The sequence below is a fragment of the Sturnus vulgaris genome, chromosome 17, assembly GCF_052056855.1.
Source record: "Sturnus vulgaris isolate bStuVul1 chromosome 17, bStuVul1.hap1, whole genome shotgun sequence".
In the NCBI taxonomy this organism is placed as follows: domain Eukaryota; kingdom Metazoa; phylum Chordata; class Aves; order Passeriformes; family Sturnidae; genus Sturnus; species Sturnus vulgaris.
The window spans coordinates 6,913,584-7,043,470 of NC_142259.1; the positions used below are offsets into that span (position 1 = coordinate 6,913,584).

The 129,887-nt window shown below is 48.4% G+C and overlaps 6 protein-coding genes across 13 annotated transcripts; 2 read left to right on the forward strand and 4 right to left on the reverse strand.

Annotated features, from left to right (window-relative positions):
- The first annotated feature begins 18,159 nt into the window (after positions 1-18,159).
- Positions 18,160-71,339, forward strand: ZBTB46 (zinc finger and BTB domain containing 46). Its single transcript, XM_088174858.1, is given in 12 exon segments — positions 18,160-18,356; positions 18,488-18,668; positions 24,950-25,077; positions 26,773-26,911; positions 33,463-34,432; positions 49,304-49,585; positions 55,463-55,635; positions 56,793-56,844; positions 56,936-57,184; positions 57,187-57,219; positions 63,020-63,195; positions 66,467-71,339. Coding segments are annotated over 9 exon segments (2,376 nt in total). The 5' UTR covers positions 18,160-18,356; positions 18,488-18,668; positions 24,950-25,077; positions 26,773-26,857; the 3' UTR covers positions 66,854-71,339.
- A 388-nt stretch (positions 71,340-71,727) lies between these two features.
- SLC2A4RG (SLC2A4 regulator) lies at positions 71,728-76,017 on the reverse strand. The gene is made up of 7 exons (XM_088174850.1): positions 75,197-76,017; positions 74,376-74,485; positions 74,048-74,292; positions 73,565-73,665; positions 73,195-73,453; positions 72,970-73,049; positions 71,728-72,884 (listed from the first exon to the last, which is right to left on the reverse strand). The coding sequence occupies exons 1-7, from the start codon at positions 75,685-75,687 to the stop codon at positions 72,773-72,775; spliced, it is 1,398 nt and encodes a 465-aa protein (XP_088030976.1). The 5' UTR covers positions 75,688-76,017; the 3' UTR covers positions 71,728-72,772.
- Positions 76,018-80,515: 4,498 nt separating this feature from the next.
- On the reverse strand, positions 80,516-87,431 carry LIME1 (Lck interacting transmembrane adaptor 1). The gene is made up of 6 exons (XM_014873788.2): positions 87,163-87,431; positions 83,104-83,256; positions 82,558-82,606; positions 82,382-82,469; positions 81,801-82,213; positions 80,516-81,579 (listed from the first exon to the last, which is right to left on the reverse strand). Exons 2-6 carry the CDS (start codon positions 83,217-83,219, stop codon positions 81,193-81,195), a joined length of 1,053 nt encoding a protein of 350 aa, XP_014729274.1. The 5' UTR covers positions 83,220-83,256; positions 87,163-87,431; the 3' UTR covers positions 80,516-81,192.
- Positions 87,432-87,569: 138 nt separating this feature from the next.
- On the reverse strand, positions 87,570-95,076 carry ZGPAT (zinc finger CCCH-type and G-patch domain containing). The gene is made up of 6 exons (XM_014873923.2): positions 94,008-95,076; positions 93,224-93,357; positions 92,319-92,477; positions 91,177-91,308; positions 90,049-90,460; positions 87,570-89,708 (listed from the first exon to the last, which is right to left on the reverse strand). The coding sequence occupies exons 1-6, from the start codon at positions 94,649-94,651 to the stop codon at positions 89,570-89,572; spliced, it is 1,620 nt and encodes a 539-aa protein (XP_014729409.2). The 5' UTR covers positions 94,652-95,076; the 3' UTR covers positions 87,570-89,569.
- Positions 95,077-95,162: 86 nt separating this feature from the next.
- On the forward strand, positions 95,163-106,978 carry ARFRP1 (ARF related protein 1). The gene is made up of 8 exons (XM_014873895.2): positions 95,163-95,314; positions 96,352-96,451; positions 96,831-96,918; positions 97,380-97,462; positions 98,099-98,180; positions 98,343-98,413; positions 104,457-104,557; positions 106,039-106,978. The coding sequence occupies exons 2-8, from the start codon at positions 96,359-96,361 to the stop codon at positions 106,124-106,126; spliced, it is 606 nt and encodes a 201-aa protein (XP_014729381.1). The 5' UTR covers positions 95,163-95,314; positions 96,352-96,358; the 3' UTR covers positions 106,127-106,978.
- A 12,143-nt stretch (positions 106,979-119,121) lies between these two features.
- On the reverse strand, positions 119,122-126,048 carry TNFRSF6B (TNF receptor superfamily member 6b). 8 transcript variants are annotated; one of them, XM_088174851.1, is made up of 5 exons: positions 125,925-126,048; positions 125,413-125,489; positions 124,550-124,928; positions 122,239-122,433; positions 119,122-120,079 (listed from the first exon to the last, which is right to left on the reverse strand). In XM_088174851.1, exons 2-5 carry the CDS (start codon positions 125,452-125,454, stop codon positions 119,799-119,801), a joined length of 897 nt encoding a protein of 298 aa, XP_088030977.1. In that variant the 5' UTR covers positions 125,455-125,489; positions 125,925-126,048; the 3' UTR covers positions 119,122-119,798. The 8 variants fall into 8 exon arrangements, with proteins under 8 accessions (XP_088030977.1, XP_088030978.1, XP_014729290.1 ...); XM_088174852.1 differs by having other exon boundaries at positions 119,122-120,076; positions 125,925-126,044; XM_014873804.2 differs by lacking the exon at positions 125,925-126,048 and adding an exon at positions 125,656-125,842 and having other exon boundaries at positions 119,122-120,076.
- Positions 126,049-129,887: the final 3,839 nt, after the last annotated feature.

Consider the following 129,887-nt stretch of genomic DNA (forward strand, 5'->3'; position numbering starts at 1 on the left):
CCCTGCCCGTGATGCTGGTGCTGGTCGGGCTCTGAGCAGTCCCTGCGCTGCGGAAAATGGGAAGTGCTGGGAGAGGCAAGAGAAGAAAAGCAATAAGTGATGCTCGACGCTGCTGCCTCCTGGCCTTCCTTTGCCCTGGGAGCGAGGCGAGCTATGAGCCAGGAGCGCAGCATCGGGAGGCGAGAGAGGGGAGAGATCCCCCGGGATCGGGAGCTGTGGGGCAGCTGGCAGGAGAAGAAAAGGAGCGAGGGGCCGCGGAGGGGTGGGAGGAGGGTGGGGGGCGGTGAGCCCGAGGGTGAAAGAGCCGAACGCTGGAGCGAACAGACCCGGAGATCAGGAAGCCGGGGCCGGAGGAGCGGGGGGCTGGGGAGGTCTCCCCCGCTCTCCTCGCCGAGGAAGCGCAGGGAAGAGCTTCCCGGAGGATGCGGGGCATGGAGGGAGAGGAAGCGCCGGAGACAGCTGCACAACATCTGGCAGCGGCGCGGCCCCCCGGGACCCCGAGGCAGCCGAGCAGGGGGGGTCGGGCCAGCGCGAAGCTTCCTGCCACCCCTCCGCTGCCAGATGTGCACCCCGCTCCCCCCGGCCCTGCACCCCCACCCTTCCTCCCCGCCGGGACGTGCCCAACACCTGCTTCCAGTTCAGCCCCAGCTCGCCGGCGCTCCCAGGACCCCGCGGTCCCCGCAACGCCCAGGGGACACGCGGTCCCGTCACCTTTGGCATCCCCATCCTCTGATGGCCTTCCTGGCTCCCGCGGGCCGGGCTGGGGGGAACGATCACTGCGTTTCAGCAAATGAGGCGCGTTCCCTTCCGTGGCACTGTGGTGCCCCTCCCCAGATCAAACCCAAGCGTCCAGCAGCCCCGGCCCCAGCAAAGCAGGGCAGGGGGTGTAGGACCACCCCACCCCGGCCGGCACTTCCCACCCCATCCCTGCTGCCCCGAATCCCTCTGGGTGCAGACTGTCCGGGGCAGGGAGTTGCCCATTGCGCGGCCCCGGCAAATAGCTGGGTAAAGTTGAACTGCAAGACAGGATTAGCCGCGGGCAGGGAAAATAGCCTCTCCCTTCAAAAATAGCTTCCTGGGATTAAAAATAGCCAGAGGTCCCGGAGCTGTGGCTGCGGGGGGACACAGGCACCAGCTGGGTCGGGCCACCCGCTCCCGCGCCGGGGGACAATTAGGGGCATTATGGAGAGCTTAGGGCTGCTCGGAGCCATCTGGTCTCAGGCAGAGCCCCTCGGCACCATCCCTGCAGCCGGGTCAGGCCCCTCCAGGTGGTCCCATGAGCCCTATGGTGAGGATGCTCCCCAAATCCTGGTTATTCCCCTTTCCAGGCAAGCCATGTGGTGCAGCTGACACGCTGGAGGGAAAGGATAGTATCCGGAGGAACCTGGACAAGATGGAGAAGTGAGCTCGTGCTGTCCAGAGGAATCTATAGAGCTGGAGCACCTCTGCTCTGGAGACACCTTGAGAGGGCTGTGGTCATTAAGCCTGAAAAAGAGAAAGCCCTGGGGAGTCTTAGAGCCCCTTCCAGCACCTAAAGGGGCTCCAAGAGAGCTGGGGTCTTTGGACACGTGCCTGGAGTGACAGGACAAGGCGCAATGGCTTCAACCTGACAGAAGGCAGGGATAGATGGGATGTTGGGAAGAAATTTTTCCCTCTGAGGGTGGTGAGGCCCTGGCCTTCGTTGCCCAGAGAAGCTGTGGCTGCCCCATTCCTGGAAGTGCCCAAGACCAGGCTGGATGGGGCTCTGAGCAACCTGGGATAGTGGACGGTGTCCCTGCCTGTGGCAGGGGTTGGAACAAAATGAACTTTAATGTCCCTTCCAATCCAGCCCATTCTGTGAAGTCCTCAGGGATGTTTTAGGCTGCCCCAGGGCACAGAGCAGGGGTTTCTCTCTGGGCAGGGGCAGGTAAAGTCCAGCTTAGAGTTCTGTGGGTGTCCCACGATATGGGGACTGCCCCACATCCCTGACACTGGAAACCCCCAGTCTGGGGGGATGCTGGGACATGGCCAGGCATCCCAAATTCCTGCCAGCTCAGGCGGGTTTTCCCCTGTGCCACAGGAAAATGGCATCAAAGCTGGCCAGCAGTTCCTGGGCTAGGAACGTGGAGCTCAGGTTTTCCCTGAAAACCCCAGCACAGGCTGAGCCCTGGGCGTCACAGCACTGGCAGGGAGGTGGTTGCAGTATCACCACCCCGCTGGGGACCAGAGCCAAAGGTGGTCTCAGCGATTTCTTGAGGGACAAGAACCAAAAGCCACCAGCGAGCACTCTGTCCCCGCACAACTAGTCCTGGGAGGTTTGACATTTTCACCTCCACCTCCTGTTTTCTGCTCTCCTCCTACCCGGCGCTTGGAAACGGCTCCTCTTTCTCTCCCTGCTTTTCTTCCCGCATTTCCGCTGGCTGTGGGCTTTGCACAACATCTCCCGGTTGGAGAAGGAGAGCGGAGACCTCCTCCCACTCCGATGGGAGCGCTGGATGTGCTGGGGCTTGTGGGAGTCTCTCAGGTGGAGAGATTTTAGCAGGAGCCTTGTAAGGAATAAATCCTCAGTCCCCGGAGTCCCAGGAAAGGGCGAGTCCTTGGATCGTGTCGCTGCAGCCAGAAAGATGCGTGCGGAGTGACAGTGGGGACAGCTGGCAGGGAATGGCAGTGTCCCAGTCTGGAGCGGGGACAGCCACCCTCGGGGAGCAGCGGGGTGGGGTGGCCTGCCCTTGCCCCCCCCATTATCATCAGCTCCATCCGTTCCGCAGCCCCCCTCTGCCCCCGCCAGCATTATCCAGCTGATCCCGCTCGCAGCCTCCCTAAGGCACTTAGAGGGGTTAAAAACAGCAACTGGCCCAGCCCTGACCCCAGGGGACCCTCCGAGTCCCCAGCTCCCTTGGGGTGCTTGCACTGACCCGAAGTAGGGTGGGCACTGTGTTCCCCCCATTCCAGGACACCTCCTGGTCACCCCATTCCAGGGGTGGGAGCACACGTGGGGTGACCCTCCCATCACTCTCTTCCTGCCTGCACAGGCAGAGAGACGATGGGTGACATTAATGGGTACTGGGGGCGCTGTGGGGAGGGCTATTTGCTGCAAAGGGGGGCAAGAGGGTGCAACAGCACTCAGCTGGTGCCCCCTTCCCGGCGCCCTTCTCCCTGCCTTCCCCAAAATCCCGCCCGAAGGCAGGGAGATGAAAGCGGGGTCACGCTGCCCTGCCTACCCACATCCTTCCCGCACATTCCTCTCCCTCCTTCATCTCTCCGGGGGTGCCCGTCCGCGATCGGCTCCGCAGAGCCCAGGCTGGAGGAGACCTTGGCGTTTTCCCCTCTGTTAAAAATAGCCTGAGATTTATTTTCTGGCAGCATGGAAAGCCCCCGGGGCGGCCGAGAGGAAGCAGCCGGGCTGGGGCAGGCAGGGGCGGCGGGGGGAGAGCGCGGAGGGCAGGAAATAACCCCCGGCAGCGGCTGCCCTGGACGGGGAGAAGGCTCAGATGCGAACAGTGTGTGGTTCATGTGGAAACTCCCAGGACAGCGGCCACAGCTCCGGCCCTGAGCATCCTGCACTCCGGCCAAATGCCTCCGCCTGCTCCCCACGGCCAAGGTCGGGCAGGGCTGGGAACAGCCTGGCCTAGTGAAGGTGTCCCTGCCCATGGCAGGGGGTTGGAATAAGACGAGCTTCATGGTCCCTTCCAACCCAAACCATTCCATGATTATACAGCAGGGCTACAGCCCCTCTGGACTGTCCCCAGCACCTCAGTGCCCCTGCCCAAATCCCTGGGTTTCTCCTAACCCCAGCCCCATGTCCCCACACCTTTCCTCATACCATCCTTCCCATCTGGGACATACAGAAGGGAGGTGGGATGCTGTGGAAGTCCCCAGGATACCGCGGAAGCCCTGGGATGCTGGCAGCCAGCAGGCAGGGAGTGCAGGGGAGTGCCATGCTGAGGGAGCACTTTGCTTGCCACCACTGCCCCGTTCCCTTTGGGTCCATCCCAAACCACTCCTAGAGTGCTGGGCACTTGGTTTGGTCTCGATCCCCCTCCATGACCCTGCATGGCCATGCCTGGAATGGAGGTGGCAGCTGTCTGCACACAAACCACACAGAGCTCTGTGCTGCTCTCCTCCTCCCGGCATTTCACTCCAGGGGTTCCCACCCACCCTCCAAGGATGCTCAGAGTGCCTCTGCGGCCTCTGCCTCCCGCTGTCCCCCTGCCTAAAGCAGGATGGGGGACGGGGCTGCCCCCACTCCTGGCTGGCACTTCCCATGTTGCTGAAGCATTTTATCCATCCCTTGCCTGCTCTCCCACTCTCCGGGAGCGCGGGACCCCCTCCTGTGCCGTGACCTCCCTCTGCTTCCCAGAGGGACCAGTTCCCGTTTCCTGGGGACCTTTTGGTTCTTGTCCCCCCTCCCCAGTCCATGCGTTATCAGCCTCACTATCATTTCCTCCCTGTCCACCCACCTGCTTATTTTAGCTGCTTCTTCCTTCCTCTCAGCTGCTTTTGGAGCAGAGTCTGTCCCCTCTCCCCTCTGGCAGCCCCCAGCCAGGCCACACCACCCCCTGCACCCCCGGTGTCCCCTCTAGAGCCCGAGCGGGGCCGGGCGGGCGATGCCGGGTGCGGGCAGCGCGGGGTGCCAGGACGTGCTGCCCATGGGCACATTCCCTGCCCGCCGCCCGGGGATGGAGGCTCTAATTGAGGCAGGATTCTGCCGTCGCTCCTCGGCTAATTGCAGCCTGCGCTGCCCTGCCAGACTCCCTGGCTGGCCGGCCGCTCCCTCCCCGCGCTGCCTGGCCTCTGCCTGAACCCTGCCTGCGGGCTCTGCCCGCCCGGCCTGCCTCCCCCGGCCGGCAGTGCCTTCTGGAACGCTCCACCCTGCAAACCGATTTGCAAGGAAGCATCTTCCATCAGGGAAAAACCGATGGGTCATATCCCCGCTGCCCCGCCTGCGCCCTGCCTGCATTCCCGCATCCCTCCCTCATCCCCACACCCTGCTCGCATTCCTGCATCCTTCCTGCGCCGCCACATCCCCGCATCCATCACAGCGTGCCAGGAAGCACCAAGCTCTTCTCCTCCAGCCGACCCTCAGCGATTAAACCCCATTCCCAAAGCAAGGCTGTGATGCTCCATCACAGGAAGCTTTAAGAAGAGGCTTGGCAGAGCCATCAGCCAGTGCTGACCCCGCCAGGGACATCTCAGGGCCCCGCCAGCTCTTTTCCCTCGATCATTCCCACCCCCCGGGCCGAGCTCCCAGCAGCACTGTCCCCATTCCCGGAGTGTTCCGGAGTGCGGGGGCTGCCAGGGAGGGCTCCCAGCGTGGCGCTGCCAGCGGAGCCGGGAGATGTCGGCAGCTCGTTATTTATTTAAAGCTCCATCTTTGCGGGGAGTGCCTGTCCTGCAGGAGGGATCCGGCTGCCAGGGACGGATTCGGCTGCCAGGGAGGGATCCGGCTGCCGGGGAGGGATCCAGCTGCCAGGAGGAACGCCGGCCAACAGCCACCCTCGCAGGGGCTTTTCCCCCTGCCCAAGGCTGGGCGATGCCCCCCTGCCCCGGGGGAGAACACAGTCCCCTTTGCAGCCACCTCTCTCCTGCCTGGCAGCAGCCATCGAGCGGGATCGGGGGACACGCTTCCCAACACCCCTGCTGTCACCCTGAGCCGGCGAGTGGGGCTTGGCCTCGCCACCGCAGTGGCTCAGTCCCTCAGTGGTGACAGGGATGTGTGGCTCGGGCGCCGTTTCCAAGGTAACCCTGGATGAGCTCGGCCTCCGCATCCCTCTGTGCCCCTGCATCCCGCAATCCCCCGCACCGAGGAGCCTCCCACTCAGTGCGGTAGGGGCTTGGTCCCTCCAGGGATGGGGATGGGGAGGGTGCCGACCACAGGGAGGAGGGATAGGGAAATGGAGAGGTCCAGGACATCCCTCCCCTCCCTGTTCCCAGCACAGTCATCCCCTGGGCATGGGTGTGTATGACCTATTCCAAAGACAGGACCTCAAGGACCTCGGGGACCAGGTCAGGGTGTTCCCGTCCTCCCTCCTGGAGCACCTCCCAGGGAGAAAACCAGAAATAGAATCTGTGGTTCCCCACCCTGCCCTGGGCAAGAGGCCATGGCTGCGGGTGGGAGCATGCCCCGAGTCCCGTGGGATGCCCTGGATGAAGTCTTTCCCCAAGCATCGCCTGTCCGGGTGGGATGGGCCGAGGAGGCAGTGCAGTGGGTGCAGGGGTCCCTGGGGATCCCAACCCAGGGAGGTGGGGGATGGGGTGAGACACATGTGGTGCTGTCCCAGTTTCGACAGGCTGGGAGGAGATCTGTCCAGCTGGGAGCCTCCCTGGGCAGCCCAGTGCCTTAAAAAAAGCCAGTTTGGATGTATTCCAGGGGGTCCCCTGTCCCTCCAACCCCCACTGTGCCCCCAGCCGGTATGGCAGCACTGAGTCATTCACCACAGACGGGCACTGCAGCCCCCCACTCATCTCCCCACCTTTCCCCTGCCCACCCCATCCCTGCAGTCCAACCAGGATGAACATCCCCGATTTTCCATTAATCCTGCCTTGTGTTAAACAAGTCTTTCAGGGTAGGCAGAAGGCTGGAGCTGGAGGGGCTGGAGAAGACTGGGATGCTCCACTAGGAATGGCACAAAGGGGCTCAGCAGGGGTGGGATGTTCCCAAACGGAAGCAGAGATGCAGAGATGCTGCCGGACTCATTTCCCCTTGCACTGGGAAGCCCAGGGGGCTGTGGGGAGCACAGGAGCCCAGCCCCCTGATCCTGGCCCACCGGTTGCCGTGAGGAGGGGAAGCAGCTCCTCTGCCAGGATGCTGCCAGCCCGCCCTGGGCACTGTTTCCATTGCAGCCCTCCCTTCTCCATCTGCTCCTGTCGGCTCCTGAGGCCCTCCTGCACGGGGCCACCGACAGCAGCGATTTCTTATTACAAATATGTTCCGGTCCATTGCCCCCCAGATCTGCATCCCTGGGACCTGTGTGATGAGGAATTCGATTCCTTGCCGTTAATGAGTTTATGCCAGCAAAGGGCTTTGAAGGCGTAATGCTCTGTACAGGAGCTGAGCATCATTTTTATTATTGATTTCACTGCCAGCCCCTGAGATGCTGCTGGAGGACACGGACCTCTGGGCAAAGCCTCTCGAATCCTTGGGGAGGCAGTGGGAAAGTATATACAGAGAAGGAGAAATCCCTGCCCTGTGGACAGACATCTCTGCAATGCTTCCAGGTTTCTGCCCTTCCAAGAGCAAACTCCATACACACAGCAGGAGAGCAAACCTCTCGTTGGGATGGAGAAGGGGTTGTATGGCAAACCCTCACATCGAGGCCGGGGCAAGTGATCTAAGTCAGCCACGAACAAAATGTCATCCTGCCACCCTGCCCCAGCCTCAGCTCAGGGTCCTGGCGCCACAAGGGACCCTGAGCTGTGAAGGACCTGGAGCAGCAGAGGTCAGGGTCAGGGTGGGGCCGTGGGTTTGGAAACAGCAGGAAGAGTGTCCGGAGCCTTTTATCGGCCTTGGATGGTGGCAGCCACACAAAGGTCCTTGACGGGCTCTACACAGCCCTGTCCCCACACGCCCTCCCCAGGGACTGGCTGTGCTGGCTGCTGCCCTTCTTTCAGAGCAAACATGGGAGGGATGTGCAGCCTCCCCCGACTGCTGATCCCACTGGGGCAGGATGTAGCATAGGATTCCCTGCCTGTACCCACCATTGCTGCCCTGGGCTGAGCCTGGAGCTGCTGAGATGCTCCACGGACCCCTCGGGCTTTAAACACTGGGGAGGATTTCCTGCCGGCAAAGGGCACCGCTGTCCCTTGGCCTGGACTGTTCCTGGCCATAGGATTTTCGGGAAACGCCTCCCTAGTTCCCCACTCCTGGGGCCACCCATGGTCATTTCCCGTGGTGGGAACTGGAGTGGGTGTGGGGCTCACGTCTCCCTCCCAGCACCCAAATGGGGAAATGCCACGCTGGGAGAAATCACCGGGAACCGCAGAGCTGAGGGCTAATTATCGGCAAGGGAAGGAAGTGGGGAGGGAGATGCTGTGCTGGGGCCGAGGGTGGGGAGAGGAACCGGGCTGCTCCCAGCTCCGCCACTGACTCACCGGCAGCCCTGGGAAAGCCACCTCGCTCCATGGTTACCAAATACGGACATTAATAACGCCCCTCGGCAATCACACCCGAGCAATCTGATCCCGGGATCAGCATCCCTCCCTCCTGGGTACCACTTCAGGGATGCTCCGGTGGCCTCGGGGCTGCCAAATGGGACTGGCAGAGATGTCATCGTGTTGGTGATCGTGGTGAGGGCACAACTGTGATCTGGCATCAGGAAACAGCTAAAAAACTCAGGTTAAGAAAAAAATACAGAAACCAAGCAGAGCCCCACTTTTGCTTCCTGTTTTGGGGTCTTCATCTCTGCCACCAGTCACTGCCCCGGGGCTCCAGGTTGGTGCAAGAGGCTGATGTCACTTCGGTGCTGGGGACACGGCTCTGGGCATGCACTATTCTCGGAAGGGGGCTGCCCAGAGCTCACTTGGTGTTTGGGGGATTTTCGGTGGAGTTCCCGTGGGTCTTTTCTCACGGGTTGCTCCTGCTGTGGGCAGAGCCAGCACTGCAGGCAGCACAGGCAGCACAGGCATCTTGTCCATGGCAGGAGCACCCTTGGACACACCAAGACTGAGTTTTGGGGTCTGAGGAGGGAGCTCAACCATCCCCCCATGCAGCAAACACGCCCCCAGGCACGCAGGGAGGGCCGGGCACTGACCCATTTATCAAGGTCACGGCTGTGGGCAGCGCAAAGCAGAGGCGATGTGACTATTTCGGTGAGCTGAGGGAACTTCACTGGCCTGATTCCCATAAATAAAACATGCAGGGAACAGCCCCTGCTCTGTCCTATTAATTCTGGACCCCAGGGGCCTGGCTCTGTGTGCATTCAGCAGCTCAGCATCGCTTGCTCTGCTCCCCTCTCCAGAGCCTGGCTGCGCTTAGGAAGGCTTGAAACCCTGGTTTCCACAAAATGCCAAGTGTGAGTGCTCTGAGGGCACTTCATGGAAAATCCATTTGTTTTCTCAGGCATAGAGGCAGCTGGGAAGGATACTGGTGTGTGGGTGGGTCGGGGAGCAGAGGACAGCTCCAGCCTGCTGCAGCCCCTAGCCCAGCTCCCCGGTTTTAAGGTGCTGGAGCTGTTTCCACCCAGTCTGCTTCCCCATCTCCCAGCACTCCCCCAGCACACCTTTGCCTCCCAGTTCTCCAGCAGCAGCCATGGCTCTCCTATGGCTGATTCCTCCGGCCCCTTACAGAAGGCATTAACAGAACAAGGGAGTTTAATTATCTGGGTTTTCTTCCAGGAGGGCATGAACCTGTCTCTCCCTTGAATTTATCAATTGCTGCCAGATTTTATCTCTTGCTTTCAATTTGCTTGTGATGGTGTTTTCTGCACCGGGAGCACCATGTCAGTAGCTCCCTCCTCTCTCACCACAGTAAATGAGCTCGCTCTTCCCTCTGTGGCATCGAGTCCTGGGTAGTTTCTCCAACATCTATGGGTGCTCACCTTGGATTTACATCCATTACTGACCATGGCATTGCCCACCCAGCAGAGCCACAGAGCAAACCTGGAGCAACGCCAGCGCTGGGAGCGCATCTTGCCCTGGGGCTCTGCTGAGATCCACGGCCCCACCAGTCATACCTAGAGATGAAGGGCCCCCATTTTCAAGTGACTCAGACTCACCCTTCCTTCCTCAGGAAAACCTGTGATCAGATAAAGCCATCAAACTATCTGGTGAGAATAAACACTCTGCATCTGCACGGATGCAGGCTGTACCCCCGCTAACCCCGCAGAGCCCAGGCAGCCTCTGCTGCCACAACCCCGTCCTTTGGAGGGACACCTCAGCCCCAGGCAGCACAGCAGCGATTGCACACGTGTGACCTGCACTCACTGAAGGTTGGGAGAGTCAATTCCCAACTGGCACCAGGCACAGCATCTCCCCATCCTCCCTCATCCCACTGAGCTGTATCCATGCTGCACCAGCAAGAAACGCATGGAGACAGCAAAGGGTGAGGAGAGGAGGAGCAGAGGGTGGAGGAGGGAGAGGAAGGGAGGGAAAACATTTTAAAACACCCGCAATTGCCAGCAGATGGGCACTGCCCCCGCCAAGGTGCTGCACTGGCAGGCGGAGGGGCTGCCGAGGAAAAGAGCAAAGAAAGGTGTGAAGATCTCCCTGCAGATAAAACCAAACCCACACTGCTCTGGTGCTTACTGAGCCAAGCTTGGGCTAGGAAAAGAGTAGGGTTGGGGTTTGGGGTTCCAGTCTGACACAGACAGGACCCCTCCAGGTCCCCCAACTCCCCACAGCCCTCAGCCCTGTCTATGAGATGTCAGGGGTTTTCAGGAACACGCTGTTCCCACACTACCTGAGGGTTTGTGTGACACTGACGGGGCCAAGAACCCATCTCTGGGGGCAGCTCTGCTCTCCTCACCCCAAAATACCCCTGGAGGTTGGAAATGAAGGAGTGTGGTGCCGGGATGGGGCTACAGGTGCTAGGAGAGGTTACACTGGCAGCTCCAGCACTGCCTTCTCTGGGAAAAGCAAGGATGGGGTGGGATGTGAGAAGGCAGAGGGGAAGCAGGACAGGGCTGCTCAAACCAATGCTGGGTCCAGCAGGATGTGGAGCTCAGGGCTGGTGTGACAATGAGGGAGCAGATAATGTATTACAGGGAACAAACTCCTGGAGGGATAATAAAAATGAGTGGGCTGGGTTTAGAAAAGAGCTGAGAAGAGAGCACAGACATTTTTGGAGGGGGTTGGAACTACTAAATCCAGGGGGAAAGAATATAAACCATCTGTAATTTTTTTTCTTCTTTGCTCACATCCCTGTGCTACTTCAGAGAGATCAGGGGCTCTCCTGGGCTTTGGGGCCAGGGGTGCTTCTGCCTCTGCTTGGCAGCACCCCTGAGCTGGGTGTGGGTGCTGGCCCTGCAGGCACAGCTCCAGCTGGGATGGGCTCCAGGGCTCACCAGACGCTGGATGACAGGGGGCCCTGCCTGCCCTGGACCCCCACACCCCTCGGGCCGATCCCCGGCCATGGCCCCAGGCGATGCTGAGCTCTGCCCTGCCTGAGCAGAGAAGAGGAAACATCTTCCCGACGGTGGCTGGCTCCAGGAGGGATTTTCCGCTGCCTGTTGGCCACGTGCTGCTGGAGCCAGCTCAGGTGCTGGATCTCCCTGGCTGTAATTCCATCCCTGGGCTCCTGTGACAGCTCTGGCTGGGCGGCACGAGGGAAGTGACCGGGGCGCAGGTCCGAGCCCCGGCCCGGAGCTGCATCCGCCCAGCGTTTCCAGCCCAGCCTTATCTGGCGGCTCCCCCTGTGACTCCCCATTTTCCTCCTCTCCCCTCCTTTCCCCCACTCCACCCCGTGCTCCCGGCAGAGCTTCCTGCAGCAGGGCGAGGGCTGGGGGCTGCGGGGTGCTTGGCCAGACCCCTCCCTGCTGACCCCGGCTCTGCCCAGATAGGAAATCCTGCGGGAACTGAAGCCTGGGAACAGCGGCCGAGTTCTCCCCAGGGCTTGGCAGCGCTGGGATTTTGCCTACGGGGTCACATCAGCCGGCCAGGCTTCTCTGGGAAAAACTGGGATGAACCAGGAGAAAGGCATGGAGACAATCGTGAAGTGCCCATGATGGATACCCATCACTTAAATGTGCCATTTACAAAAGGGTTTTGGCACTTAAATGAGCCACTTTTCCATTGGGAACGGTGGGAGGAGATGGGATCACAGCAGGAAGATGCTGACCAGTGTGATGCATGGCCACTGGCATGACCCAGGTGTGCAGGAACCAGGTGGGTGTTCACAGAAGGATGCAAAATGCCATTAACAGCCTTTGAACAGCTCCAAATAGAAACCAATTATTGACAGCCTCATCACTCCCCCTGACAAGAAATTTAATATAAATTCAAATACCTTGCAAAACCCTTCTTATTTACTTAAGATCATTTGTGAATGTTTTGCCAGAGTCTTTCTGATTTTTCTTGTTATTATTTTAGAATGAGAAGCAACCAGAGATGTGCTGCTCCCCACACCCTGCAGCTCAGCTCCAGCACAGCCCTGCGGGGAACCCTGAAATTGGAGCTGTTTGAGCAAATTCAGGACACTAGAGGTGAAACCAAAAGGAAGCATCAGGGCAGGAGCAAAAGGAAAACAAGCTCTCCACACCCTCTGAGCTTAGGAGGTTGGGAATGGAGGTGGGTTAATGCTCCCAGAGTGGAGTGTCATCCCAAGCTCCACATCAACTAGAGCAAAACTTGACTCAGTGCTTAACCCAGCTAAACCCTGGCTGTGGCCTGAGTCATTAGGAGAACCAGCAATTGCCTGCTGAAACCCCAAACCACACTTCCCAAACTCCAGGAGTTATATATATTTATATATTTTTATTTTTTTAACTGTTGCTTCTGCCTGTTGCCAGCACAGCTCCATGACACGCACAGCTTTCATGGATCACACCGAGCCAAGGACTCACAGGCAGCCCTGCAATTTCCTTGGATTCTGAAGAAAACCAAATCTTTGCAAACAGAGGGATCTATTTCAGTGAAATCTCTCTTAAACCCTGGGTTTGTAGGTGTTGTAGTAAAGAGGGCTGGGCTTGACTGAGAGACAAATCAGACTTGGAAGGATGCAGGACCATGGGGATGTCCCTGCTTCTGTCTCCTGAAAATGGGTTTATCTGTCTCTAAAGGAATGATGTAAACCCCTGATAATGACCAGGAAATGTTGCAGGAGTGAGGGAGGGTGACAGTGGAGGAGGAAGAATCAAAATTTATTCTGAATGTGCTGACATTTTGCTGTTGACCTCAGGACAAAGCCTGGCCCAAGCACCGACATTTCCCAGATGTACAGAGGTGACAGTCAGCAAAAAGCTGCAGACTGAGAAAATCTGGTTAAAGAGCACAGTCCAAAGTGCATAGCAGTGAGCTGCTCCTGATCCATACCTGGGGTAGGAAGAAACCTGGGAAGGCATGAAGTACCAGAGCACTGTGATGCAAAATACAGCAGGAAACCACTCTGAGAAGAACCCAAGCTGAGAGAAAGTGGAGATCCTTTATTACAGGAGGAGGGTGGTGTCAGCAGGGCACAGGGGTCTCTTGAGCTCCTGACACACAAATGGCCTGTGGCTTCTGGGTGGGACTTTGAGGGGCCTAGGCTGGCTCCAGGCTCCCAGTGAGGTCCACAAGAATCAGTGTTTGGCTGCTGCTGGGCCACTCCACGGAGGGGAACAGAGAAGGATGAGACAGAGCCAGAGCAGTAAGTCAAGGACAGTGGAGATGGAGCAGGCAGGAGGAGATGGGGACAGAGCTTGTGGCACCCTCCTGCACCCCCTGTGCCATGGCCCCAGCATCCTTCTTCCTTTACAGTCACCTACAGCCTTGGAGGAGCCTAAATGGTCACCCCAGAGCTGAGCTCACCCAGGCCACAAGAAGTTGGGAGTGGGGGACTGAATTTGACAGCCTGGATGCTTCTCCACTTGAGAAGCTTTGAAAGGGAATGTATTTTTGGAGCATTAAAGATCAACTGTTTGACTCTAGCCAATCCTTTTCAAGAGCAGCACCAAAGGAGGTCAGTGGGATGTGTCTGGTTAAATATTTTGTACATGACCATCATCTCTCACCCCCTCAAGTATTTACAGACCTGAGAGCATTTCCTGCTGTTCCCCCCTGTTGAGTATCTGGTGTCTCTGCTCCAGCAGGACAGCCCTGTATGTCTCAGTGCGTGGTGGAGCCATGAAGGACCACCCCAGCACTGCCCTCGGTGCAGAAAACAAACCTAAATCAGCACAATGTGTTTAGTCCCACAAATGGCAGCAGGTTTACCCAGCCAGCAGTGAAACATAGCACAGGATAACGAGAACAAATCTGCGGGGGTGGTGGTGGTGGGGAGATGGGGTGGAAAGAGGGAGGTTTATTCTCCAGGGTTTTTTGTAATCTTTACTCACCATATTTAGTAGGCTTCTGACTTGCCCTTGCTAGCTCATGGAGAATTCCCCCAAGTGTTTACTCCCACAACCCAGCAAATGCCTCAATACACATCATGGAAAAAATACAATCGACATCTTCACTCCCACTAGAGAAGGAATTCCGACTTGCCCGGCACAGACCGGGAGTATGAGCCTGTGAGAGAGACAAATGCAGCTTCATTAGCTCCCCTCAGATGTGGTTCACTCCTCAAATGACCTGGTCAGGGCTGCACCACCTCCCTCCTTTCCTTCACCTAAGGAACCCCTGACCTTTGGTCAGGGCAGTGGGGACAGGAATGTGGGTCCTTTAACCCTTTCCTCTGACATCTGCCAGCTGCTCTGTGCACAAAGCTGATGGTCACAGGATTTCCAGGGATTCAGAGATGCTGCGAAGGGCAGAAGCAGAGCTCTGCAAAATGGCTTTCTTCCTGCTGTACCTAGGGAAAAGCAGGGTTTGGTGATGGAGAGCCAAGTCTACCTTGTAGAGAGCATGGAAACAAAATGGAGATCACTGACAGCAGAGGTCACTGAGAGCAGAGATCACAGATCACATATTGCCCAGGATTGCTTTGGAACCTCTATTTCTACAGTACTTTAGCAGAGAAAAAAAACAGTAGTTACACCATTTAGATTTTGTCAATGTGTTCCCAAACTGCCCACATGACAAGGAGACACAGGAAATCATTTTAATTTATCAAACATAGAATCTCCTACAACTGCAATGAACATAAAGTAGAGAGGAGCTGGAAAAAGGAGCTGAAATGAGAATGCCCAGTGCTTCTGATGATTTAGCATTTCTGACCAGGAATTTCTTTGCCCATATTGGCAAATTTTGGGAATTTCTGCCAAGGGAAGTGGTGGAATCACCATCCCTGGAAGTGTTCAAAAAATGGCAGATGTGGCATAGTTTAGTGGTGAGTTTGGTAGTGCTGGGTTACCACTTGAACCTGATGATATTGGAGGTCTTTTCCAACCTCATCAATCCCATGTTTTTGCAAGTGGGACATGGTATGAATGCAGCACCCAGCCAGCTCTCCTCTGCTCCCCTGCTCTGGTCCCACCATACCCCAGTGCAGGAGACAGTGGGAGGATGGTGCTGACTTCCTTGGAGATTGTGCAGGGAGCAATCACAGACGTGCAGGGACACCAAAAAGGCAGCAAAATTCAACAGCCCATAGTGTTTAATTTGCCCATTCAGTGAGGATGGAGCACTGGCACACGGTCTCAGCGTGGCTGTGCTGGGGGTCCAAGTGCTCACATGCTCTTGGTAGAGCAAAAGGAACATATCAGGGCAAATCCAAGCATTCTTGTGCTACAGGAATATGATCATTACCTATTGTGGCAAAAACCCCTTAGTAGTGTGATACCACCAGTCTTTGCCAGGGTAGAACCTGTGGTATGGTGGGTAGCAAGGGATGTGGACTCAGGCTGGAAACACATGGTCTGTAACCTCTGACATGATATTACACTCCTAATCTCTCCTTTGCACGCCAAAAATCACAGGAACTACCCCAATTACCCCGATTTTCCCTCCAAACTCTTATTTTTCCACACACATCCTTTCCTTCTTCTTGAGGAGAAAGCACCTCTCAGTGCACGCTGAGCTATTGCAGCATTTACCTAAAATATAACACAAACTTCTAATTAAAGGAGAGGGGGCTTGGCAAAAGAATATTAAAGCTTTTCAAGTCTCCTGAAATCCTTTGTGTGGAACAGCTTTGGGAAACAGGGCCTGCTGCCACCCTCCCCCTCTTGGGAGCATTCCCCAGGGCAGTGCCCAGGCAGCAGCTGCTGCTGCTCTGGGGGAGTCAGCCCAGCCTGACACACAAACAAATACCACAGGAAGAAATGCTTTCTCCCAACAAAGACCTAGGGAAGAAACCCTGGGCAGGAGGAAAGGAGGGGAGCGTACATCCTGCACCTGAGGAGCTTTGGGGTAACAGGGGAAGCTTGGCCTCAAACAGAGGCAGGAATAGTTACAGCTGCAGCCAGGTATGATGCAAATGTCATGCAAAACAAGATATAATGGCATAAAGATCAAGCTCCGCTTTCAACATCCCCTTTAACCTTTGTATTTCAGCCTAAAAAAAGGATGGAGTCAAAGCACAGAAGGTTTTGATACCTGGAGGCGTGGGGGGGACAGATTCACGGGAAAAACAGCCTGAGCATTCAGGGTGGAAAAGGGATTTTGTTTGTTCAGCTCTGGTGCTCCTCACCCACAGGTGAGAGAGACTGGAAAACGTGTTCTACACGGGATTGTGTGTGCAGAAAGGGCAGGTGGCAGCAGGAACCCCCACCCAGCACTGACTCTGTGCTACTCAAGTCTAAGAAATTGTCCTTGGTTGCATTAACAACTTCTGCAAAGTCTTCATTTGCATTTTAATGGAACTCTTTCTAGGAAGGTGGTGCTTGGACTCTGTTGCAATATAAAATGAAGAGGTAATTAAAAACATGCTGGAGTGAAAAGGCATTTTGTTTTCATTAATCAGGTTTATTCAGAGTCTTTTCAAAATTAAAGGTATTTAGGGTATGTGGGAGGAAACGGGGGGAGGAAAACACATGATGGAACATCCGTTTATTTAAATTACAGATTAAAAAGTGGAAAATACACTTTTTGCGAGGGGACGTCCTAGGGATTAAAAGCACCTTATAGAAATGGATTTGAATGAAGAGTAGGCATAAGAGTCAAGTGTAAGGTTTCGACAGCAGGTCTGCCTACTTGAAAGCCAGAGATGAAGGAAATACATAGGATGAGGGAAAGGAAACCACGGAGGAAATTTTTAAACCTTCGGCATGCAATTATCCAGGCAATCACCGTGATTACACACCTAAGTCAGTTAACTATGCAAACGGCCAGCCCCGTTGGTCAGACACGTATTTCCCCAGTTTCGGGCGCAATCACAGCACGCAGATGTTGATAAAACAGTTTGCAAACGTTTTATCTGCTGGACCAGCTCCTGCTTTCACAACCCAGCGACCGCACAGCATTGAGAGCGATTTCCCCGTTCACCGCAGCCATCGTGCGACCGTGCCGACTTCCCCCACGCTCCAGACCTCTCCTGCCCTGTTAAGCTCCGTCCTTTGAAATATAGGGCAGTTTCTGTCAGATCCTTCAGCGCGACAGTCAAGAGGGCAAAGCCCTGCCCTTTGTTGCAGCGGGAGGTTTTCCATTGCGGAGCTGGCTGTGATCTCCATCCGCTGTGATCTCCATCCTTCCCCGACCACCGGCCTCGCTCTCTGGCCATTACAGGTCAGGGGGCTCCGAACTGCACTTATTTTACATTATTTCATTTCAGGGGATTGTGTGAAACACATCTCAGTGCGTACAAGAAGGGGAAAGCGATTTTTGTTTCTCCCTGCAAGGTCCGGAGGAGCCTGCGGCACTGCCCCGTTCCTACACCCGCCCGCCCTCCATCCCGCGGTGGGGCTTAGGGGACGCGCCCCGCTGAAGGCGCACAGCCGCCCCTCCCAGAGCCAGGTGCACCTGCCGGGGGCAGGAGACACCCGGGGAGGCTCAGAGAGGTCCGGAACAGGAGCGGGAGCGGGGTTAAGACCAGGACCGGGACCGGGACCGAGACCGAGACCAGAAGCGCTCCGGGGCTCCCGCCGCCCCCGCCTCAGCGCAGCCCCCGCGCTGTCCCGGCGTGCCCCGCGCGCCGCGCGCCCCCGCCCTCCCTCACTTCCGGTGTCCGGCAGTGGCAGCGCCGCCGGCGGCGCCCCCGCTCCCCCGGCGCAAGGGGAGGGGGGCGTGGCAAAAGGGCGTGGCCAACTGAGGGGCCGCCGCCCAATCACCACCGGCCGCTGGGGGAGAGTGGGCGGGGACAGCGCCGGCACGCGCCGCGCGGCCCCGCCCCCCCGCGCCCCCCCCGCCCGCCGCGGGCTCGCGCCCCGCGCGCCCGAGGGAGCGTCGGGAGCGCGCCCGGGCGCCCCCCCCTTCCCCCCCTCCGCCGGGTTCTCCCCCCCCCCTCCTCCGCCCTCCGCCCCCCCTTCCCCTTCCCCTCCCCACCCGGGAGGAGAGGCACGGAGTGACCGACGGAGCCACCGCTCCGGCCGCTCCGACACCCCGCTCTCCTCCATGGGGCACAGGTAAGCGCGCCGCCCCCCGCCCCCCGGGGCGAGTGGGGGTCGCCATGGCCGCCCCCCCACCCCTCGAGGGGCGGCAGGGAGCCCTCCCCCCTGCTCCCGCACCGCCGCGCTGGTGTTATCCCCGTTATTATCCCCTTTATTATCTCCGTTTTTATCCTTATCCCCGTTTTGATCCCCGTTATTCCCCCCCTGCCCGCCCGCCGCGGGGGCAGCGCGGCCGGTCGCGCCCTGCCCGCCGAGGGGGGCACGGAGCCTTCTTTGGGACGCGATGTCCTATTTGGTGTGGGTGGATGGCTTAACTTGGTAAGTGCCGGGTTTAACCCCCCTCCCCCGGCCCTCCCCTCCCCTCGCTCCTCCGCCCGCCCCCCCCTCCTCCCCGTAACCTCCAAAAGGGGAATTTTCCAGCTGGTAATTTCTGCTGCGTCAACACCCAGCTCAAGGGAGAGGAGAAGAGACAAGGGGGCATTTTAACAGCAGCTCCACTTGCGGATAGCCAGCCTCAATCCCGGCTCCAGCATTAAAACCCTTTCCGCCCCCTAAAAACCAGCATCCGTGCAACTTGGACCAAGAGTTTGTCAGGAGTGTGGTTCAAAACTGCTTGGAAAAAGGGATGAGGTAATAATACTGGTGAAGCATGTTGTATTTCTCTCTTTCTGCCTGTCTCTCTCTTTCTCCCTCTCCTCTGTTTTTTTTTTTTTTTTTTTTTTTTTTTTTAAAGCCAGGCCTGTTTTGGGTTATTGTCTCCCCCTAAAGCCAGACATAGATCGCCTGGCCTTGCCTCCATTTTAATTGCAGGCTGAAATGGGGGAAGTGACCCTCTTTAAAAAAAGAAATACAAAAAAACCCAACAAGCAAGCAAACAAAAAAACCTTGAAAAAATAATGCTGTTCCTTTGGGGGGGATAGAGGTGATTTTTCATAAGCCTGTAACAAGTGCAAAAGTGGCTGGAAATGTTCTCTGCCTTGCTGGGAAACTAGTGAGGTGTCCTCCCCCCTCCCCAGAAAAAAGTGCTGGTAGAATTTGGTGGAGGGGAGAAGGAGAGGTGCTTGGAAAAGCAGGGGTTGTGCTGCTGGATTGCCTTTGTGTCTCTGTAAATAGACATGTCAGTTCCCAAAGTAATACAAGTAGTGTCTGATAACTCAATCCCAGATGACAAATAGAGAATGGAGCAGATTTTCAGGACTGTAATAGTGGGAGGATTTCTCTTTTGAAACGGAGAGGAAAAAAAAAAATGCTGGTACCTCCTGAGGAGGTTCTTCCCCGGCGCGTTATTGTGGAGCGGAGCATTCGGATGGAATCCGGAGACATAAATCCATATTTATTTATTTTTACACCTGACCGGGGAAAGATAAACAAAGGAGAGTTTAACAGCTCTTTAATGAATTCCTCATGCTTTTTATTTTGCAATCCCAATGATTCATTTGGCAAGCCTTACAGAACGGGATTATTATCAGCATTGTTTAAAGCCATGCTAATTAGGAGATGTGTTTAGCAAACAGTGGCATTGTAGACACCTGTACCAAAGTTCTTGCGTGCGTTTTAATTGCATCACCGGTATCATTTTTAGCATTTAGTCCCTGTCATTGAGATGTAGGTCTCAGTTTGTGGACTCGATCAAGTATTTATTGAGTGTGGGTTCTCTCTATGCACAGATCAGCCCTGCTACTAATGCATTAAATGTGTTTTCTCAAAAAGGACAAGGAGTATTTTTTCTCCTTCTATTTTCCTGTAGGGATTATAAGAAAAGGCAGTGATACCCAAGAAGAGTGAGAAAAATGTAATTTTTGAAGAAAAAGCTTTCTGTGGCTGCATAGCTCTTTCACTTTAATCAATACCTCACTTTTATGCTTTTATAGCCTCTTTTAATTGGAAATAAAATTTGACTTTCCCCTTCTAAACTCTCTCACTGTTTGTCAAGTTTTATATTTTGAAATCCTTAGTGATGGAAAAAATGGGTGGAGTGTATTATTAGTCACAATATTTTCATCATGCGGTGAGGAATTACAGCTTTGAGGTGTTTTTTGGGCACTGACAGGGAACGGGCAGAGCAGCTGCCCCGTAGGCTGGAGGGAGAGCTACAGGACAGGATTCAGGGGGCTCCCAAATTGCTGAAAAATATTCCATGGTTTGGTGCGTTCATGGGATAACTGTAACTGAAATAGAAAACGAATCTTTTGGTTTTGATGCAGCGTGTCCAGGAGGGGGAAACTCACTCACAGTGAAACTTCTCTCGCGGTTGTTTTCATAGACTGTGTTCGCCTGGGTGGAATTGAGGCACTTTCTGTCTGGTACCAAAAACGGGGCATTCTAGTAACTCTCGCCTTAGGTGTTTATTCCTGTGCTTTAAATGCTGCTCCATTCTGGAGTGTGTAGGACTGAGCCTTTGAAAACATGACCTGTACTTGAGGTTCTTGGAGACTGGAGAAAATGGGCCACTTTCTCCCCGTGGTCTTTGTTTTCTGGGACAGTTGTACAACAGTGGATATGTTCTTCACAAGAGGATTTTTTTTTTCTTTTTTTTTTTTTTTAATATCTGGAAGTGCTTAGAGGAAAACCAGTTTAGCAGCTCCCCCCTCCCCAGCAACCCTCTGTCAAAAGGAAAAATGCCTCATGTTTGGAAGATCTGTTAATTGCTTGCTTCTCCTCTGGTGATGTGTTGCTGTGAGGTTCAGCATATTCTTTTTGTCTTTGCTATCCACTTGGGTGGATTTTATTTTTTTTTTTCAGATCTGTGTTTTTGAAGTTTCTAAGCAAAGTTTCCTCTCCTCCCAGCAGCAGCGCAGAGCAGGCTGACACCCAATCCAAACTGCCACTGCCTGCTTTCAGGACAGAATTATTTCATAAACAGCTCAATCTTTTCCCAGGACATTTTTCCCTTCGCGTTGCCGGTTTTGCTGGCTGCTCCAAAGCATTCTGTAACGCTTTCCAGACTCCCCCTAAATTGGTAAAGAGCATTCACAGGGGTTTTCCATGCTCCTGTGTGTGTAGTTTAATGGGCAAACAGAAGGGCAGGGAGAGGGCTTAGTTTAAGTCTTTGAAGAGCTACCTGCAGTTGTAATGGTTATCCCACATGTCCATTATAATTCCCGGGAGGCAGCAATGTGTCCATTCCTGGCTGTGAGCACTATCCTGCAAAATTCTGACACTTTACACAGGGAGATTAATTCCGTTTTTATATTTCGCTCCTGGCTTGCGTTTGGCTCGAACATTTGGAAGCGTGGAGCTCACCTGTGTTTTCTGTGTGTGATATTTGAGCCTGGGAGTGTGCTAATGGTGAAAGGCAGCGTGCTGCAGGTTGTGTGCAGGGAGCAGGGGTCACGTTAGGAGAGAGCATGAGGAGAGACCGCGGCTGCGAGGCAGAGGCAGGAATTTGGTTTGCGGGAAGTGCTGCGATCCTACTCCATCCCTAAAGCATCTCCGTGGGAGTTTTTATGATATTTGGGCAAGCACAATAACAGTCGGGGCTCCAGTGTTGAAATTTGTTGCTTCAAAACTTCACTTTTTTCCCCTTCCCGAGGACTTTTTGTATGTTTGTGTTTGCAGCCCTCGTAAATACATCTTTCAGTGGTTGGGTTTCTCAGTTCCCTCTGGATCTTCAGTCCTTTAGGCAGGATGAGAAAGAAGAGCCTGTATCACTTCATGTGGGGCTTCTTTCCTTGAGGTGCAAGAGGGAAGGATCTCAACTTCCCTAAACAGATCAATGGTTTTCTGGTTTGTGCTGCCTTGGTGTGTTTGGATGCACAAGGATGTCCAATTTAGAGGGAAAGCTGCTCTTAGGGACTCAGTTCCCATCCTCCAGCTGTTGATTGAATGTGCTGGTGTGTAACTTCTTGTTGCCCATCTCCCCTTCTGTGAAACAGGGGTTTACTCAGCTTCTCCCAAACATTTTCAATTATACTGATGAAAAATTGTACAGAAGTGCTTATTTTTCATAAAGGCAAACCAGTGTGAAATCCTGGATGAATTCCCTCTGGGATGTGGTGGAGTCCAGAGGCTCGTGGGTGGGGTGTGCTGTCCCTTACCAAGTCAGCTGTGGTGCAGTTATTTTCTGAACAGTCACTTTAACTTTCTTTCATACCCATTTATTTAAGAAACATCAGGCTGCTGCTGAGATGTTGGTTTGGAATAGCTTCTGAGCATTCCAGAGGCAGGGTGAGATCCTTGACAGCCATTCTAATGAGATGGAAATGTGTCCCACTTGGCAGTGCTCAGTTGTGCATAGGTAAGGATGTCCCTAGCACAGGAGGGGAGAGGAGGCTTTGCTGTAATGTGGCAGGTAGATGATAAATTAGAGCTGAAACTCACCTTTTTGCCTTGATTTTTGGGGATGTGGCTGGCTTTTATTGCAGCCCAGACAGTGGTGATGTTTTCCTGCTGCTCACTTGGCTCATGTGTGCCCTTGGGAAAAAAAATACCCTGCAAATGTTGGAAGTTGCCCTGTATTTGCTTTATAGTGACTCTGAGTTGGCATCTCCTGCACTGGAAAGAGGCACCAAGGTGTCAAAAAATTTTTACAAACACATCTATGAGCTTGTCTGTGGACTAAAATACATTTGTTAACAAAAATGTCAGTTTGTACCAGGACCTCACCTGCCTAAGAACCCCACTTACAGAGGTGAGCAGGGTTTTGTATACTAAGGAATATGTTTATATCTCTGTATACTGAAATACCTAGTTATCTTTCCTAATTATTTCCTTACCATATGTTGAACAAACTGCTTATTCCACCCAAGTGAGTTTGCTTCCTGGTTTTTCTGACCCCATGGAAAAGAGCTCTGCAGAAAGCTGATATTTCAGGGCTTTGGCTCGCTCCCTTAGAGAAAAGGATTAAACAAAATTTACACCTTTTGCACTGATACAGCATCAGAGGAAATACCTTCCTGACTAGTGCTCAGATCATGCTCTGAAACAGAAGAATCAATGGTCTGTATTGGACATTAGGTGCTTAAAATATCCAAACCAAGCTAATTTAGGTGCTAATAAATGAAGTAGTCAGGACCCAGTTGCTCTTAACAGTCCTGCTACTATAAGGTTGGAGAATGAGGTGGTGGCTAAATATAAAATGAGCTTTTTTACTTCCTTCTTGTTACCAACGTGTCTTTCTTGGCTTCACTCCACTACTTTTTTTTAATAGTAGTTGATCAAATCTGGATTATGAGATTTGTGCTAAAAAGTAAACCAGGATCCTTACCCAAGGCACAGAGAGCTTGTATCACGATTACACAAAGAGAATTAGGTTGTTCTCAGAGCACTTCGTATGTTAGCTTCAGTTTTGCACTAGTTGATTGTTTTACTCTTAGATTATTCATGACTCCTTGTGTGTCTTTTCTGTCTTTTAGGTGATCTTTCCCTCTTTCTCTTTTTACACCTCTTTACTTCTTTTTAAAAATCACCTCATGGTTCTTCCTCCTTTGGCTCCCTCCCTTTTTACGTACAGAGTTTGGGAACTTTGGCAAAGATCCCCTAATTAAAAAGCCAAAAACCAATGAGAAAGTTTGGGGGAAACCATTCTTCAGGGCAATTCCCAGTGTGATAAGTTTACAGTTCTCTAATCCTCTTTTTTGTAAGGTACTTTTTATGTTGTTTTTTGGCTAATAGATGCACAAGGGCAGAGTTGGTTTATTTTTTGCTTAGATTTCTTTTGTGATTTTTTAAAGTACAAGCTTAAGATCTTGTAGGAGATCTTAAGGACATCTAATGGCACTTGGTGAGGTGTCATATGAGCCACAGGCATTTGAATTTTTCAGGTTGTTTTTTAATCTTCGCTGCTAGCGTAGCAGATATATCTGTAGCTAAATTCTTTTTTTTTTTTCCGTGTCACCAGACTTCTCAAACCTGGCAGCCTGTACCAGTTCTGCCAAGTTCTTGCTGTGTTCCACTGGGTCCATGACATGAGTAATGTTGGGTCTGCTCTTCTCCTGGTACAACCAGATGAGAGAGAGAACAGAGATCAAAAAATGGGAATGATTTGAGCAACTGTTACTGTACCAGGATGCAGAGAGGGTGGGGAGACAGGCAGATGGAAATTATGGGAAAATGAATAAGGGAAATGCAGAGGAAATCCAAGTGCAGTGGAAATATTACTGGAACTGGAACTAGGTGCACACACCTGTGCCCTGTTGCAAAGGTGCATCCTGTCGTATTAGCAACTTGTTACCCACTGGAATATTGTATTGTATTTCAGGCTGCATAGCTTTTACAGGCGTGGAAAATAAAGCTTCTCTTAGTTATTTGCATCTTCATTTTTGTGTTCGGGTGTTTTTTTTGTAAGAGAAGCAAAGTGTTTTCCTCAGTGCCTTTGTGGATGCTACTTGGTAGTTAAAATCTGAGGTCATGCTGGCTTTTGAAGGCTGTGATTCAGTCGAGCTGGATGGGAATAAAACTCAAATCTCTTCCTTTCACACAACATGGACACATGATTTTTCTGTGACCTTAGGCAAATATTTTGGTTTGGAGGGGAATCACTGTAACCATGAGGTGAGATTCATTCCAACCCCGTTTAAAGCCTGAGGGTGGCAGAGGTCACAGAAACATTAACTGAAACTTACATGTCAACTGAAACTATGTTGTTAAATTTTTAAAAAATCCTGTTATAAAATGCTGGTTTTTTAGAGTGGCATTTTCAAAGCACTTCTGGAAGCGTAGTCAGAAGTTGTTAACAGTCTTAATACTGGTATGGTAAACTCTCTTTACATTAACACAAAAGCTAAGTAATTTTTCCTGCATTATTAATTATAGGAAAATATTTGAATGTTTCTTGTTAAAATGGCAATCAGCGTTGTAAATGTGCAGTTATTTTAAACATTGCTTGTAATTGTGTGACACTGACGAGCTTTGTATTGAGTGAAGGTTTGGATTTTAATTTTTGCCTCCTATTCTTCCATTTCCAAACACAGGGCATCTGATGAACCTTCTGGAGCTTCTTACCAGAGACCATTCTCCTCTCTTCACTGAAACATGCACTGCCCAGCTGTGAAACATTGCAAGGTTTATTTTTGCTAACAGGAAACACTTTCAAGTATCGGTAAGTTCTCAGCATTTAAAGATATTTTTGTCATGTGGTATGGGAAAGAGAAAGGGAACCTGTAGAGAAAATCATTATGAGGGCTGACAGTTCTTCATAAAACTTAACATTTATAGCAAGGGCTCATTTAGAAATGTTGGTCATCTGCAAAAGTTGGAGAAATACCTCTGGCTGTTCTGCTCCCTCCTTGTGGCAGAGGTGCCTCCATCCATCACACTCACGTTTCTCTCTGTTTGATCGCAAGAAGGAAACAGGTGCAGAGCTCCAAGCAAAAAAAGAAAAGTGAAGGGCTCAGCTTTGCCATTTTTACCAGTCTGTTCTGACTCTTTTTGTGCTCTGGGACAGGTGTAAGTGAGAGTTTTAACAGTAACAGAAGTAGAAATCCATACACCTTATTACACTTTGCTAATAAAGTCATTTCCCGTGTATCTGGGTTGGTCTGACTCCCTCACTTCACCACTTTATTTTTTCTTAACTGTCCAAATAACAAGACCAAAAAGAGCTCGCCAAAACAATTGCTATGGAGAAGCAATCAGAAATAGAGAAAGGCAAGACTTGGCAGTCCAGAATAGAAACTGAGAACAAAGTCACTGGTGTTTGCTTCAATTGGGTCATATTTGTTTTCAAGATTCTCAGTTCTGCCGTTTGCCATAAGAATGCTTGGATTTTCCTTATTACTTCATTTGTTTATTAGATATTTTATTTCACCTTCTGTGGCATTAATTTGTGTTGGAAAAGCTTTCTGGAGTTTTTTGTTCTGATTTTCCTTTCACAATCTGTTACTACAGAAGGTAATTCTTGAAATCACCAGTATTGATTTATAGCTTATTGTCATTAAGAGGGCTAATCTGTATATTGAAGATGTTTGAAATGCAGAGATCAAAAAGGATTTTGTTATGGCTAACAATATAAAGTTTTGAATAGAGAAGACTCAGAAGTGTGAGATTGTAAGTTGAATGTTGCCATTGTGATGTATATGCTATTCTGAAGAAAATAAAGTCTGTTTTATAAAAGAAAAATAGGTGTGTAAGGTGATAGTTTTAGTGGATGTGTCCTCACTGACAAAAGCCTTGGAGTAGTTGAACTATTCCTACTCCTTGTACTTTGTAACCATGAACACTCAGGTTTTCTCTGAGAAGCCTGTCTGTAAATGTGTCTTACTAGACCTAAATATCTGTATTTTACACAAAACTTTACAAATCTTGGGATTGTTTGGTCTCTTAACCCAGAATGGTGTCAGCCACTAGAAACTTGCAACAAAACGTTTCAAGAGCAAATTCTCCTGAGTGTTCCAGTGCAAATTTCTTTCAGGAGCTGTAGTGGTAGCTTTTAAACCTCAGTATTTTATAGGTCAGATAAGGTGAGTCTCTTTAAAGAGTCATTAAAGTGAGAATGTTTTGAAAAGCTCCCAAACAGGAAACCCTGTTGTTCAAGGATCTGATTGAAGTTTCAGTAGCTAAAATTAGACCTTTTTGTTCCCATACCTTTAAGAAGCAACTCTTGCTTACATTATTACGAAGTGGTAGCCAGGCTATAATTACTTTCAATGTATTGATACGCTTGGAATTGACTTTTTTGGAATTCATTAAGTCATAAGTAAGGATCTCATAACTGAGTTTGGAGGGAAATGATTAGGAAACATTTCACTGTTAATCTATTGCTAATAATTTGTTCTGGTTTTGTTTTTTGTCATAGTTCTGTCTTTCTCCTACAAGAGTTCACACCAGTGCTGTCAGAAGGTGAGGAACAGGGCACTGCCTGTGCTGCCCTGGGGCTGTTGATGTCCTCAGCTGTTGTAGGAGAAACACTAGACCTGGAACCCAGTTTGTTACTGGTAAGAAGTAATTATCTTGGATTTTATTTGTTTATTTATTCAATATTGCAGTTTGCAGGTTTTCTTTAACAAAATCAGCAAAAATCACTTGTTACTTTTAAGAACAATATAGCAAAATATGCATATCTTCTCTTTTCTTTCTTCCCCTTAAAATTTTTAACTTTACAGTTTCTAAATTTTGAATTCTAATTACCCTCCTCCCAAAATGTGGAGGACAACAGCTTTCACTTACCTCTCCTTTTCAGTCCTGGTTTTCTCTTGAAATTCTTCATGTACCATCAGAGCTAATGAAGGTTAATAAATGGATTTTTCTATGAAATCCTGTGTTTTGATTGCATTTTTATGCTGTCCAGCTCCTGCACATTAGCTCACCCATAGCTTCAGGTGGATGATTTGACAAGTCAAAGCCACAGACAAGTCTCTGGTTTAAAGTTTTGGAATAGAGTGAAATGTTTAATGATAACTCCCTGCTATTTTAAGTTGTGCTGTTGGAGTTAGATTTTGCTTTTGGTTCTTGTTTGGACTGTGGAAACAAAGCTTTAATGGGATGGTGAAATGCTGGGAGTGTGTAGTGCTCTACTGTGCTGTTTGAACTTTACTCTGGACTTTCTGGATTGTATCTGCTGCAGATTCTAAACAGAGATGTTGTTTTAATGCCGTCTATGATGGGGCAACCTTGGCTTGAAGTTAGAGAAATTTTAGTGACTCTTGATCAGAACAATGTTAATAAATTTATGCTGGGACTTGGGGCTCTTTTTGCCTTGCAATCCCTGACAGTTCAGTGGGGCTGTCGAATTTGGCAATGAAAATGGAATTAGTATTTTTCTTTAAGTTTACTGAAAATCATGTGCCTCCCAAATCCCTGCCCTTTCTGTACTTCTATAGTTCTTCTCAAAGTGAACGGTGAAACTTGGATTTTCTTCTTGTGAGTCCCAGCCCATGAGGCTGAACCTGCACTATTGGGCTACAATCAAATGTGCCCATCCCTGGACAGCAGAGAGAAGTGGTGCACTTTGTTTGCATGAAACCCTGAGTTCTGAGTGACCCCTCTGGCTCAAGGGTCTGGTTTGGTCTGTTTGCAAACATCTGCCTCTTTCTCCTTGAATTCAGAGCTGTGGCTGGAATGACCAACTTAAAACAAGGGATGATTTTTCGGGAATCAGAATAAAGGAGTTTCTTTTTTGGCAACTGTTCATTTTTGTATATCTCTTTTGGACAAAGCTGATCATATGAATATAATTTAGTGTTAAATAGTATCAAGAAATTAAAGCTCTTTCAGAATTGTGTGCTGTTCCTCAAACACACTTGTGAGAAAACCCTGCACTTGCAGAGATTTTTGCTTGTAAATCTCCTGAGCAGTGTCTTTGCAGAGTTTCCATCCATGAGTATCCTGAGTCTTCCTTTTCTCCCCTTTACTGTCCTTTTCAGTTCCTAAGGGGTTTTGTTCTCCGTTCTTTTCAGCACAGGGCAGATGGAGAGTAGGAATCCTGGGCATTTCTGTTGTCTTTAATTGGATAAAAGTGAAACCTCCATGCACACTGTGTCTTGTTGTGCAAGGAAGCATTTCAAGCCCAATCTCACCTTACAGAGCTCCTTTGCAGAGGAATTTAAAAAATGTTGGAATGTCTTGGGAGTGGAAAGGGACAGGACACAGGGGAAGCAGAGAAGTGGGGTGTGTTTGTTGGGTTTTTGTGTAATAAAGCATTGGAGTGAATTGGAGTTCTTCCTAAATCTGTTTTTACTTTTCTCTGAAGGGAGAAGGGGGAGGAAAAAACACATTTTTGGTTAAATTCCAGTTGGCATGTTTTCTCTAGGGAGCAGAGTGGTGGAGGAGAGCACTGGTGAGCATTTTGGTGCTCTTTACCTTTGGTCCTTGGTATTAACGTAGAAACACACTGAGAAAATTGATACAGACTAAGTGCCATGCACTTTAAATCTTCAGTTCACTTACATTCTCAGAAAAGAAAAAGTAAACAACCAACCAAACAAATCCTAACAACAGCAAACACCTCCCCCCGCCAAAAAAAACAACAAACCTCCAGGCCTTTTTTTTCCCCTGTTTTCTTTCTGAGGGAAGGAAGTTTATTTTTGTCCCCACTATTTCCCAGGGGACTGCTCTGTAGAGAATTTTGTGTGCAATTCATTTCTCATCCGTGACTTTTTGTCAAAATTTAAGTAATGCACTGGGATTTAGATGCAACCAATTTGTGCCCCCTAATTTTAGTGATGTTAAGATTTTGGTTAGGAGACTCATTCCTGGGGTGTATGCTGAGAAATTTGCCAATAAATAAATATTTACTCTTAAAACCTTTCCAGTGGGAAGTGAAGTGAGATTTAGACTCTTCCTGTGCCATCAGGTGCTATTTTCATGTTTAAATAACTGTACTGACAGTGCCAAATAAACCACTTTCATAGGTTCACTGTAGCTAGGGTTAAAGATTGTATAAATTATTAATGCTTACTTCAAGACCAGGGTTTTTCTGATATGAGAAATAAAAGCAGCCCTGTATCTTCACAGAAGTTTGCATGAAAGTGGCTCTTAAATCTGCTCACTTCGTGTTCTTTTTGCTGTTATGTGCAATGCTTTGGTTTGGGATTTTTTTTAGTTCTTTTTGGAGAAGCAATAGACTTGAGTTACTGTTCTGCCTGTGAACTGGCTTATGAAGAAAGCCTGATCTGCTACAAATTTATTTTGTGGAAAATCTTCAGATGAACTTTCCTGGTTCATTGGCTTCCTGGAAAGCTGTGTTGTGGCCATGTGGCCTAAAGAATTCTGGTAGATGCTCAACTTTTAAAGCCTTCATGTACTAAAAAGACCTGAGATAAACCAAAAAATACATAATTAAACTTCATGGTCTGTTTCTAAGACATCTCCACTGTTTTCTACAGAAGTTTGAAGGGTACAGCTTTTCTGAAGAAATCTTTCCACAACATTTTTTAAGTGGAAATAAATATCCTTACCAGGGAAAGAAAAAAAAAAAGAAAAACAAACCATCAACAAGCCACAAAACAGCATGTGAAATTGGAACACAAGAACACAGGGTTTTAAAGCTTCCTGAATTTTTAACTACTAGCAAATTGCCTTAAATTTAACTTGGATTAATTCCCTAGTGATCCTTGACATTAAATGGATGTTCTGGTTTGACATGGGTAGACAGAAAACTAATTAATTCCTCTGAATTTGAGGCATATTTAATTTTCTCCCCAAAAGACCTCTGGTTTAAAAGGTACAATGCTGTGACAGATGTTGGATGTGGAGTGACATGTGTGAGGGAGCAGACTTGTGACAGAGGAAGATCAAGACATCTACAGTAATAATTCCTGATTTGGAAACTGTTCCATTTTATTGATTACACTGAACAGGGGAGTATCCACTTCACTGCTTGCCTGAAAGTGCTGTAATGTGCCCACCTCAGTGGCCAGTAAGGAGTCTTGCATAGATTTTTGTCTCTTTGTGTTCAGTAAAAATTCCCTGATACCTTTTCTCTGACCTTACCTTCTATTTCCTAAAGAAATGGGAAAGAGATCCATCCATCCATCCATCCATCCATCCATCCATCCATCCATCCATCCATCCATCCATCCATCCATGTCAGTGCCTGAACCTCAGACTGTTCCAGTCTAAACCAAAAGTAGCAAGAGACATATTTTGAATTCTTTATTTCTGCCACAAAAGCTTAAAAAAGGACAAACTGTATCTGAAGTGGACTGTTGTCAGTGGGGAGGACCTTGACCCACTGAACTAAGCTGAATAAAAGTATGAGATAGCAAAGAAATAAAATCTCGAGGAATTTATATCATTTCCAGTTGAAGAAGGAAAGATGTTGTGCCATAAATTCACAAGAGCAAGTGGAGACATTGACAAATACTGTGATGCTAATCTGTATGAAATTGAGGGAGAGAAAATTATCCTTGCAGGAGATTTCCCATCCTTCCTCCCCACGGTTCCAGGAAACTGGTGTCTTGGAATATGGATTTTAATATCCATGAAGGAGCAGTGAAAGGAAATGCCATATCCAAAACATTCTGACCCTTTCCTCACTGTGGGCTCTGAGATTTCCTTACATCTTCCCCTGAATTGTGTGGATATGGCAGCTGTTGGAGACACGACTGGTGATGGACAACTCACTTGATCCTATGTGGCAATTCATATTTCCTAAGGGGACTAAGCTGACTCTTCAACTCCTAAAAGTAGATGCAGTGGTGCTTTCTGGAATAAAGACAAAACTGAACTGTCACTCTGCCTTAAGAGGTGGTTCTGTCCAGCATGGAGCTGTTGGGAAGTGCTGGCAGCCACCTCCAGAGCCTGGATTAGAGATGCTGTGCTGGCTGGTGCCATCACAACCTTTTCAGGCCAAACACCTGAAAATTAATTTCTTTTTCTTCCCGTACTCCCTTACCCTGATTCTTGGTTTGATTTTCATTGATTTATTTTGTTTATTTGAGACAGAGATGGTGTCTGGGTGAGGATTTGGTTTGAGGTCGCTGGGCAGATTTCTGTGGTAAATACGTGTGTGCAGCTGCACTGGTATTGACCTCTTCCAGTTCAATTAAAAAAAAAAAAAAAAGAAAAAAAAAAAGATTGGCTTCTCTGTGCATTCTGTGCTTAATTCTGCAGAAAAGCTTCACGGCTTTGAAGTGGATGAGCACAGTTCAGCCCGTTTGTGTGGCAGGAAGATGGTCCTTCCTCTCTTGAGGGAAGCAAATATTTCTCAATGATCAGGGACCAGCTGGCCTTGCAAATGAGGATTTCTGGGGCTGCAGAGATTCAGCTCCATCCTTGCAGAGCTGGAGGAGCTTGAAGCAGTCTTGCATAACTTGAACCTTTGAATCATCAGGTGGCTCTCTAGGAGGAGGTCCCACCTCACGGATGTTCTGTGGGCTGGGAGGTGCTTTTCTAGCCCACAGTGTTGGCTAAACTGCAGCTATTTTTCTCCTGCTGATGATAATAATAGCACAGGGTAGGGGAAGGGGGCAGGGTTCTGGTGGATCTGTGTTCCACAGCCCAGGAAACACACTTGGATGTGCCAAGGAAACTTCCTGAATCACGGCTGTGCTGCCCACTGCTGCGAGCCAGTGTGAGCAGATGGGACTGAATTTGTGTGTGAACTCCATGGATGTCAGCAACGTGCTCCAGGCTGGGAACAGCCTCCTTAATGCCAGTGCTAACACTGAACCATGTGTGCTTCTAGGCTGTTCGACCTCAGAGGTTTTGTTTTTATAAGTGACTAAATCCAGCCTTCTGATGAGTGTGCCTGCACATAATGGCATTTGGAATTGGGTCCAGTTCTACAGTTGTGTGCTGACATGTGGACCTTCATATCAATTCCACAGTTGGGACTTTTTATATTGGAACAAATTCTAAGCTGCTGAGAGAAAGCAGTAAGATATCCTTCACCTTGGTGCTCTTAATTAGTTAGGCCATTAAACCACTGTTCCGTGGTAGATAAATCTTGATAGTAAGTTCCATAAAAAGTGGTATAAGGCTAGAGGAAATGACAGATTTGAATGCCAAAGGCTCTGTAAAGCTGTGGCATCAAAGGCAAATATGGAGTTGCAAAGATAGTAACTGGAAAAAATTCAATCTGAAAATCCTCACACTGCTGATTACTGTCAACATTTAGGACCTTTTGTTCTGTTTTGGAGTGTAAGAGGAGGATAATCTGGAGCATAACTTAGAAGGTATCTTGCTCCTGGTACCAACTAGCCTTTTATTTCAGAAAACACTGCCAAATTTTATGAAAGGTGATCAAAAGCCCTGTGATTTTTTCTCAGCTTTATGTTGGTCATAAGGATCCTTTCTTAGGTGATCATGAGAATTTCTCAGTATCTGAGTGTGGCTGCAGGGTAAACTTGGAGATGTAAAGCAAGAAAAGAGCTTGTTTATTGCAAAGTATTGCTTGTAAGTATTTGAGCTTCAAATAACATTTTCATAGTTGTGCCAGTTTAGTTTGGGTGGGGACTTAAAACTTTGTGATCTGTGGTCTTGGAGTTGCCTGTTGCTCTTCTGGTTTTTAAACCATGTTTATAGCCCCTCCATGGCAGTATAACAAGGGAAATGCTGGGTTCAATCAGCTCCTGCTGTTCGAGAATTTCAGCTCTTCTGTGTGCTGCACATGATGCTTGTTCCCTCGAGGAAAATGTGTGACAGTGTACCCCTCAGTACTCTGTGGGCATCTGAGTATGGTTTCAAGTGCAGTATCTCTTTCAAAACCAAACTTCAACAAATTCACAGTAAAAACTGACAGCTGTTGTTCTCTGGTTACTTCAGATGGGTTTTCCTACAAGTTTGTATTAGTTTAAGGAAATGTTTCTCTGGGAAGTTATGAGCCACTGGAGGATTGCCTTCAAATCTAGTCCTTTTTAATGTAAATTATTTGAAGTCTGGTCAAAGCAAGGTGCATTTTGTAATGAATGTGGAGGCACTGCAGGCATTAGCTGTGTTTGTGGCACTCTTCCCACATTAACCCGTCACTTCTTTTGGTACAACCTGGGGTTTTTCTCAACCTTGTCTTGGATTTTGTAATCCTGTCACTCCCTTCCCCCTGCAGGACTTGTGGAAGAGGAAACATAAAGATCTCCAAATGAATAACCGAAAGGAAGATATGGAAATTGCTTCCCACTACCGTCACCTGCTGCGGGAGCTGAACGAGCAGAGGCAGCACGGGATCCTCTGCGACGTCTGCATCATCGTGGAGGGCAAGATCTTCAAGGCTCACAAAAACGTCCTCCTGGGGAGCAGCCGCTACTTCAAAACCCTCTACTGCCAGGTCCAGAAAACCTCTGACCAGGCCACAGTCACCCACCTGGACATTGTCACCGCCCAGGGCTTTAAGGCAATCATTGACTTCATGTACTCCGCACACCTGGCGCTGACCAGCAGGAACGTCATCGAGGTGATGTCGGCTGCCAGCTACCTGCAGATGACAGACATCGTGCAGGCCTGTCACAACTTCATCAAAGCAGCTCTGGACATAAGCATCAAGTCTGATGCCTCTGAGGACCTCGTTGATTATGAGCTGGGAGCCCCTTCCAGCAGCAGCACGGACGCTCTGATTTCGGCAGTGGTGGCTGGCAGGAGTATATCCCCCTGGTTAGCTCGGAGAACAAGCCCAGCAAACTCCTCTGGGGACTCGGCCATTGCCAGCTGCCACGAGGGAGGGAGTAGTTATGGGAAAGAGGATCAAGAACCAAAACCAGACAGCCACGAAGACGTTTCATCCCAGTCTCTCTGGGCTAGTGACATGGGCTATGGGTCTTTGCGTATCAAAGAGGAGCAGGTGTCACCGTCCCATTACGGAGGGGGTGAGCTGCATTCTGCCAAGGATAGTGCAATACAGAGTGGGTTCTCAGAGCAAGGAGGGGGGGATGGCTGGCAGCCCACGGGCCGCAGGAAGAACAGGAAAAACAAAGAAACTGTCCGACATATTACACAGCAAGTGGAGGATGACAGCAGGGCAAACTCTCCTGTGCTGCCCCTTTTACCTGCCTCAGGATGGCCGTACAGCAGTCGAGACCCAAGTAAGTTATTCTTCCAGTTTTTGGGAATGAAACTGAAAACGTTGAGTTAATTAGATCTGTTTCTGGGATGATCTTATCAGCTTCTGAAATAGGAGCTTGCCAGAAATACAAAAATGTAGAAACTTGTGTTGCCAGCAATTCAGAGCACCAAGCACTGTGTGGTTCAGTCAGGAGCCTCGATGGAGGCTGGTTCTCCTATAAAAGTGATATTTTTGGTTTGGCTTTGAATGGCATAAATCACCCCGAAACCACCACTCTAACTGTTGGAATTAATGAGAGGAAAGGTTAAAGAAATTTATTTTAGCAGGTGTGGACATTGATGTCAAGGTTGAAGAATTTTCTTTCCACTGTGTATTGATGATGTAATTACACCACACACACAGGTGTAATTTAGTCTTACCGATACCATCTTCAGAATTTCCTGATATTCAGGTGTCACTTTCTCTTGGGTAATAAAACCACCACAGCTTCTTGCTGGTAATGGCAGGATAAGTGTTTAGTAACTCTCAAGAACAACATGTTTTTCTGAGGCATCACTATGGCTTCAAGTGTATTTTGATGTGTGACTGCTTGTGGTCTGAGACGAGTGGCTGCGTTTAAAGTGTGTAGCCAGTGAGAAAATTGTTTTCTTGACTTCCTTTGAATCTTCACTAGTTATTTTTTTGTCTCAAGATAACTGTCCCATTTGATTCATTAATCAGTGGCAATAAATAGATTCAGGAATGTTTCTGAATTAGGAGATTAGTGGTGTTTTCTAAGGACTTATGGGAGTGTCATAATAAACTCTCTCAAGCTGACTTCAAGAACTTAGTCTGTGCTGTGAGTTAGCCATTGCATACCAGAGTCCAAGTCAGCCAGGAGGAGGGTGTGGGAGATGATAGACTTTTATGTTGCCAAATTTGGATGAAAAAAAACAATACAAAGAGTTCTGAAAGTCTTAAAAGTCTTTATGGTCTGAAAAAGGAGGTTGAAGTTGCTCATATGCTAGAGTTTAAATGTGGTTTTCATTGAACAGTAACTCTACAAATGACTTGAGATTTATTATGTTTTATGGTTATCTGCTGCAGCAAGATAATTGCATGTAATTATTCTAATTAGCCGATGATAAAATCTAAACAACGTCAGTTAGAAGAAAAATGCGATATAATTTAAGGTAACGGTGATTTATGAAGAATCTCATTTTTGCAATGTGTTTATTTTATCCTTGTTTTGAGTGAAGACTCAGCATGGATTGCCTGGTCTCTGTTCTTATGCAACTATTTTTCATTTTCCATGGCATCCCATAAAAACAGCCCAACCACTTGTGCTGTGTGAGGGATGTGGGTTTGGACAGGTACCTGGAGTGAACCAGACACGTTGGAGTGGCTGCAGAAACAGAACTGCAGCTCTGCTCCTCTTGGAAAGCTGGGAGAAAATTGAGTGTCTTTATGGAAAATAGTGCAGAACAGAAGAGATTGTATTCCTGGAAGCTGAATGAAACTTAGATTATTTAATTCCTAATTGTTAAAGAATTAAATTGCAGTGGCTGCTCACAGATGAGAGGAAGATGGCTCGAGGGGTTGACTCAGCACAGTGCTGAGACAGCACGTCAGCAGGCACATCAAATTATTTGTTCCAAATCTTGCCTTAAATGCAGTTTCCAATAAAGGAGGTGGTTTCAGTGGTGGGAAAAGGGCAGCTGAATGGTGGTGGTTGAGGGAAGAGTTTCAATATTCCAATAATGCTAGTAAAAGAAAAGGGAAAAATGAGTGGCAAGACTTCTTGCTGTCCAAAATGAGCAGGCTCAGGGGCTGCCTGTGCTGGCAGTGGCAACTGGCAGAGAGCAGTGTGTCCATGAGGAGCAAGGGGAGTGTGTGGTTCCCCATGTTGGCCATCTGGAGAGGTGAATGCAGGTGAAATTCTCCTTTCTGCCCTGCTGGACAGGGAGGTTCCTCTGCATTCTGAGGCCTGAGATTGTGGAATGGGTGCATGTGGGTTTAACAGCAGGGATTATCCCTGCAAGCCCTGCGTGTGTTGTGGGTCAAGTTATGGTGTCTTTGGGGATTTGTTCAGTATGATTTCAAAGAATTTGAGATCCATACATGTTCAGTTTTAGTTAATCTTGGACACCTTGTCCACAGGCAGCCTCTTCTGGTTTGGAAAAAATCAAGTGGACATTCAGGTGAGGCTGATGCTCTTTCCCTGTGAAGTAAAAGCAGCCCTGCTACCCCAAAAACATCCCTGTATGGAGCCCTGCAAACAGTAGGGTCTTCTGGTCTTGCATGGGTATTTCCCATACCCAGCAGATGGGAGATATTTTTCTGCAAACTTCATATCCTGAACTACAGGGTTGTGCTTAGGCTGCATTTTGGTATCCCAGGTTCTTTCCTCTCCCATTTGAATTCAGCAGTGCTATAGGGGTGTTGCAGACTTGACTCCTAAGTGTGAAGAATAATTGATTTTCTTGTGTGCAAATGGGTAGTGACACAATGCAGACACTTGTAACAAGTATTTGGGTTGTGTTTAAATTTCAGCTTGAAGTTGTCTTTGATTTAGTCGTGTCAGGTTTCATTTTTTAAAACAGACTTCATAGTCTAGGACTCTCTTTTGCCTCATTTATTTAGAAGTGTCCCTATCAGCAACGTTCACAGCTAAGATGGAAAGCTACTCACTGAGGAAATGGGTGTTGAATGTTCTTTCAGAAGTTACTGAAAGGAAAGAAAGTTACCTAGAACTCTTTGTTCTTTGAGGCTCGTTCACTTTTCTGATCTAATCAGTTATTTTAAGATGCTGCTTGCTGGAAGCTCTTGTTGGGTTCACTGGGGGAGTTTACAAATGCCTCTGTGCTGCTGGGCTAACACTGGACATTGCATTCTGGAAACACAAAAGCTGATTTAGGAGAATACTTCTTCAAAGCTCAGTCTTTCTCCTGAAATTGTGCAAGGTACTCTTTTGGTCTTGGTTGCAAACAGCCCTGCATTTCAGCAGCTTTTTGGAAGGGGAATCTTGCAAGTAACCATTGCATCACCCTTTAAATTCAGTGATTGTTTGGGGCAGGATATTCACAGATGAAAAATACGCATCCTCTATTATGTATAGGATTATTTAATTCCTGTTACATTACAACGAAGCACATTGCAGTCACTGAAACTTTGCTTTTGAAACAACTCGGCTCATTCACACTCAGCAGTGGTGCTGCTTTCAGTGGGAAAAACATTCTTATCAGTACAGGCAGGTGTATTAAAATGTCCCAAATATTTAAGTAGACTATTTAAATACAAATCAATGACATCTTAAAAAAAGACACAGATTTTATTTAAATTGAAAGGGTAAGAAAATTCTTTGTGAATCCATTGATTTCCCATATGCTGGTGGGGTGCTATTGAGAGTGTTTGAATCTGACAACATTGGAGATTAAAATAAAAAGGAGTGTCTGGGGTAATCTTATTAATGGTAATCTAACATAATGGAAATAGCAAGAGATTGTTAATGTCTGCCATGAAGATGGTCTTTTTCTTCCAAGAAAGAATGATCAAATGGGATTTGCAAAAGAATGCAAGTGAAAAGCTGAGGTGCTGGATTGTGATTCAGCTCTCAGTTTCTCAGGGTGCTGTCAGTCAAGCACAAAGCTTGATGAGCACCATCTTTACATGCTAGTTTCTGTTTATTAATTTGGACTGTCTGTTTAGCATCAAACACATTAGGTTTTGTCTTTCTCATCCTGTTTGGGTTGTTCAGGATGTCAGTCTGTCATTCCTTGTAGGAAACATTCATATATATGTTTTCCTCATCAAGACACATTAACTTGAAGCAGCAGTTCTCCAAAGTAAACTGAAGGATGGGCTTTTATAAATAATAACTTTCTTCATAATTGAGCCAAAAAAAAATTTCCTCCATGAACTTGCCCTCAAGAACAGGTCTGCCTTTTATTTTATCCCTTTTTCTTAAATTCTATAGATTTTCTAAAGGAACTTATTAGTCTTTGTATCAAAGATGCTTTTGAAATTCTGAAGTAGTCTTGTGCCTTGAACATCTTTATTTGCCTTAGGTTCCTGTTCCTTTAACCTTGCTGGATAAAATTTTTACAGAATTATACATCCTGGGTGTGTGGACTATAGGATCAGGTGGTGTTTGAAAAAGAGCATGGATATCTTCACTGTTAAGCCAGCAAAGTGTTGCTGGTTTTGCCTCTTCACAGAATGGAAAACTCTGCCATTTGAAGGGTGTCTTTTGAAGGATTTATTGACGGCTTTATTAATGTGTTAGTTCAAGCATGGTAGTTATGATTCAGGAATTTATTTCCAAGGAAATACTCCCACACATCTTCTGAGTGTTTGCACCCAAAAGCTGCAAGTGAATTTCTGTGTGCCAATTGACTGTGAAATGAAGCTAATTATTTTAAAAACAGAGCAGCCCTTTCTAAAGGAGCTACAGTTTGGGAACTCTTTTCTAATTTAACACATGTAGAGGAATTGCTGTGTTCTGTTAAGAAGAGCTTCAGGACTTGAGTAAGCCCAGACTGGTGACCTCCATGGGAAGGACAGGCAGGACTTTGCTGTATCCTTCTGACTTTGCAGAGCTCACAGTTCCTCTAACGTTTTCCCCATCAAAATCTTTAATTATGCACAAGTTCCCTCCCTCCTGGTGAGGAGAAGTTTCAGTCGCTCATTTTCCGATGGCACACGTGTGACTGCAGTGGCTGCTGCAGGGAGCTGAGCTCCCCAGGAATCCTGCAGACAGCTGGTGTCATCCACATTCCCCATCCCTTTTTCTGTCTTGGTTTCCAGAGAGCAAATTATGATTACAGGAGCTGTTGTGGAGCACAGATGCTGAACAGTTGGATCACATAGGGAGCTTACATTGCAAAAGGCTTCAGAGGCAGGCAAGGAAGAGCTTGTTCCAGATGAACTTTACAAAGTTTCTGCAGGTGAGGTCTCTGGACCTGACTACAGGCAGGTGAATGTGTGGATTTTCTTATTACAGGGTGATTTTCTCAGCAAGCTACTGGGCTTCCTGAAACTGTCCCTTTGTCAGTGCAAATCTTCAGATCTTCCCTTGATTCATGTTTTCAAGTCATTATTAAATAAGTAATTCCCCTGAAAATTCCCCTGTTTCTGTTGTGGTATTTGGCAAGCATGTTGGTCCAACTAGAGGAATCCAGGTTTTGCAAAATGAGAAAAGGGGGGGGAAGATGAGTGTGGGGTTGGTACTCAGGATTCAGGTGTTTAAGGAACTCATAAAGATTTTTGCTGTGTTCTTCAATTAAAAAAAATCAATGTATTGAAGGAGGTGCTAAGAGAAGTTTTAGAAGTGGGCAGTGTTGAAATAATCCTTCCAGAAAAGTCACTGGGACAGCACACACAGTCAGTTACTCGTCCTTTAAATGGATTTTGCTTTGAAGAGAGGGAGTCTCCAGTCCACCTGAGTCCTGGTTGCAATGGGAAAACTTCAGGTGTTTAATAGTTTGTTACAGCCATGACTGAAAACTGGGCTGGCTAAAATTTCAGTTGTCAGATGAATGTCTGATGTCCTAAAAACCAACGCGGGCTCAGATTTTAATAACTTCTTACTTTTAGTTTGTTACTTAGACCTTTTTTATGCCTCATTTTGGAAAGATCACTTTTTAAGCAGGATAGATGTTTTGGATTAAAACAGCTTATTGGAAAGGTGTTGGAGTACTTTTGAGGGTAGGTAATAGTAAACTTCAAATTGCCTGCCACTTGGAAAATTAAGTTCATTACATTTTCCACCTTCTTTTACAGCCATGGTGTTGCAGTTATGGTGCAAGGTGTTAAAATCTTTGCTGCAATTGAGAGGGTTTTGCTGGGGAGATATTTTGATACCCTGGTGGGCAGTGATGCAGCCAGGCATGGAGGGGTTACAGCTCTGTGCTCTTAGGCCACCCCCTGAATTCTTTCTTAGCCCAAAATCGGCTTAGCCTGCATTCCTTGGGCTTAGGAGCTGCCCAGGTTTCTGGGCCCTCTCTGGAAATCTTGGTGTGCCTGAAGCACCAGTGCACTGCATGGGGGTGGCTGAGTTGCCTCAAAATGCAAAACCGAAGGAAAAAAAAATAAACCTGACCCTGAACACCACTGATATCTGTGTCCACATCGAGAGTTTTGCAGAGGGTGCTCAGTGAATAATTCAGGTTCTCCATATCAGCACAGCTACAGGCTAATGGAGTTATTAGGATACAATCTTTGCAGGAGTAACTTTGGAGTTTCTGTTATTGAAGGCTTAGGTCAGGTTATTTTCAAGTTTGGAAGCTAAAATCATTGCTTTAAACCCAGACACACTTACTCCCTGGCTACACCCTGGCTTTAAAATGGTTCCACCCTAAACCAGCTTTAGCTCAATGCTCAGTGTCTGTTTCCTTTCCCCACCCTGCATTCCATTTTCCCCAGGCTCCAAGCCCTCCTCCTCCTCTTCCTCCAACCCCTGGTAGTAGTTCTGATTCTGTTAATCTGCTTTAACTCCGGGGATCAGAGGCATTTCCCCTCTCCTGATTGCCCTTCTCACTATTTTATTTGCTCCTTGTGCTCTTCTTTACAGAGATTTCAACCTTTCATAAACTTTTTACCAATTTTTGGTTCTTTACTTTGAAATTACGAGTGAGACATCAAGAAGCTTATAGTAGTTTAACATAAATTCTGTTCTTTTTTTGTAATCAGCCCTCTTCAGGACTTTAATTTCCTTATTTGCAGTGCTGCTTTTGCATTAAAATGTAATAGGAATTAATTCTTAACATGCAGTGCCTGGGAATCAAACCCAAGCTTTTCTGCACTGGTCTCTGATTTATTTTTTATTCTCTCTCTTTTTTTTTTTCTTCTAAGGCACTTGTTTCAAAAGGTAAATATTTGTTCTGAGGATTTTCAGGGTTTATAACTCACCGTTCTGTCATATAACGAGTGCTAATATTCATATTTAATGTGGTACTTGAATGTTTTACTTCTGTCCCTTCATGTTTGTGTCTGCCTCTGTCCTGAGGAGCAGCAGGGAATAGTGTCACTCCTTTTATTGCCTGAATTAAGAGACTTGGAAAAAGAGGTTAAGCTTGCAGTACTTTTAAAGTGATAGTCTCGAGTTACTGTACAATTCTCTGTACACAAAAGTGGCTTAAGGTATTTCTGCACTGCCCAGTCATTCCTGCAAGGATACTGTCTTATCCCATTTTAGAATAGTTTCTAAAGCAATTAACTCACCCAGTTTAACCATTTCTCTCATTTTTGGATTTGTTCTATCCTTTTTTTAGGAGGATCAGCAGTTGGCCAGGTTTGCTCTGTAGCCCAAGGATCAGCTGAGTTGAGGTCACTAACAGGAGGTGGGGGAGCAGCAGCAAGCAGCAGGGTTTGAGCCAGCAGCTCCTTTTGCTGACCACAGGAAAGTGTCTGCAGAACTTGATTCAATGGTAGAAAAACAAATATTACGGGAAAGAGATGAAAATTGATTATTTTTTTCCAGGTACCTGGAGGAGTGAAGGGAATTTTCCAGTTATTTGTACACTGATTACTATTTTGAGGAAGACAAAGATGGGGATACACTTATGCTTTCAGAATATGCTGCAGGAATAGCAACATAAACCAGGTCATATTTGTGTAGAACAAGCCTGGTTTATTTATCTAGAGCTGGTGAGGAGAATATTGCTCTTGGTAAAACATAGATAGTGAATATCCTATGGCTGTAGGCTGGAAAATTATATTGGAGCCTCAGCTGGCATGGGCTCCTCCTGAGCCCTCCAGAAACAGGAGCAGCGTTGGAAATTGGCACTTTGCTGCAGAACAGTGCTTTTCAGAGCTCAGATCCTGACAGTCCCAGCTCACCCTGCTTTGAGTCATGGTGGAGAAGCTGTAGTAGGGCTCAAACCTGAAATAACAGGGGTGGAAAAGCACAGCCTGAAGGAGACCAAGTTTTTTATTCTGTAAGGATTCACTTAAGATTTCTCACAGCTTTCAACATAAAGAGAGTTTTTAATGGTCATATGTGTTGTGGTTAAATATCTATGTTTGCTTGATTGTTTCCTGCTCTAGGAAATTGGAGCTGGTTCTGAATGCTGTGCACATTTATTGTATCCACATGTCTGCTGTTATGGTTGTAAAATAGTGCAAATCAAACCCAATATAGCTCATGGCATCACTTTCCCATGTAAATATTGCAGTGGGTGAGAACGCTGGGGTTTGCTTAGCAAATAGTGAGTTGTGAAACACTTTTGGAAGATTTCTGTTAGAAAGGAAGAGGGAACTGAAATACAAACCTCAAGGATATTTTTAGCAGCTGGTAAAAGATTGTCATTTTTCTGCCAGCCTGTGTGCTCCTTTTTTTTTTTTTAATTCCCAATCAAAAAAACACACTATGAAATGAAAGCTATTTTTTCTTTTTTTCCCTGAGAGTTTAAAAATTAATTGCCTTTTGTACAGAAGGAGATCAAGCCAAACTTTCCTAAACTTACACAAGAAACATCATCCCTGGAATTCTAGATAAAATCTACTGTCAGGCAGATACTTGACCCAAATAGGTTGAAGAACCTCAGAAAATTAAGTCTTTTATTTCACCTGAGTTTTTTTGGGTCACGTTTTTTTGTCAGTATACCTGAAACAAAAGCTGAGTTTAAGTGGCTCCCACTTTCCTTTGGTGCTTAACTGCACCCCCACGCTCTGCTGCAGTTGTTCCGGTGAAAATCTCTGTGTGACCATACAGAGAACCAGATAGGGGAACTGATCTGCATTTAAATATAACTTTTTTTAATAAATCAATTTATTTTTAACGTATTAGTTCCCGTCTCAAGTTCTATCACAACTCTACATATGGTCTTGGTGCCACAGAGGGAGTAGCAGGGGAGGGTGCAGGAATTTGGGGTGGGAGAAGTTGCTGATGCTGGGACCTCTTCCCTTTCTGCTTACCATGATGTAAACAGAAAAAAAATCTGTTTTCCATCACACTAAAAATTATCCAGCTGTGTGCAGGACATCCAAAACATCTGCCCAAGGAAGTGTGATGCCTGCATCCATCCCAGGCTGCTTCCAGGCCTGATGCTGATGACTTTGTTCATTAACAACTTGTGTGGTGGGATGTTGTGAACCCTCAACGAGTTGTTGAGGGCAGCAGGCTGGGAGGGATGATTGGCTGGAAGGCAGCAGTGCCAGGCACAGCAGGAATTCCACCAAGACAAGTAGGAAGTCCTGCATGTGGCACAGGATAACCCCGTGTAGCACTTTGGGTTGGCAGCCAAGGAGAGAGAAAGCAGCTTTGCAGAAAATGTCTGCTGGTGAGTAAGGAGCTGAAGAGGAGCCTGTGTGCCCTCACAGCCAGGGAAGGTTGGCTGCCTGCCTTGGGAAGAGCATTGGAAGCACAGGATCCAGTTTGGGGATCTCCAGGCCAAGAAAGACTTTGACAAGCTTGAGCAAGCGCAGCTGAGGCCACGGAGATGATGTGTGTGAGGAGAGGCTGAGACAGCTTGGTTTAAAATCTTCAAGAAGAGAAGGGGGGGAGGTGGATTATCCAGGGCCAGACTCTTCTCAGATGTGGGTTGAGAAAGGATGAGAGTTAATGGACACGAGTTACAGGAAGGGAGATTCTCACAAAGTGGTCAAAAGGTGGAGGAAGGACCTGGGGACGTTCTGCTCTTTCCCTGCTGATACCCAAAACTGGGCTGTACCAGCCACTGGAATCCTAAGTAGCTCTGAAGCCACTTTCAGCCTAATTTATTCTACAGTTCTTAAAGATGACTCTAGGTGACAGAGCTGCCCCAGGTCAGGATGACTTCTCACTGTCTGATGGTGACACCACCTCAGATTAAGTCCAGCTGCTCCACTTTCCAGACTGTACTTTCCACTTTTCCCAGACTGTACTGTCTTGCCTTGCTGACAGCACGACTCCTGTACTCCCTTCCCTTCAGGTCACTTTTCCATCCTAATTCTGCCAGATTGGGTCCTGCAGGTGGGGTGAGCTACAGGAAAGGCTCAGGAGCTCCTTGTGGCCATTGAGTTGTCATTGTCTTTGAGGCTGTGGGACTTGCAGAGAGTTTCCTGCAGGTGCTGGGTGCTGAGACCTGCAGTTCAGAAGGGTGTGCTGGAGGAATGGCTCATGAAACACCTCTGCATTCCAGTGGGGTTGGGAGGGCTCCTCAAAGACTCCTGAAACGTGCCAGGGTGATGGAGAAACACAGAGGAGCTGTTTTAAAGCTCTGTAAATGATAAGTGAGGCACCGTTGCCCTCCTTTGAAGGACTCCTGTACCTGTGGCTGGCTCTGCCACACGACCCCAGAGATTCAGGACACCGAGGGAGAAACATCCCTGCTTTGAGCTCCTGCCACACTGAGCGGGGCTTTGAAGAGAAGGTGACAGATTTCTTGATCCCCTCTTACCTCGAGACTGCAATGAAAAGAGCAATATTGAGAAAGAGCAACCTGGCAAAACGTTGTCTTTATTTCTTGGGGAAAAAGCTTATTTCTGCTTTGAGTTTTCCAGCAGCAGATGCAACCCTGTATGGCTTTTATTCACGCCTTTCTCTCTTCTCATGGGTTTAGTTCTCCAGTTACTGATTTCTAGATGTTCAACTGTCTACATGAGAGAGCAGGAATAAAAGATGAAAAGGGGAAAAAATAATTAAAAAAAAAAGAACTCTGAAAGAGAATAATAGCATTGGGAGTCTGGGAAACTCCACTGGGGGTTTACTGAGAAGGTTAAAACACAATACAAACAAAAAATAAGTGGTGTGAGAGAAGCAGACGCTGAGGAGGTACTTTGGTAACAGCTGAATTTAAGCTGTAATGAGAAAAAAAAATGACAGAAGCAGGGAGAAGAAATACAAGAGAAAAAAAATGGTTTGTGTATTAAAGTAATTAATTAAGGTAGTAAATGGAGTCTTTAAAATGGAGCTTTCCCTTGCTGTTTCTGAGATGGCATGTGTGTTTTGTTCAGTTGTTGGACTAGGTTTAATGCTTTTTACTGTCAGCTTCCTCCTAGATCTTTGAAAATAAATTATCACATTAACATTTGGATACTTTAAGTACATTGCATTGCTTTGATTTGTGCCACAGCCCTTTCCAAGGGGCTGCCAGATAGATGTCTGTACTGCTTGATTTTCTGTGACTAGTGCAACTTGCTTTTCCCATTCCTGGGTTTGTGACAGGAGCTCGGTTTATAGGACTTCCAGAGCTCACACAGCAGCTACCCTGGGTGTGCTGGGAATATTGTACCGCTCCTGTTGTCCTGGTGTGAGGTTTATTCCTCTTCATGGATCTGTTAAAGCCTGCCTGGTCTGTGTGGCTGGGGATGAAGTGTGTTTTGAGCTCAGCTGGCATGGGTGACCTCTGTGAGAAGGTGCTTGCAGTCCTTGTATCCCTGTTATGTGATGCTTCATGTGTAGATGAGAACTTTACTGTTGTTTTCAGAATTGCATGGAAGTACTGTTGCCAAAATTGTCAAAAAATAGGCTCAGTGTTTTATTTGACAATAAAAGCTAACAATAAAACATTCATCCAAGTCAACAAATTTAAGAAAGCTTTTCTAAAGCTTCCGTGTTTTGGAAAGTAGGCTGGTGTAATAGAATAACTGCAAAATAATGATTTGCTAAAGAGACTAATGAGCTCAGTTTCCCAAGCAGCATTAATCCCGTGTTTAGCTCGGGATTTCCTGCGTGTGGAGCCCTGCAGTCGCAGGGGCTGTCCCAGCAGGGTGAAAAACGAGCTCTGGAGGGCTGGGATGGAGCTCCGGGGCCGTGGCAGTGAAGAATTGCAGAATAGGAGCTCATTGAGCAAAGCCGGAGTAAACAATTCGGATTACTGGGAAGTGACGGATGCTTTCGATTCATATCATTCTTTGGCTAAATCTTGTTAAAAGGAGCTGCATTCTAGAGAAAAGAGAAGTGGTTTTGGAGGCACTGTGGAAAGGAACTTGGTGCATTTTTTGGGTTTTGGTGTGCTGAGAGTATTTTAGTACTTATGTGACTAAGTGGATATTTATTTTGCCATAATGTGTGTTTGATTAGATTACATCAGCTATAAATACTGGAAGCTCTGAAGCATCTATTTCACTGTGTCTCTAATCTTGGCTTTTGAGGAACATTTAATGTCTTGTTGTGGTTACAATTAATCTGTGTGTGTTTTAGCAATTAGTGTTTATGTGCAGCGGGCAGCAGCCAATTCTGGCAACTGTCAATCAGCAGCTGTAACAGGCTCTGAGAAAGGAGTGCAGAAAGCACAAGGTGATTCCCTGCCTGCCTGGTTATTTGGTAATGCAGTTTTGCGGGCAAACACCCTTTCTGGCCCAAGTTGTGTGTGTGTGGGCAGTGGGACAGTGGTATTATTGTGGTTTTGATGTGATGAAGCTCTCTGTTACCTTACCAACTTAATGGGCTAAAGTTTAATTTGCTTCCTTTACCACCTTTTGTAACAGCTGCTGGTTTTTACTGTCTCGTAATTTTCCTTTATGTCGGCATGCTGGCTTGTTTTTAAAAACCTTCATTATCATCTAGAAAGGGGGATATCCTGTGAGCCGCTAATGGAGGGATGACAAAATACGTAAAAATTCAAAGCATTTGAATTCTTCTGCTTGGCTAAGATTTAATAAAACCGATAATATGAAATTATACGAGCAAAACACAGATGGAGGAGGGAAAACGGTTTGTTTTAAACAGAGAGCATCTCTAGTAGTTCACATTTATGAACTTTCTACTGTGTTTGTAGTCCCCAGCCCATTCCCTCCATCTCTGGGGTGTGGGAGCACTCTGCCCGTGATTGCTTTTTCCTTATTGTTTACTTTGAGGCTGTTTGTTTTTTAAAGGAGCAGCTTAGTGGTAGGATGTACTGGCAGAACAGTGCAGCTTAGTAAAACCAATCTGAACATGTTCTGGAATCTGATATGCCCTGAGCTGGGACTGGGAAATTCTCTGGCTGCTCCTGGCTCCACAGGCTGGGCACCTTGAGCGTGTCCCCACGTCTTTCTCTGGCAGTCACCACCTGTAAAATGGAGATAAAAATAATGATCTTCCTTCAGCTGTTTTCCAGGTTACAGGAGGTGGGCACAGTACCAGTGTCCTCATTAGCATTTCTTAATAAGGCTCTGCAGATTAATGCCTTGCCCTGGTTTGAAGTTGTGGAAACCAAGTGCTGGTTTGTTCCACTCTGCCTCTTCCCTTCTCCCCAGCTTCTGTACAGGAGTGAGTTTATTGCAGTGCTGTGTGTGAACAACACTTGAATTCCTTGCTCTGAAGAGTGCCAAGTGAATTTGTGAAAGCAGCAGGTATTAATTTTGTAAGTGTCCTACCACTGGTTTGAGCTCTAATAGTTCCCTCTTGCATCAAGTAGATTTAAATCTCTTTTAAACTACGAGGCAATAAAATATTCAGGACCTGCAAATCAGCTTCTTTCTCCATCTGATAGCTCATTATCTGTGCTTTCTCTTTGGATATAGATTTTTTTTCCCCCTCTGCACTGATAGGAGGAATGCCACAAAGGCATAAGTTTGTTGGGAAGCTTCAGCTCCGTTTGCCAGGTGCTCAGCTGGGCTTTGAGTGTGTCAGCTGTGTTTGCTGCTGCAGATTGTGGAGTAGGTAATTGCAATTTGTTTCATGCACTTTTAAAATGGGCTAACGGCCCTTTTTGTGTGTAATTTTTTGTTGTTTCATGTAAAGAATAGAGAGGAGTCTGAGAGTCATTTTCCTTTACATAAAAATACATAAATTATTTAAGCTGATAAGAGAGTCAGAGTTCAAACAAAGGAGGCTCTTCAATTAGACCTTCCCAAAAATACAAAAATAAACTGCGTTTTTGCAGGAAGGAGTTTGCCTTATCATAGCTTTTTCGGTTTTGTTTGGCTTCAATAATTGATGTATTTGTTACTAATATGTTATATTTTTATACAGTTTCTTTGTAGTTACATGTTGTGAAGTGGCAGGTCCTTATCTCTTTTTTTAAACTGTAACACTTCTGTGCAAAAACCCACCCTGTGATATATGCTGGGAACCACTGGTTACTGTGCATTTTTTAGGGAAGTGACCCCAAGGGATTTATACTCAGAACCCACTTTTAAAGTCTGTTTATTACTGAGTTTCTCAAAACTTTCATTATGGGGAAGAAACAAAAGAGTGAAAATTTGGGCTACTGCAGTGTAAAATTAGGGAGAGAACAGAACTTAAACCTTTAAATGTAATTTCAGTACTAGCAAACTACCCTGAAATCTTAGTTTAAGATAAATAAATAGTCTTGTCCAGGCCGTGGGTAAAACACCCGTCCCCTCCCTGTGCCCTGCTCTCACAGCACAGTGTGGCACTGAGCCCAAGCCCGGCTGCTGGGGCAGGAGGGAACGGGCTGCAAAAACAGAACCCCCGGCTGCGAGGCAGGAAAAGAGGGGTGTGCTGCTTTCACCTGGGGAGAACACACTCAGAGAGAAGTTCTGTCGATGAGAGCTTCCTCTGGGAGTTAATGGGACCAATTAAAAGTCCCTATAGCCTGACAAGAGAAAACTTCTCTCTCCGACGTAAATTTAAAAAGGACTATTTAAGTTAGGAGCTGACTGAATTTGTTTTTTGTTTGTTTGTCTTGTCGTTATTAAAGATTAGGAGAAGGGAGGAAAGAGTGGTCTGAAAATCTTATTCTAAATTTGCTTTTCTTTCTTTTTCTTTGTGTAGTTAATTTTTTTATACCCTTTTAAGTTTTAAGCCTACCTGACTCTTTTGCTCCCGGTTCCATCTCACAACAAAAAATTAACAAATCAAAACGATGGCAAGGGCTGAGAGCAGCACTGCTGCGTGAAAAGCAAAGGCGGGCCAAGCGTTGCTGCACGCGTGGCTCGGTGCGGTGCCGGCTCTTGTCTGACAGCATCTTCCTTCCCTCCTTCCTTCCCTCCTTCCTTCCCTCCTTCCTTCCCTCCTTCCTTCCCTCCTTCCCCGCTGCAGGCGCGGACGCGGCGGGGCCGGAGCCCGGCGGCTCGGACAGCAGGCTGGAGCGGCCCGAGCCCTACGGCAGCGTGGAGGAAGCGCTGCTGGCAGGCGAGTCCAGCTACATCCAGCAGCCCCTGACCCCGGACAAGGAGGATGCTCTCCAAGCCGCCACCGTGGCCAACCTGCGAGCAGCTCTGATGAGTAAGAACAGCTTGCTGTCGCTGAAAGCCGACATGCTGGGCGAGGACAGCTCGCTGCTCTTCGAGTACCTCCCCAAAGGCACCCACTCGCTCTCCCGTAAGTTGGACTTCTTCTGTTTATTCTGTTTTTAGTGATGCTTTAGGGGAAATCTTTAGTGAGAAGAAAATACAGGTCACCGCCTTGTTTGTTGCTGCTGGTGTGTTCGTATCCTTAATCCCACTTTCCATGAAATTTGGAAACTTTTGTCTGATATTGACCCAACTTTTATGTTAACTACTGGAATCACAGAAGAAAATATTCCTCTTGTAGCGCTTGCCCTCCAATTTCTGTTTTGCTCATTTGCACAATTATTCCACAATTTATTTACAAACAAAATATAAAGTATCCGAGTCACTATGGGAAAGGTTTTGAACCCAAACTTGATTGATGTTGAATAGCTTGAATGTTGCTCCTGTGTCTGTGGAAACAATTGGGCTGTTGTAGACTGCATGATCTTTACTTCTTGCAGTTTAATTTTAGAGCTGTAAGTAGTGAGCAGCTATTGATTTTGTTTTGCTTGCATCTGAAAATGAATGTTTTTCTACTAGTGATCTGTTAGAGACAGCTGATGTGAACCATTAGGTGTGGACAGCTGATTTTTCAGCATATTTCTGTCTTTTCTTGATTGCAGCCTGATTCTCTAGTGCATAAAGAAAGAAATTATTAATGCTGTATTTTAATAATACACTGAGAAGATGTATCGTGTGAAACAGAATAGAGCAAGCAACAGTTTTCTGAGTACTACATGTTAATTTCCAGAAGAAACTATTTATCTTTATCTATGCTGAGAAAACTGACCAAGTAAATAGAACGAAAAGTTCACTTAGGATATCTATTATTCTATTTTCTTTTAGTTTCCTCAATGTGAAAAGATAGATAACTTTAATGGTCATAGAATTAGAGAATGAATCGCAGAATCCCAGAATGCTTTGGGTTGGAGGGGACTTGGAAGATCATCTTTTTCCAACCCCTTGCCATGGGCAGGGACACTTTTCACTAGACCAGGGTGCTCCAGGCCCCATCCAGGTGGCCAGCTGGTCCCTGGAGTTGTGTGACATTGCACAGTGAGTGCCAGACTTAGTGTCTCTTTTCACTTCTCATGTCTGAACAATGGAATTGTTTTTTTAAAAAAATCCAAAAACCTTGAAGTTTCTGTACCTTATCCTGTAGCTTAAATATTTGTAGGGAATTGATGACGCAGTGTTGTGGTTTCTTTCGCAGTTACTCACTTCCTGAAGGATCTCCAGTTAAATCAGATTTAGATGGTTCAGATTGGGCTCCAGGGTTGCAAATCCCTCAGCTGCAGTGGAACAGCACAGACGTGGCTCAGTAGAGTGGCAGGGTTTGGGAGCAGAGTGCCCTGAGCTGTCACAGGGATGGGTGGGAGCCTGGATCGATGCGTGACCGTGGGTGATGGATGCACCACGGGTTCCAACCTGGGGCTCCTGACAGGTGAAATCAGCAGTTCCATCTTGTGTCTTGATAAATTGGAATAATAACAGGGCTGCCCTCTATCCATCATCCTTCTCCTTGTTGGAGGATTTTAGGTTTTACTTAAAAACTGAAGCACCACTTGACATAAAGATAAATGTGTATGAAGCAGTCATAAATCCGGGTTAAAAACCAGAGATTGCCCAACTACCTGAGGAGCAGAGTTTGGGGATTGGCATGGTGCAGGCAGGGAAACAGCTGGGTTTAGAATAAAGCTTGATACATTTAGAAAAGGGGATAGTTGATAGCTCACTGAGGGGTGCCATGGCCCAGGAGGTCCTGTCCAGCATGTATTTGAGGTCCTTATTTTCCAGTCTTTTCACTATTACTTGGATTTCGTTCAGCTGAACTTCAATTATCTCATCTTTATGGAAGCAAAGTGAAATACCCAAGTCAAAAGGAAAACTTCCTGCTTGGTCTGTAGCTCTCACAGCAGTCGGGAATGTGGCTGTGGCCTGGTAAGAGGGTTTTTATAGAAACCAGGAGTTAAGAGACATATTTTTCTTTCATCTTATTCAGATTCACAGGTATCAATTTATTTTAATCACTTGAAAAAGATCTTGTGATATACGATTCCCTTTTAAGTGGTCATTACTGAATGAACAGGACATCAAGTTTGATGAGAATTTTCAGTGTATAAAATGACAGTGAAGCAAGTGCTAGGGAGATTGTGGAGATGTAAAAGCACAGTCTAGGTTGGTGCTGGCTTTGTAGGTGTTTTTGACATTTTTCTTCAAAAACAATTTGAGGATGTTGAGTCATTTTAAGTCCTGGGTTATATTAAAAAAAAAAAAAAAAAGAAAGGAGGAGGGAGTAGGTAGGAGCACAGTGAAAAAGATTGTATTTAACAAGACGACCAAATGCAGTGGTTTTCATCTGTCTTGATTTAAGAAGAAATGCACTAATTTCAGGGATTATAAGTGATCAGTCTCTCTTGACTTTAAAGAAGTGAAGTGTTTTTTAATCTTGGCTGCTATCACTGGATTGTCTTCTCTTGCACTGCAGTGCAAAGCACTCAAGGAGCAGTACTCAGGTTTTGTTTTGTTTTTTTTTTTTCTGGAGGAAAAGATATTTAATGGAGGTGGACAGATGCAAAGAAGGTGTTAAACATGTTTAAAATTTGGATGAGCCATTTCTAAAGGGAATATTCTCTAAGTTACTAATTTCTAATAGGAAATTCTCTAAGTTACTGCACACATTAAAAGTTTTCACTTGCTCTTCCACATCATTCCTGTTTTAGAAGTTAGAGTATATCCCAAGGTTTTCATTTTACTCTGTGTTCTTTTTAACTAATTCATTATATGATCATATGAGGTATGAACTTGACATTCTGCTGGTGGAAAATGAAGCCCAGAATGTGTGTGTGTGGGTGTTGTATCACTATGGTGAATTTCTGAAGTTAACCAGTTCAAACTCATTTAAAATCAGAATGGAAAACTTTAATATCTTGCCATTTGGTTAGCACAGTTGCCAGATAACCTGCAGCTGAAGGGCTCTGAGAGTTTGATGTTCATGATGTGTGATCAAGATTGGCGTTGTTCATATGCTTGTCAGAAACCTGGAACATGCAGCTTTTGCAGAAAAAAAAATGTGTGATTTACTCATGGGTTACACCGAGGCTGTCTGGGGTTACTGAACCTGCCTGGGTTGTTGCTGGGGCTGCCTTTCAGATAAGACATCATGAGTTTTCCTGGTCTTGCCATGTTTTCCTGGTTTGTCTCTAAAAGCAGGTGGTTGTTGTGTGATTTCCACTCCAGCAGAGCTGCTCTGCAGAGCTCCTTGGTTTAATAACGTGTCTTATTTCATTTATGAGCCTGAACTTTGGTAGCATTGTTCTGCACGGTTACATCACATTGCCAGAAGTCTCAAAGGCTTCACTCGAATGTTTTGAGATGGTTTTGCCAAGTGTAATCAAGAGAACGAGAATTTTAATGTTCATCAGAAAATGAAGTATTTAGTTCACATCCTTGTTTTCTCATTAAAAAAAAAAAAAGAAAGAAAACTTTCACATCGTTGGGGGGGGAGAACGGGACACACGACTCCCTTAAAGGGCGACTTCCACATTTCAGAATAGCACATTTGAAGGCTTTTTTATATGTCTAAGTTTGGCTTTTCCTGTTTACCCTGTTGCATCTGAAACTGTTTATAGAAGCAATTCCTATGAAGCTTCCAGTCCAAGTGATTACATGGTACACAGAGCCCTTTTCTTTTGGGCAAACCAGCTAATAGGTTATTTTTAGTTAGTGGTTCATTGGAGCCAATAATTTATCCTTGCAGTGAATGTTAAGAAATACATTTTACACAGTGGTCAGCTTTCCCAGGAAGAAGTTAAAGGTATTCAGTTTGGTGTGGAATTTTCATACATGGTAAAAGAAGATTTAGGGGAGAATGGATGCAATTTTAAATGAGATGTAATAACTTTGTCTTTCTCTTTTCCACAATAGTTTACTGTCCAGCTGTCACAAGAATTCTTTATTTATACATATATTGCTAAACCCCTGCTTCAATTTCTGTGTGCAGAGCTGACTGAAGGAAAGAGTTTTTCATTCCTGATTTAGAAGTTAAAATACTTTTGGTTAAAATTCATTTTAGTACAAGTTTAGGAGGGAAAACGGTTTCTCACAGTACAACTCAGAATGGACATAAATCTGCATTTTTGTGTACAAAGTGTGGGTCATTGATGTGGGTTTCTCTCTTCTTGTGTTACTTGCAGTTGTTGAAACCAAATAAATACTGATTATTGTTTGAACACTTATCTTTGTTGTGTTGTACATCTTTGTGTGTTTGTACACCTTGGATTATAGTTTATTGGTTCTCTGGGCTTAATTTAATTGTCTGTTTGTTAGCCTTAATTTTTTGCTTTAAGAAGTGCAGAGGATTTTTTTTGGAACCTGTGAAACTGGGAAGATGCTAATAAACGAATTCATCAAGTCAGGCCCCACTGGTTTATCTTTACTGTGTGCTAAAATACGATTAGTTCAAAGAAGTATAACCCAGAGATGCCTTTGGGGCAGTTTGAATCAGTTTGGGTTGTTCCAGGGTAAAAAAAAGAAACGTCTGTCTGTCTGGGCAGGAATTCTGCTATGGACCTGTCGAGCTGGATTCCTGGTAACAGTTTCTAACAGGAAATACTGATAAATTCCTTCTTTCCCCTGAACTTTTCCTATCTTCGATTTCTGGCATTTTGTTGTCCTACTTTAAAATGACAACAGCAACAGATGAGCAGCATGTGAAGGAAACCTTGGAGCATTGTTATCCCAGCTGAACAGCATTAACTAACTCGGGAAAGATATTGATCTGCCATCAAAAAGGAGGAAAGTAAATCAAACATCCAGCTTGTGGCACAAGAGCAGAATTTCCTTTGATAGCTGATAAAAAAGTAAGGTTTGGGATTGTTCACATTTCGAAACCTTGCTGTTTGTTGTCACCCAGATCACAGTGCATTGTATTCGGACACAGTGTAAACTGTGACTTGTTATTTGTTGCTGCATTAAAGAGTGTTTTTTTATATCCCTGAAGGTTTCCATCAGACTCTTTTTTGCTGGAAATGAAAAAGCCTTTAGGGCATAGAGTGCTTTAAATATGAATTTGTTTGTTTTATGCCATATTTGCTTCTGGTTTTGCTGCCTTGTGTTTCAAAAAGAACAACGTGCTCAGTCAAGACATGTGCTGAAGTTTGTATAATAATTTATAATGTACAGTGATATTGATGACACAGTCTTTATTTGTATTTAGCTTTGTCATTGATCCTGAGGGCAGTTTCTGGAATATTGTTTTCCATTTGGCTGTTGCTACAGTGTAGGTGAGGGCTGGGCACAGCACGTTTTCCTTTTGACTTATGGGAGATTTTTAGAATGTAATGACTGTCAGGTGTAATTGAACAGTTTTGTACAAATATTTGAACCTCCATCCTTGCTAAATATGGAGTGACAGAAATCCTTTTTTCCATCTTTTGTAAAGCACTTTGAGATCAAATACTGACAGTCTGATATCAAATAAACCACCACGGACAGATCTTGAGATCTGAACCTGTGACAGAAACTTTCTTGAAAGTTAGTGGAATGAAGTTTGTGCGTACATTCCTTAAAGGTGGAAGTGTATGTGTTCAGCATGGTCCTTCTCCAAGAGAAATACGGATATTTGTGCTGCACTGTGCTTCTTTCTCCCGACGGACTCTGTAGTGACCGAGCCCTGCGATGTCACTCCAGCACACACAGACATTTGGGTGGGGAGGCTGGTTTTTAAAAACAAAAAAAAAAAAAACAAAACAAACAACCCATCAAGCAGAAAGACCAAAAGCCTGGCATCCCTGTCCTGCCGCATTCCCTCCCACTGACAGAAGATGAGCTGCGAGTGCTGGGGCGCTGCCTTTGCGAGGCCGTTTTTAAAGCCACCAGCTGGTGCTCGTTCACGTGGGTGAGATTCGTTTCCTGTGTTCCCCAGGGCCTGGCACCAACTCGAATCGTTCAAGGGGTGAAAGTGATGGCAAAGTGGAAGCACCATCTCCCCCGCTGCCTTCAGCACACCTTGCCACTCAGAGCTCTCCCAGGATCTGCTCTTCTGGTGACATGTCACCAGAAACTGGGATAAAAGGAGAAGTGCCTTCCTCAACCCAGGTAAGATCAGGGGGAGGGGGAAATACAAAGAATTTGAAATGCAAAGGTGTCTGTTTGATCAACTCTTCCCCAGTTAGGAGTATTTTGAAAGATCAAATGCTTTATACTTTAATCTTTGTACTTTAAAAAAGAGTACAGGTTATTTTAAAACTAGATGTCTGTTGAGGGTCAGGACTGGTGCTGTCCCAATTTTAGTCTTTCTGCCTTACCTCAACAGAACTTCTGTTCAAAAACCTCTGGGGTTATTTAAATATAAATTCCCTTTTTATTGTAAATATCTTCATTTGAACAACATTGCACACTAGCATGTAATAATGGCATGAGACCTCAGTGTCCCTATTGCTCACTTCTGGTGTTGGGCATTTGGGTTTCTTGTAACTGTCTAAATTCAGACAGAAGTGGGATGGCTCTGTATTACAGAAGTCAGCAGTTTGACCTAAAATCCATAGCTTTCTGCAGCATTTCTTATTCTCAGTATTTTTGAATGATGCTCCATTAAACAAATGGGTGGAAAACACAGATTTTGCTTTGCAGTCCCTGTAGAGCAAAGTGAGCTGGTCTGCACAGACCTGCCGAGGCTGCAGCACGCCTCTGCCTCATACAGGGCTGCCATCTGCCACACGCTGGCATATCGCAAAGGATTCTTAAAAAAAAAAAAAAGATAAAATCAGCTTTTATTTAGAATTTGGATCAGCAGTGCTAGAGGGCATTGCAGAAAGGGAGCTGTGCAGAAGGTGTTTGTGTTCTACAGGCTCTTCTGTGTGGAAGGAAAAAGTACCTGTGGAGGGCTACGGGAGAATTTCCCAGTCCTGCTGTATCAACTTAAAATCCTCTGTCCAGCATTTCCCACTGGCCTGAGTGGGAACTACGGGTGCTTAGTGAGCCTGGAAACTCAGTAGTTATCCAAGACTTAAACAGGGATGTTGGTTACTGTCTCTGAAACACCAAATGATGAGGTGTTGTGAAGCAAGATAAAGACCCAGTTAACTGCTCTGACAGTGAAAGCTTTGTAAAGGCACTTTGAGTAGCCAGGTCAAACAACTGAGCCTCCCTTAGAGAAGGGATGAAGGCAGTGACAGTGACAGGAGTCAGAGCTCTGCTACAGGACAGGTTCTTATAAATGCCTGCCTTAACTTCCCTGTGCTTTTCCTTTGCAGGCTGCCTACGATGGATTGCTGGCACTTGGGCAGTTTGATAACTCTGACTCAGGTAAGCAGAGAGAAAAAGACATCTTTAAACTGTTGTTATTTTGTACCAGAAGAGGCTGATCCGTGCGTGTGCACCCACGGTTCTGTTTCAGATTCGAGTTTCCCAAGATCTGAAGACACGGATGTCACCGATGGGACCTTCCTGGATTCAGCCCTGGCTGAGAGGCTGACCTGTGGCTTGTGCAGGAGGATGTTCCAGTGTGCTGAGGAGCTGAAGGAGCACATCCACGAGCACACCTTCTCCATGCTGCTCCCTCTCGACGGGCTCGACTGCTCCCAGCCCGGCATTGCTGCCGGCCAGCTCGGCCGCTTCCAGTGCTCCAAGTGTCCTGCCAGCTTCACCCTGACCACCACGAGAAGACCACCCGCTGGCACTGTAAGAAGATGCCGTGTCCCAGCTGTGCCAAGCTGTTCCGTGACAAGACAGACTTAACCCGGCACCTGCTGGCCGTGCAGTCGAGCCAGCGCGCCTTTGTCTCTGCTGTGGGAAGGGCTCCGGCAGCCAGAAGAGCCTCAGTAGCCACGTGCAGATGTGTTACCTGGGCTCTGCCCACCTGCCTGGGCTGGAGCTCTTGGACAGTGACCCAGTGAGGATGCTGAGGATGCATAGCTGTTGTTGTTGTATACCAGACACTTCCTTGAACCAGGAAAAGCAAATTGTGCCGTGGTTCTCGTGCTGCAAATAAATGTTCCACAGGTGCCATTTCATAGAGTAACTCCCCAAAGCTGATCAGCTGATGCTGTGCTGGTTCCAGATGCTGTGTCACTGCAGCCTTGGGGCAATTTTTGTGCAAAGATAACTTTTTTGGGTCCATAAAACAGGCTCTTTGGCTGTTTTATTGGAGTGTTCATTCTGTGTTCTGACATTACCTTCGACTGCTTTATCAGTAGATCTCAAAGTGCTTTATAAAAGAAATTGTGATGTTTTCCTCCAATTCCTCAGGAAAATAACATCCCTCAGGTTGTTGAAAGTGCTAGCAATAGAATTAATAATAGAATTCAATTCTGAGTTCTTCTCTAGTGCTCTGTCCATTAGACCATTTGGTCATTCCAGGGGTTTTCACTGTGAACTTAGGAGCTGTGGAAGGACTGAGTTGTTGTTTGTAAAGTGGTTTTCTATGTCTTCCAAAGGAGAAAAACATACTGCTTGTTCATATGTCCAGTAGAGTATGTTATTTGAGATTGAAAGTTGTTTCAAGGCTTGCACCTTTTACTGATACTATATTTCAGTACTTTCAGGGCTTTAAAAAAAAAAAAATAATCCTGGAGTATGGCTGTGGTTTTCAGGGATTCTGTACATTTTTGTGACTCATTTGGTTTATATACTCTAATTAAGTTAGCCAGACTGAGTCTGGTGGTGTTGAAGCAGAGGAAGGAGGCTTTACATAGATTTAATTGTAACTTGGGATGTGCATACAGAATCAGTAATGGCTGCTCCTGGTGGGTAGAAATCTGTAATTCCTGTTTTATTCTATGAAATTCACTTATTTTTTAAAAAGATTAAATATTTCTATGTCTCTTGCTATATATTTACATACAAAACCAGATTATGGTAACTATGAAATGAAAGTAGCATAATTAAGAGCAGTGCTTCCCAGCTGCTCTGTGTGCAGCACAGCTTGTCAGCATGTGGGGTTTCTTTCCTCAATGTGAGAGACAGCTGAGGAGAGAAAAACCCAATTTCTACAAATGTTCTCTAGAGTTCTTCAGGGAAGTTCTTTCTCATTATACTGTTGCATCTCAGAGAAACAAAAATACTTAGTTGTGCACGATGTGGACGTAGTGAGGAGCTTTTTCCCCAGCCCTTTGCTGTGGAAAGGTGAATGAGAGAGCCCATCAGATCCTGCTGCCCTTGGGCTTGTGGAGGAGAACAGGGATATTCTGGTGCAGCTCTGCTCCACCTGTTCCTGCTGGGACTCAGAGCTTCAGGGAGAGGCTCCATGCCATGCCAGGGCTGGGAAGCTGGAGTTTCCCTGCTTGGCTTAGTTCTTACTCTTCATTTGAGCAGGCTGCATTCAGAATTGAGGATAAGTTCCTATGTAATCACTGTAGTACACTTTAATAGTTTGGGTTTAAATGTTATGGGTTTTGCAAAGGGAGGTTCATTTTTTCTGCTCTTGTTCCCATTGACATCTTTGGCATTGGAGATCTCGGCTGTGTGTGAATGTGCTCAGCTCTGAGTGCCAGCTTCCCTTGTGACAGATGTCAGAGTAATTGCCTCGTGATTTATTTTGCTCTTAAATAATCAGCAAGTGAGAAAGGAGAAAGCTGAGCTGGAAAACAAAGTTGTAACCCAGTGAATCTTATCTGGAAATTTGGGAGCAGCAGGGAAGGATTTGTCTGACTTGGGAAAGTAAGATGCCAGCAAAAGCAATTTCAGCAAACTTTAGAAGGTTTCACTACATGATAATAGGTAATAAGGTTTCATGTTTGCTCATTTTTCTTGTTTAGAATTTAATTCAACATGGAATTCTTTTTCTGTAGTCAGGTCACCACTGTCTCTAATAGAGTTTTTAGAAGTATTTTCCTTGGCCTGTGCCTCAGAATGCTTCCTGACTTCAGCACTGGGAATTTCCAGTGCTTCCCTTCAGGATCACGACGAGGTTTTTTAAATTGTTAGAACTGAAGGGTATAACAGGGCAGAGCTTTATTGGGTTTGTGTAGAACAGGTGTTAGAAGTAGGATTTTACTCTTAGGAAATGGCATGGGAAGCTGATGGGAGGTGTGAGTCTGGCAGTTAAATTGCATTTTGCTATTTATAGCTTTAAATATAAAGAGGATTTAGCAGACAAGAATTCTCCTGAAGTTTGTGAATTCTTTCTAATAAGAATGTAGTATTTCAGTGATTATTAACTAGATGACAGTTTACAGAGTTAATCCAGAGCAGCTCCATCAGGCATCACTTGTGCTTTTCCTTCTCTCTCAGGGATGTAGGAGCCTGTTTCCTTTAACAGCCTCAGTGAAATATGCTACTTGAGAAGACAATACCAAAGATTTTTTTTCCCCAAGCATTATTGTGTTGGTTTTAAAAACACACATTTCCATAAATATTTTAGTGGCATTAAGTACACAGATTTTTACTGTGTCACTGTTTCTATTCCTTGTCCATTTCTTGGTGCTGTGTCCAGTAGCTCTTTACCCATGGTGCTGTTTATCACCTTGATGATCGGGTTAAAGATGATTTCTTAGGACCTCAATGCTGCTACACTTAAAGCTGCTCTATAAAATATTGTCATTTAGACAAAGGATGATGCTCATACCAAAGCTGGTATTTGTGCATTAAATAGATGTACTGTGGGTGCATGTATTTTACAGGACTGTGAAAATGTTGATGCTGCAATACACTTATTTTTCTGACCATACTGCTGTTTTTGAGGTGTTACCTTTTGTAGATACCAAAACTTAATATGTGGCTAAACTATAAACTAACTAAATATTATATAAATATAATATTCTTGGTACAAAAATAGTTTTCAATAAAACCATAGCTGCAAACAGTGTTCTGTGAGTATTTTTAAATACAGAAGCTGAAAATATTGAGTGATTTAAGCTGGATGCAGGCATGAGGGATCTTGGAATTTGACAGAGTCAGGAATAAGCTGTTGGGAATCCTTGGATGTGTTGGAAGCAGGTGGATGGGGAGAAGTGTGCTGGGGTGCAGATGATGCTCCCAGTGTTGGGTGTTGCCTTTTCAGCTTTGCAGCAGCTCAGCCCTAAGGGAAGGGAGAGATGTGGGCAGGAAATGGGAGCAGGCACTGGAGGGAGCAGCAGCATCAGCTACAACCCAGCGATGTAGGAATAAGGGATTTTGTGGGTCTCTCTCCTTAAAGCACTTTTTCTTCATGATGCCAGGATCTGGTTGCTGTCAGGATCTCCAGTCAGTGTTTCCCAGGGCTCTGCAGTGTGTGTGGTGTGGAGCAGGACTGGAGGAAGGAGGGTTTGTGTCCCCTCTCTACTCCCCGTGCTCAGCTTGCAGCTTGTTCACCTTGTCCACACTCCATAGTAACAGGGTTGTTTGAAGTGTGTATGTGTGGCCTGTCACCAAAATCAAGTGGTTATGAAATCAGAGTGGAAATGAGTTTATAATAAATAGCTTTGTATCATAAAATTGCTACCTGCTGTAGGAAAACGTGGGCTCCTTGCCTCTGAGTGTATAGATGAGGGAGTGTCAAACCCTAGGAGAAAATGAAGAAAAAAATATTTCCTGTAATAAAAGACAAAGAACTTTCCTATTCTAGTTGATTTAAAAAAATAAGTTTATTCAAATCTTGGTAAATCAGAGCATTGGTGTGGAGTAGGAGAAGGGCTGGTGTTTAGGTCACCAAGCAGAGCTTGCCCAATGCTCTGGGCATCAGGCTGTGCTCAGGGATCTCCTCCAGGAGATTCCTAAAGCAGGCATTTCTTACTGCCCCATTGCAGTGGGTGAGCTTTGCTGGCAGCTGAATAAAATATTCCTTAGCATTGGCTTTCCCTGGTGTCCATGTTGCAGCCATGGCCCAAGGGGGTAGATATTTGGGGTTTTTTCTCTGTGGGCTGGAAAATTCTCTTGACAGCTTTACAAATGTGCTGGAAAAACACCAAGCTATGCCCCCAAAAAAGCAGCTGTGGGCTGCACCATCACAGGTACTGAGAAGCCCAAGGCAGTGAGTTTGGAGCCCAAGAACAGAACAGAATATTAAATTCAAGGCAAACTGATAATCAAAGGTAGTCTTTCTTCCACAAAGTTATCTCTATGTGTTTTAATTCTGAATAGGCAAAACAAATGCTGAGATAAACTTCATATCACAGCAGCTTTAAGATCTTGAATCATGCTTTTAGTGTGTATTAGAACAATAGCAAACTGCTTGAAATACTTTTTCTAAGAGAGCTGGTATTGAAATGTTTGTTGTGATTACCCAGGAGAGGGTTACTTTATTTAAAAGTGTCTCTTAGTAGTGCCAGCTGGTTTGCACTTCTACATGAGTGACAAATGGAGTTACTTTTCATGTTGCTTCACCTGTACTGATATACAAAACAAAGTAAATTTTAAGAGCAGAAAAGGGAAAAAAGAAGCAAACAAACCAGCCCACAAATTGTGCATGAAATGATACTGTGGGCTTACCAATTTTCTTTAAAAGTTTTCAGTGTACAGTGAATTACCTGGGCATTACCTGTGACATACTGAGGGCATGGACTGTGCACACACCTAGTAGGGTATTTCTATTATATATTGCATTTATTTTATGTGTTATATTATAAATATTTCAATAGGCATCTAAAAATATTGCTGAGTATTGGATCTGTTAGGAGCCAGGGAGTGGGTCTGGCATTCCCCCAGCTCTCCTCCATAGACTGTTTGCTTTACCAGGAGCCATTTACACACACATAAGTTACAGTGATTAACCAGAACTTGCTTCCCCCCTCCCGCCCCTTGTTATGTAAATATATTGCTTTGAGAAATAACAATAATTAGGAGAAAAGCAGGCAAAATGAATATACTAATAGGAAGCAGTAGAATGAAGGAGAAACAGATTTAAAATCATCTCCTCATGGGCAGTAACTTCCGAACTTGTAGTGGGTGGGTGGTGCCCTCAGGGAGCAGCAAATACTCTGTTTTTTCACCTGCTGTATTTTGTGTGTGGCACTGTCACTGTGTGATAATGGGATAATGTTGAGAATGGTGGTTGGGACTGTCCTGTTTCCTCTGGGCCACCCTCAGTCTCTGCTCCTTCACCAAAACGCTCCTGGGCTGTGTGATGATGTTCTTGCATCACCCCATAGGTAACACTGGCACCGTTTGGGTGCCACCTTTGTGGACTTCTGTTCTTGGCTCCTTGCTTCTTCCACAGGTAGTACGTTAGCATTTTAGATCTTGATATTTAGGATAATCCTTTATAATAAATCAGAACTCGAGCAGGTTGACAGCCCTCTTCATTTTCCCTTTAGCAAGCAATGTCTGTAACAGGCTGTTGCTAAATGTTTGTGTGTCAGCTTGTTGAAAAGCTGCTCTGATGGAGGTACTCAATTTCTTGGCTTGAATAATATATGGGCAGTAATACAGTATAAGGATTAAAAATATGTAGATGGTTAAGGGGTAAGAGTGTGATTCACAGTAATTTAATAGTGAAATACTCAGCGAGAAGACTGCTTTGAGACATCCTGAGATTAATCTGTGCGCTCTGCTTTCTCTCTTGCAGTCAACGAGTTCACAGTCATCAGGAAGAAGTTCAAGTGCCCGTACTGCAGCTTTTCTGCCATGCACCAGTGCATCCTGAAGAGACACATGCGGTCCCACACGGGGGAGAGGCCCTACCCCTGCGAGATCTGCGGCAAGAAGTTCACCCGCCGCGAGCACATGAAGCGCCACACCTTGGTAAGGGCGGAGCTGGGGACATCAGCCCTTTCCTTCAGGGGACAGGAGCTTCACCTCATTTCACTCTGGGTTTTGTCTGACACTCAGGGCTCATCTGAAGCTTCCTCCTGGATCTTTTTCCCTTCCCGAGGTCTCGTGCCTGGCTGCCCGTTCTTCCTTCTCCTGCTCTCCAAGCTCAGCTAGGAGCTTTCCAAGGTTTTGGTTGGATATTAGCAAAAAAAAAATTCTTCACTGAAAGGGTTGTTCAGCCCTGGCACAGTCTGCCCAGGACTATAGTGGAGTCACTGTCCCTGGAAGGGTTGAACAAACGTGTGAATGTGATTTTGGGGACATGATTTAGTGGTAGAGTTGGCAGTGCTGGAGGAGCAATTGGACTTGATCTTAGAGGCCTTTCCCAATCTTAACAATTCTGTAGTTCTATGACTTGGTGCAGAAAGCTTTAAAACACATTGCTTAGCAAGAACTTGAGGCAAAGCTACTCTGGTCTGGCCACTCTTAGTTACCAAAAATGCTGTTACACCTTATTGAAGAGGCTCCTCAGCTCTGACAGCAAGGCTGATGCTGGGTCTGGCTCTTCACAGCTTCTTCTGAAACAAAATTTTAAGCCAGACTTTGATTATTTTTCTTTTCAGGGTAAAAAATGATTTGCCGTCCTAAAAAGGTTCTCAAAGCTTGGTGTAGAGGTGGAATTGTGGCAGAGCAGGTCGTTTCTAGGCAATAATTCCAGCAGCAGTGCCAGCAGCGGGCCTGGCTCACCACCAACGATGCCCCAGGTCCTGCACCAGGATCCTGGAGCCCTGTGTGACAATTTTCCACAGTGCCCAAATCCCCATCATCTCCTTCCTTTCCATGTCTGTTTGGATGAGTGCCCAGCCATCTGCTTGGGCACTGCCTGCTCCCTAAGATGTCCCCTCCTTCTTTCCTTGGGGTGCTGGAATTTGGGAGGCAGATCCCAGCATGAGCTCGGTCCTGCTGCAAGCACACAGGTTTTGAGCTTTTGAGATCTGTTACTTGTTTTGCAGCAGGGAGCACCTTGTAATGCCAGCTGGTTGCCTCCAGCATTTTATTTCTGAGAATTTTCTCTTTTAATTTTTTTTTTCCATAAGTTTAGGATGTTGTCAGCATATTTCCTCTTTTCTTCCTTGAAATATTGGCATTTAGTCAGTTAGACTATCATCTTTCTAATGGCACTGTCCAATACTGAGGGCCAAATGCTGCTTCTGTGTTTAATACTAATTTGGCTGTAAAGAGAATAAGATTAATTTCTGTTCAGTTGCATTCAGGAATATGGCTTACTTTGAACCTGCTGGCTGAACTGTCAGCATTGGAAAAGAGGGAGAGAGATGAGTTTTTTAGTAGAAATGCAGCCTGCTCTAGTGGAAGGTGTCCCTGCCCATGGCAGGGGGTCAGAACTAGATCAGCTTTAAGGCCCCTTCCAACCCAAACCATTCTGTGATAATTACAAATTGGTTTAGTACCTGTTTTATAATTTCTTTTTAATATCTCTTGTATCCCTTATTCTTCACCCCTGACCACCTTCTGTTCTCCTATTCAGCTTTTGATGCCTGAAAATCATTCTTGTACAAGTTGAAAGTGAGTGATACCTATAGATCCTGCTGGATAACTCTGAGCAGCCCTGTCCAACTGCTTTAAAAAGAGCAATAAAATTTAATGCCTTTGCTTGATGCAGTAGAAGAATGTCGTGGGGACTGGCTTGGAGCAGGGGAAGCTGCAGCCAGAGCATATCAGAGGCACTCACAGGCTTTGAACACGGCTGGGACTGGTGCAGCACAGAGCCTGGGCCAGTGTCCTGCAGCAGTGAGGGCTGAGGGGCTACAATGGCTCAATTTGTCCTCTTCCCAAAGGGCTTTGGCTCAGCTGAGTCTTCCAGAGCACAGGGCTGTGGAGAGTCAGGTGGGGAGAGCTGGTGATCCCATGCTGAGGCAGGAGCAGGGAGCAGGCATCCAGGCAGCAGCTTTAAAATAAAAGGAAGGACTTTAATCAGCAAAAGCTTTCCCACAGGCTGTTGTGAGCATGAAAAGAAGAAACGAGTTAAAAAGGATTAGGGACTGGTGATATGTACCCGAGGTCTGGTGGCTGCTGGGCTGCTCAGAACAGCCCCAAACCACTGGCACTGGATCCTTGTGTGCTTCTACACCACTTCCTAAAGTGTCTCCTGAGGCACAGACACAGGGCATCGAGTGCCTGTGCTGTCCCCGTGTGGTGTAAATACATAAATGAATAAAGAAAAAATATATAAAATAAAAATACATTTTTATAATATTTACTGGGCAGCCCTGAAGCAGTCAGGAAGTTGGACTAGAAGATTGTCATGTGTCTCTTCCAACTAAACTTTCCTATATATAAATAAAATCAATAAGTGTTTTACATGTAGATATGTATGTGTAAGTGAAAGTACCTGATGAGGCTCCTTGTGGTGGAGTTTGGGAGTTCTCACTGCTTATGTTTCCTTTGGCAGAGGAGCAGGTGAATGGTTTGACAAGCTCCTTGCCTTCCATGCAGGGCAAAAGTGGCCAGGGACAGATTTCACCTTTAATCAGGTGTTTTGTGCTTCTCTAAGTATGTAATTTTGCTCATTGAATCGTGCAGTTTGACTCTGGAAATGAATTATTTTATCCTGCAGAGCATTTTCCTTGTTTCCTTTACTGGCCACATATTCTGTGATAGCTTCATATGCCCAGGATTCTTGCAGCATGAGTTATGGAGGAGAAACGTTTTTGTCAAACCAAAGTAGTCAGAAATAAGGTGAGAAGTGCATTCAGATGCATTTTTTGGGAGATACAGGAGATGTTCCAAGTGCTCCTGTTCTTTGGTTCTGGACAGCAGTGGGATCAGGAGGGGGACCACTAAATCACCATTAACACTGGTTTGATCAGGGTTGTTCTTCTCTGGTCTTCACAGAACCAGTGCTTGTGGATTGTTTTTTTAATTTCTTTTTAACTTTTTCCTCCTGGTGCTGGGTGTGATACAACTATTGCACCCCAGAAAAACAGAAGGAAAAAAGAAGAAAAAAAAGATAATAAAAATTTGTCTCAGACTTATGAGTGTGGTGATGAACAGGCAGTCCCAAAGGATTTTCCATTGTGTATCATCATTGCAGGGCTGAATTAATGGTGGTGAGTTTGGGTTCATGGTGGCAGCTAGTTGTGATCTCAGGCAGCAGCTGTGGATTTGCCTTTGCAAGAACACGGGAGCAGCTCTCATTCCATCTCCTCTGGCATTCACCTCTGTGGTCTTCTTTCCTCTCCAGGTCCACAGCAAAGATAAAAAATACGTCTGCAAGGTTTGCAACCGGGTGTTCATGTCAGCAGCCAGCGTGGGGATCAAGCACGGCTCCCGCCGCCACGGCGTCTGTGCCGACTGCTCCGGCCGCGGCATCGCCGCCCACCTGGACCACAACGGCGGGGAGGGGTCCCCAGACGAGTGCTACCCCGGGGAGGGGCAGTACATGGAAGACCCCGACGACATCAAAGTGGAAGGAGACGAGGAGATGGGAGACGACGACGACATCAAGTGGAAGGATGACGTGGGCATGTCACAGGATGATGTGATTTTAGATGATGACAAAGATGTCGACTCCCCGCAGGAGCAGGACAACTCTGGGGAGAACGACAAGGATTTTGCCTGGATTTCTTAGGGATTATTTTTTGTTTGTTTTTTTTTTTTTTTTTTTTTTTTTTTGTTTCGCTCTGTTGTTTGTAGGGGGAGGGAGGGCGGGGAGGAAGGAGTATGTTGGAAAAACTAAGTAGCCTTGTTGTCGTCCATGTGTGCAAAATAACTCTTGTGTTTTCTAAACGAGTCCTTCTCTGTTCCACTCAGACACTGTCTTAGCAGGGTCGCTTCCAGCGGCACGACTGACTTCGCCTTCCCCCTTTTCCCTTTCCCTTCTCCCCCTGTGTCCCCCTGCCCATGGCCACCCCTTTGGCCAAGCCAGCCAGGCTGCCCAAGAGGGAGGTGGAGTCTCTGCAGGTGTGAGGAGGCTGGTGAAGCATGGATCCTCCTCCCCTTCCCACTCTGAACCAAGCACCAGGGAGGTCTTTGTGTCCAAAGCAGGTTTGTTGGTTGGTTGGGGTTTCTTTTTACACCTTGTCTGTGCTAAAATCCCAGCAGCAGTGGAATTTCAAGCTAAAGTTGTAAAAGCAGATGGATGGATGTCTTGGAGGGCTTCCCCTGATGATACAGGCCTTTTGCAAAGCTATTTAAAGAGTTTTAATTATTTTTTATGGAGCCAAATAGATCAAAAGGCAAGTCAGATTACAGCCTTACAAATATTTTCTTGGATTCTTAGCTTCCAAAAGAATCACCATCAAAGACAGATTGTGACTTTTCTTGGACCTACTGGCATCTTACCCATGTCCTGTCTTCCAGCCTTGGTCATCCACAGGCACCAAAACACATTTGTGCTTCTGGAAGCACCTTTTGCTCTAGAGGGCACCTGTCATTCTTCTCCACAAATATCTTCACTTTTCTCCCTTTGCTCGGCTGCCTTTTTCACAAATATATGCAAACTGTAGCAAAACCGAGGCGTTCAGCCAAGTGCAGGATGAGCTGGGAAAGGCCACGAGCCGAGGTGAGGAGATCCCAGCAGGGTGGAATCTTGCTGCTCCCGTCCCATGGACTTTTGTGGGGCCAGGATTTCACCTGAGTACTTTGTTCTTCCTTGCCAATCTCACCATTCTCGTTGATCATGGGTAGGTCTAACACCTGCTTCATTCATGACAAAAACTTTCAGCTTTAGTTGCACTGGTTCCTTGTAAATTTTCTAATAAACCATTTTTTTCTTTAAATAAGGACCAGGTTTCTCTCCCAGCGTCTCCTCAGACTCTGTGGGGCTGTTCCAGATAGTTGGATTCTCCCTGTTCCTATCGGCCACTGTTGCCTTCTTCCAGCTACACCTAAATAACAACAGCAACAGCGTGTGTTGGAATTGTCTTATTCCTGAGAAACATCTTGTTCTACCTTCACCTCTTTGCTTCTGGTGCTTTTAAAAATAAAATTTAGAAAAAAGCTGAAGACCTCACTCCATCCTTGCCATCGAGCAATTTTCTACAATGTCTGTGACTGTGGTACCTTGAAACCTGCCACGAAAGACAACCCATTGCCAGAAGCCAAATGACTCAAGGTGCTATTTTCCTGCCTGCAGGCCTGAGGGTCCGTGAGGAAAAGCGTGGTTCCACCCAGCAAAGGAATTAAAAGTATATTGTGCAATTAACCCCCATAAAGCAAATAATCTGAAAGGATTTAAGCCACTGGGTGCCAGGATTTTGTGGTGGGAGCCTCGATCCTGGCACCTGCAGGAGCTGGTTTCTCCCTCCATTCCCTCCTTCCAGTTGCACCCTGGGTTTATGGCATTCACTCCCTTTCTCTGCTCCTCAGTTCCTTGCAGACATTCACCACCTTCTCTCTGCATCCATCACCCTGGTTCACCATTGATTCCATTGGGAGCCTCCAGGCTCCAGCCCCATCGATTTGGGGGTGCTCAGTGATGTGGGAACATGAGTCTTTCCTAAAATCCTCTGTGTGGCTCAGTGGGGCCACAGCAGCACTGCTGCTGCTGCTGCCCCTTGGACTGGAGGAGTCTTGTTGCTTTAGACAGTGAGCATACATAAATGTGGGAAGAGCAGAGCAGGTCATGCAGGAACATTTTTCTTAACTTGTAAAAATCTCATTTTGTGTTTTAGCTTCTCTTCCATCTCCTCCCCTATTTAAAAAGCTGTAAAAACCCACCCAGTGTGTCACAACTGGACTTTTATATACCCTTTTCCAGTGGTTTTGGGGGATCCCAGAGAGAGGAGGCTGTTCCCTTATCCTGATTTTGGCCCCCCCTGGAGTGTGGGCTCTGTATTTATTGTCATTTTCCCTGTAAATATGGAGGGGTTAGGGGGTGCCTGAAGTCCTGAATGTGCAGCCTCACCTGTTGCATGTTGACAAATACATACAGTACTTAAAGGTTTATCTTTAGCTTTGCTTTTTATATGCAAAAATCTATTTAAAAGAGAATTTTAAAGCCCAGACAGCACAAACCCCTGGGTTTGTGTCACATTCCGATGGCCCATCCCCTCCAATGCTGGTGTGTGCATCCACCTTCTGAGGAGGAGCAGCTGTGGGCTAAGCCCTCCTCTTTCTCCCTGCCCCTACGTGACTCAATTTTATCATCAGTTACAGAATGCTGAGCTTTCTTCACAATTCCCTTGGCAATATTTTACTATTTTCTTTCCTTATTTTTATTAAAGGTGGGCAGAGAGCCAGGTAGTGCCCAGGAGTGTTTCCAAATTGTGTCACTTTGAGGCTCTTCGAACTGAGGATGCAAAAAGTAAAGCAAAAAAAGAGAAAAAAAAGGGAGAGAAAAGTGGAAAATCCACATAAAACTAACTTTTCCCATGTCACAACCTCGCACATGCTTCTGTCCCACTAACACACACCATTGTACCAAATAAAACCCTTCTAACACCTGATGTCTATTGAAGTGCTTTGTTCTGATGGAGGTGTGCAGAGTTGGAAACGCAGGGATTCAGCTTTACCTTCCATGCTCCGACTTGGGTTTGAAAAAAAAGGAATTTGGGCACATTTTTTATGCTGAAACTTCGTAAACTTCATCAGTCACTCCAGGTGATCACATCCCTCCAGCTTCTCTCCGGGGTCTCTCGGATATACTGCCTATGCAAACTTCTGCTCTTGGAGATTTAAACAAAACCCCACTAATTCTGTCTGTTCTGCATCTCGTCTTTGTATCTCCCTTCAGGGCTTTGTATACTTCACTGAGGTTCCCTTTTTTTAATTTTTTCTAAATATATATATATGTGTGTGTATATATATACAGACTTAGTTCCAAAACAATAATTCCCTTAGAGGTAAAACATGGATATACTCTGTCTTGAGAACTTGCAACTCATTTTTTAAAAAAAGTTTGTACATGTAAATGTTCCTCCTTGAATTCCTTGATTACCCTCATTTTTATTTTTATTTTAAACCTGAATGCCAGGAGTAGAGAGCGGAATGGGGCAGAGGGCATCACCCTGCCTGTGCCCTCTGGAAAACATCCCAGGGATCCATGGACTTGGAGAGCATCTTAAAGGATGGAGACAAACGAGGTCCTTGTGTTGATTTGGGATTTCCAAAAATGTTCTTGAAATCAAGAATTCCCCAGTTTTGTGTTTTTTAAGGTCACCCCAAAGCCCCACAGCTGCAGAGCAGCTTTGTGAGGAGGCAGAGGGAGACTTCTCTAATGGAGGTTTGCAAAGTGATTGTCCTTTCCCTTTTCTCTTTTTTTTTTTTTCTTGTCCTTTAATAAAAAATCAGTTTTTTGGACAACAAAATGAGTAATTTTTGTCTGGAAGGAAACCCACTCCAGCATTATTTCCCCTTTTGTTTCCTCTCCCCTCTCCTGCCTTTAAACACTCTGCCTCCCCAAAGCAAAGCTGTGGCTTTGGGGTGGTGGCTGCATTTTGGGACTGTCCCTGAGCACCCTCCCCTCAAAGCTCCCCCTTTTGCACATCACCCTTGAGGAAAGAAACTCCATGAAAACAATGCAAAAACTGGAATTTTTTGCAATATTCTGAAAGATAATCTAATTTTCGCTCATTCTGTGACACGTGCGACTCCTACAAAAGCCATAATTAATGGTTCCTTTGATTTTGTAGCTCCTGAGTCGTGTTTTGAATTTCAGCTTTTTTTTTTTAGTCCCCTTAGTCAGAGTGCTGTGTGTATGCTTTCATATATATTTATTTTTCAACGTGCTTTAAATCTGTCTACAAAAATAAAGCTGAACAAACACAAAAAGGACGGTGTTTGAAGATTGTTGATTTTTTTTTTTTGCTGGGAATATTCTATATTATACTGACTTTATATTAATTATTATAAACCTGTGTTTGTATTGAAGATGTGTTTAATATTTTGGGGAGGTTGAGGAGATTTCGTAACCAGAAGTCAGTGGGAGAACATGCTGTGTTGTACTGATTTTCTGTCGATGTAGTTCAGGTAAATCTGATTTTATTTTCTAGTTGCTGCCCAGTTCCTCACCTGCTGGGGGCTGCCCCTCGGATAGAATCTTTGTGATGGGATTTAGCTTAGACATACCTGCAAAAATCAATCAGTTTCAATAAATCGGGAAATTGCTGCTACAATTTTGTCTGCTTTTTCTTTTTTTTTAAATATGTAATTATTGTTATTTTCCTCCTTGCCCTTTGTGGAAGGATGGGGCAACATGGGGACGAGCAGGGAGCCCTGCTCACCTCGAGGCTGCGAGTGCTGCTCCCTCCCTTTCCCCTTCCCCATCCCAAACAGGCAACTGTGGCTCATTCTGTCCCTCCCTGCTGCCTGTTGGGTGACAATTTCCCTATTTTTGGGGCATTATCTGAATTTAAAGTAACTCCCAGGAGGATGCACAGGGTGATGCCAACCCTGGAGGATGTGGGATGCAGGATGGGGGGTGACAGCAGTGGGTCTGGGGGTGCCAAGAAGCCCAGGGTCCCCATCCTGCCTGTCTTAAATGTAACTAAAGAACAGGAATCATTAAAAAAAATCCAAATATTTATTTTTTTTTTCTTTTGGATCTGATACATCACATCCCCGGAGGGGACAAGTGAGGGCACAGCACCAGCCTGACCCATGGGGCCACAGCAGTGTCCAAGAGGGGACCCTGCAATGGGGGGGTCCCTGATGCAAAGGGAACCTTCCCACAGGGCAGGAGGGTGGCAGGGCCACCACCCCTCCCTGTCCCCTCCCTGCATGGGGAGAGGAGCGGGGTGGCACGGCCTGGCCAAACCCGAGCTGCTGCCTGGGCTGGAGAATGACAGGGCAAGAGGGGAGAAAGGGTTTTGAGGGGAAAACAGGTGGTGTTTTGGGTAAAAAGAGGATTTTAAGTGAATTAAACCCCTTGAAACCCGCCCAGGGCTGGAGGCACCCCGCGGCCCGCGCGCTCTCGTGCTGTGGGAGGGAGTAGGTAAAAATACGAATTTTCATATATTTTATTTAAAAAATAAAAACCACACGAAGGAAAAAAAAAATAAAAGTAAAGGAAAACAAAAAGACCCCTCTTTGTGCAGTTTGGCTTAGTGCAAATGGGCGCATTCCTGCAGGCACTTCCCGGGGCATCGCCCCGGTGGGGGCTCCCCAAAACGAGAGAGAGAGAGAAATGACTTTACAAAGAGTAAAAACCCCCCTGGGGGGTGGGGGGGCAGGCGCCCACCTCTGCCCTGGGCACTGGGGCTGCCCCCCGGGAGCAGGAACAGACACCCCCTTTTCTGAGCCCCCACCAGCCACGGGCACAGCTTATCAGAGCCATGGGGGGGTCCCCAAACCGGAGTGGGGAGGGGGCTGGGAGCAGCCAGACACCCCCTGCCAGCCCCCGCCGGCAAGGAGCGGGGTAGGATTGTTGGATTTAGCTTATTTTCAAAGGGAAAACAAGGCAGGGGGGACAAGCTCCGTGGCGGGGGGACTGTGTGTGTGTGCATAAAGCTTTCGGGGGGCCGTTCCCTGAGTCCGGGGGCGCGGCCGGGGGGGCGCGAAGGCACCTCGAGTGCAAAATGTGCAAGAAGGAGGGAGCGGCGGGGCTCCGTCAGTCGAGGAAGCGCTGGCACGCCTTCTTCCAGCGGCACGCCGTGCACCACATCTCCCGGTGCTCCATGCCGTACACCTTGCGGCACTTCTTGGCCTCGCCCCGTGGCCGCCTGCGGGCACAGGGGACAAGTCACACCGGGACGACACACACGCGGGTGAGAGGGGACAGGGTAGGGCATGGCAGCAATGGCTCACCTGGGCACGGCCGGTGGCTTGGGCGGTGGTGGGGTGGGGATAGTGGGGGACACCGGTGGCCGTGGGGGGGTCCGACAGCCCTGGAGAGAGGACACGACCGTCATCAGACAAGGTGATGAGGGAATGCAGCAGCCCCACCTCCATCCCTATCACCCCTCTGTCCCTGCCATCCCTCCATCCCTGTCACCCCTCCATCCCTGTCACCCCTCCATCCCTGTGCCCCACCTGGTACGCGTGGTCAGTGTGGACGTGACAGCGGCCAGGGGGACCCGGGGGGCTGCAAGGGGAGGCCAGGGCCAGGTCGAGGATCGGCAGCGCCGGCGGAGGAGGAGCCTCGGGGCCAGGAAAGGCGGGAGGCACCGAGGAGGTGGGAGAGACCGGGGTGAGGCTGGAGAGCCCGTCAGTCAGCGCATCCACATCCACGTCCAGCTCCGTGTAGTAGAAATCCTCCTCGCCATCACTCTGCTCCAGGTCGGCTTTCCGGCTGCGGGGAGAGCAGAGGCTCGCTGAGACACTCTCCCCCAGCATGGCAGGACCCTGCAAAGGGTACCAGGGGGTCTGGGGGTGTCCAGGGGTACCCCATGCTCTTGCTTACCCAAGGTGCATGGTTCGGATGTGCTTCTGCATCCCTGAGGAGCTGCTGAGGACTTTGCCGCAGCTCTTCCACAAGCACTTGAACATCACCTTGGTGGAGTTCTGCAGGAGAGAAGTGTCAGGCTGGCAGCCCCATCCCCATCCTCATCCTCATCCTCATCCCCAACCTCATCTCCAGCCCCACTGTCATCTCAGCCCAAATATCATCCCCATTGTCATCCCCAACCTTACCCCCATCATCACCTGCACCCCCAAACTGTCTCAATTGTCATCCCTACCTCCAACCCCATCCTCTTTATTCTCACCCTAAATGTCCTCCTCCTCCTCCTCCTCATCTCCATGCTCACTATCCCCATTCCCAAACTCATTCACGTACCCAACCTCATCCCAGCTGTCATCCTCATCCTTAACCTCATCCTCCTCTTCATTCCCATCCTTACTATTCCCAACTTCACCCCCATCATCCTCCCCAGCTTCATCCCACCTTCCTCTTCCGTGGGGTGGGCTCTCCAAAGACGAAGTGGGTGCCATCAGGCTCATCAGGACCCTCATCCGGCAGTGGGCCAGGCAGGAAGGTGCTGGGGACGTGGCTGGAGAGGGGGGGTGAGGGGGTGGAGGGGGTGGATCGGTCGCTGGAGGGGTCCCAGCTCCAGTCCCCGCTGGTGTTGCTGCTGCTGCTGCAGCTGGAGGACATGGCAGGAGCCTCCTTCCAGACCTCGCTGCCAGGCTCTGGTGAGGAGGAAGAAGAGGAAGGTCAGGTCCTGCCATGGTACACATGTCCAGGGATGGGGGGGACAGGGACATGCTCTTACCTGGGGCATGAGTGGCCGGTGGGTGCCCGAGCACCAGCGGGCTGGAGGAGAGGCTGGTGAGCACCGCGGCTGCCATCACCTCATCAATGCCTGCCTTGCTCGAGAGCTTCCTGCCAGCGAGAGCACAGGGGGCTGTGTCAGGATGGACAGGTCCCCTGGGACCCTCTGTCACTTTCCCTTCCTCACTGCCAGGACCTCCCACCCACCCACCTGCAAGGTCTGCACCCACCCAAGGGTGGTTTGTGTGGAGGTACAAGGGTGGCACAAGATCTCAGTGGTGATGCTGGTGGCATCACCAGGTAGAAAGGCATCCACCAGTGTCCTACACCCTGCAGCACCACAAGAAGCTGCTGACCCCTCCAGGGATCATCCCAGCAGCTGGCTGGAATTCCCCTGGGCATGGCACAGGCAGCAGTGTAGGCAAAGGCACAGGCAGGCTGCCAAAATGCCACTGCCTGTGCCATGCCACGGGCAACCCACCATGCGCGTGCACAGCACCGTGCTGGAGGGCACGGCACCTGCATCCTGCCCAGGGACGCAGGCATGGCTTGCCTAAGGCCAAACAGTTCCCTGAGGTGAAAAAAAAAGCTATAAAAATTTAGATTAAAAAAAGCGCAAGAGGTCAAGAGCACCCAAAAGCATTTTGCAAACAGATAATCCGGTGATGCTCCAAGCTGGGAGTCCCCGGAGCTGCCATAGCAGGACAGCCACTCACTGCCGGGGATCCCGGCGTGGCCAACAGCGGCCAAAGTCCTCCTGCAGAAAAAATCCCGGCTCCCGCGGTGGGAGGGAGGTGGCCGTGCCGGTGTCCCTGTCCCTACCTGTGCCGGGGCACGGGGATGCACTGCACGGCCGAGTGCAGCGCCAGGCAGCGCTCCAGCCCCGCGTCCAGCACCCGCAGCATGGCCTCCTGGCTGGCCGGGTCCTGGCGCGACGGCGGCTCCCCCAGCCAGCCCTCGGATCCCAGCGGAGCCTGCGGGAGAGACGGCAGCGGGCAGCAGGGATCCCCATGACCTCGGTGGGATGGGGAGGTGGGTTTCGGGAGGTGGACCAGGGCCTCCAGGCAGGGCTGTGGTGGGACGCTGCCAGCCATTCCTTGGAGTAAATCCCGAGTGGATCCCACCAGGTCGCAGTGGGATCCAGCCAGGAGATCCTCAGCACTCTCCAGATCCCGCTGTGATGCTGCTGCCAGCGCCATCACCCACTGGCTGAGCATCAGCAGGGATCCAGCAGGGATCTCCACAGAGCCATGAGTCGACCTGACACCCTCCCGACAACGCAGCTCTAAGGTGGCAGCACCTACATCCCACATCCCGGTATAGATCCACACCTTATGAGTCCACGTGCCAAGTTTATCCCGCTCTGAGCGGATCACCCGGGATCCAGCGGGTATCCCAGAGCTGGGAGCACACTGGCGCCCGCCAGGCCAATCCCAGACACCGGCACGCACTGCCTGAGCTCCGGCACCGAGTGGATCCCACTCCAGGGAGATCCCACGTGATCCAGCACGGGAGTCGATCCCGCTGCAAGAGGATCCCGCTACCGGCGGATCCTAGCAGATCTCCCTGGGGCGGGGCTGGGCGGATCCCCGCGGCGGGAGATCTCTGGAAGATCCCAAAGCGCTGCGATCCAGGACAGACGATCCCCGCGGGGGTGCTGCTGATGCGACCCACCACCACCACCCCCGGCGCCCCGCCGCCACAAACCCCCGCTTCCCGCCCCCCAAAGTTTATCCCATCGCGGCGCCATTTTACCGGCGGGGAAAGTTTCGGGCGGGCCGCTGTCAGCTGTCACCGCCCCCCCGCCGCCTCCCCCGGATCCCACCCCGGTCTCCGCCGCCGCCCCCCCCGGTACCTTGGCGGCGGCGGCGCGGGCGGCGGGCGGTGCGGGCGGGGGCGGCGGGCGGCGGCGGCGGCGGGCGGGCATTAGGACCGCGGGCGGGCGCGGGGGGTCCATGCGCGGAGCGGCCGCGGCCCGGCGCGGGGAGCGCGCTCCGCCGCGCGCGGCCCCGGTGTCGGCGCCGGCCGGGCCACGCCCCCAGAGCGCCTCGCCATTGGCCGGAGCGCGCGGGCTGGAACGCGGCCGCCGCTCTCCGAGCCGCTGATTGGCCAGGTCGCGCTGCCACTTCGCTCGCGGCGGCCACGCCCCCGCCCTCGCGGGGCGGCCACGCCTCCCCCGGCCCCGCCACGCCCCCGCCGGCAGCGGCCATCTTCGCGCGCCCCGCCCTCCCGCCGCGCGCGCTGCCCGCGGGACACCCCAAAAAAAACCACCCCCCCCAAAACCCCACCCCACCTCCACCAGGCCGCCCGTGTCGCCCCCTCTCACCACTGAGTCCCCGCCGCCACCTCTGAGGCCAAATAGAAGTCACCCCCTCTTTTCCCGCCAAACTCGCGAGGCTCCCCAAAAGTTGCAGAGGACCCCCGAAAGTTCCGATTTTGTTGTTACGGCGCGGGATTCTGAGCGCCCCTCAAATAAACGCGGGGATCCCGCCACGGCGGAGCGTCCCGCAGAACTCCCGACGGCTCCTGCGGACTTACCGGGGTGAAACTGGCAGCGTTAAAATTTGGGGGATTCGCGCAAAAGTGATGTTCCCTGCCAAATTATAGGGCTGCCGATAAGTTACAGGGGTTCTTCAAACGTCGCAGAGCTCCTCACAAAGTTATACTCCCCAAAATTTACAGGGTCCCCCTCAAAGTTCTCGCCGAAGTTTTAAATCCCCCGCAATTTGGCTGTAGGGCTCCCCCATCAGCACTAGGGCTCCCCCAAAAGTTAGTCACCTTCTGCTAGAAAGGGGGTGTGGTCTGGATTTTTGGGGTGTGTGCGCCGTTCCCAGTAGGAAAGAAGTCCCTAATTCCACCGTCAGCCCTGCCCACGAGGAGGAATCGCTGCCAAAAACCACCTAGAATGGCAGGGCTGGGTGTGTGGGGGTGCCCGCGCTGCGAGGGGTACAGGAGGAATTTGGGGTACTGAGGTGCACGGGGGTACAGGGGATGCATGGGCTCCATGGGGAGCGTGGGCTAGCCCGAGCATGTGGGATGCATGGAATGCTTGGAGTGCGCGGGGTGCATGGGATTCTGGGGTGCACTGGGGTGCCCTGGGTACGTGGGGTGGCAGAGGGTACCTGTAGTGCAGGGGGTATATGGGCTCCATGTGATACATGGGGTACGTGAGGTTTTGGGGTTCAGGGAGTGTTTGGGGAGCTCCGGCTGGAGCCCGTCTGCGTTCTGCTCCTCACCTGCCCCAAAACCCGCGGGGCCGTGAGCGCCGGACGGCGGCGAGGGGCCACCAGGTCCTGCTCCTGCCGGATTGACCGACCCGCAGCCCGAAGGCCGGGACAGAGTCCGTGCGGCTGTCCCGGATGGTGGCCCCCGCCTGTCCCCCCTCCCCCGCCTGTCTCCCCCGCCTGTCTCCCCTGCCGGTCCCCCAGCAGCCCTGGGCTGCCTGACGCGGCTGATTCCCGTGGATCGGGGGCTGTGGGGTTGCTGTGGCGGCATCCCGGAGATCCCCTGCCTGGGGAGGCGATGTTCCCAGCTTGGCTCCTGGGGTGCTTAGCCACCCCTCGTTCTCTGTTCTGGTGGAGGGTGTGCCGGTGGTACCGCTTCCACCCTGCGCCAATCCCGGGTGCTTTCCTAAGAGTGAAAAGATCAACAAACAGGGAAAATCCCCACGAACCCGGCCAAGCGCCCGGTGTCACCCCAGCACGGCCTCCCGCGGGGTCTCTGCACGCCACAAGACCTGGGGACCAGCCGGGTGAAGGGCAGTGTCCCCCGGGAACTGGGACACCTGCGGAGCCCCAAAACCTTCCCGGGCAGCACGGGAGGAGGAGCACGGCCGGAGCAGCCTTTATTCCCCATCCCTAGGGAGTCTGATCCCGCAGCCCCCGTTAGCGCAGCTCTGCAGGAGCCTGTGAGGCCCGGGGGAGGCTCCGCGGCCGCCCCCGCTCTGGTTTAATGGTTAACGGCGGCCGAAGCGCAGAACGGGAGGCTCCGGCAGCTCCGTTCGGAGTTGTGCAACTCCACGAGTATCGCCCACCCTTGCACAGGCTGCCACCAGCCCGACCCCCGGCCCGGGCAGGGGTCTTGGCAGAGTGGCATCCCAAATTAAAATCCTGATCATAGCATCTCCTGAGTCGGAAAGGCCGTGCAAGGATCATTTAGTTCAACTCCTGGTCTTCCACAGGACTCCCCCAAGAATTACCATCCCTGGGAGATGCCCCCGCTGTACCCGGATGCCTTTGCTAGGTGTTGGCTGCGGACTGGACTGTGATGCCCCTCGCCCGTGTGATGCCCCTCGCCTAGGTGATCTTGCAGAGGGACCCGCGGCCGTGCCCTCACTGCCCGTGTCCCCTGGCACGGGGCCACACGGGTGTGAGCTTCAGGAATGTGGGGCTAGGTGGGCTGCGGGACTGTTCAGGTGTGGGGCTGGTTTGGGTAAAGAGCCCCGTGCTGCCGTCCAGCCACAGAGCTGCGCGGGCTGCGGAGCCGTACGGAGCGCAGGGACCTAGGGGATGCGGGTCTTTGTACAGAGGATACAGGTCTACAGAGCCCCGTACAGCGCCTTGCAGTGTGTCACACCGTGCAGGTGTCGCACCGTGCAGGTGTCGCACCGTGAAGTGTGCAATGCGCCTTGCAGCCCCGTGCTACATCCTACAGCGTGCAGGACTGTAGGACGTGCAGCCGCGTCCAGCCCTGACGGTGCTCGCTGGGCTCCTGCTCGCTCCCTCTTGTGGGAACGGCACCGCTCAGCACCGTCCCTCGCAGCACCGTCCCCTCGCAGCGTGACAGAGCCCCGCACGCCTCTGTCCCCCGGGGATGAGGGCTGGGTACTCCCAGCCCTACCCTCTCCCCTCGCTCTGACCCCAACCCCGACCTTCCCGACCAGACTCTGAGGCTCCAAGTGATATTTGGGATGGGTTCTTCATTCGCCACGCAGATTTCGAGCCTCCAGCCAGGACTCCAGGCACGTTTTCCATCACTCTGAGGACTGGGCAGTTGTTCTCTTATTTGAGTTCGGTTCTCCCAAGTCCCACAGGAATTATGGGCAAAGGGACAGCCCTGTATGGCTCCAGCTGCAGCTGGGGGAAATTGGAGACCAAATTTGGCCACCTCAGCTCCGCTACAACGGGAGCTTTCTCTTCCCTGGTGCCACTCCAAGCCTGCCTTTCCCCCGGGAGGTGGCACAGTGGTACCCACATCCCAACCCACGCAGGGACCGGATGCCACACTGATCCCACACGGAAATGATGCTCCTGTGCCTGGCAACACAGCCCAAAACATCTCCCACGGGATTCAGGTGGTGCAGGAGGGATGATGGAGAAGGGGAACAGGGCAAGGATGCGGCCGGGGGCAGCGTGGTGGGAGCCCACGCGTCTCGGTGGCGAACTGGCAACAGGAAGAGCGCGGCAGCACCGGCACCAGCCGTGCTCTATCAGCGCCCTAATCTCGCAGGGGGATGGGAGAAGCTCTCGAGGGTGGCTGTGGTTTGGCGTCGAGCGCGGGGCTGACGATGCCTGGGGTGCCTCCAGCTCTAACACCTTCAGCGGGGTTTGCTGAGCGCCGCGTTTTCGGTTTTCATCTCTTCACCTGCCGCGTTGCAGGGGCAAAGATGCTGAGGGAAGGCGCGTGGCTTCCTGCCACACAGCCCGGCACGGCACGGGGGCTGCGGGTTCCACCCGGCTCCAGGCCACCTTGCCACGAGGTCAGGCAGCCACTGGCCATGTGACCAGGGCCACCGTCACTGCCTCGCCTCGTGTCCCTTGGGGCACGGATGTGCAACTCCATCGGGGAGGAGAGGAGGGAAGTTTAAACTCTGGTGCACATCCAGCTCAGCCAAGCTTTTTTGGCACGTGGAAGCTGCAGGATCCACAGGAGTGCTGGGGAGGTGGGCAAGGAAGCGAATGCTGGGCAAACACAGCCTGGCTTCCACCCCAGCCCTGTGCAAGGCTCTGCTCCGACTCAGATCACCCCATACAACAGCTCTTGGTGGCTGTGTGTCCCCATTTCAGAGGTGCCAAACCACTCATCCAGGGCGGATGCACTCACATTGTGCTCAAAGCTGCTCTCCCAGCACCAGTTGCACCACTAGCAGCAGCAACAGCCCCCAGAAACAGGGATTTAGACTCAGCTTAAGAGTGTAAACCTTCTCTCAGCCTTTTAATGGTGTTTGGGAGAGGGCTGCCCATGGAGACACCCTTGCATGGATCTGAAAGGGTGGGAATGGAGGATGGAGGAGAGCCCACAGCCCACACCAGTGAAATTTCTGTGTTGTCCTGTGCAGGGTCAGGAGACGGACTCAATGATCCTTTGAGGGTCCTTTCCAGCTCAGGATATACCATGATTCCATGAGGGCAAAGGGCTGACCCCATCTCCCCATAATAAGGGACATTCTGTGATGGAAGCAAAGCTTCTCAGGGCTTCCTGGGGGCTGGAGGGTGCCCTCAGGCAGTGTGAGAAGGACAGACTCAGACATGGCAGAAACCTCCTGCTGAGCGTCTGATCCTGCAGCCCCATTACCCCCCTGCCCCAAAACTTGACTGGTCCCCACCGTGTTCCCATCTTGGTGCCTGTCTCACTGGGGTCAGCACCCAGCACCCCCAAACTGCCCATCTTGGGACATCTCACCATCAACCTGCTGGCACCAGCTGTGCTGGGATGGGACAAGGACACTCATAGAAAAGTAACAGAAAATATATACAGAGAGTGAGTGCAGGGACGCAGCTGCTCTGGTGGGCACAGGGCTGCTGGCACCCGTCCCTTTGGCACCCCACGGTGTCCAGCCAGGTGGGACCCCCCTGTGGCACTGCCCCTGCCCCCAGGGGCTATAGGTTGGTGATGTAAACCTCCAGCCCATTGGCTGCTGTCCGGGCAGAGGCTTTCCGGGACTCCCCTGCCCAAATGTCCACCACACTCTCGTACAGGTTCTCGGGGCCACAGGGCTTCTTCCCTGGCTTGTCCCGTTTTGCTGCCTTCTTCCAGTTAATGTCCACAGCCTCATAGTCAGGGTCGGGGCCACGGCCCTGAGCAGTCCATGCTCTGTCGTTGATGGACTCGTAGCAGGGGTCAGGGGGGCCTGGGGCTGCTGCTCCCTCCTGCTGGCAGGGGGGTGGCCACCCAGAACCTGCCTCCTTCACAGCCCTCGGGGTTGATGCAGGGACCTGAGATTTCTTCTTGGTGGCTTTGCACACCGTCGAGTACATCTCCTCCAGCTGCAAAAGGAATTTTTTTTGGGGGGTGGAGGTTTGTGAGCAATCCTTGCCCACTGCAGAGTATCCTCATGATTTTGTACCCCCATCTTCTGACAGCCCCCCAGGAGGATCCTAGCAGGGGATCCTAACTTATACCCTGCTCCAAAACATGGGTACTACAGGGAGACAGGGAATTAAATGACCCCCATGTTCCCCATCCCTGCTGCCCCCCAGAGTCATACCTTGGCCTGAGGAGCATTGCCTGCACCATCCCAGCTGTGCTGTGCTCCAGAGGGTCCTGCCACAGCCCCATCCTGCACCTCCACCGACACTGCCTTCTTCACTTTATGGACACAGGCATAATCAGCTGCCCCATGCACAGCCCGTGGAGGGGACACCTGGGTGCCACTTGGCATGGAGGGCACCGGGGTGTCCTCCCCCCGCACTGCCAGGCACTCATAGACAGTGTCTGGCGCTGATTTCCTCAGCGGGGTGAAGAGCAGGTTGGAGTAGGTCTGGTCAGGGGCTGGGGAAGCAGCCGGGGGCTCAGGGACGGGGATCTGGGGCAGCTCACGGTGCAGGAGGCCAGAGCTGTGCAGGGATTCGCCTCCAGGGGCCGTGGGACAGGGGAGATCCAGGCTGGCCGGACGCTGCACTGTGGGAGAGAGGAGGAAATGAGGGGATGCAACAGGTACCAACCTCTGTGCCAGCACCGTGGCACGTCTGTCCATGACAGGATGTACTCTCTGGGCAGCAAAGGGACTGCAGGCGATTGCCAAGGACCATCAGCTCCTTGGGCTCCCCCTGCTCCATGGCCACTCACCATCGTCTCTGACCTTCAGCCGGTACAGCTCGTGCAGCTTCGTGTCCGACTTGCTGAGTGACCGCAGCTGTGTCTGGCGGAGCAGGGCCTGCCGTGGGGGAGCAGACACCCTCAGGCTGGGCTGAGAGCCCAGACCACCCCCCAGGGCTGATCCTGCCCCCTGAATGTGCTCTTACCTTATCCACGAGCTTCACCCCATCTGGAGCGACCTTCTTCCTGCCCTTCCTGCAGGGAGAAGTGGAGCTGAGCCCAAGGCAGATGGCAAAGCCAGGGGTGAGGAGCAAGGGTCCCGGGTCCCCAACACGGCACTCCCAAAACCCATATCCTGCTCCCGCCCCAGCCCCACAGCAGGGTCTGTGCTGGCTGGGGACATCACAATTGCATCCTGCACCCCACTGAGCTGATCAGGGTACCACTGGCACCATCCTCAGCATTGCCCATCCTGCTCACAGCTCAGCCCTCTCTGGGAAGCTCTTCTGAGGTTTTTGGGTGTAGGGGGTGTTCCAGGGGGCTGCAGCACACAGGGATGCAGGATCAAGCTAGGTAGAGCTGCACTGGGGTGCAGGTGGGGGTTTGGGGTGAGCAGAGCAGCAGATCCTCACGGTCCCAGCTCAGGATGGCTGTACACAATCTCCACGCGCAGCCACCAAATGCCACTGAGGGATCCCCAGCCCCATCCCAGCCCCAGGAGGGAAAACGGAGGAGCCGTGGGCAGCACGTACCGTTTACAGGCAGCACACAGGGTGCCCAGGTAGACCAGGCCACCGAGCAGGGCCAAGGCAGTGCCAGCTGGCAGGAGTTGGGTCCCTGCTGTCCCCTCGCCGCTGGCTGCAGCCATGGGGGAGCCTCTTCCAGCACCACTGTGGGGCTGAGTTCTGAGGACAGAGAACACGAGTTGGAGTTCAGCCAGGAGTGCTGAAATTGTGCTCTATGACCCCTGCAGCACAGTCCCTGAGCAGGGGGTCTCTCTGGATGGAGACATTTCACCAGGTGTCCCGTTTTCTGGCCAGAAATTGCTATCTCCAGAGTCACCGTAACACCTGCAGTGCCCAGACCAGTGTAGACATTTGGCAGTGGGTGCTCTGCCACCACCAGGGAAAACTTTAGATTTTGGTTCCTTCTGAAAAAAAACCAATCCAACAAAACCAGCGGGATTCAAGCTCAAAATTTGCCACTGAAATGGTGAAAAGGAGATGCCCAAGAGCCCTGAAAACCCTCTGGTGACACCCTAAAAATGAGAGAGTGCTTTCTGTGGACACTGGGCCACCACTCCGGGCTGTGAGATGGGGGTGACACCATTCCTGAGCATAAGGGAGGCCAGTAAGGACAGGCAGGATGACTCAATTTCCTGCAAACAAGGTGAGCTTCAGTGTCTCCCTCCTCTCCCTTCTCATGCCTTGGGCACAGCAGAACCCACCAAGGCACCCTTCTTCTGCAATAGATTCACACGGACCTCACATTCCCTGTGCCACCACAACCTCAGGCCTGAGCCACTCTCTGCTGTGACACCAGAGCAGAAAACACCCAATCTTCCCATCCCTTTCCTCTGCCTAAAGCTGTGCCTTGTCCAAATCCAGCCCTCGTCCTTGTGCTTTCCTCAAGGCAAAAATCGTCCCCTGCAAACTGCAGCAGAGCCAGAGCAAGCGGTGCAGGGGCAGTAGGGTGCTGGGGAGCCTGACACAAAGCATGGATGCTCCCCAGCCAGTCAGGACCACCCCCTTCCCCAGGAGGCTTTTGGTGACCCCTGTCCCATCATTCCCATGCCACCATCCCCATCCCCATAGCAAAAGCTGACAGCCCTTCACCTTCACCTGCGTCGACGGCGGCTGCGGGTCCCAGCTCTGCACAGCTCAGCTCTGTGCACCCTGCTCTACAAAAAAAGGCTGGCCTGACACCAGCACCCAGGAAATGCCTGATCTGAAAGGAGACAGAGGCAGTTCCTGGAGTAAAACACAGCTTCAAGCATCCACAGTAGCTGATCCCGATGGGGCCAGCAGTAGGGTCCCTGGCCAGAGCTGGGCAGGATCAGCTTCCACCAGTACGGATGGGAACCCAGAGATCTGGCGGGACATGCTGAGCACCTCTTACTCACCCTCTTGCATATCTCCATCCAGATGACAAAGCCCAGATGAGCTCTGGTGAGAAGCCACCTTGCCTTGTGTAAATCTCAGAAGCTACTGGAGACTCACAGGAGCTCCCTTCTCCCCTGCACCCCGGGTCACACAGCAGCATCTTTGGCACATTTTTATGCCAATAATCAGAAGATCTCTGCCCAAAAGCACCCTTTTATCTGAGAGCATCCTTTTGTCTAGGAACTTCCCATGCCTTTGGAAACTGCCCTGACTGAAGCATGAACCCTGGAGAGCAATTATTTCAAGGTAGAAAGTGAGACAGAGAGGTTTAAGGACTAACCAGGCTGGACAGACTGGCTTAGATCAGAGCTGGGAAGGAGAGGCTGTTTCCTTTCCAACGATGTTTTAATTAGACAACACATCTTTTCTGTCTGAGCATAGCTTAATTATTCGGATTACTTGCAACAGGGCCGGTGCGTTAGACAGAGCCTGGAGCTCCTTGCTGTACTCGTTCAGCTCATTAGAGTGATGGAATCATGGGCTGCAGGACCAGGGCAGAGCTGAGCAGGCTCTAGAGTTGAGCAGACAAAGTTCTAACGAGGTTTGATAGCCAGGAGCTGGTGTGATGTTGGAATCGAGGTGGGAGCTTTCAGCATGCTGAGGCAGGCACACACAGGGCAGCTTATCCCACAGCAGGGGGATTTTCCATTCCCTGAATTTTGAAGATTGAAATGAGAGACTTCCTTGAGTAGAAATGAATGCAGAGAAATTCTTCTTGCCTACTTTCTATAGAGCAGGACGGTGGTTGCTCCGGGATTTCTGAGCAGTGAAACTGTGCAGTGCTCCTCAGTGTTTAGGCTCAGCAGTCACTGGGAGAAGCCACTTCTTGGGACAACACGTTGGGTGTCCCAAAAACACAGCTTTGCCAGCAGAATCTGACTAAAGGCGCTCAGGTGGGACTGAGCAGGTTTGCAAGGCAAAGTGTCAGCCAGACCTTCTGAAACCTACACCTGAATTTCCTGCCAATGAAGTTATCGATCTCCCAGCCCTGGGGCTGCCCCGGGGCAGGAGACTCGGCAGACAGCGTTTTGTAATGCTGGCTCTGCCAGCAGAGGTGGCTTTGAAGATGAGGGCGGTCACAGCCGTTGAGTAAGTGCCACAACACCCACAGCCCCCTGAGCAGGGATCGCGCCCCTGTGTGTGACACCCGAGCACAGGCACCCTAAAGGCAGATGGGTTGCTACTCCAGGATGTGGGAGCATTCTGTGAGTCCTACAAAAGGTGCAAGTTCCTCATCTGGGCTTCCTGAAAGCAAGATTAAATTCACTGCCAAACCAAGTGCTGCTGCTGCTGCTGATTCTGGCTGGCCTCTGATTCATCTCCCCAGATAAAACCACACAGTGTTCAGTGCAGGGTGGCAAGAAAAAAGTCTGCGAAGCTACTCAAAGCCTATTTGCACAAAACCAAGAGAAACATTTTGAGCTGATTTCCATCAGCAACTGTGCATACAGCTGTAGCAAACTCTGCTCAGGTACCCCAGGGAGTTGTGCTTCAAAAAAGACCCAAGAAGCAGAAGTAGATGGATTTTTTTCTTTTCAGTTACAAAAAGTGAAATCTCTGTTTACAGTCAGTCACAACACTGAATTTGCCCTGGACCATGGGGTGCAATTAGTGAATTTTAAGACTATTTCAAAAAAGCAGGCATGAGATCTTACACACATTGCTCATCTCTGTAATGAGATTTCATGGCCAAATACCTCTGGGGGCTTTTCATTTCAAAAGTGCCAACCATACTTCTAAATGCCAGACCCAAATGTCTGAAAACTTGGATGCAGACTCCTAGCTGTAGCTCTGATCACTACTCACATGTTGGAGTGGCTTTTGAGAAAATACAACTTTAAAACCTTCAGGTGAGTAACTGCCAGCCCACACCACAGGGCTCTGCTTGAGGCTGACACCATTTCAGGTGACTTTTCTTTCTTCCCACTCTTCCCTGGTTGCTGACCACTCACTTGGGCAGAAAAATGCTCTTCTGAGGCAAGAATCAGCTCAAGAGGTTTTCTGCAGAGCTGAGCATAGCAGGAGACCAGCAGAGAGCTTGGAGCTGCTGATGGGAAGCCAGATTCCAAACTACAGGATGGCTGTATTAAGGAGATCTATCCTCTCGAGAACCATCTGTCTGCCACAGCGGTTTCCTTTGCCACAAATGCACTACTTTTACATCATAAAGACAACATTTCAGTGACCACATTCTCAAGCCTCCTCACCCAGAGACAGGAGCTCAGCACTTCTCCACTGCACACACCAGCAATACTCCTGTCGCCCTCCCCACAGCACAACCGGAAATTTCTGCAATGCCACACACCTCCGAACTAAATTCATTCATCCCAAAAGCAATTGGCTCCCGCTCAGACTCCAGCCATGGGATCCCAGCAGCACTGCCAAGCTCCACCACCTTTACTCCCCTTTCAAGCCGAGCTGCAGAGAACAAACCATGGAACGACACAGCTTGGAGCCCAACTCACAAAGCTGAATCTAGGTGAAGATTCCCAGAGCAGAGCAGGAATCCTGCCTGTCCAGTCTATCCAGCCCCAAGAGCATCTCTGACAATGCTGTGACTTCTATATACATTGAGGGGTTTAAAGTATTTCCCCCCCAGTTCAGCTGCAGACTCCCCGTTTGCCAGGCAGGAAAGCCACCACCACTTACTTGCAGGAGCTCAAAATCGGGTGAGTGCGGAGCACAGAGATGCAATCATGTTCTCTTCCTTCCCGGCCACTCTGGAGAATCTCATTTTTTATCCCACAGCACGTCCCAGTCAGGACCTCTCGCACATTTCCAACATCCCGATGCGAGCTCTCCCGCTCCCTGAGGAGCAGCCAGCTGTGAGCAGACACAGAGCAAACACACCGCAGCTTCCTGGCCTCGGAGGTGGTGGCTTCACGCCGGGGTAGGCTGGGTGTGTGCTCGCAGCTCCCGGGCTCCGCAGGCTCCCAGCACACCCGAGCACTCTCTGCCCCGCCCGCTCCCCGCCCGGAGCTCAGGGCAATATAAGGAATGAATGGGGCGCCCCAAATCATCGTTACCTTGCAAATGAACAACGCCTTACAAGGAGAGAGGGGAAAAAGAAACACCAGCTTTATTCATCAGGGACGTGAACTGTGCTAGGTGGGAGGTGGCAGCCGCAGAATAGGAGTCTGACAAGTCAGGCTGTGCAAATCCCAAGGAAGGGTCAAAATAGGACTTAGCAAAGGGCTAATACACACAGGGCTCATCCACCCAGTTCCTAAAGAGATGATGATATTAAAACAGTCTCAGAGCACAAAATAAACCCCCAAATTTTCTCTGCCCAGCTCAGCTCTCCAGTCATGGGCCACTTCATTGAGCATCCATGCTAAGCTGGGCACATTAATCCTTGTCACCATTCAGCACTCAAGTGTGAGAAACAAACAAACAATCATTTGTGAGGGAAGGGCCATTGTGAAACCCTTGAGTTGAGCCTCGTGTGTGGAGAACAGGAATTCAGAACAATGAGGACAGTGCAGCCAATTCCAACAGGAACCGATGGATGTTGAAGTGCCCGAGGCAGCCCATGACACCTCCCACATCCACGAGGATCACAGCATGATCCAGGTGCGCTTCAGGAGCACAGACTCACTCCCACAGGTTTCCTGAAGATGTTCATCTTGTTTGGTTTTGCTGTCTCGCTGTGTTTCTGAGATGTGTCTGCAGCAATGTGAAATCCCACACGACCCGAACAGCTCTGATCATATCTTCTGCAGTTTCAGATTTTCTTGTTCGTTTGGCAGCCTGACCCTGCAGGCAGGCACAGCCCTGCCCAGGCTGACAGCTTATTTTTTCATCTGTTCTTCGGGACAGATAAAAAAGGGGGTACTAAAGGAACCTTTATATTAGAAAAATGACTCACAGAATAAAAGGAAATTGGTTCCTTAAATTTAAAAAAATGGTGTCCTTAAGATACTGATATGAATTGCAAACATTTTTTTTTTAAAAAAAAGCCTTTACAATGCAGAAATCCCACCAGATTATGAAACCAGCATCTTCTCTGAGGAGATGGACTGGCCACCACCAACACAGAATGTAACAAAGGGGAGAGGACATCCTTCCTGTCCGAACACTTTCTACCTTGCAGGGAAGGTCATTTGGCTTGCCTGACCTGCTTCCAGCCCAGCCCCAAGCTCTCCCACTGCAGGGCTCACACAGATCCTGCTCGTTGTGCTCATCCAGGGCCCAGCCCAATCTGGATCCGGGTCCTGAGATTTTTAGTAAAAGGACCCATGCTCAGTGAGTCACCTTGGACAGAAAACCCAACTAATTGTGGCAAAAATCACAAGGCTCCCTGGAGCTGCTCCTGCATAGATTTGGGAATTCTGTTATGCTGCTGGCTTATTTCCCCAGCTATGGCACTCTACTCGTGGAACCAGGCAGCTTTTCATGCCCGGCAAGCATGGCCTGGGATGCTCTTACAGTCAAACTGCTGAAATTTGATGCTCCAGGCCACTGGTTCCCAAAAGCTGTCAGTTTCCTGTCTCTTCCTTACACTAGGGCTACAAAGAACTGCTCCCCCCAAAAAATGGAGTTCTCAGATAAATCCCATAGTAAAAACCAGAAGGCAGAGAGCAGCTAAAGCACTTGATCTTTGATGTTTTCACCCAGCCATGGTTGGGACCCTGTCTGCACCTGTGCTTGGCAGGTGGCCACAGACAGAAGCCACAGTTAATGGCAGGATGTGGGACTGTCCAAGCCCCCTCAGCTGGTTTGTAGCCTGCAGTGTTATCACCTGAGTACCCACAGACTCTGGATGGAGCTGCTACAGCAGAGAAAATGAAGGAAAGAAGTGTGCAAGAGAGCAGAGAATTGTATTCCTGTAGTTAGGCCTCATCCAAGGCTCAGCTCACTGAATAGTTTTGGGGCTGGACGGATGTGCACTCCTCCCCCTCCCAGAAGAGCTCAGAGGCATCCAGAAACTACTGCTTTTTTTGCCCAGTTTTAGGCTTGGCAGCTTGAGGCCCAGCAGAACAGGACAGCTCATCGAGGCTCTGAGGCCAGGAGCACCAGAAGGACAACTCCTGCAGCCCAACACCCTCCTCAGCACCTAGAACTCAGTCATCTTCTTGTGGGTGTCTGCTTTCTTCTGCTCCCGCTGCAGCCTGGCTTCCTGGGCCTGCAGCTGCCCCAGCTGCTTGTGAGCATCAGCCAACTTCTCCTCCAGCTGAGCTGTAGCAATGCTGTGCCTGAAAGCAAAAAGCACAGCAGCAATGTCATCCTGCATGGTAAGATCAAAGGCTTGTTCCATCCCAGGAGGGTGTGGCCTTTCCTGTAGGATTAGCACAAGAAGGACTCCAGCACCTTTCCTCAGAGAGCTCCTCTCTTTGCCACAGCCTGAATTCCAGCCAAAGGACCCCAGACACATCTGCCAGTGTCCACACTGGTCTGAAGCACACATTGAACTCTCTCCTCCACTTCCCCTTAAGTCCCATGCAGGTACATTTCACTTGTTCCTCCCACATCTCATTTCAAGCCCCCCCCTCCCCAGAAGCATCACAAACTCGATCCCAAAGAACATTTTCCTACCTCCCGATGTTGCGCGCCAGGGCCTGCTGGATTCCCCTGATATCCCTCTGTGTTTGCTCAATCTTCTCTGTGGTCTGGAAGAGGCTGACACTCAGGGCCTTCTTGGTGCTCTTGCTGGCGTGGTAGATCTCTTTGCTGTTCCTCTGGGGCAGAGCCATCCCCCCAGCCTTGTCCCCAGCGCTCTTCCCACGCAGTTTCTCGTTCAGGAAGTCAAACACGTTGCGTGGGGCCTTACGGCCGCCCGGCTGTCCAGGGTTGCTTCCCTTTGCTCGGCATTTCCTCGATTTGCCTGGCTCCAGCTTCCCCTGCTTCTTCTTCTGAAGCACCTCAGCACACTGGTCCAGGGACTTCCCTCGAGGAAGCACCACAGCCTGCACTGGCTCCACTCTGCCCTCGCCATTCTTCCCTAAGCCTGGGGAGAGATTCCGAGCGATTACAGCATCCCCTCTCCAAGTCACCTCCCATCACAAGCTCACAAGTTTGACAGTCACAAGCTTGAAACAAGCAAAGGGGCTTTTGAGGTACCAAAAGTTAAGAGCTCCTGTCCAAGCCAAGGGGACCAGCATAGGCCAGGCCAGGAGCCTTCCACAGCAGCAGATTTGTGATTCCAAGCCCAAGGCCATCTGTCAGGCCGGTTTCTGTTTCTTTCTCACATCCTCAGCTTCTCAAGCCAGGTTCTACTTAAAACTGGTTTGGTTCCTCTGGGAGAACCAGAGACACAAAGGCCCTCCCAGAGCCCCTAAGGCTCAATGCAATTTGGGTGGGAGTTCAGCAGGCTTTGAAGTCTGTGTCCAGGCCAGGAGATGCATTAACACAGACATCAGAAGCTTTGCAGATCAGGTCCCTTCCACCTCCAGCCTTTGAACGCTCCACAACGTTCTCATGGCTTTGATCATGAGCTTGACTTTGCTTCCAAGTGCCTCCACTGTTTTCCATTACCAGACAGGGGTTGGTACCTCACATGCCTGTACTTCCATGAAATAACTAATCCCTCTTCCCTCCAACACTGCTGTGATCTATCACATTGCTTGAGCCTCAGCCAACTGGCCCTTCAGCACAGCCAGGTTCTGGCTTCATCCAAAATCTTGGGTTTTTCTTAACAACCCCAGGACCACCCTCTCCCCTTACCTTTTCCAAACTCATATCCCATCTGAACAAGCAGTTTGGAGCCAATGCCACGAGTATGGGCCTCCCAGCCACCGAAAGAGGAGCTGCAGGCAGGGGTCCACTCCCCATTCTCTGGAACCCCTGAATCTATCACTGTGGTACAGAAGAAGAGAATCAGTCAAACAGGAATTGTGAATAAAGCTGCTGTCTGGGGCATCCCTAACAGGACAGTACAATTCACTTCTCCAACTCTAAAAGCATTTGGTCATGTCTCCAGCCTTATTTAGTTCCTACTGAATTGTCACCTTCCATGAACACTGCACAGGGAGTGACTGAAATGTGAGGTTTCACTTGATTTAATGCACATACCGCCTCCCAGTTCCAGGCAGAATCACCTAAGAGTTTTATGATTCTTTTCCTTCCTTCCAGGATGACAATACAGACTAATGTACACATCTGTGTAGAATTTAGCACAGTGGCACCTAATACTTATCCTGTACCTCCAGCTCTTGTCTCTGGTATGAGGCTCCTCCAGGCCACAGCATTAATTTTGTGTTATTAGGATCCAATAAGCTCTGTCAGGTTAAATGTAAAGAGCTCTAGGACATGACTTTTTCAATGTGATGCAGCTTTGGCACCACCAGAGGGACAGTGCTGTCTGTGCAACTTTCAAGAAGTCACCCGAGCACTCTCTGTGTCACCTTTCAGCAGTAAAACAGGGCATGGCTGCTCCTACAGCCTCACTGAGGCATGGGAAGGACCCACCACTCCCATTTCCTTGGGTCTCACATTCCTGGGCCATGCAGCTCCCAGGGATGAGTAAATCTGATTCACTCACTAACTCAGCTCAGCCAGACACGTAAGAAAAAGGCTCAGAGCTTGGAACTCTAAAATATCACCTCTTCTTCCACGTGTGGGAAGTTCCCATGGAAACCTCAAGCCTTCACTAGCCCAGGGATTTGCATAAAATAAAGATTTTAGTTCCCAGTTATAGCATAACAGCCAGTTACTGTTCTAAAATCTTTCAGGAACACATAAAGTGATCAACTGATGTCATCAGAGGTGAGACACAGAGTGAGAGCTCTAGGACAGTCAGCCAGTCCCAGAGAAAACCAGAACAACATCCCAAGTCACTTTTACTCAAATTCTCCCCACTCCCTTACCTTTGGCATAACCAGAATCATCTACACTGTCCTCATCAGACTCGCCAGATTCAGCAGCATCTTCACTTCTCAGGGGTGGAATGATACTGTCCCCTTCCACCACGGCCTCCTTGAGCAGCAGGGAGTCAAATTTCACCGTGTAGTAGCCACTGTCCACATCTACAGAGGGAACAGCAGGACAGGAGCTCCAGCTCACAGGGAGCTAAACCAGAGTCAGCTCCAGCAGAAAGACATGGGATGGGGGGAGGCCCAAGGAAGAGTTCTAAAAGATTCTGGGTTTAATCTGTGATTTTTATTTCTGTCTGGGAGGGAGAAGGGCCCACTGCAATGAAAAGCTATTTCCACAATGCCGGTGTGGATACCCAAAAGTTTATCTTTACAAATCAAGAAAGACGGGTTGTTGAGACATGGAATTAAAAAGAAGTTAGACTTGCTCCCTTCTGACTTAATAACAGTTAAAAGAAAGATGGAAAGAGGGAATAAACCCTCCCTCTTCCCAGGACAGAAGGAAGCCTGTATCAGCAGCTGCTGGGCAGGGCCAGCTCCCCTGGTTTTTGTTTAAACAAGGCCAGATTACTGCAATTCTCACCTACTATACATGTAAATTCCTGCAGTCCCTCCCTCTTCCCTGGAGCAGTTAATGACCTCGTAGTCATTTCCTTTCCACATTCTTGCTCTTTACATCTCCTGTTTCGCAGTCAATTCCCTCTTACAGCCTGACAAAACTCAGACTGTTTCCTCAGCTATGTCAAGATTTAGAGCTCAGGGCAGCAGCCACATAGTTTTTCTGTCATATACTGATTGTTATATGACGTTTTTCTGTCATTAACTACAACAGCCAAGTTTTAGATCCAGGTAAACCTCAGCCTCCACCTTCGCCCTGGGCAAGCCCCTGCCCCCCTCACCGGTGATTTTGGCCGTGTACCAGATCCCATCACTGTGCTTGGCCAGGCAGGCTGAGCCCAACCCCAGACTGCTCAGGTCGGGCTCCTGGAATGGCTGGAGCTCCTCCACGGACACCACCTGACCATGGGAAAACCTGCAGGGAAGGAGGAACAGGAGTTTTCAAATGAAAATCCCTTCCTTCCTCAAAAGAAATGCACAGAAGTGTCAGCAGTGAGGAAACTTCACCATAATTAGGGAAGATTGACCACATGCTGTTGCAATTATAAAGTTGTTCATGTTTCACCTTAAACACCTTATTTATGGCATGGGACAAAGAATGCATCCCACCCCAGAAATTAAACTTCCTTGCTATTGACACATCCAATTAAAATGTTCATGGCTTCGGGGATAAACAGGATCAGAGACAGGCATGGCTCCAGCTCAGCACCTTCACAGACCACAGGCTGATCCTGGTGAAGATCCCCAAAAACAGAGCCTATACAACTCCCTGTGTAACTGGAACGTGTGCATTATCCACAGACTTGGGTGTTTTATTTTAAAATACTTCTTCAGCTGTTATTTTATCCACTCAGTTATGTAACATCTCTGCAGCTTTTCCACAGAATTTTCCACTTCATCAGAACATTAGCTATAGAAAACAGCCAAACTGATGCCACTGCTCTCCAGAGTGCATTTTAAAAACATTAAGGCACAATTTCTCTGGGTGAGAAAGCCACACAGAGCACTTCAGGAGGAGGTTTATCCCTCTGAACGACAAGACCCGTCCCACCCCTCTCTCTTTACCGACAGTTCTCCTTAAATCTGCACTTGTCATCCAGGAAGAACGGGCACGGCTTCAGGGACTTGTGAGTCGGGTACAGATAGAGCACCCTGACCCCTGCACTGCCATCCTCCAGCTCCTCTGTTCCCACAATCATGGCATTGTGGTACTCCAGGGTCCCCCAGGAGCTGTAGTAGGGGGCTTTAACCTTCATCCCACTCAACTCCTCCTCCTCCTCCTCTCTCTCAGACTCTTCCTCCTCTTCACTGCACTTTGATTTGGTTTTATCCCCAGTTTTTTCCTCTCTTTCCGAGGAGATCTTGCTGTCATCAGCTGGAGGCTCCTCATCTTTTCCAAGCCCAGCAATGGCTTCCTTGAAAGCAGCGTATTCCTCATCTTGGGCAGAGCTCTCCAGGTGGGAATCCTGCCCTGAGAGACCTGCTGGGGAGGAGGAGGAGGCATCTGTGTCCAAAGTGGCCAGAAGTTTGCTCTTTTTCACAGCCACCAGGCTCGACTCGGTCAGTTCTATGAGCTGCTTCAAATCCTCCTGCAGCTGCATCAGGTCCGACTGCTGTGATGGGTCCTGGCCCGCTCCCAGCGCCAGCTCCACCTGCTCCAGCTGGGCGTTGTAGGTCTGGATCGCTGCTTCCAGACTCTCTTCATCCATTCTCAGCACGAGAAGGGCGCTTCTGCCCGCGTCCTCTCCACGAACTCCAAACACATTCAGAGTTTACTCAAGCACTTTTGGATAACAAGTCCTCGCCCGCAGAAGTGACATGTACCCGCCGTCCCACTCTTTCCCTTGGAAACCACCAGGGCTGCTGGAAACAGGCGGCAAGAGGCGACAGGAGAGTCCGAGGAGAGGCCAGGCCAGGCCCTGCCCTCCCCCGCCACGGAGTCCACTCTCGCCCACCAGGCCAGCGCACGGCACCGCTCCTCCCGCAGCCTGGGTGCTTCCTCAGCCCCAGGGCTGCAGCACCTCTCTGAACCGCCACTACCACCTCAGCGACCCTACCGCACCCTCAGCCGCCTCGGCCCCTGCGAGCCGCCATGACACCCGCCACAACACCCCCACTTCCGGTCGCAGCACCCTCACTTCCGGCTGCACTCGCCAGCGCGTCACCCTCTCTGGCGCTCAGGGTCCCCGAGGGGCCGGCCGAGCTGGGCATTCTGGGAGTTGTAGTCCACAGGCCCCCCTCTGCACCGCCATTGCAGCGGCGACAGGACTACACTTCCCGGAGTGCCGGGCGCGGAATGGCGGCTGACGGTGGCGTAGGGGAGTCGTGAGGAGCGGCTCAGGCTCCAACGCTGACACCGGCACCAGGACCAGGTGAGGAGCCACAGGCCTCGGGCTCGGGACTCTTTTGCTCGCCCGCTGCTCTCGGGAGCTCGGCCCGGGACCTGTCGCTGCCCAGGGACGTGGCGCTGGGCCATTAGGGAGAAATGGCGGTAGGGCCGGTGTTCCCCTTCAGCCGTCACTGGCTATGTCAGAGAAGGAAAGGGCTGGATCTTCCGGATCTTCTGGAGCTTGAGGGATCTCCCGGGCGAGGATCTCCCGGGTTAGCGAGGAGCAGGCCGGCGGTCGGGGCCACCCGGGATCAGTCGCTGTCCCGAAAGGGGAGCGGGCCGGGGTTCCCCCCAAGGTACTGGCCCGGCTGCGCCCCTGGGGCACGGCAGGAGCCCCCCGCTCTCATGTAGCTGGAGGCGAAGGGTGACCTCGGTACCTGTGGGATTGAAGCCCCTAGCCCTTAAGTGCCCTGTCGTCCCTCAGCGTGAAACCCCCGATTCCTGCTTTGGAACACTTTTATTTCCCTTTAGGTAATAGTGTTTGACTTCAAAGTGGTTATTTAACTACGCACTTGCTCAGAGGCAGCTGCCTATCAAAGGCTCTGCCTTGAGGTTCCCTTTATCTGTGTTTGAACGGAAGGGTTGTTGCAATGGCATGTGAGTCAGCTGCAGCACTTGGTGCCAGTGCTTCCTGCATCCCAGCAAAGCTGCTCTGCCTTGTGTGTGCAAATCTAGCACCATAAAAAACAGGTGTGAACTTCTGTAGATTCTTGCTCAAAATACCTGTTCTTTGTATTTGTATGAAGTTCACTTCATTTTCTGTGGGTCTTACATTTACTGCAGGAGGTGTTCAGGTCTTTCCTCAGTTCCCCTTTAAACCCCAGATTTGATCTTGAGCTGTTTTCATGATTTCTCTTAGATCTGTGGGGTTTTTTTTTCCTGGGATTGCCTAAATATGAGAGTTACTGATAAAAGAGTAACGTAATTTATTTGTCTGGCATTGGGAAATACTTGTGTTGTGGCATGAGAGGCTTTTGGGAATGACCTGTTCGTTAATTGATTTCCTGGCATTTATTGCAGGAGCAGGATGTACACGCTGCTGTCGGGGCTCTATAAATACATGTTCCAGAGGGATGAGTACTGTGTCCTGATCCTGGGTTTGGACAATGCTGGTAAAACTGTAAGTGCTGTTCATCACCCCGTGGAGAGCACACACAGTCCTAAATATCCTCCAGGGATAAATCTTCCAACAAGGATCTATCTTTTTTTCAGCTGTGTCCTGAGTTACTTTAGTCACACCAAACGATCACCTTTTCCTCATTACTTAAATTTAGTACAGTCTTTCAGGGATGTGGCTGAGGCTTTGGTAATCCCATAATCGCCTATGATCCCTTCTTTCCTTGCTGAATTAGGGAACAAGAAGAGTGGTTTGTCCAAAATTAGGTAGGGCAGTACCTACTCCAGCAGGATTGTGCAGAAATGAAAAGACAGGTTTGGGGTAGGGTTACTCCAGCCAGTAAAATGTTTGATAGTAAATAATTTGTCTTATTCTTTTTCAGACCTTCCTTGAACAAACTAAAACCCGATTTAACAAGAACTACAAAGGGATGAGTTTGTCCAAAATCACAACCACTGTAGGCTTAAACAGTAAGTAAATCCATGTGGAATTTTTTCAACTTTCTGGCACAGTCAGACAACAGCTATTTTTTGTTTGAAATGTTTAAGAATTCAGAAGTAGTTCCTGGATGCAGAGATTGTATCTCCCAACTGCCCAGGTCTTGTTGTAGAGAATAAAATAGACTTTCTTAGCTTAGGAGGATAAATTCTTGAAGTATTAAAACTCCAGATATCCTGTTTCAGTGCTATCCTCACACTATATTTCCCTGGAATTCATTCCTTGGCCCAATTCTGGAATTATTGACACTGATACTGCTCTGTATTTGTCATCACTCCGTGCAGGTTTTGCTCTGTTGTTGCAAGTAGCTGCTGCCTGTGATTTGTTCCCCTACAAGCCTCTCCCATCTCAGATTTCTGAGTGGGGTGTGCAGGTGTCTGTGCTTTACAGCACCTGTAGTTTTCATTGGCTTGCCCTTCCTTCTTTTTTCTAGTTGGAACTATTGATGTTGGCAAAACTCGGTTGATGTTCTGGGACCTTGGTGGGCAGGAGGAGCTGCAGTCACTTTGGGACAAGGTTAGAGATGTGGTTTTGTTTTATTTGATTTACACAAGTTGTCCAGAGGAGCTGTGGCTGCCCCATCCCTGGAAGTGTTCAAAGCCAGGGTGGATGGAGCTCTGATCAGCCTGATCTAGTGGGAGGAGTCCCTGCTCCTGGCAGGGTTTGGAATGAGATGGTTGGCCCTTTCCAACACAAACCATCCTGTGATTTCATGATTTCTTTTAGAAGTGGTTTTGTGTCTTTTAGGACTGAACCACTACAATCATTTGGTAATCACACAGGCTTATTGATAACCCCAATATTTGGCATTTTTTCAGAGATTACACTGTTTCTGTGCTTAGTACTTGCATTATTGGTTACAGACAGCAATTACCAACCCAGATCTGGGGTTGTGCCATAGAGAGAAGCTTTGGGGGGACACAGGTGAGCTTTTTCACTTGGTGTGTTGATCAGGCCTGCAAACAGAGCAGGCAGCACAGGCTATGTGCCTCCATTCTGTCCAGGCACACTGTGGGTACAGCTGCCTCTGACTGGTTGATCTCCTCCACATGTAGCAAACTGTACCAAATTAAAATAAAATCAGGAAGAGGAACAAGTGATCCTAGTGGATTGATACCAACATCTATGTTCTCCTTCTATGTTCTCCTTCAGTACTATGCTGAATCTCATGGTGTGATCTATGTTATTGACTCCACTGATGAGGAGAGGCTCTCTGAGTCCAAAAGAGCTTTTGGTAAGTACAGTGTGAACAAAATAGACCTGAAAGGTTGTATCAAATGAAACTGAAATGCAAGAAGGAGCCTCTGGCTTAATCCCTGTGTCCAGATAATCTGTGCCAGGCATTTGTACAGCTTCCAGAACTGGCTAAACCTGGTTTTGTTTCTGTCCTTTGTAGAGAAGATGATTACCAGTGAAGCTCTGGAAGGGGTTCCTATTCTGGTGTTGGCCAACAAGCAGGATGTAGAGGTAAAATATGGAGGATTTACATAAATGAACAAATAAGCCTTGGGAAGGTGAACTCTGCATTCATGTTAAACTAATTCTACATTTCTGAGCTGATCCTATGGTGCTTTCCCACCACTGGAAATAATTGCTTTGAATTTAATTGTATTATTTTTCCTTTCTCCTCCAGCCCTTTTTCATTGCCATGAATGAGCTTCCCACAGGCACATAGTTTTGAACTCTCTATGTAAACAGAATAATCTGTATAGCTATGGTGGGTCTTTCTTGTACTGTGACTGGCTATATTGATACAGTTTTTTCCTGTTTATTCAGAAAAAAATGTTTAATGCACTTTGCTTATGCTGCTCTTTTAAAACCCAGGAATAGCACAGCAGGTGTATGTGAAGCAAGTCATCCTTTCTCCATAATTGGATAAGATGTGTTCTATAACACATTTGTTAGTAGTAGGGCATTCCATCAGTGACAGCAGTGAACGGCAAGGAATGCACTTTTCTGATAATGTAATTTGAATTCTTTCCAGCATATTCACAACTGTAAAGCTCTTAGTTTGGGTTTGGTGGTGCAGGTGACACATCTCGGGCCATCCTTACCTCCCCCAGCTTGGCAAAAAGAGAAGAGAGTGCTCAAGGTGGTGTTTTCCTCCTCGAAATTGTCCCTGGAATTCCAGGACTGCACTCCAGTGACTTGTCTCTAGAGGGAGCCAGAGGCTTCCAGTAGGACGTGGAGAACAAGGCCTGGCAGCTGGGATCAGTCTCTGTTCCAAAGCATGCAAATACTTCTCAGGTTCTTCCTCTGGACTTTACATTTGTCCGAGTGATTGCGCTTGTAGAAACATGTGAGACTTCCACAGAAATCACTTGCCTCTAAAGGAGGATTTGGTTACACTTCATGAGTAAAACACAGATTGGTTTTTGGATTATGTAATTTATCTAGATTATCTAGTCTTAGAAATAAGAGAAATGTAATTCCTTGTAGAAGCATGAGATCAAGACTGAACTCGTGATTTATGGTCTTGACTTTGCTGTGGTCTCTGGAATGTAGGGGAATGAATGGTCTGTCTTTTTTCTGTGGAAACCAGAATATTGACTCTCACGTTTCTGTGCAACCCCACAGCTTTCCTGCAGGGAGCAGCCTGCACTCTTGCCTTGAGCTGTTGAAGATAAGCTCCAAGCAGTGACCTGGAAAGTTGTTCCAGTTTCTCTTTTGGTTCTATATATATATTTTGTTATAGGCTGTAGACATTGGCTCTTTTGACACTCCAGCCAGACTAAAGACAAATAATTAAACAAGTGGAGTTCTTTAAATTAATGAAAGAGGTATTTGGAACAGGCTTTCAAAAGAAAATCTGACTTCTTGCCCTCTCTGGAAGGTCCAAGACCAGCCCACAGACTTAGTGCCTTCGTGCAGTTGTAGAGCTACAACAAGAGATTAGCAAAGCCAAAGTCACTGGAGGTTTGCCTGTTTGTAAGAAATACCTACGTTGGATATTTAGAGGTCCAGTCCTACAGAATGATCTTAGATATGGACCCAGCAAAGAGACATCAATGCTATTAACAAATCACTGAGGGGATGATGGCTTATTTTTTAGTAATTACTGAGGCTCACTTAAACAAGGTTGAGAAAACTCAGTAGCCTGTTTCTCTTCCTCTGGTTTAGCAGAATGGAAGACATCTGGAATAAAACTGATAATTAGCATTGATAGAGATTATTCTGCTCTGGATCTTCAGACATTAAATTGTAGTAGGGAATTCCCACCAGCATCCCTCTGTCCTGAACCATAATAAGGGTTAAGTGGTATCTTACCCTTAAGAGGATAAGTAGTATCTTGACCTTTCTGGTATTTGGAGATGAAGGGTAATTCTTGGTGATATAGAGGCCAGCAAAAGGCTTATGGTCAAATACATCAGAAATAGTACATCTGACATAGTTGTTCTTTACATTCTGTTATTAAGATAACAAAAGGGCTGATGCCACCTGGAATTGCTCAAGTGTTAAAAATTCTGCTGTGAGCCCAAGGGTACATTGTGTCTTCTCAGCACTGGCAAGCATGAGTGGTATTTGGTCATTCCAGGGGATTAAATATGGTCATTGACTGCAAAACACCAGTTCTCATTCTCACAGTACTGAATGTGATATTTTATGGTATCAGGAGAATACTCTGTGTTCAGCAGGGGCTTCAAAAATGGATTATTTTATAAATAATTTAAAAACTGAGTCAAATGTGTGTTGGAGGAAGGAATTTGTTTGGATTTTTAAAGGAACTATTGCTTTGTAGGAGCAATAAAATATCTAATGTCTACTAATTCCTGTGAACTCCCTTTCAACTCAGAATGCTACTTTTGAAAATATGGCTTATGGCAGAAAAACCAGCAAAATAAGAATTGATATTTGCTGTTCTGATGTGAATGCAGCTGTTGAAAGGTTTATGCAAGGTATATATTTCTAAACTTTACAATGAACTGTTACAATTTGAGGATAGAAGGGCTCATTATGCAACACCATTCCAAACACTGGAGAAACATGACCTGTCAGAAACAGCATCTGAAATTTAACAGTCTGAAAATTACTGGGTGCTGTGTGATGACCCATAGGGAGGAAGTTTTGCCATTCTCATCTAAAGATAAATGTTGGAAATTTAATTTGAAATCTCCAGAATGTTGAAAAGCCTCCTTGTGCCTTTGGAAAATGTGAGGAGTCATGGTGAGTAGCAGAATACTCATTTCCACACAGACCTCCTGCATGAAAGCCATTCTAGTTTCCAACTGGAGACCTACCACAGCTTCTTCTGTAAAATTAGATTTTGTTTAAATAAGATGGTTTAAATTGAGGCTGTACTATTCCTCCTTCAAATTTAAAGAAGCCTAAATTCTAATTCAAAACAAACTCGTAAAAAGGTTAACCACACAGCATAGGTCAGGTGAGTCAGACTTTTTGTGAAATAGTTTTATGTAGGCAATCCACCTTGCTATTGTTTCTCTTTTAGTTCCATTCTGATGATTGATTACTCTTGAGATGACTGAGGAGCCTGTACTTGAGGTTTTATCCATGGTTCAGTTCTGTCCTGGCAGGAGACCAGGCAGCAGCATTGTCTTTGCTCCAGTGGATTTGGGAAATGGGCAAAGGCTCTACAATGCAACCTTTTTTTGGCTAAAACTTGCCTTGCTGCTTGATAGATTTTTAGGTGTGCCATTGCTGAGTCTTAACTTTGGGTAATGCTATTCTGAACCTTTCATAGGAAGAATATGCTTCAGTCCTGGCTAGATTATGCCTGAAGGAGCATTCATCAAAAGACGTTTTACAGTGTTATTTTGGGGAAGCTGAGATGGAAATCTGGTTTGTCATGTGTTGTGTGCAAGGTTCCTGTGAACTGGCTGAGAGATACCATCATTCCTGAAAGGTCACTGTGGATTGTGTTACTGTAATGGAGGAGCACTGTTGATGTGATCACAGATCCAGCTTCCTTTCTTTGCCCTTGGATTATGGGTTTGCAGCTCAGAAACAAAACACATCTGTAAACAAATATTTTGTAATGTGGCTGGGGAGAAGAGGAACTTGAAAGCCACAGCTGACATTTGTTCCTGAGCATGAGAAGCTCAGATGCCCCTTGCTGAAGTGATGGATAATGTGCCTCATCCCCTGCTGTCACATGAGATTCTAGCTGATGGCTTTCCCTGGAACACTAAAACAAGACATCGATAGTTTGGTGTTACCTCTCTGCTCTGCTGCTCTACTTCATGCCAAAGGGAAAATTAATTATGTTCCTCAAAACAGGATTGGTGATGCAGTGACCTCCTGCTGGGACAAAGTGAATGGTGCAAAACTCTTTCTGATGCAGCTTTCCATGGAAAGCCATGGCTGGGCAGCTCTGTGGGAAGGTGGGGCAGGCTACAGCTCTACCAGAAGGTGGGAAAGGGAGGTTATAACAGTGGTTTATACTGGGAGATAAAAATGGCTGTAATTGTCGGCTGCACTGGGAAAAGTGGACTCTTAAAGGGTTCAAGGAAGGGCACGGTGAAGGCTATGGGTTCTCTGTGCTGCTGGGCATGTGCAGGTGTCCTGGTCTGCTTGTGGTGTTGGGAAGTTCATTGCCTGATTGCTTTGCTACCTCTGCAAGTAGAAGTTGAGGAATCAAGGACAGCATGACTGCTGTCTGTTGTTACTTCGTGTCTTGAACACTTTATCTGATTTATTTTAAAATATTTTAAAATGAAGCATCATTCAGAAAAGGAGAAGGAAAGGGCACACTCAAGAAGAAAACGATATGCTCAAAAATATATCACTATACAATGATATTAAACTCTGAGAAGCTTAAAGTATATTCCAAGAAACATTTCCTCAGTTTCAGCTGCCTTGATATTTAACCTTCCTGCTGCCAAATCTCATTGACTGAAAAAACCAAAGATATGAAAAATAGCTCAAATTACTGGCATGCAGCTTCTTCTCCTTCCCAGTTGTTGGGTAATTGACTTGTCCAGAACTGTAGGCTAAACTGGAAAGTATTTGGACCTGCCTTTATTACTGGGCACTAGACACCATACCAGGCTAAGGGAGCAGCTTTTACAAACCAGTAGAGAATGGTTGGTCGGTTGTAATCTCTTGCCCATTCCAGCTCCCATGTCCTGTCTGGATCCCTCTAAAGGAGGTTTGTGTTTTTTTTAATTAACTGTTTATCCTGTGGCTGACAGCTCATCTGTATGAACTGCACATTTTTCATTTGTCAAAAATCCTGACCTGAATTGTTGAGGCTTCTATGGAATGATGTCAGTAACATTTCTGGATACAGTTTCCAGGTCATTGGTTGAAAGGGCAAGTTTAAAATGCAGCTGAGGTCATAAGAAAGTACAGTCATCAAAAGTTGCACAGTTAATGGAGTCAAGGGCACTAGGTGAATTGGGTGTTGTTAAACTCCGTGCAAGCCATTTCTTAAGATCCCTTCCTATGTATAAGCAATGGAATCTACTTTCCTGTATTTAATTTCTCCAGAATCAGTGTTTTGCAAAAGGATGGCTGGTAACAATTTCCATATTTCTGTTCTCTCACAGTTTGCATCCACTTGGCCAATCCTCAGGATTCACAAGGGTCCAGTTTGGCATTTGTGTAAATATTTGTCCAAAACACATATGTGGGCCTGAGTGAAGGTTTGAAAGACGTATTTGAGACTTGTTGAAGGTACAGAATGTCCTTGCAGAGAGGAGGAAAGGTGGGCTCATGGCCAACTGAAGTGCTTAAATGGTTTGTCCAAGGCTTCTGAGGAAAAATTGAGCAGCGTGCTCAGGGAGGTGTAAGTCCAGACTTTAGTTGGGCAGGTTTGCTTTTGTTGTAGCTTTAAGATTTTTTTGATGACACCGTGATTTATTTGAGGAAATTAATCCACTGATTTACTGGGGGGTTATGATTTGTAGTGTTGTTCCCAGCAGCCTCTTGGCAGCCTCACAGACATTCAGGACCTGCTGGGGGCCAAGAGCACAGTGGCATCAGGTTTCAGAAAACGTGCTGCATTCAGTGCTGCCAGTGTTTTCTGTGAATTCATACAGACAAGTGCTGGTGGGGCATAGCTGTAATGCCAAGGAATGTGCTGAGAATTGAGGAAAAATCACAGCCTGTTTTGTGAGAGTGCCCAGGATGCTGGCAAAGAGTCAGCTGGGCTTGTGGCAGGGACACTGTTTCAAAAGGCTTTGTAAATATTAAAGCTCTTGTAGTGTCCTGGTAAATAGAAGCTATTGAGCAGCTTGGAAGGGATATCCTTAGAGGGTGCAGGTTGTACTCATTTTCAGGACTATTTGCTTAGAACTGTACAGATAAAGGATCAGGAAGGTGAGGCACTGTGTGTGTACTGTCAGCAAACAGCATTCTCTTTGAAAAAAGAATATGTTCTTTTCTTTGGAATGTGAAGAGGTCAATTTGCTGTGTTGATGAGTGAGTAGGTTTAACCTCACAGCATTTCCATCTTGACTGAAGCAAGACTGCAGTCATGGTAGGATTCATTGTGGAAGAAGGTCACCATGTCATGTAGCACAAACAAGCTCTGTTTTGGTTCCCTTTGCAGACTTGTCTGTCAATACCTGATATCAAGACAGCATTTAGTGACTGCATTAACAAAATTGGGAAGAGAGACTGCCTGACACAAGCCTGTTCAGCCCTCACTGGGTGAGTATGAGAAGGGGTAAATTGAGAATTGGTTGACTGAGCAGCTATGGGATGTCACACAGAGCAGCACTACAGGAGTTATTAAGGTTTTAAAGGGAGCTGTGCTTCTTTCTAGCACTGACAGATCGTTTGTGAACCTTGGACTTGAACCAACTCAGTAACTTCATCTGTAAATCCTGCCTGTAAAACACAGTGGAAATGTGCTGCTGACTGAGAGCAGCAGGACTTGGAGGCATATTTGTTGTTCTTGTATCATCCCTTCTCCTTACACAATAATCGTTGCAGATGTTGGCTTGCTGCAGCTCCTAGCTTTTAGGTTAGAAGTCTATTGAAAATGCAGCTGTTGATGCCTCTGCCAGAGAAATGGGTGGTGCTTCACTGATGCTGCCATAATTATGTTTCTTCCCTCATATTCTTTGGCATGCAGATGAGCATTGTAATGGGGATCACATCACAGTCTCCAGGAGTCCTCTTACATGGGGATGCCTGTGGTTTACAATTTGATGGCTAAGACAGACCCTAATTTGGGCTTACACAGCTGCATGCCACGACCTTTGAGCAACCCACTGGATTCTTGATGTCTCAGCATCATTGTTGTGTATTGAGTCTTGCAGTACTTTGGTTCTTTGTATTTTCAGTTCTTTAAGTGAAAAGTGCTGCTTGGCTTAAGTCAAAAGTTTTGTTCCAGGTGGTGGAAACACTCCTGGCTGAATTACTGTCTGGGCTGAATCCAGAGCTTTGACATTTTTTCTGTGTTATCATACAAGCTACTGCAAAGGATAACAAGAACTTCTTGAACTGTGAAAAAAATCTGTTGTCTGCATTGCTACAAATCACATACCATTAAGCAAGTGAATGACCACAAGAAAAATGTTCAAGCACTGACTGGAAGAGAAGTATTAGATAATAACCTTATGAAAAACAACCTTTTCAGTTGTGTTTTTTTTGTATGAACATTTCTAGTTTTGATCTGTGTGGAATTTCCTTTCAAAATTCCAGTTTGAGCTTGCACTAAAAGAATAAATAACTCATGGAAATCATGACTGGGGAGCTGTGAAGACCAGCAAAGTTATGACTTGCTTGGCAGCCCCAGCACAGATGATTACAGAAAGCTGGAACCAGGATTACAAGATCTTATACACCTAGTGTGAGGTTTGTGGCAAAATAACCCAGACCATCTGTCAGGTGGGTTTGATGCTTGTTCATCCCAAGATTTCTACAGAGTTGGTGACTAAGTTGGGTGTAGACTTGCACAGACATCAGAAAAATAAAGGACGGAGTTATATATTGCTGAGCTAAAAGAAATCAGATCCCTGTTGTTTTCCTGCATGAGAAATAACACAGAAATGTCAACAACTGTGGGGTGAGTAGAGCACTTCCTCATGTAAGGGCTCAGTTAGGACTTATATGATCCATGTTTCTGTTCTTGGTTGCTTCTTACTGTTGGTTTATTTTAAAACCTGGTCTGCTTATTTCCGTAGCAAAGGGGTGAATGAAGGAATTGAATGGATGGTGAAGTGCGTGGTGAGGAACATCCACCGCCCCCCAAGAAAGAAGGACATCACGTAGGAGCTCCGAGCCAGCCGAGCAATGGACAGTCTCTTTCCACACACTTCTGTGTTCCCTGTAAAGAAGGTGATCCACTGGACTCCTATTACACCTGATTCTTTCCTAAGTTTGGAGACAAATATTCTCTTTCTGTGTCTAAAAAAAACTTGAGCCAAGGATTCCAACTGGGTGGGGGGTGGGAATCTCTTACATTAAGTATTGTCATTGGCCTCAGAGCATCCTATGTAGCAACCTACACATTGTTGCCAATGCAAAGGACTTAAGTTTCTACTATCTTACTTTGTGATTCCTGATTTGTTAGTCTAACGGACTGGAGGCCGGTGACGTGAAGAAACTCCTGAAGGAAATGTATAGGTGAATGTGGAAGGGGAGGAACAACCTGGGGAATGGCTGTTCCTCCTAACTGCAAAGATCCTTGCTGCTCCAGCCCCGTGTTCCTGCAGGGTGTTACTGGCCCTGTTATGCTGCTGTTTGTGTAGTGGGGAGAGACAGCATTGGTTAGAACTTGATTTTCACTCGGGGTGTTGATTCGTAACTTTGACCTGTGGTAAAAGCAGATGTGGAAACTAGCAACTGCACAGTGGTCATTGGATCATGGAATCATTAAGGCTGGAAAAGACATCATGAAATCCAACTGTGCTGGTTGAAATGGATATTCCTACCAGGACACAGATTCCAGAAGCACTGCCTTGCTCTGACTGCCAGTCTCTGTGCATTCTCTTTAATCCTAAGAGTAATTGGTATCTTCTGTAACTGGAGTGAATCAAGGCCCTCTCTGTGATCTTTCTAAGCTGAAAACAACCTCTAGGCAGGGAGAAATCAGTATGCAATAAAACTTCCTACTTATTTGAACTTCCTGGCTGAAACAATGTTGTTTGGGAATACAGTGCTTAGCCCTTAGTTTATTTTTTAAATGTAGGCAAAAACAGAAAGGCAGCACTCAAAAGACAGCAGTGCTCAGTGCTTACATTGCCTACTCAGCTAAATCTGCTGATGTATCACTATCATTTCCCTGAAAATGTGTTTTTACGTGAATTTCATGGTGGTTTGGCAATGGGTGTTGCTCCTCTGCTGTTCTATTTACTTCTGGCACTGGTGAACATTCTATGCTGTTTGCTGACAAAATGAAGGGGCCACTATTCCAGCTGTATTTACTTGAGCCAGTCCCTAGTATTCATTTAAAGTCTCTTAGTTAGAATCTGTCAAAGAACTTTCTGCTAAATTTTCTACATGGAACTCATTGCAGACGTTTTTTGAGAGAGAACATCATTCATTCTCTCACATTTGGGTTAAAGCACAAAGGCTGCTGTGCTGTGTCATTCAGTTCATGAAGTCAGTGGAAATAATTGCAAACTGAAGAACAGAATCTTTGCTTCTCAGTAAGAGAAGTGAGGCTCCCTCAGACCTAGTGACCTAGTCTTTTTTCTTGTGTGTTCTATGAATGTGGAAGATCCCTTGGAAATCACTCGCCCACTGTAGGAAGTGGCACTTTTGTTGAGTGCTGCATGTGATGCAGGGCTGAGATTTTCAAGAGTACTGAAGTTTTGCAGAACCAATGGCCTTTGATTATCAGGAGCATCTCTCTCACTGGGCTCTTGGAAAATACTTGGAAAGGCTGAGTGTTTTCAAGGTGACTTTGTGGCCCTGCCTGTTTTGGTTGGCAGAGTTGGTACTGACAATTAAATTGAAGATGTGAAACAGTAACTAATGAACAAAAGTAGCTTGCTGAGAGTCAAAACACTTTAGTCAAGTAGCTTGAAATGTCTGTTCTTCGGGACACAAGGGTTTTTCCAACATTTCCACATATTAGCTTCAGATCTCTTGCTCTCTTTTTCCCCTGGGAAACCAGAAAGGACAAAACAGTTTCTAGACACAGACTGCTTTGTAGTCCATATCAGCAGGGGGTCTTAAAGCCAATGTTTTGACCTCAGGATTCCGAGTTCTCAGGCGTGGGAGAGTCTTTTTCTCAGGGATATGCCCAAGCTGAGATAGGTATGTATGAGTGTGCTCTGGCCACAACAGATCAGGGAAGATTTCTCTGAAAGCACCAGTGTAAAGTTCATGCTAATTCAAAGTGGCCTTCCACAGCAGTATCTCAGCAGATGGTACAGTTTTTTTAATATTTTGATCAGAAATCTAATGATTTGTCACATCTTATACTTACAGGAAGTACAGACTTACTTGAAATGCTTTTTTTGTTTCAAGTGACCCCCCCTACCAGACCTCAAACAAAGCAAGAATGTTTCTGAATTCAAAGTTAAAATTTAGTCAGTTTTCCAGATTTTTGATACATTTGCATTGGACCTGTTTTGCCCATGCCAAATTGGTAAAGAGCTGCTTTATCTTCCCAAGGGGAAACAGATTGATCATCTGCACTTTGCAATCCCTGTTTGGCATGCTCTCCATGAGGTAAAGGTAAGAGTTCAATAACTTCAGCAGAGAATCCCACTTGCCTTATTTGAGCATTGGCAGATGATTACATTGCTCTCACCCATCTGGAATTTCCTACGCAAACATTCAATAACCAGTAGCAGCAGGACGCAAGAGCTAAAAAGCTACTTCTACAGCATTTAGAATCCATTTAGCATTTAGTGAGTCCCAGTGCTGCCTGTGTGCTGGCAATTCCATCTTCTTTTGGAACTCTGGAAAGACACAGAGTGACTGAATTACAGCACTTTTGGCTGGTCTGAGCTAATCCCGTCCTGTCCCTACTCTGAGGTCAGAGCTCATCCCACTTCCCACGACATTCCATCGCACAGAACCATGGAAAATGCCAAGACAAATCAGACCCAGATTTAGAGTAAGTCTGGCATCTTGTCCAATCTCTGGCTGCTAACATCTGTCCCAGAAAGTGGAGCAAACAGAGACTAGAGTCTGTGTCCCCAGCCATCCTTCCTACTCTGCTAAACTGAAATCAAGCCATCATCAAGAAGTGGACTTAGTATCCAGTGCTGTGGGATGGTTTTATTGCTAACTGAGCTATTTTTAGTCTTTTCTTCCTTACCATCCTGTTTGTGTACTGCTGACACATCCAGCAAATCCAGCAGTTTGTTTAGGGAAAGAATCTGCTGTTACAATACAGATCACAATCTTGAATGAGTCCCTTCAGCAGTGATGTTTTAGCTGTGTATGAGATTGTTGAGTTAGTCATGGTTTCCAGAAGTGTTCTTGATCAACTGACTCTGGCCTACTAGTACAGATTTGGAGATGTAAGGCTTAGTTAGAAACCTGCCTTAAAGTACTTCTGGAGGGTTCTGAATTGATCTAGGCATTTCACTGGATTCTTAACAATATCCTGGGATGTCTTTCCTGGCAAATGGTGTCAAGGAGAGAACTTCTAGAGAAAGGCAGAGTGGTACTATCATTACACTTGACAAATATCCCTTTAAATCAAAAAATTGGATTAATGTGGATGGTAATTCCTGGCAGCCACAGCCAGCAGTGTCCACAGGTGAAGGACAGTGGGTTCTGCCTCCATGTCCAGCTCTGATGCTGCTCCTCAGCTTTTACCCAAAGCAGCACCAAAGGCTCAGTTTGCCTTAAGCTTTGGGACTGTTTTCAGACTCCAGAGTATTTGTCTACAGATTTCCCAAAGCCAACTTGAACAATTAATGAAGACAGACTGAATTGCCCCTGCCATGCAGACAGGTTCTAGGCTGGGTGACCTCTCAAAATTCCCTCCTTGCACAGTTTTCTACTCAAATTTGCCTGAAATTTCTCTCCTGAGAGAGAAGGGGCAGTGATGAGGTGCAAGAGCCTTTCCCATTTGCTGAGCTCTTACAATGGACGCTAGAAAAACTTGAGCAGGTGCTTTTTACATTGGAATTTAATACCACTTGGAAATCCCATGTGAAACATTCCTGGTGGATAACAGCAGTTACTGTTGACTTGACCTTGGGCATTTCCTGCAACTTTACCATTGGGTTTTGTTCTTTGTGCTTCTGCAATCCCTAAGAGAGTTGTTTCTCTGCTCCTCTGGTAAAACCAGCTTCCATGACAACTCCTTGGGGCTTCCCATTAATTTTTTTACATACAGTCAAACTTTTTTTATTCCCAAACTGAATTCATGCAGATCTAGTCCCAGCTCTCAGCAGTGTCTGCTCTCAAATAACTTCATCTACACAACTTCCATTCAATCACAAGCCTTTACCCATTACATCAGAAAGGAGTGATGCTTAAAATTCCTGGTAAAGCAACAAACTTGTACTAAAAAGAATCAGACCTCAGGGAAATGACACAGATCTGGTGCAGAAAACATGGACAGCACAGTATGCAATAGCACCGGGGGAAAAAATTATGTAAGGTTTTTCATAAATGAGCTGCTTGTCAACTGGAAGGAGAGGAGGAACATTGACAGTTAACTACAGTACTGGAATTCTGCCTGACATTCTTTCTAAACACAAAATCAGGAGGCAGGAATCTCCTCATTCCTTCTTGGTTGCACTTTTTCCTTAAAGTTGCTGATGCCAAATGAGTTTCAAAATTTTCATATTGTCATGAGTGCTTCTTGAATACCACATTCCTTACATCTTTCTTGAGTATGTCTGTGCAGTCCCACCTTTCCCATGTGTTACCCAATGTAGCAGTGAAGGTGGGGCTTCACTTAGGAACACACAGGATCCTTTCCTTGAAGCAAAACCCTTGCTGGACCAATACATAGTATTCTCACTAATACTGCTAATTCATGAGTAGTAACTTCTTTTTGTGCTTGGCCTATCTTGTCTAGGCTATGCTTTTGCCGAGAAAGGTTGGAACACTCCCAACCTGGAATTCTGAGAGTCTCTGATTCTCCTCCATTTGAAGACTATATCCTTCAGCTGAATGCATTTCATGCTAAACATTTGGAGGATCTAACCCAAGCCTCTGACCCTGTCTAGCCTTAAGTCATCTGTATTCAGCGCATACCAGAAGCACTTCTCTGAGGGCAAATTAAATTAACTGTAAAATTAAGTGTATTCTTAAGTACTTTCCTGAAACAGAAATCTCTGGAATTGTTTCTGCAGTTCATAGCCAGGAACTCCTCTGCCAGTTCTCAGAAGTCAGAGAACCTGATACCGTTTCATTGGAGATTTTAATTAGATTTTTTTCTTTTTTGAGTCAGACTCTCACAAAGAATAAAACCATTATATAAGGCAGGCATAAGGACTAATAAAGAATTTGCTGTTCCCAGAAGTTGGTGTTAGGCACAGGACCTCTTCACTGCCTGTAACAGTAATAGGCAAAGGAATGTATGGGCAGCTCAGTATTTCAGAGAGTCATTAAATATCCTGAGTTGGGCATGACCAGCAAGGATCATCGAGTTCAACTTCATACTGAGCTTTTGCTGCGTTTTGTGACCAAGGGCTTTCAGATGGGCTCTTCTGCCAGGGGAACAAGAGGACCTGGGGGATACTGAGGTGTATCCTGCCCTGTTGAAAGATTTTGCTCCTCCAACACAAGCAAGGCTTATTTCTAACTGAGATATTGGCAGTTACACCAGTGAATGAAATGAAACCCCCAGTACTGACCACCAGCAGGGCTTTGCCTTGCAGAGACAACAGTGGGGGCAAAGGCAGCTGTGGCCTTCTGGGATAGGACAACTGAACCAAAACCAACCAATCCCACGTGGCAAGGATTAAGCCCTCCCAGGGCTGTACCCACATCCTCAGCATGGTGGAAATTTTGACAGCTCATTTCCATGCCATGACAAGAGGCAGGATCATGGGATAGCCCACACCAAAAGCTGTGAAAGACTAGTAAGTACCCTGTGAGTACACGTGGTGTGTCAAAGGGCAGGGGATCTCTGCAGACAAAAGGTGCTGAATCACAGGCAGGGTTGTTCCTCCATGACATGGCAGCACATAATACATGAAACTAGGTGAAAGGAGAACTTGGGGTTGATATTCTCAGAGCTGATTTTTCCTTTCAGGTTCAGAGTCATGGAAAGGGAAATGTACACTCCTATTCTTATCTCCCAAGTTTCCCAGCTAAAGAGCTCTAATCGTAGCTTCTGGGAAGATCAAAAGAAGTCCAATAAATCACCTGTCAAGATGCAGTATCACAGAAGGAAGTAGAGAGAGACAGGAATAGAAACCAGCAGCAGGGAATCTCTATGATTTGACCAAGGCTGAGCAAGCACATTAGATCAAGTCCCTGATTGATCTGGACTCTTCATCTGGTGCCTTACACTTCCCACTCAAGACCACCGTGAAATCCACATGCCTGAGGCTCAGCAGCACTGACCACCCAACACATCCTCGCTGAGCTCGTGTCCTCACAGTGACAGCTGAGAAGTTGTCATTCCTTGTGTTTCTTTAGGAAAATGATCAAGTCTACTAGCTCCACTCCCATGTTACAGCTAAATCACACACTGCTGGAGCTCCTCCATGTTCAGACCAAGCACAGGATCCTGGTGCACTGGATGGCCCAGGGTGATGCTTGGGTGAGTGGTGACAAAGGACACCACAACAGAGACCTCAATTCTCCTCACCCACGTGGCACTGTGAGGTCTGGGATCCCCAGTACTGTTTAGTTACTTAGACACAGCAGATTTTCTGCCCTCTTTCCCTAAACATTGTGTAATTATAATTGTTTTTCAATGGTAAACAAAGAGTTGGTGAGGGAAGACTCCTGTTGACTCAGACAATAACACGTCAAGGGCTCATGGTTCTAAACAGGGGGAGTGTTGTGTATGGATATTGTAGTTGTGGTCATGGCTTTGTTACTGAGAAAACTCTTTTACCTTAAAGGCCACTGGAAGGTTTACTAATATATTCTAATTTTATTCAGCCAGGAGGAGGCAGTGCCCAGACCTGATCATTAGAGCCCAAGTATGTTGTGAGCAAGGTGAGGGGAGCCAAACAATGTCTGACCAAACAGAATCACAGAATAGTTAAGGGTTAACTATTGGACGGCCTTAGTAACACACAGCAACGAGGTCTCCTCTCAAGACACGAAAGAGAGACAAAGTTTATTGTAACACAGCTCCTTAAAGATACTCGATTCCTGCTCCAAGAACAGAATACAGCCCATTGGTCAGAGCGAGCAGCACCTCTTGCACAGATGTTTTCATTATAAACAACAGAGTTCTCAAAATACACACTCTGTAAACAGTAGCAGGTGCCTTTGTTTGTTCCTGGGAAAACCTCTGCCCCCAGGCCAGCCCTTGGGAAAGCTCCATGTTCTCAGGAAGCTTTCCACGGGCAACTGAGACCTACAGGAAGGGACCCCCAAAGATCGAGTCCAACTCCGGGCCCCACACAGGCCATACCAATATCCCTCCGTGTGCCTGAGAGCATTGGCCAAATGTTCTTTGAGCTGTGGTTCAGGCTTGGGGCAGTGACCACTAATGCCCAGCTACCCTCTGGGAGAAAGATCTTCTCCTAACATCTAACTTAAGCCTCCCTTGACACAGCTCCAGCTTCTCCCTCAGGTCCTGTCACTGGTCACCAGAGAGCAAAGGCCGGTGCTGCCCCTGTAAGTGACCCTTTAAACCTCTCAGGGCACGACCAAGCACTTGTCCTGTGAAGGACAAGCAGTGTCCCAGCACTTGCTTGGAAGCAAACTCTAGTAAGAAGTGAGAACTACAGCATTGTGCTCTGTAACTACCACAAGAAACCAAATCCTAGTTTTTGTTAAAAAAGACAATTTCATGTTAGTATTTATTTAGCTGCCTTTTAAATGGTTGACTCAGCACTACAGTGTTGTCTGAACAAGTCTATTGAGCACCAAATATTCTTGAATCATTGAATTTACTTCGGGAGATGGTGATAAGAGGTAGTGTCATCTGTTCTCAACTTACTCAGCAGCAGGCAGCAATGATTTGCTTTTTTGGAAGGTGATTACTCCAAAGACATCCCAACACCTTTGGAATATGGAACCTGGAAAGATCATCCCATTTCACAGAATCACAGAGCAGTTTGAGCTGGAAGGGATTGTTATGATCATCTAGTTCCAGCTCTGCCATTTTACAAGGGGGACAGAAAAGCCCTTTGGGGACCAACACAGGCAGCTGGACAGTGAGGTGAGGGTGCGAATGACCCCCCCTGCCCCTCCTGCACCCCAAGATCAGACACAGCTCTAAACTGGTGACCCTCCAGCAACACTGGTAGGGTCATCAGGCCACCAAAATAAATTTGAACTTCTTTAATAGGACTGTATTGACAAACCAGACTGTTTCCTTTTATCAATGCTTTTCACGGAGGTCTTCATAGTTTCATTGGAAGGATTTATCAGTCAGCTTCTGGTTTTGAGCAATGCGAGGCAAAAATTCTCTTTCCATTAAAAAATATGTGGTATGTGCTCAGGAGGCAGAGTTTCACTCAGCTCTGGATGCAGATCCAGGGTATGAGCCCCACTCAGCCCAAGAGGACCTGATCCGTGTCCTCACCTGGCCAAAGTGACACCAACTCATCACAGGGCTCCCTGGTCCTCACTCCTCAGTTCCCCTGTGTCCCCCTGGCCCTATCTGGGACAGGTCACCTGCTGTGCCTTCTCTTGCTTGCTTTTGGAGACTTCCCACTCTTAGGAAGCTCCTTAAACACAGAAAGGAACAAAAATTATAAATTGAAGAGGGGTAGAAATTAGGGCAGGGAATCAGGTGAGATGTCCCAACATCCACATTCTCTGCCCCACAGGCTGGGCTGCCGTGCATGTCTCAGCCCTCTCTGCTCCTGCTCTAGGACAGGATTGACTTCCTCAGGCTCACCTCTGCTTCTCTAACCGGGCTGGCACTGTCCTCCTCCGGCCCTGGCACCAGGAAATTTGGTACTACTGTTGGGTGACTGCTGTGAAGGATGAATCCCAGTAGGGAGAGCCTGGACACATCACACAGGATTACAGCCAGAAGGGAAAATGCTAATATCAGGAGAAAAATAAAAGTGTGCTTCAAAATAAGATAAATTCAAAATAAGATAAATTTGTGCTTCAAAATAAGATAAATTTGGCACCTCTGGAATAGTGATAGGCGAATGCAAACAAGTTTGGTGTGTGTTTGCACTCCCTGAGTCCTCTCCCACAGAGCCTGGAGGGCTTAGCCCGCTGTCAGCTGCTGAGCAACAGGGGAGGGTGGCAAAAACTGCAGACAGGGGAGTGAATTAACCTGTCTTGTGTATGACAAGGTGGCAGCCTCAGGGCCAAGAGGGCTGCAGGCTGTTTCAACAAGATGAATTATGCATTTGAGCTGGTTTCATGCCCTCTGCATCTCTCTGCACACCTCAAAAATTCCCCCTTTTGGTTTCCTCTATCAGTCCTCACCCTTGGAGGTCAAGAGTGAGCCAGCTGTGTGTGACCTCACTAGAAAAACTCCCTCTGACTCCTTCCACTCACGTTAGTTACTCCTTGAACCCATTCCAAGTTTTGTTTTCCTTGGATAAAGAGGGACATGTCCCAACTGCTCTTGCAATGAGCAGGTTGGGAGCACGTCAAGTCCTGCTGCCAGTGCTCCGGGGTTTGAGGTATCACCACCAGCCTGAGTCATTCCCACACCTGGCTGTGGTAACAGGTGGCCAAGGAGCCCATGGCACCAACCTAACCCACCTCAGCACTTTAAACCAACCAGTGGTTTTGTGGGATTTTATCTGGGTTTAAGCATTTAACAGCAGGGGGAAGCCTGACGTTAACAGTGTGGGCTTGGCCTTTTGTGTAGTGCTTGTAGCATTTGGAAAATTATCTTCTGTGTACTAAATATCTGAGTCATCCTGGGATAGCATTGCATCTACTTTTAGCTGTTACCGTGTGCTCTCCTCTGCCACAGCTTATTCAGAAAGAGTCTTTTAAACTATCAGGAAAAAGCTCACATTGCCAATTCTTCCTCTTCTCTCTCTGGGCTTTGGAAACTTCAGGGGAAACCAACAGGGATTTCTGTCCTCTTAATGTCAATCAGCTGAAAAGGTGAAACACCTCATGATCAAGCCACAGGTGGTTTGAGAGTGCTTGCTGTGGTTTGGGTGCCAGGCAGTGCAAGCAGAGGTGGGGAATACTGAGGCTGGCACTATGCTCATCTCAGCTTTTCCAGCAAAGCCCGTTTCCTGGAAGCCCAGCAGGACTCATGTACTGGCGTGTTTGGCCACCCTTATAAAGGTTAATATTTACCAGAAAGGTTCTCCTCGGTCACCCTGTCTATGAGCCCACGTGAGAAGAAAATTCCCTGTGCAGAAATTCCAGCTAACTTGGCAATGAGGGGACCAGGGTTGTAAGGAGACCTGAGGAGAGGCTCCAAATCCTCTGAACAGAACATGATAACAACACGTGGGTGCTCAGGAGATACCCTGGCAGAGCAAGCCAGGCTGGTGGCACTAAGCTGGGGAGCTGCTGGTGGCACAGGGCATCATCCCCTGCCAGCCCCTCAGTGCTGCAGTGGCTGGTGGCAGGGGAAGCCTGGCAAAGAGTGCCGAGCTCTGACACAGGCTGGCCTGTCTCATTATTTAATCTCCCTCTCTAGCTTCACAGAGCTGAGCTCTGTGGTCCCCACTGCAACCTGCCAAGGCACAAGGGTTCCAGACATGGTGTCCCAAGGAGGGTTGGACATGGTGGACCCTCATTCAGTGCTGGCAGGGCCACAGGGGTCAGCAAGGAATCACTTCCTGATAGGATGGGAAGGAGCTGGTGGCTCTGCTCACCCTACCACACCTGCACATGGGTAGTGACCCTCAGAGTCACAGCAGTGGGACAAACTCTGACAAACCTCGGTGTGAGAGCAAGCCTGTCAAAGCGTCTGCTGAAACCGCTCTGCCTGAAGGGACAAAGGATCTTTGCTGACTGGTGTCCAGGTGGGATGGAGCACTCAGGTTATTAAATAAAAACCCTCAAAATAATGAAAAGGACCCTAAACCTCCCTCCTCTGCATCAGCATTCAGCAGAAAAACTGTTCCTTAGGCTCTCCTATAGGCCAGGGCAGCCCAGGGGGAGGCTGGGTGCTGGGAGAAGCAGGATCACTGCCCAGGCTGTGTTTATCAGCTGCTGGGCTCTGGCATTGCTCAACGGGCACAGCGGCTGGACCACAGCAGCTCTGCTTCCACTTCTGCCAGCACCTGGCTGGACCTGGATCTTCACTGAGTGCCTGCCCATGAGACACCACCAGAACAACCACAGCTCACCCAGGAGCCCAGGGAACAGAGCTGACTCCTTGGATCTTGCTGCACAACTGCTGGAGGCCTCCAGCAGACACCTCAGGTTTTTTTCTCCCTGGTGAGAAGGGCAGGAAGCTCCAATGACAACATGAAGTGTCCCAAGGACCCTGAGCTCAGACCCCACGGGACTTCCACCTCAGCACTGAGGTCCTTTATCACCAAAAAGAAATACACAAAAAAGGCACCTTTTTCTCTGGAAAAGTCACCCAACTAAACGACTAAACCAGCATCCAGCTTCTTGCCAATAATATTCCTGTTTTCCCTCCTTCTCAGCTCCCGTGGTAAATATGTATTTGAAGAAGCCAGGATGATGTGGGAGGCAGTTCCTGCACTAACAGCTCTCCATTCCTCCTCAGACCAAGGACTCCAAATCCTTCGTGCTGAGTCAGGATAACTGCAATGCAGCAGGATGGGAATCCCTCAAGGAGCTGCAGCCAATGCAAGAGGCTGCGGCTGCTCCAGCCTTCAGGGCATCAGCACTGGGTGTCCTGCCTTGCACTCTGCCTTGGAGCAAAGTGCTGCAGCTCTGCTTCCATTCTCACAGTGCTCTGATGGAAACCCTCCTCATCTCCTGCCCCAGCTGCTCTGGGACTGTGCCAGTGGCACTTGGCTCCTGCCAAGGGACTCAGACTAAGTGATGCTCAGGGACTGAGCTGCATCCCCCACTGGGATAAAGCAGGTTGGGAGAGCAGAGATCAGACATGGTAAAAACTGAGCATTGGGAAAGGGAGTTCTGGTACCCTGTGAAGCTCCTTGGCAGGATTTCAAGGCCAGGCTTGACAAAGCTTCAAGGAGGTTGCCAGGACTGAGGGGATTCCCAGGATCAGCCCAGGCTCAATGCAGAGGGGTGAGTGCTCCCCTCAGCTGCTTTTCAGCCATTTGCTTCTCTTCTTCCCTGGCTGAACAGACCCAGGACAGCACCAGGGTCACTGAGCTGCTTCATCCTCAGAGCCCAAAACTAGGGTGAGGTGTTGCAAGTCTGGGATCCCAGTTCAAGCCTGGGATCCCCAGTTCAAGCCTGTGGTGTCAAGCAGGTGTGAGCAGACATTCAGGAACTCCCAAGTTCTGGAGCAGTGAAGAGCCAAGTACTGCCCCTTGGGATCATCCCCTGTCATCCAGACTGCTATGGATTAACTTGCCACTGCAGCAGGAAGAGCCTGGGACGTGTCTGTGAGCAGCGAGGGAAGGGTAAAATTCCCTTCTTTCCGCCACAGCTTCCTTGCATGGGAGAAGTGCGGGGGCACTTTCACATAGCGCTTGCTTCAGAGAGCTTTAAACAGCTCCAAGCTGGGGGAAGACATTGTCTTCTGAACCACAAACTATTCCTGGCATCTGTTCCACTATAAAAAGTCAAACTCATAAAATGTATAAATGCATAAAATGTAGCTCTTCATTATCATTGCTACAGGCTGGAAAATGCCTGAGGGGGTCACTCTTGTTGACTTCCCTAAGCAACATCGGTTTAAAAAACCTCCTGCAGTCAGCACAACTGGCCCAAGCCCAGCTCTTGGCTGACTGAGCACACAGTCAGGTTTGGGACCACAGCTGGGGCTCAGGGGGACGTGGTTGGGCTGACCCAAGAGATATGAGTATGTTTGGCCATAAATCTCAGTGCAAACTGTCTGTGTCCCGCTGGCACACAGCCTCGCCGTGGCTCATGGGGACAGGGGGATGGCTGGGGGTGTGTGATCACAGACTCTCAGAATGGTTTGGGTTGGAAAGGATCTTCAAGATCATCTTGTTCCAATGCCCTGCCATGGGCAGGGATGCCAATATGTGTAAAAGCACATGGGAGAAACAGACAAGGGTAAGCAGGGTCAGATACGATGATCTGGGACTCCCAACACCACCTCTGAGTGAGACTAGGAAAGGACTGGTGACAGAGAGTTGTATGATAAAATAACTTCTTTGGTTTCTTTCTTTAGAAAACATCTTTCACATATGGTATAAAAACAGGTAGTTAAGAAATAAATTTCAAGCCAGCTGTACCAGTGAGTTTGGGGCATTCTCCCCCTTCCTGTGCCTCAGCAGCAAACTCTCTTCTCAAACAAAAGCATGACAAAGAAATGCAAGCAAATCCTCTGTGGGAAATACTGTTAAATGACTAAAACCCCCAACAAACCCGAACTTACATGGTTTAAAACTAAGCCAAACAGTTTTCTATAAAGGGGACCATGTTCTTCCCCGGAAATAATGCCCCTGGATGCAGCTTTTTCTTCTGATAAAGTATTGACCATTGCTGAGGGCTGGAAAATCAGTGGCCAACATCTGGTGAGCTCCCAGGAGCTGCCCCAGCCAGTAGCAAGCGAATGCTGCTTCTCACACGTTCTGTGCCATCCCATCCCATCCCATCCCATCCCATCCCATCCCATCCCATCCCATCCCATCCCATCCCATCCCATCCCATCCCATCAGCAGTGACACAGCAGCCATGGCACGGTGCCACTCCATCACTCATGTCTCATGCTGCTTTTCAAGTTACGTTTGGAAAGATGAATAAATTAATGAAGCCTCAGAAGATAAAAACCTCAACAAAGAGCACCTAAAAAGTCCAGTTCATCCTCTCAGGGCAGCTGGAAGCGCTTGCGGACCTTCTCCTCAATGGAGTGGAGCTTGACCATGCGCAGCGCATCCAGCAGCTCCTTGGTGACTTCAGAGTCCTCCTCCTTCTTGTGAGTGAGGAAAGCCCGGAATTTCTCCTGGATGGCTGCCCTGGTCCATGGTGCCTGCTTCTTTGGTGAGTGCTCCAGGATCTGCTGCAGGCGCTTCAGCTTCTTGACGGGGATGTTCTGATACACCACAAAGTCTATCATGGCTTGTTCACAGTCTTCATCTTCTGCATCTGCTGGGGGAAAACAACCCGGAGGTTAAAGGGACATGGAAGAGCAGGGCACAGCCCTGCCAAGGCTCTCTGTGGGACATCTGCCCAGGGAGGTGGTGAATGCCCCAGGCCTGGAAGTGTTCAAGGCCAGGTTGGATGGGCCTTGGAATGCCCTGGTCTATGGGAAGGCTGAACTTCCTATCAGTGACACACCTTACATGGGGCAGCTGGAAAACAAGGTGTAAAAGTTTTGAGGAAAGTCAATGTACCTATTCCATGCTACTCCCCATCAGGGAATAGAGGAAAAGCCCAGGCAAATCTGAAGTAATTGCAGTAAGTGTTTACATATTCTTTTTCCTGAAAGTTTCTGTTTTCCCATGCAGATTTGTAAATCTTGTGACAGGACCAGCCCCAAGCACAGCCCCAAGGGCACTGGGCTGGGACAGATCCGGTCCCAACTGGTGGAAGCTGCTGGAGTGCATCCAGCATAAGGAATGAAAACAGAAAGAATTTTCAAGAGGCCAAGGCCAAAGGATTACTCAATCAGAGAGAGATTAGCCCAGTTTCATGTCATTGCAAACTGGAAATGGTTTCACTGGTTATAGTGGGGTGGGTTGAGCTCCACTGCTCAGGCTCTGCCTCTCTAGCAGGCTCGGGTTGACAATGAGCAGGTCCCTGTGTGCCTCCTGAGAGGAATCATAATAAACTGGAGTTAAAAAAGGCCTTTAGCTCCCTTTGCTGGGGCCTCCTCTCTCTATAAATATCTGCAAAGGGCTGATCTGGCTGCGGGGGCTGGTGCCTGATGCACGTGCTGCTGACGCTGCTCCCCCACCCCGGGACTGCATTCCACTGGTGACGGAGCTTTCCAGTCTGGGTGTCGGGATCACACTCCTGGCAGGGAACTCATGGAGTGAGTCAGGCTTTGTAAGGAGAAATTCCTGTGCTGGTGGTGCCAGGAGAGGAAGGAAAGGCAAGAGCTGGTGGAGGGAGGCCTCCACGTTCCCTCACTACAGAGCAAAATCTTTTAGTCATGGGATGTCCTGAGTTGCAAGGAACCCACAAGTCCCTTCATTGAGTCCAAGTCCTGGCTCTGCACAGACCACCCAAAACCCCTACAACATGCCTGACAGCTTTGGCCATGACCACTTCCCTGGGGAGCCTGTTCCAGTGCCTGACCACCTTGTGGGTGAGTTTTATTGAAGCTTTTCCACCAAGTGTCATCCTTGGTATTGACAGCAGAACAACCTCCCCTGGATGTGGTGAGGTCCCCATTGCTTTTCAGATTTTCAAAACATGGCACTGGATAATCTCATTTTCATAGGCTCATTTTCCCATGAAAGGTTGGACCAGATAAATTTTTGAAGTCTCTCCCAGCCTGGGCTGTTCTATGGCTTTATGACTGATTATATTTTTAGAAGGGTGAAGGTACACTGCCATCCAGACCAGTCACATGAAATTCGTTTCCCATGTCTGGGTCTTCAGGGTGCAGCAGATGCTTCCAAACAGCTTCCAGCATGTTACAAAGCACTCTTGGAACAGAGCCTTTTCTCTGCCCTGCACCTCTCCCCTGTTCTTTTGCCAAGAAAAGTTGAACCAGATGGTCCTTGAGGTCCCTTCCAACCTGGAGTTTGGGAATTCTCTGATCTGTGCCCATTGGCTCTTCCTGCCCAAGCTTTCACCTCTGCCACAGCTCAGCACTACATCTGCACCATCACGGTGACATGGTTGACACCATGTCTCCACTTTTCCACCTGACAGGTCAAAATCCACCCCACACTCAGCCCTGATGAACCTTAGGCTCTGCTCCACTTAACCTGCACGAGACTAGGCTGTGGCTGCCATAAAAGATTCTGGAAAACAGGTGAAGCCAGGAAAAGTGAGTGCAGGAGCCAAGCTGGATACCTCAGCTGCTAAAATTTCCCATCCCAGCACTCCCAGTTGTCCCTGGTAAGATCCAGCAGGATTTCACTGTCAGCTCTTTGCTCTTACTGAAGTCTAGCACCCTGTCCTTGAAAGAGGTGAAGGGAGAAGACTATTCTATCCATAATTATTATTAATTATGGATCACTCCATGCTTTTACAAGCCATTTTACCACATTTTGCATCTAAGTAGGAGAAAGTCAGGAGGAAGTTTGCCCTCTCCCTGGCAGCATCAGTCCTGGCACGCTGTGCCTGTGGCTCACCTGATCCCTGTGTGCTGTTGCCTCTCCCCAGCCTGCAGGATGTGCAGAGGGTGTCGTGGTACTTGTTGCCATGCACATTGGTCACCTTCTCCTGCTGCTCACAGTCCTGGTGTGGCTGGCATGGGTTGGTGCTGTAGTTGGAGGAGAAGAAGCCGTGGGGGCAGTCATGGCACTGGGTGTCCTCAAAGGGGGTGCCTGTGCATGGGGACACAATGGAACTGTCAGGTGATAAGTCTGCACAGGAGCAGAGGATAATGCCAGACACTGTTTGAGCATGAGGGTGATGTTTTGGAAATTATGATTGCCATTATCTCCCCTGGGAATTGCATGTCCTCACGTAGGGCAAAGAGCAGTGCTTCCCCCAGCCTTCTCCCAAGCCTGTGCTGATAAATTATCAGAGCCCACAGACATGAGGGGACAACAAGAGGACATCTCACCTACTACCAAAAGGCCACCTCCCAGGCAGGAGCCAGCAGCCAGGCTGGTGGCCGAGCTACCACACCAGCCCTTCAGTTCCCAGAGCCCGAGGCTCATGACTAAGTGAAAGTAAAAGTCTCAGTGGAGGTGAAAGCTCAGCTGTCCTTGGCTGCACTGTCACTGCTCCCCCTGGCTCTGGGCCAGCGCTTCTGTTGTCACAGGGATGATGCCACGCAGGCAGCCTTGCACCAAGCAACATTCCCGTTCCTTGGGATCAGAGGAAAGGGCTCTGGGGGCAGGAGATTTTCCACTCTTTCACCTCCTCTTCACGAATCAAATTACAAGCAGTTTCTTCCTTGGTAGAAGCCTTTAGGCTTTCCCAGAAGTCTGATCTCTCAGGTCCTTCCCAACCCTGACCATTCTATGATTCTAAGGCCCAGCCATAACCCCCAACATCAGAGCCACTGTTTGCAAATGGGAAATCCCAAAGTAGTTGATTTGCCCAGTGGGATTGCACACGCATCAAAGCCCTCATCCAACCCAAACACCAGCAAACTCTGCCTATGGCCCCTAGTCCACACCTTCCCCATCCAGATACCAGCACTGGCAGGTCCAGGGCTCTGCCCACCACACTCAGTCCCTGCTGTGTTGTTCAGGCAGCTGGGCTGGGGTGCAATCCTCCCCACACAAGAAGCCTTTGCAGAAAATAAATAGTAATAACAAAAACCCATCTTCACCTCAAATACCCAGCTTGCTTGCATGACTCCTCAGTCCTAAAGCCAACCCTCCAGACAAATGTCATCTCTAATTTCAAAGTGCTTCCCTGTAATATTTGGAGATCTTCTTCCCTCCTTGCTGTGCTACTGCATTTTGTCATGTCCTACAGAAAATTAAACCCCAAATCTCAATCATAAACATCAGCTGAAGACAACAGGTATTTTTCCTCTGGCTGATGAGCCTGAAGCTCTTCCATGCCACACATGGAAGGACTTCAAAAGACTCTGTGCTTCAAAAGCCTTCATATTTCAAAAGCCTTCCCACTTCAAAGTATGAAGCAGGATGCTGCTGGGTTTGCTGGTGCTGCCCACACTGGTTTGCTGTCCACTGCTGTGGTTTTCTGGTAGAGACTGGTCCTCAGTGATTGATGAGTTTCGACACATTCAGAACAACTAAAGGACCAGAGAAATCTGTACTGAGGAAACAACAGGAAAATAAATCCCCTGAAATATCTTGGGACTTAGATCACACAAGGAGGTGGAGTCTCAGACTCAGGAGTCAAAACAAAGCTGGTTTTGTGGTTTTGGAACATGGCTGTGTGTCCATTGTGTGTTTTCAACACAGCCTCTCCAAATTGCTCAGTGAAAAACCACAAAACCTGGTCCCAGAGCTGCACACATTCACAAGCCCTGCCCTTACATCATCAGCCACCTTTTTCAGCCCAGATAATCAGCATTCCCAGCTCCCAGGCTGCCCATGCTAGGAGAAGGGAACTAATGAAGGATCAGGAGCAGCTTGGACTTTCCCACCTGCCTGTGGAACAGGGCCAGTGGCTGCTCCAGGGACGGCCAAGTCACAGCCTGCCTGTTGTGGCAGGTGAGGCAGGTAACTGGGATTGACACATCCCATCAAAGTGTGCTGCTGGGGATTTCAAAAGCTTTCAAAGCGATAGCTGGGGAAAAACCCAACCAAATTCCTCCTTGGAAAAGAGGCAGGAGCATGCCGGCAAGGATGGCACTGTGCCAGTACCGGAGCTAAAAGGAAGTCGGTCAGGCTATGGGCAAGCATTGACTGCTGCATTTGGCTGCTGTATTTATCTTTGAATTTTATCTCCAGCGGAGATTTTGGGGAGTGACAAGAACCTTGTGAGGGTGCCCGGTGCCCATCTGGTACTTACCCGGCTTCACAACACCAGAGCCCGGCGGACACTCGGAGTGCCTGATGCAGAACTCCATGCTCGAGTAGTAGCCCTGCTGGCACTGGCAGACGCGGTTGTGCGTGGCATTGCACTGCTGCACCTCCACCTGCTTCTCCCCGCAGATGACGTTGCAGTAGCGACACTTCTCCAGGTAGTTCCAGTACTGAGTGTAGTGCAAATCCGGGCAGGGCTCGCACTCCGTGGGTGTGTCCCTGGAGCAGTGCCGGGCCACGAAGGTCCCGGGAGGGCACTGCTGGCAAGTGATCCTCTCGTTCGTCACAGCATCTTTCCACTGGTACGTGGGCTGGGCACCGCAGGCGAGCTCAGCCAGCAAAAGGAGGAGAGGGGGGAACATCCACTACGGCAAAGACAGCGCAAAGAGTCCTGAGCTCATCCTCAGGCAGAGGCGGGAGCAGCAAACGCGGCTGCTGCTGTTACAGAACTTGTTATTGTTGTAGATACAAGAAATTGTTCTCCCTCCCTATGCTGTTCCCAGCCCAAGGACCAGCTGCTGCCCTCCTTTGCTATCTCAGGTGACAGAGCATCCTTCTCAAACCCGTTTGTGATGCCTTCAGAACCCAGTTTCCCTCATTCAGAACTTGAAGCAGCACCAGCACATTGCCCTCTTTCACCCCAGTCAGATTCCCCACATTTGCAGTAAGAGACACCTTTGCAAACCAAGAAGCAGAAGGGAAGTTTTCCAAACTAGCAGATACAAAGCACGCTCCCTAGGTTTTTGGAAACCCAGATGCTCAGGATAGGACGGCATCCCAGAGCTTGTTTATCCTCCTTTTCCTTTTCAAAGCCCACGTGCCCAGCCTGACAAGCAGAAGATCCACTACCTTGGATGGATGCCTCACACTCAGCACGTGGCAGGATGGCATCACACCGACAGCTTCCGAGCGCCGGGATCAGAAACCTGGAGAGACAGAGAGGATTCCTCAGAGGCTGGTGCTGGCTGGGCTGGAGCTCCTCGGCAGCAGGTTCGACCCAACCGGCCAGCGTTAAAACAGAGGGAGATGGGGAAGGGCTGATAGGGAAAGGCTGATAGGGAAGGGCTGCTGGGAAAGACTGGGTTTCCTCGCCTGCTTTCCTGAGTCAGCCCTTCCTCTGAGGGAGATGCCGGCTCTCCCCAGCCAGGGACGGAGCGGAGCCTTATAGCGGCAGCGGGTGGGAGGCTCTGAGCACTCCCGAGCACGCGGCCCCAGACACGTGGAATCGCCGTGGGAGGGAAACCACCCCCAGCCCACCGCAGCCGAGAGGGAGCAGGAACTGGTGGGGAAGCCGCCAAGGTCTCCCTTTCCTCCCCTTCCCGCCCATCCCCATCCCATCCTCCGGGACTGCCTCCGCTCACCGCGCCTCCGCCTCGCAGGTACCTCCGCACCGCGCCGCTCCCCGCGGCCGGTACCGCCTTTATAGACCGGCGCGTAGGAAAGACCCTTCTTGGGCAAGGGGAGGTGGCAATTCGAGTTCCATCCCAGCCCATCGACCCCATCCCAGCCCCCGAGCCCTTCCCCGATGCCCCGCTGCGACAGCACCGGCTCCGCCTTCGCGTCCCCGCGCCCTCCCTCAGCCGAGCGCGCTTTCGCTCTCGTTTCTGCATTTGCCTCTAAAAGTGAAGTTTTCAGAGCAATGAAGTTCGTATACCTGTGTGGAGGAAGGAGGCGAGTGGGATTCACACTGTTTTTCAAAGCTCTCTAAGTTTTTTACAAGGGGTTGTGAGGAATTTTCTGGCAAGGGGAAAGTCAGGGAAATTCCCCCTGAGAACGTTCTCCTCCTCGGCTGTAAACGCCGAGTAACTTCCCAGTAAAGCAGCTGCTCTCGTTCTGAGGGCACAGTTTGCCCCATCAAAGGCAGCTCCGGGGGGCAGATCCTGGCTGTGGTTGCGGGCAGGGAAGTGGGGGCTGTGGGGAGCATCCCTCCAGCTCTGCCCGGGGGCTCCGGGACGAGACCCTGTCCCACTGCCGCGCCCTCCGAGGGCACTGACCCTGCCAAAAGAGCCCCGATCGTCAGTGCTTGGGCACTGCATTCCTAAAGCCGGCTCCGAGCTTCAATCCTCTCCTTTCAGGAACACCCAGGATGACACCAACTCCAATCGTAACACTAAACACAGCTATCTTTTGTGGCACAAAAACAGCCAGCAGCTAAGGAGGTCAGCATTTAAATCTCTTACAGGTGACAGTGCTGTAAGTCTTGGACCCCAAAGATTCAAACGAAAGCTGAGCTCAGCCTTGCAGTAACAGCTTTGACAGAGAGCATGCACCAGGGCCTGCTTCAAGACACAGAACTCCTGCACTTTGTCCTGCTCTGTCTCACCAGATTCATTCTGAATAGACATTGGTCAAAACCAGAGCAAATGCTCAAAAAGAAAATGCAAATCTCTGCAAGGATGAGGGAACCACAGTGAGCACCTGAGAGGATGTGGAGGCTTTTCTCCTTGGGTCAAGCAGCCAGCTCCTCCTGCAGATCACTACAGAGAATTAACAATTCTGCATCTGCCTTCTGCCTCCCACCTCCAGCTCTCAGCCACTGGGGCTGCGGATGGGGAATCTCATGGACTTTATTCTGAATTCTCAAAGATCAGACCTACAAGAGCTAAACACACCATTCACCAAGAAAATCAAACCCAGTTCTCCACTACCCAGAAGGAGAAGGAAACCCCAATAGTCAGGAGGAATCCAAAGCTCCTTCCAGTAAGATCAGTTTCTACCCATCTTGGTTAAAGGAAATCCTCTGACTCCAGCAGGAGCCAAGGGGGGTCAGTACTACAATCCAACAGCAGGGTCTGGGCTATGTTTATTTGCACTTTACACAGAACAGGTGATGGGCTGATTTTCATAGGCAAATCTAAAGTGGTTTTTCATTTTACTGCTTGTTCATCTTAATCCCCTGTAGCTGTCCAAAGTGATCCTGATGATTTGTAATTCATTTTGACATAATCCCTGAGCAAGGACTGCCAGGATTTTGCTTCATCTGTGCATCAGCTCAGTAATTAATCAGATAGTTTTTCAGCCCTGCCCTGGCAGTGAGGCACAGTTCTTTGATGTTTTTTGGGTGAAACCACTAGACTGGATCCAGTAGAAAGCCCTGCTGTGGGCTCACCCAGCTGGAGAATTTCAGTGGGATCCCTCTGTCTGAGGCTTGACCACCCAGGAGCCACAGAGCGTTTCCTTCTTCACAGGCAGAAACACAATTTCAGTTTTCCATTCCTGGATTTCACATGGAACCCACAAGGTGTATGAAACTATAGCAGGTGGTCACATCCTGAATGGCACCTGCTGGCAATCCCTGTGTCCCAGCCATGCCCCTGCTGGGATGGGCACAATGTACCAGGAGATGACATCTGCAGCTCCTCGCTGCTCTGTGATGCCTCATTGCCAATTATTTTTGTTGTGAATTTGATAACAAATCAGATGGATGCTCCTAGAGAGTGAAACACCACATTAATGGGACAGAAAGGGCCTCCCCAGACAACTTGCCCGGATTCCAACAGAGTCTGGTGGAAACTATCAATTAATATTTTTCTGTCTGTTCTTTTGTTGGTCCAACAAACCTCCCAGAATGGGTTTATGGGCCACTGCCTGATTACCAGAAAGCAACAAAACTCACTACTGACTCTGACAGTGGAGGTAGCATAGAAAAGGAGTTCAGCATCACATTAGCATGGCTCTGACTTCATTTCCCCAAAAAGGACATAGTTTCACACTCCAGAGTGTCCAGCAGCACCACCTTCTGAAAGTACTCTTGCAAAATAAAGTTTCTTATTATATTCATAGAAAATTCTGTAAAGCAAAGAAATCCCTCGCTTCCCATCAGTAACCACTCTGCCAGCCAAAGACGGGGCTCATCTCTTTCCAGACTAAACATTCTGCTTTGCTGGTTTTGGTCTCTTTTGTGAGTACTTTCAGCTTTTTTTTGGGGGGGGAACAGCAGGAAAGGTTTGTTCAATGACACACCACTAAAATTTTAGACAATGTTCCAGGTCTAGTCATAGCACTGCGAGGCAGAGGCAATCAAAAAATTAGTATCTACTTCCTTCGTGATCTGTAAGCCATGTGTCATTTGCATATGAAAATCAGCAAGGAGTGTCCAGGACAGGTTTTTGTCCCCTACAAGCATTAAGTAATTTGCATTAGTTCCTCTAAGCACCTAAAGCAATTCAGATTTTTCTGAAGCAGTTTTTTCACTTTCTGTTCTTTTTAAGTAATTAACTGCCTCTGTCTTTCCTTCTTGTAAATTCAACAAGTTTCCAGATGACAGAACAGTCCTGACTGCTGGGGACCCTCTTCTTCAAGGTCTCATGAAATCACAGAATGGTTTGGGTCGAGAGGGACCCAAAACTTATCTAGTTCTCCCATCTCCAGTCCGTGTTAGCATCCATGTCCTGCTCCAGCCACCGACACCAGGGATCAGTTCCAGATCCACTGCAGTGCCATTCCCACTGCACCAGAAATCAGCAGCAAACCCAAACCCACCCCAAACCAATCCCATCTGCACTGCCAGACCTACTGGTGGGACACTGGGGTGTTTCAGAGCTTGTCTGGGTGGGCTCAGCTAGCCAAGGGCAGTGACTGTAAACATCTTCAGCAAGATGATCCCTCTGCTGAAGAGGTGAGGAGGAGGAGGAGTTCCCTGGACAAAGGATAGAATGTCCTGGATGAAGGGATAAAAGTACCCTCAGGATAAGAAAAACAAGGAGCTACTGGAAAGGATCCAGTGGAGGCCACAGAGGTGAGGAAGGGCCTGGAGCATCTCTGGTAAGGAGACATTGCAGGAGCTGAGCCTGGCTAGTCTGGAGAAGGCTGAGAGGGGATCTCATCAACGCACAAAAATATCTCCAGGGAGTGCCAGACTCTTCTTATACTGCTCAGAAACAGGACAAGGAGCAACAGCCAAAAACTAAAACTCAAGCAGTTTCACCTCAACAAGGGGAAGAGCTTTGGAGGGTGGCAGAGCACTGGAACAGCTGCCTAGGGAGGGTGTGGAGTCTCCTCTGGACACTCCAAACCCATCTGGATGGATTCCCGTGTCCCCTGCTCCAGCTGACCCCGCCTTAGCAGGGGGGTTGGACTGGGTGATCCCGAGGTCCCTTCCAACCCCACCCATTCTGTGAATCTCTTGAAGGCACTGAGATATTCTTAGCATTGTTTCTCTGCCCTATCTCAGAACAGAGCATCCCTAGATCGAAACAGTCTTCAGAGTAAAACAACTCCAGAATAAAGCACAGCTTTAAAACTACTTGAGCTGAGGGTAAAAAACAGCAGCATGGTATTTTCCAAGCATGTGGGGCGATTCAACCCTACAATACTTTTCAAGT

What these genes read in the sequence shown, in the direction of transcription:
- SLC2A4RG (XM_088174850.1), bottom strand. Translation starts at nt 75,687, where the DNA reads ATGTGGGATGTAGGTGCTGCCACCTTAGAGCTGCGTTGTCGGGAGGGT. An exon ending in ATCCCCGTGCCCCGGCACAG is followed by an intron (nt 74,486 to 75,196) that starts GTAGGGACAGGG and finishes TCTCGCTGGCAG; the next exon opens with GAAGCTCTCGAGCAAGGCAG. An exon ending in CCACCCCACGGAAGAGGAAG is followed by an intron (nt 73,666 to 74,047) that starts GTGGGATGAAGC and finishes TCTCTCCTGCAG; the next exon opens with AACTCCACCAAGGTGATGTT.
- LIME1 (XM_014873788.2), bottom strand. Translation starts at nt 83,219, where the DNA reads ATGGCTGCAGCCAGCGGCGAGGGGACAGCAGGGACCCAACTCCTGCCA. An exon ending in CTGTGTGCTGCCTGTAAACG is followed by an intron (nt 82,607 to 83,103) that starts GTACGTGCTGCC and finishes TTCTCCCTGCAG; the next exon opens with GAAGGGCAGGAAGAAGGTCG. An exon ending in GCTGAAGGTCAGAGACGATG is followed by an intron (nt 82,214 to 82,381) that starts GTGAGTGGCCAT and finishes TCTCTCCCACAG; the next exon opens with TGCAGCGTCCGGCCAGCCTG.
- ZGPAT (XM_014873923.2), bottom strand. Translation starts at nt 94,651, where the DNA reads ATGGATGAAGAGAGTCTGGAAGCAGCGATCCAGACCTACAACGCCCAG. An exon ending in AGATTTAAGGAGAACTGTCG is followed by an intron (nt 93,358 to 94,007) that starts GTAAAGAGAGAG and finishes CCTTCCCTGCAG; the next exon opens with GTTTTCCCATGGTCAGGTGG. An exon ending in GTACACGGCCAAAATCACCG is followed by an intron (nt 92,478 to 93,223) that starts GTGAGGGGGGCA and finishes TTCCCTCTGTAG; the next exon opens with ATGTGGACAGTGGCTACTAC.
- ARFRP1 (XM_014873895.2), top strand. Translation starts at nt 96,359, where the DNA reads ATGTACACGCTGCTGTCGGGGCTCTATAAATACATGTTCCAGAGGGAT. An exon ending in TGAGTCCAAAAGAGCTTTTG is followed by an intron (nt 98,181 to 98,342) that starts GTAAGTACAGTG and finishes TGTCCTTTGTAG; the next exon opens with AGAAGATGATTACCAGTGAA. An exon ending in GCCTGTTCAGCCCTCACTGG is followed by an intron (nt 104,558 to 106,038) that starts GTGAGTATGAGA and finishes TTATTTCCGTAG; the next exon opens with CAAAGGGGTGAATGAAGGAA.
- TNFRSF6B (XM_088174851.1), bottom strand. Translation starts at nt 125,454, where the DNA reads ATGCCATCCTGCCACGTGCTGAGTGTGAGGCATCCATCCAAG. An exon ending in GTGTGAGGCATCCATCCAAG is followed by an intron (nt 124,929 to 125,412) that starts GTAGTGGATCTT and finishes TCTTTGCCGTAG; the next exon opens with TGGATGTTCCCCCCTCTCCT. An exon ending in CTCTGGTGTTGTGAAGCCGG is followed by an intron (nt 122,434 to 124,549) that starts GTAAGTACCAGA and finishes CCCCATGCACAG; the next exon opens with GCACCCCCTTTGAGGACACC.